We start from the raw sequence: 144,179 nt of genomic DNA, 5'->3' as shown, positions 1-144,179 counted from the left end.
GCCACATTTGTAGAAACCTTTTTGGGATATACTTCAATTTCGTCATTTTCATTTAGTATAAGCAATGCTGACACAATAGATGTTCAACACACTTATTCTACCAGATACAATCGTAAAGGATACCAAGATGGTCTTTTTGGTGACAATAAGAAAAATGTCCAACAGGACCAGATAACGAATAGATACATTTTCTAATATTGTCCTTACTACCCCCAATTGGAAGTTTAGTATGGGGCCAACTTTTTGCCCATCATCTACCTTCGATGTTTTTACATTGATGAACAACTTTCACCTTTTTGCTAAAAAATTGACCATCAAAAATTGAGGACAAAATGAAAAATGGAATCAAGAGAAACTACAGGCCATTGACACTTTGAATGAACGAGCGGGTATTGAAAAGACAGACACTGATACGGGTAAGATAGTGGGCAGATTTAATCCGAAATCTAAACAATTTCCACCGCTCAGTAGGTTTCCAAATATAGAAATTTTTGCCAAATTGGTCTCAGAAGAATTCAATAAGATACCAAGGAAGGTAATGCACTGCAATTTGAATTTTGAACTGAGGAAAACACTTGATGACTTGAAAAAAATTGAAGGGTGTGGTTCTAAAATCGGCAGATAAAGGCGGTAATACTGTAATCTGGCCAGAAAATCTCTATGAAACGGAAGAATTTAATCAACTAAGAAACCCAAAGCATTTCAAAAGGTTGACCTATAATCCCACAACTGCCTTTCACATTTCTTGGCAGAATATGGTGGGGGAGGCTTTCACGGATGGGGTCATCACTAAAGAAAATAAGGAATTCCTCCATTTTGAATATCCATGTCTTTCATATTTTTATCTTTTACCGAAGATGCACAAGGATAGGAATACACCACCGGGGAGACCCATTGTATCTGGAAACGGTAATGTGGGTGAACCTTGGTGCCGGTTTCTAAATGGATATCTGAAACCTTTGGTTGAAACCCTGCCCTCTTTCTTAAAGGATTCAACAGATCTATTACAGCAAATTGAAGATATTCACCTTGAGAACGATATGTGGAGACCTGTACTCTTTAAACATGAGGATGGACTATGAGCAGCAAGATTTTTTTTTCTATCTTCATGAATGTTGGAATCTAATTTTATCAATCTTCTGTTAGAGGTACTGGAGTTTGTCATAACTCATAATTTATTTATTTTTTTCAAGGACACCTTCTACCTGCAACTACAGGGAATGACTATAGAGACGACCTTGCCCCACTCATATGCCAACTTTTTCCTGGGGCTGTGGATGTCTTTTTGACCAAACATGACACATCGGGTCGAGAAGGTCCTGATGTGGACTAGATTCATAGATTAAATTTTTATGATCTTACAGGGCACCGAAAAGGATCTCCAGTCCTTCATAAAGGACCTCAAGAATAACTATCAATGTCAAACTGACAAGTCATTACAGCTGAGTGCCTTTGAACGTTCTTGATTTGTCCATTTATAAGGATGAGAATAATATGTTGCAGACTAAAATATTTCGAAAAGAGACAATGGTTAATGCTTTGCTCATACTTTGCATTCGCGACCTTTGGTTCACAATATACCTACTTGCCAATTCCTGAGATTAAGGAGGAATTGCTCAGAAGAAGTTGTATTGTTTGTACAGGCATGGGATCTACCCAGGCCCGGATTTAGGGGGGTGCCCAAGGGGCCCAGGCCCTGGGCCACCCACCAAGCGGGGAGCTTCCCACCAATATAGGGATAAATAACCCATCATTTCCCCCGGGATCAATAAAGTATATCGTATCGTGTTGTAAAACATGTAAAATACACGTCTCTTTGCTGTGGACCATTTCTAATGATAAGGAACATTTAACAAAAGAGAAACTATTGAAAGTGTAGAGACCTGGCTACGGTCCTACATCTCAGTGGCTGGCGCAGAGCGGCAGAGTCATGGCACCTGACCTGCGTCAGCATCCACTGACCTGGTTAGCCAGACTTCCTCAGTACCCTCCGTGTACCTAATGCTTAGCTTATGGCATGCGGCTGCCATCTCCGATCCCAATAGAAGCTTCTAGGCCCTATCTATTCAGCTACATGATCGCTCCCTCGGATTAGATCAGATGAGAGTTTGTTCAGCTACCTTCGAGGAAGGAGGTGAGCCAAGATGTCGGTGCGAGAAGAGGCTTCTCCACAGCGGAGCGCGGTAGGACTTCACTCTGGATCTTCAGTCACTGGTTCAGTGGTTCAGTCTTCACAGTGTCACGGTGGGTGAGTATGATCTGTGTGTGTGTGTGTGTGTCTATGTGTGTCTGTCTGTGTATCTTTCTTGCAGCTCCTGTCCTACACAGTACCATATTGTATATAGAGGTCCACACTATATCCTGCATTACAGTGTGTCTGTGTATACTGTATGTATATAGTGTGGACCTGTTTACAGTATATTGCTGTGTATAGAATTTATAGTAACGAAAAAGAAAATCCAGCTCACCATAGTAACAGTTCCACTCGGAGCACGGAAACGCTGTGTCAAGGCGTGAGGAATCCAAAAAGCAAAAAAAGAATATCCAGCTCAACGAGACAGTGAAAAGTAAAAACTTGGTACTTTATTCACTTCATGTAGAAGCAGAGGATAAAAACATCAGCACAATGAGGATAAGAACACTATCTATCTGATAGATAGTGTTCTTATCCTCATTGTGCTGATGTTTTTATCCTCTGCTTCTACATGAAGTGAATAAAGTACCAAGTTTTTACTTTTCACTGTCTCGTTGAGCTGGATATTCTTTCTTTTTTTGCTTTTTGTATAGAATTTATACAGCCCCTCAGCCTCTATTCTATATACAGCCAGCACAGCAACAGCCTCTGATATATACAGCCTGGCATCAGCTCCTCATATACAGTTAGGTCCATATATATTTGGACAGAGACAACATTTTTCTAATTTTGGTTATAGACATTACCACAATGAATTTTAAACAAAACAATTCAGATGCAGTTGAAGTTAAGACTTTAAGCTTTCATTTGAGGGTATCCACATTAAAATTAGATGAAGGGTTTAGGAGTTTCAGCTCCTTAACATGTGCCACCCTGTTTTTAAAGGGACCAAAAGTAATTGGACAATTGACTCCAAGGCTATTTCATGGACAGGTGTGGGCAATCCCCTCGCTATGTCATTCTCAATTAAGCAGATAAAAGGCCTGGAGTTGATCTGAGGTGTGGTGCTTGCATTTGGAAGGTTTTGCTGTGAAGTAAACATGTGGCCAAAGGAGCTCTCCATGCAGGTGAAACAAGCCATCCTTAAGCTGCGAAAACAGAAAAAAAACCATCCAAGAAATTGCTGCAAGATTAGGAGTGGCAAAATCTACAGTTTGGTACATCCTGAGAAAGAAAGAAAGCACTGGTGAACTCATCAATGCAAAAAGACCTGGCGCCCACGGAAGACAACAGTGGTGGATGATCGCAGACTAATCTCCATGGTGAAGAGAAACCCCTTCACAACAGCCGACCAAGTGACCAACACTCTCCAGGAGGTTGGCGTATCAATATCCAAATCTACCATAAAGAGAAGACTGCATGAAAGTAAATACAGAGGGTTCACTGCACGGTGCAAGCCACTCATAAGCATCAAGAATAGAAAGGCTAGACTGGACTTTGCTAAAAAACATCTAAAAAAGCCAGCACAGTTCTGGAAGAACATTCTTTGGACAGATGAAACCAAGATCAACCTCTACCAGAATGATGGAAAGAGAAAAGTATGGCGAAGGAGTGGTACAGCTCATGATCCAAAGCATACCACATCATCTGTAAAACATGGCGGAGGCAGTGTGATGGCTTGGGCATGCATGGCTGCCAGTGGCACTGGGTCACTAGTGTTTATTGATGATGACACAGGACAGAAGCAGCGGAATGAATTCTGAGGTATTCAGAGACATACTGTGTGCTCAGATCCAGCCAAATGCAGCCAAACTGATTGGTCGTCGTTTCATACTACAGATGGACAATGACCCAAAACATAAAGTCAAAGCAACCCAGGAGTTTATTAAAGCAAAGAAGTGCAATATTCCTGAATGGCCAAGTCAGTCACCTGATCTCAACCCAATTGAGCAGCATTTCACTTGTTAAAGACTAAACTTCAGACAGAAAGGCCCACAAACAAACAGCAACTGAAAACCACCACAGTGAAGGCCTGGCAGAGCGTCAAAAAGGAGGAAACACAGCGTCTGGTGATGTCCATGAGTTCAAGACTTCAGGCAGTCATTGCCCACAAAGGGTTTTCAACCCAAGTACTAAAAATGAACATTTTATTTAAAATTATTGAATTTGTCCAATTACTTTTGGTCCCTTTAAAAACAGGGTGGCACATGTTAAGGAGCTGAAACTCCTAAACCATTCATCCAATTTTAATGTGGATACCCTCAAATGAAAGCTGAAAGTCTGAACTTCAACTGCATCTGAATTGTTTTGTTTAAAATTCATTGTGGTAATGTCTATAATCAAAATTAGAAAAATGTTGTCTCTGTCCAAATATATATGGACCTAACTGTATATATATATATATACAACCCAACAGCAGCTCCATATATATATATATATATATATATATATATATATTCGCCCGCCAGGGCCGTGGGGCACTCGGTACCGAGTCCGGCACTTAAAGGGGATGTCACAGTGGCTGCGACCCGGTCCGTGGCCCTGGGCGCCCAAATAAAGGGGAAAGGTCTTTTAACCCCTTAATCCCATATGACGTACTATCCCATCAAGGTGACCTGGGACTTAATCCCCAGTGACAGGATAGTACGTCTTCGCGATCAGCCGCACTCACGGGGGGAGCGCGGCCGATCACGGCCGGGTGTCAGCTGGCTATCGCAGCTGACATCAGCACTATGTGCCAGGAGCGGTCACGGGCCGCCCCTGGCATATTAACCCCCGGCACACCGCGATCAAACATGATCGCAGCATTCCGGGGGCATAGGGAAGCATCGCGCAGGGAGGTGGCTACCTGCGGGCTTCCCTGAGACCCTCGGTACAAGGCGATGTGCTCACCTTGTACTGAGCGTTTCCTCCCTGCAGGCCCCGGATCCAAAATGGCCATGGGGCTGCATCCGGGTCCTGCAGGGAGGTGGCTTGCAAGTGCCTGCTCAGAGCAGGCGCCGGGAAGCCTCCCTGCTGTGCATGTAGGATCGCTGATCTGACACAGTGCACAGCAAAGTGTCAGATCAGCGATCTGTCACTTTACTGTGATGTCCCCCCTGGGGCAAAGTAAAAAAGTAAAAAAAAAAATATATATTTACATGTGTAAAAAAAAAACAAAAAAATTCCTAATTAAAAAAAATATATATTGTTCCAATAAATACATTCCTTTATCTAAATAAAAGAAAAAACAATAAAAGTACACATATTTAGTATTGCCACGTCCATAACGACCCGACCTATAAAACTGTCCCACTAGTTAACCCCTTCAGTGAACACCGTAAAAAAAAATTAAAAAATGAGGCAAAAAACCCTTTATTACCATACTGCAGAACAAAAAGTGGAATAGCACGCGATCAAAAAGACATATATAAATAACCATGGTACCACTAAAAATGTCCTCTTGTCCCGCAAAAAACGAGCCACCATAGAGTGTCATCAGTGAAAAAATAAAAAAGTTATAGTCCTCAGAATAAAGCGATGCAAAAATAATTCTTTTTTCTATAAAATAGTTTTTATCGTATAAAAGCGCCAAAACATTAAAAAAAATCTAAATGAGGTATCGCTGTAATCATACTGACCCAAAGAATAAAACTGCTGTATCCATTTTACCAAACGCGGCACGGTATAAACCCCCCCCAAAAAAAAAATAAATTCGTTAATAGCTGTTTTTTGGTCATACTGCCTCACAAAAATCGGAATAAAAAGCGATCAAAAATGTCACGTGCCCAAAAATGTTACCAATAAAAACGTCAACTCGTCCCGCAAAAAACAAGATCTCACATGACTCTGTGGACCATAATATGGAAAAATTATAGCTTTCAAAATGTGGTAACGCAAAAATATATTTTTTGCAATAAAATGCGCCTTTTAGTGTGTGACAGCTGCCAATCATATAAAAATCCGCTAAAAAACCTGATATAATAGTAAATCAAACCCCCCTTCATCACCCCCTTAGTTAGGGAAAAATTAAAAAATTAAAAAAAATGTATTTATTTCCATTTTCCAATTAGGGTTGGGGTTCGGGTTATGGTTAGGATTATATTTACGGTTGAGATTAGGGTTAGGGGTGTGTCAGGGTTAGGGGTGTGTTTGGATTAGGGTTTCAGTTACAATTGGGGGTTTCCACTGTTTTGGCACATCAGGGCTCTCCAAACGCGACATGGCATCCGATCTCAATTCCAGCCAATTCTGCGTTGAAAAAGTAAAACAGTGCTCCTTCCCTTCCGAGCTCTCCCGTGCGTTGGGTTTACCCCAACATATGGGGTATCAGCATACTCAGGGCAAATTGGACAACAACTTCTGGGGTCCAATTTCTCTTGTTACCCTTGGGAAAATAAAAATTTGGGGGGCTAAAAAAACATTTTTGTGGGACAAAAATGTTTTTTTATTTTCACGGCTCTGCGTTATTAACTGTAGTGAAAAACTTGGAGGTTCAAAGTTCTCACAACACATCTAGATAAGTTCCTTGGGGGGTCTAGTTTCCAATATGGGGTCACCTGTGGGGGGTTTCTACTGTTTAGGTACATCAGGGGCTCTGCAAATGCAACATGATGCCTGCAGACCAATCCATCTAAGTCTGCATTCCAAATAGCGCTCCTTCCCTTTCGAGCTCTGCCATGCGCCCAAACGGTGGTTACCCCCCACATATGGGGTATCAACGTATTCAGGACAAATTGCACAACAACTTTGGGGTCCAATTTCTCCTGTTACCCTTGGGAAAATACAAAACTGGGGGCTAAAAAATAATTTTTGTGGAAAAAAAAAGAATTTTTATTTTCACGCTCTGCGTTTTAAACTGTAGTGAAACACTTGGGGTTCAAAGCTCTCACAACACATCTAGATAAGATTCTTAGGGGGTCTACTTTCCAAAATGGTGTCACTTGTGGGGGGTTTCAATGTTTAGGCATGTCAGGGGCTCCCCAACGCAACATGGCGTCCCATCTCAATTCCAGCCAATTTTGCATTGAAAAGTCAAACGACGCTCCTTTCCTTCCAAGCTCTGCCATGCACACAAACAGTGGTTTACCCCCACATATGGGGTATCAGCGTACTCAGGACAAATTGGGAAAATAATAAATTGGGGGCGAAAAGTTCATTTTTGTGAAAAAAATAGAATTATTCTTACCGTTAATTCGGTTTCTAGGAACCTTCCACGACGGCATATGGAGGTTGTCTCTTTGCCCTAATGGGGAACAGGAAACACAAGAGAGGTTAAAAGCACCTCCCACCTCCCATTCACCAGTGACTTATAACTGAAACCATAGCACCGGTTTACCTTCTGAGTCCCAGAATTAATCCAGGAAATATAGAGGGTGGGAAATTAGTGCCGTCGTGGAAGGTTCCTAGAAACCGAATTAACGGTAAGAATAATTCTATTTTCTCTAGTCACCTTCCACGACGGCATATGGAGGAATACCAACTAATTGGCACTAGGGAGGGACAACGGCCTGAAGAACCTTGCGGCCGAAGACTAAATCTCTGTTGGATAATACATCCAACCTATAATGTTTGGAGAAGGTATGGAGTGACGACCACGTAGCTGCCCTGCAGATCTGCTCTGGAGTTGCGCCTGCTCTCTCTTCCCAGGAGACCGACGTAGATCTAGTTGAATGGGCCTTGATTCCTACTGGAGGTAGTTTATTTTGAGCAAGGTAAGCTTCTGTTATGGCTTTTTTAATCCATGTAGCGATGGTACTCTTGGCTACCTTCTTCCCCTTATTTCGTCCTGAAGAGTGGACAAAAAGGTTGTGATCAACTCTAAGAGCACTGGTTTGATCCAAATAATGTAGCAGGATACGTCTAACATCGAGAGTATTAAATTTTCTTTCCTTAGAGTTTGCAGGATTATTGCAAAAAGTTGGTAACACTATCTCTTGAGAACGATGAAATTCAGAGACCACTTTTGGGAGGAAAGAAGGATCAAGACGGAGTACTATTGAGTCCTCTCTAACCAGTAGATAAGGTTCTCTTATTGATAAGGCCTGTAATTCACCCACTCTTCTAGCTGAAGTTATAGCTACCAAGAAAACAGTCTTGTAGGCGAGATTTTGTGGGGAACAGGTAGACAAAGGTTCGAACGGTAGACCTGTAAGGCCTTGAAGCACAATATTGAGATCCCATGGAGGAACTATAACTTGCTTCCTAGGGTTCATTCTGTTTGCTGAGGTCATGAACCTTTTAATCCAGCGATGTCCTGCTAGATCTTGATCAAAGATGGAACTAAGCGCAGAGACCTGGACCTTCAGAGTACTGGGTTTCAGACCAATTTCTAGGCCTCTTTGTAAAAAGTCCAATATCTTAGGTATATCTGGCCTGAGAGGGTCTGGAGGGTTAGGCAGACAAAAAGATGAAATTTTTTTCCAGATTTTATTATAAATAGCATTTGTTACCGGTTTTCTGGATTTCTGTAGAGTAGCTATAACAGGGTTTGATAGCCCTTTCGCTCTCAGCACATTGGCTTCAGAAACCACGCTGCTAAATTCCACCTCTGAGGATCCGAGTGAAGAACTGGGCCCTGGGAAAGGAGATTGGCCTTCATCTGTAACATTATCGGTCCGTCCACCTGAAGTTGAATAATCAGGTTGAACCAACTTCTCTTGGGCCAAAATGGAGCAACCAAAATAGTTGGAGTCTTTTCTATCCGAATCTTCCGTAGCACTTTTGCAAGAATCGGAATGGGCGGAAAAGCGTACGCCAGATGAAATTGCCAATCTTGAACCAAGGCATCTATTGCTCTGGGATTTCCTCTTGGATCCAGGGAAAAAAATATTTCTACTTTCGCGTTCTGGTGAGAAGCAAAGAGGTCGACCTCCGGGAGACCCCATCTGTTTACCAGTAAGTTGAAAGTTTGCCGATCCAGACTCCATTCGCCTGGGTGAATATCCTGTCGGCTCAAATAATCTGCCTGAAAACTGGCAGTACCTTTTAGGTGAGTTGCCGTCAGGGACAGTAGGTGTTTCTCGGCCCAGGCAAAGATTCGGGCAGAGATATTTTTTAGACTGGTGAATCTTGTACTGCCCTGATGCCTGATGTGAGCCACCGTGGTCATGTTGTCCGAGTATATCTGGACATGTTGTCCAGAGAGTTGATGATTTGTTGCAAGGAGAGCTTCTTCCACAGCCTTGAGTTCTCAGAAGTTTGACGATCTCTCTCTGATTGACTGGTCCCAAAGACCCTGATAAGGAACGTGATTTATCATGGCTCCCCAGCCTCTCTTGCTGGCATCTGTTTTGATCGTGGTTAACGGGAATTGAATCCAACTCACACCCCTGCGAAGGTTTTCGGACTTCATCCACCACGTTAAGGATGCTTTCACTCGACATGGAGTGTGAATCCTCTTGTTTAAAGAGCCAGGACGACCATCCCAATTGTCTAGCAAATGAGTCTGGAGAATTCTTGAGTGGGCTTGAGCCCAAGCCACCGACTGAATGCAGGCTGTCATGGAGCCTAATAGCGACATTCCTTCCCGGAGTGTGGGAGATCTCATCTCCTTGTATTTCTTGACCTTTACTACTAATGGTAGTCTGTGATCTTCTGGAAGGAAGGACATCTGTTTTTCCGAGTCCAGAATTACTCCCAAAAACTTTCTGGTTTTTGAGGGTTGAAGCTGGGATTTCTTTATGTTCGGTATCCAACCCGGAGACTTCAATATCTCTAATGTGGTTGATACATGAGATACCAGGGTCATTTTGGTGGGAGCCACTATCAGCAGATCGTCCAGATAAGGCACTATACAAACCCCTTGTCTCCGAATGAATGACACGGCTTCCGCCATTACTTTGGAGAACACTCTCGGAGCTGATGAGATGCCGAAGGGAAGGACTCCAAACTGATAGTGCTCCACCTGATGATTCCCCTGAATCGCAAACCTGAGATATTTTGTGTGTCTCGGGTGAATAGGGATATGAAAATACGCATCTTTCAGGTCGATTGCCGCCATAAAGGCGTGCTGATGTATTAAAGTAATGGCTGATTTTACAGACTCCATCTTGAATATTCGATATTTTACATGTTGATTCAGACCTTTTAGATTTATGATGATACGTACTTCCCCCGATGGTTTGGGTACCAGGAATAAACGGGAATAATGTCCCTGACCCCATTCTGATTGTAGAACTGGGGAGATCACATTTGATCTTAAAAGGTCTCTGAGACCCAGTGTTAGCAGTTTGTGATCCCTCATTGAGGGGGTGGTAATCTTTAGACCCTGAGGGGGGAGAAGTTAAGTCGATCAATAGGCCCTCCTTGATAACATTGAGGACCCAGTGGGAGCTGGTGATGTTTTCCCACTGATCCACATAATTTGAGAGTCTTCCCCCCACCGGGTCGGAGTCATTGTTTATCTTGCTGAAATGACTGTTGCTGCTGCTGCTGTTGTTGAGGGACGAAGATATTTTTCCCTCTGCCTTTAGCATAGCTCCACCTGCCGGTCTTGCCTTTACCCCTCGGCTGAGAGGGCTGAGACAGTGGGGCACGAAAAAACCGTTTTCTTGGTTGTTTTTGCTCTGGGAGCGCCTTTTTCTTGTCGGTCGCTTTATCCAAAATGTCGTCTAAAGCTGGACCAAACATATAGTCTCCCTTAAAGGGGATGGCACATAACTTGGCCTTAGACGTGATGTCACCACTCCATAATTTAAGCCAGAGGGCTCTTCTGGCAGAGTTAGAGAGCACTAAAGATCTGGCAGCAATTCTAACGGATTCCAGAGAAGCATCCGCCAGAAACCCAGTAGCCTTATGTAAGATAGGGAGGGAATCCAACATCTCACTTCTGGAGGTACCCTGAGAAATGTGCGATTCTAATTTCTCCAGCCAGCAGGAAAGGGTCCTCGCTACACAGGTAGAAGCAATATTAGCCTTAAGGACAGAGGAAGAAGACTCCCAGGATTTCTTCAGGAGACTCTCAATCTTCCTGTCCATAGGGTCTTTTAACTGCGACGCATCCTCAAAGGGGAGTGCTGTTCTTTTGGCGACTCTGGCCACCTGCACATCCACCTTGGGAATGTCAAGTTTAACAAGGTCGCCTTCTAGAGGAAATCTATGTTTCATCTCGGAAAACATACTAAGGCGCTTCTCAGGGAGTTCCCACTCTTGCTCAATCATATTAAGCACATTTGCATGAACGGGGAATCCTGCCTTTTTCTCCGATCTGAGCCCACCAAACATATGATCCTGTATGGACTGTGGTACAGGTTCCTCTTCAAACCCCATGGTGTTACGAACAGCAGACACCAGGTCCTCAATATAATCCGAGGAGAAGAGGTATTTCCTGACCTCAGCCTTAGGGGATGCTGGATCTTCCCAGCCAGCAGATGAAGAAAAAGAGTGGTCTGAATCCGAATCCGATTCTACGACCTGAATCTTCCTCTTCTTAGCTGGGGAATGTGGTGGCGGAGGTGGGGGTGGAGGAGTGAAGGCTGCTAAGGAAGATTGTACCTCCTGTTTAACAAGAGAGCGAATCTCATCTAGAAGAGATGGTTGCTCTGCTTTAACTATCCTGTCAGTGCATGGCTGGCAGAGTTTTTTATCCCAGGTAGGAGGGAGCTTTGCAGAACAGACCGGACACTTCTTCCTAATAGTAGCTCTAGGGGCAGACTTTTCTCCCTGAAACAGAGAGGGAGAGAAGAATGAGGAGCTACCCCTAAGAAAAAACTACCTCCCGGATCCAGACCCTGCATACTCACAGTAGCAGGGGCAGTGCTGGGCTCTGCAGATGCAGGGCACAAAGAACCATCCATACTGAAGAGATTATAGTCTTACCTCAGTGGTGGTTCAGCAGGCTTTTATGGAGTAACTCTCCTAGCACCTGCCTCCAGCGGTAGAATTTCCCCTCCTCCTCCTCCAGGATCCACGTGTGGGACGCCATTGCACCGACACCGCTGCCGGCGAAACCCGGAAGAGCCGGCTTCAGGGTGATAAGAAAACCGGAAGTGACGCGCGCGCGACCGCTGACGTCACTTCCGGAACGCCGACCAAGCAGCATGGAGGGAGGAAGCCGGGAAGCTACGGAGAGGATCCCGGCTGGGGATCCCGGCTGGGGATCCCGGCCTGCTTTACCCTCACGGGGGCGCAGGAAGGCCGGGAAGGGTCCCGAGGTACCTGCCAAGCAGGACGACGGGAGCAGCCCACGGAGAGGCACAAGGCGACCCCAGCTGCCCGGCTGAAATACAGGTAAGACCTGGAAAAATGACTGTAGCCACCGGCCACTACAGCATATGGAACCTCTCCCTGTCCCATGGGGAACAGGAAAGACACTGGTGAATGGGAGGTGGGAGGTGCTTTTAACCTCTCTTGTGTTTCCTGTTCCCCATTAGGGCAAAGAGACAACCTCCATATGCCGTCGTGGAAGGTGACTAGAGAAATATTATTTTTTATTTTTACGGCTCTACATTATAAACTTCTGTGAAGCACTTGGTGGGTCAAAGTGCCCACCACGCATCTAGATAAGTTCTACTTTCCAAAAGGCTCTCCAAACGCAACATGGCGTCCCATCTCAATTACAGCCAATTTTGCATTGAAAAGTCAAATGGCGCCCCACATATGGGGTATCCGGGTACTCGGGACAAATTGTACAACAACTTTTGGGGTCCATTTTCTCCTGTTACCCTTGGTAAAATAAAACAAAATGGAGCTAAAGTAAATTTTTTGTGAAAAAAAAAATAATTTTTTTTTTTTTTTTTTTTTTTTTAAACATTCCAAAAATTCCTGTGAAACACCTGAAGGGTTAATAAACTTCTTGAATATGGTTTTGAGCACCTTGAGGGGTGCAGTTTTTAGAATCGTGTCATACTTGGGTATTTTCTATCATATAGACTCCTCAAAATGACTTCAAATGTGACATGGTCCCTAAAAAAAATGGTGTTGTAAAAATGAGAAATTGCTGGTCAACTTTTAACCCTTATAGCACCCTAACAAAAAAAATTGTTTCCAAAATTGTGCTGATGTAAAGTAGACATGTGGGAAATGTTACTTATTAAGTATTTTGTGTGACATATCTCTGTGATTTAAGGGCATAAAAATTCAAAGTTGGAAAATTGCGAAATTTTCTACATTTTCGCCAAATTTCCATTTTTTTCACAAATAAACGCAGGTAATATCAAAGAAATTTTACCACTATCATGAAGTACAATATGTCTCAGGAAAAAAATGTCAGATTCCCTGGGATCCGTTGAAGCGTTCCAGAGTTATAACCTCATAAAGGGACAGTGGTCAGAATTGTGAAAATTGGCCCGATCATTAACGTGCAAACCACCCTCGGGGCATAAGGGTTTAATAAAGTTTGTGTTCGTGACGCCACCTGTGGTATTCGGTCAGTAGGGACCGACGATGCTTAAAGGGGTCCTCTGGGGTGATGTTATGGCAGCCAAGATGGTGTAACTTCCCACAAGTGAAGTAGGTCCCCAGGGCTCCCGGTGTATAGATGAGGATGGTGAGTGGTGCAGTAAAGAACGGAGGACACAGGTTTGCGGTCTCTTCACCTGGTTTACTGAAGGCTTCAGGCAACCGCAGTCCAGGGTACCAGATCACAGGTACAGGCAGGGTCCGGCCGGCTTGGAAGCAAATTCAGAGTCCTTTTTACCAGGTGGAGTTAGAAGCCTTCCTATTAGCGTGGTGATGTTGTAGTCCCTTACTGCCTATGGCTTCTGGCAAGGTCCTCACAGTTCTCTCTGTCCTCCATGAAGGTTAGGACACAAACCCGTATGACAGGTGGCTCGAGCCTTTTTATAGGGCCTCTATCACGACCCGGGCTCTATGTGCCACTGTGCCTCCTGGGTATTAGGGCAGACAGGTTACTGTAGTCCAGCTGTCCTGCGGGTTTCTGCTGTGCCTCCTAGAGTCCGACACAACCTCGGTCTTCCGGCTACCGGAATCTGCGCTCGGCCAGGGAGGTAGCCCAAACGCTGCTATGCTCCCCTGGTGTCTCTCCTGCACGCTCACTAAACACGGTTCTTCTTACGGTATCTTAATATCTAGGAGCTGCAGCACCTCTGGCTACACGGCCCCTTCAGTCCTTCGACACTGACTGTCTGACTGCTCTCTCCTCTGTCCTCCTGACAGACTACCCTCTCACGTCCCCTCCAGCCAGAATATATCGCTAGGAAAGTTCCCCTGAAAACTGGGTTCAGAGCTCCCCCTTCTGGCCTGGAGTGCGAACATGTTGTGTGCTTTGTGTTTACCTGATAAAAGGAATCCTTCATCACTTTCAAGCATGACATCACTCTCCCTGTAAGGAAAGCAATGCCACTGTGACAACCAGGACCATGGGGTGTCACATATACAGCCCAGCAGCAGCAGCTTCTAATATATACAGCCCAGCAGCAGCCCCTCACATATATATACAGCCCAGCAGCAGCCCTATATATATATATATATATATATATATATATATTTATACATACAGCCCAGCGGTGTGAAGTAGGAGGACTGTAAATACCAATTTCAAGCTGATTTATTTGTCTTAACACCACCTTCTGGAATGATATCCTGCAAAGAACAGATGCTACTAGTAAAAATCTACAACACGCAAAACTCTATCTTGGCGTCACTGACCAGCTTAAAAAAAACAAAAAAAAAACTATGTCGCATCAAAGCGTGACTCCTTCAAAATTTATGAGAAGCAAGGCGAAGAGCTGTCTGGTTCTTCTGAGTATGTTCAGAAGATACCTCGACACAGGCGCCGAAACGTGTCTCTCAATCCACTGGGTTATGGCCATACGAAAGAAGTACAACTCAGCCCTTCTGAAAAATACAGAACAGAAACTTTCTTGCCTATCATTGATCAGTTTATCGCTTCTCTTGACCAACGTCTTCAAGCATATAAAGATATATCAAGCAAATTTAGCTTTTTTAGCCATCGGAAAGAACGGTCTTCAGACGATCTTAAGGCCATAGCAGAGCAACTCGTCAGGTCTTATTCACATGGCTTGGACATTACATTTATCGATGAAATGTGTCAGTTTGTAACATTTGCCAATTTATTCACCGATGAGGAGCCAAAAGGTATCAGCACTGAACATTTCGTGTACAAGCTTATCATGGAAAAGGGTGTGCAGGACACTTTCCCAAATATTGAGACAGCTCTAAGGATTAGTGATGAGCGAGTATACTCATTGCTCGGGTTTTCCAGAGCACGCTCGAGTGACCTCCGAGTATTTATGACTGCTCGGATGATTTACAGCTACTAGTGAGCTTGATTACATGTGAGGATTCCCTAGCAACCAGGCAACCCCCACATGTACTTATGCTGGCTAGTAGCTGTAAATCATTCAGCTGCCAGGATGAAAACAATCTCCGAGCACTCATAAATACTCGGAGGTCACCCGAGCGTGCTCTGGAAAACCCGAGCAACGAGTATACTCGCTCATCACTACGAAGGATATATCTAACAAACTGCAGTGGTGAGCGTTCCTTCTCAAAACTCAAATTAGTTGAAAACCGATTAAGGACATCCATGAAGCAGGAACGACTTGTACATTTGGCTATCATGAGCATCGAGTCAGATATACTGCGTGAATTGGACTTTAGTGACATCATTAGTTATTTTGCAGAACGAAAATCAAGGAAAGTGCCCGGATTGTAAAAAGTGAATGATTTTACCTGAATTACTCTGCGTAAATGATTTTTGTAAACAAACTTGCATTCGTTTCATTTTGTGTTTTTGCATTACATATTGCAACACCTTGAAAAATGGGCCTCCCTCCAAAATGGGCCCCGGGCCACCCACCTCTTACATCCGGCCCTGTTCATCAGTGTTCTGTTGTAAAATAGTCAGGACTGGATTATAGGAAGGGCACGAGGGGCTTGTGCCCTGCAGACTTCACCAATATCACTTCTCTGCAGCTCATCCAGACATGAAGGTTTGAGAAGATGTAAAAGCAACCTGTCACAATAGACGTTATGTGGCGTCAATCTGTTCAATGCTTTTATTACTAGCAGACAGAATATTATTTTCCTTGAATGTCGCTCCATTCCCCATCTGTCTGCACGGTGACAGAAAAAAAAAAAAAAAAGATGGGCAGCTGCCAGACGGAAAAACAAACTAGGAGGAACACTACATTCTAACACTGCCCGACTTCATACCTATTGGCAATTTTTTGCTTAACCCAAGTGTAACAAAGTACAAAAGCTATAGATTGACACTTCCCTCGGTGCTGCTGTTCTTCATCTTGGATTTGTTCCCAATCCAAGGTGTCTAATAGGGGGTGAAAAGGCTATAGCAATGTCAGGAGCACTATAGATGTCCTCATCTGATGCTTTTTAGAAGGGGGTTCAGAACCCACCAAGGACGTCTGCAAAGAGTTTGCATGTTCTCCTGGTTTGCGATAGAAAAATTTAGATTGTGAGCCCCAATGGGGATAGTGATGATGATGCCTGTAAAGTGCTGTGGAATATGATGGCGCTTGTCAAAGATTGAAGCCAATGAGGTGGGGAGGGGCCATAGCTTGAACCCACCCGCTATTATCTTTGGAGAGAACAGCTCTCTGCTGTCCCCTCTAGTCCAAGCCATTACGCAATTGACCGACTATCACCGGAGGGGGCCGCAGGCTGTTTCCAGTAATAGGCCGACTATTGGGAAACTAACAATGAGCATGTGGTATATACACCTCCAGCTCCAAAGCATGGAATATCTGTATATACCCCCGATACGGTCGCAACAAACTCCACGGTAACCCAAGACTACTCGCTGCCACTACCAGTTGATTTTTATACAGGTGGACTGGAGACCTGGTTCTGGTAGCGCGTACCTTCAGGGTGCAGGTTACAGAACAGAAGGAACGATAGGCATAGTTTCTAAAAACTATACAAAAGATTTTGCAAAGGGGGAAACCAATGCAGCATATACAATTACATAAAATAAAACAAGATTAATAAAAGAACTTTGTATGCTGATCACAGAGATTATTCAGTTTAGGGAAGGAGAGCGTTTCTATTGGAGGCGTTCAGAGAACGGGATTCATGCATACACAAATATTCATGTCTCTACAGGAACACAGATCAGCATTTGTCTGGACCTTTTATCAGCACCTGAATTACACTCACACTCCCCCTTTAATGACCTCAGGTGGGCTGGGTTGTGGGATGTTTTCAGCCCTTCAGGATTTTAGAACATTTAAAACTTATGCTTTATCTTCACTCCTGATGATCGTAGAAGTTAGAGATCACCACTATATTTTATATCAGGATTATACTGTTGCCCAGAGACCAAACACAACATGTCTGTTGTCAGCGATCCACCCACTGTTGATATGAGAAAATATGCATCTTCTTCCTTGATTCGTCCTGAAGCTGAAAATGTATGTCCCATCACCACCTGATCTATACAAACCCAAATATTCATTATTTTATGTTAGAGACCAAGTCTGTGGGTTCGGGGTGGTGGTGGGGGGGGAATAGCAGCTTCTTCCACTTCTCGATCTATGGGTAAAACACATGTACCTTTGTTATCCAACCTTCTTAACCCCTTCCCGACCTTTGATGCCACGTAGGCGTCATGAAAGTCGGTGCCAATCCGACCCATGACGCCTATGTGGCGTCATGGAAAGATCGCGTCCCTGCAGATCCGGTGAAAGGGTTAACTCCCATTTCACCCGATCTGCAGGGACAGGGGGAGTGGTAGTTTAGCCCAGGGGGGGGTGGCTTCACCCCCTCGTGGCTACGATCGCTCTGATTGGCTGTTGAAAGTGAAACTGCCAATCAGAGCGATTTGTAATATTTCACCTATTATAACGGGTGAAATATTACAATCCAGCCATGGCCGATGCTGCAATATCATCGGCCATGGCTGGAAATACTAATGTGCCCCCACCCCACCCCACCCCACCGATCGCCCCCCCAGCCCCCCGATCTGGCCGGTACACTGCTCCGGCTCCCCTCCATCCAGTGCTCCGCTCCCCCCGTGCTCTTGTCCGCTCCCCCCGTCCTCCAATCACCCCCCCGTGCTCCAATCACCCCCCCTGCATTCCGATCCACCCCCCCGTGCTCCGTTCCAGCCCCCCCGTGCTCCGTTCCAGCCCCCCCGTGCTCCGTTCCAGCCCCACCGTGCTCCGTTCCACGCCTGCCGCGCTCCGATTCCCCCCCCGTGGTCCCCCCCCACCCCATCATACTTACCGATCCTGCCGGGGTCCCGTCCGTCTTCTCCCTGGGCGCCGCCATCTTCCAAAATGGCGGGCGCATGCGCAGTGCGCCCGCCGAATCTGCCGGCCGGCAGATTCGTTCCAAAGTGCATTTTGATCACTGAGATATAATCTATCTCAGTGATCAAAATAAAAAAAATAATAAATGACCCCCCCCCCCCCCCTTGTCACCTCCATAGGTAGGGACAATAAAAAAATAAAGAAAATTTTTTTTTTCCACTAATGTTAGAATAGGGTTAGGGGTAGGGTTAGGGGTAGGGCTAGGGTTAGCGGTAGGGCTAGGGCTAGGGTTAGGGGTAGGGCTAGGGTTAGGGGTAGGGTTAGGGTTTCGGTATGTGCACACGTATTCTGGTCCTCTGCGGATTTGATAAATCCGCAGTGCTAAACCGCTGTGGATTTATGGCGGATTTACCGCGTTTTTTTCTGCGCATTTCACTGCGGTTTTACAATTGCGATTTTCTATTTGAGCAGTTGTAAAACCGCTGTGGAATCCGCACAAAGAAGTGACATGCTGCGGAATGTAAACCGCTGCGTTTCCGTGCAGTATTTCCGCAGCATGTGTACAGCGATTTTTGTTTCCCATAGGTCTACATTGAACTGTAAACTCATGGGAAACTGCTGCGGATCTGCAGCGTTTTCCGCAGTGTGCACATACCTTTAGAATTAGGCTATGTGCACACGGTGCGGATTTGGCTGCGGATTGGCCGCTGCGGATTCGCAGCAGTATTCCATCAGGTTTACAGTACCATGTAAACATATGAAAAACCAAATCCGCTGTGCCCATGGTGCAGAAAATACCGCGCGGAAACGCTGCGTTGTATTTTCCGCAGCATGTCAATTCTTTGTGCGGATTCCGCGGCGTTTTACACCTGTTCCTCAATAGGAATCCGCAGGTGAAATCCGCACAAAAAACACTGGAAATCCGCGGAAAATCCGCAGGTAAAACGCAGTGCCTTTTACCCGCGGATTTTTCAAAAATGGTGCGGAAATATCTCACACGAATCCGCAACGTGGGCACATAGCCTTAGGGTTAGGGTTGGAATTAGGGTTGTGGTTAGGGTTGTGATTAGGGTTATGGCTACAGTTGGGATTAGGGTTAGGGGTGTGTTGGGGTTAGTGTTGGAGGTAGAATTGAGGGGTTACCACTGTTTAGGCACATCAGGGGTCTCCAAACGCAACATGGCGCCACCATTGATTCCAGCCAATCTCGTATTCAAAAAGTCAAATGGTGCTCCCTCACTTCCGAGCCCTGACGTGTGCCCAAACAGTGGTTTACCCCCACATATGGGGTATCAGTGTACTCAGGATAAACTGCGCAACAATTACTGGGGTCCAATTTCTCCTGTTACCCTTGTGAATCTAAAAAAATGCTTGCTAAAACATCATTTTTGAGGAAAGAAAAATGATTTTTTATTTTCACGGCTCTGCGTTGTAAACGTCTGTGAAGCACTTGGGGGATCAAAGTGCTCACCACATATCTAGATAAGTTCCTTGGGGGGTCTAGTTTCTAAAATGGGGTCACTTGTGGGGGGTTTCTACTGTTTAGGCACACCAGGGGCCAGGGCCGCCATCAGGGCATGACGGCCATGACTGGCGTATGGGGCCCGGTGGGCAGAGGGGGCCCGCATCGGGCCCCGTCTCATCTGCTCACCGGGCCCCCCCTGCAGGCGCTGCGGCTCACTATTGACGTGCGGGCCCGTGCCCGCACGTCAATAGTTAACAGTCGCCGCCAGCCAGTCGGAGGCTGGCAGCTGACTTGAACGGCGGCAGTGCGCAGTCGCACCTCGCCGGCGTCTGACGTCATCGTCAGCCGCCGGCGAGTGCGTCCTTCACCTGCGTGGAGGAGCTTCGCCCGCCGCGGGAGCATGGCAAGGTAAGAAGTTTTTTTTTTTTTTTGGTAGCGGCGATCCAGGGGAGGGGGCCCGGGGCAGAGGAAATGCTGGACACAGACAGGGGCAGAGGAGATGCTGGACACAGACAGGGGCAGAGGAGATGCTGGACACACAGGGGCAGAGGAGATGCTGAACACAGACAGGGGCAGAGGAGATGCTGGACACAGGGGCAGAGGAGATGCTGGACACACAGGGGCAGAGGAGATGCTGGACACAGGGGCAGAGGAGATGCTGGACACAGGGGCAGAGGAGATGCTGGACACAGGGGCAGAGGAGATGCTGGACACAGGGGCAGAGGAGATGCTGGACACAGGGGCAGAGGAGATGCTGGACACAGACAGGGGCAGAGGAGATGCTGGACACAGACAGGGGCAGAGGAGATGCTGGACACAGACAGGGGCAGAGGAGATGCTGGACACAGACAGGGGCAGAGGAGATGCTGGACACAGACAGGGGCAGAGGAGATGCTGGACACAGGGGCAGAGGAGATGCTGGACACAGGGGCAGAGGAGATGCTGGACACAGGGGCAGAGGAGATGCTGGACACAGGGGCAGAGGAGATGCTGGACACACAGGGGCAGAGGAGATGCTGGACACAGGGGCAGAGGAGATGCTGGACACAGACAGGGGCAGAGGAGATGCTGGACACACAGGGGCAGAGGAGATGCTGGACACAGGGGCAGAGGAGATGCTGGACACAGACAGGGGCAGAGGAGATGCTGGACACAGACAGGGGCAGAGGAGATGCTGAACACAGGGGCAGAGGAGATGCTGGACACACAGGGGCAGAGGAGATGCTGAACACAGGGGCAGAGGAGATGCTGGACACACAGGGGCAGAGGAGATGCTGAACACAGGGGCAGAGGAGATGCTGGACACAGGGGCAGAGGAGATGCTGAACACAGGGGCAGAGGAGATGCTGGACACAGGGGTAGAGGAGATGCTGAACACAGACAGGGGCAGAGGAGATGCTGGACACAGGGGCAGAGGAGATGCTGGACACAGACAGGGGCAGAGGAGATGCTGGACACAGACAGGGGCAGAGGAGATGCTGGACACAGACAGGGGCAGAGGAGATGCTGGACACAGACAGGGGCAGAGGAGATGCTGGACACAGACAGGGGCAGAGGAGATGCTGAACACAGGGGCAGAGGAGATGCTGGACACAGGGGCAGTGGAGATGCTGGACACAGACAGGGGCAGAGGAGATGCTGGACACAGACAGGGGCAGAGGAGATGCTGAACACAGGGGCAGAGGAGATGCTGAACACAGGGGCAGAGGAGATGCTGGACACAGGGGCAGAGGAGATGCTGGACACAGACAGGGGCAGTGGAGATGCTGGACACAGGGGCAGAGGAGATGCTGGACACAGGGGCAGAGGAGATGCTGGACACAGGGGCAGAGGAGATGCTGGACACAGGGGCAGAATGGAGATACGGGGTATGATGAAAGACATGGGGGCATGACTGGAGACAGATCTTGCAGGATCATGGGGCAGGATTGATATGATGGAGACAAATGGGTCAGGATGGGGAGATCATATGGGGCAGAATGGATACTCATGAGGGCAGGATGGGAGAACATATGGCTGACGCCAGGAATGAGACACACGGTGGCCAGGATGGGGAATATTATTACCATAGGGACTAATTTAGGGATATTATTACTGCAGTGATGTATTTATTTTATTTTTTGAGGATACTGTTTTAAATGAGGGGGCGATCCTGTTACTGTGTAGAGTGATACTATGTCGCCTCTTTTTCTTCATGTGGTGTAATGTAGAAGTTGGGAAAATTAATTAATGTATTCTACAAGCAGAGCTCGAGATAACTGTGTTATTTGCTGCAGAAACGAGTCCTGGCTGGATGAAATGATTGCGGTCTGTGCTGGATGAAAGATGAAGGACTTCAACCTAGAGACGTCACTGGTAAGTCAGTGTGTTACCTATACACTGACACTATACACTGTATACAGAGCTCCTGTGTATAATTTCACTAGTGATCACTGTATTATCTGTACACAAACACTGCATACTAAGTACAGATCTCCTGTGTATAATGGCACTTATGGTGATAGTATGGTGCTTTTTTTTTTATTACTGATCAGAATTGTAGTATTCAGTCACTATGTGGTGGTAATATGTGGTCTGGTCATGGTGTTGTGGTATTTGTTCTTTGTATGTGATATTATTGGTCATTTAAAAAATTGAAAAATAAATATAAATATACCTAAATTGTATTGCATATTTTAACAAATATTTAGTAGGTTACAGTAGAGTAGGGCCCGGCCAAAAGTGTCTACTGTGTTATGGTGGCAGCATAAAAAATCTTTTGGCCAAAACAAAAGCTGCTGGCTCTATGTGTGATCTGGTGATGGGAACTGTTAATGTGTGATAGGTGAGAAGTGGAGTTTTTCCAAGAGAGAGCGGTGGGACTGTGGACAGTTCGAGGGGTGGAGCCCGGAGGCGGGGCTGGGGTGGAGCCTGGGAGGAGTCTCAAGGGGGCCCCGAAAATTTTGCCAGTATGGGGCCCCGAAATTTCTAGTGGCAGCCCTGCCAGGGGCTCTGCAAACGCAACGTGATGCCCGCAGACCATTCCATCAAAGTCTGCATTTCAAAAGTCACTACTTCCTTTCTGAGCCCCGACGTGTGCCCAAACAGTGGTTTACCCCCACACATAGGGTATCAGCGTACTCAGGAGAAACTGGACAACAACTTTTGGGGTCCAATTTCTCCTGTAACCCTTGGGAAAATAAAAAATTCTGGGCTAAATAATTATTTTTAAGGAAAGAAAACGTATTTATTATTTTCACGGCTCTGCATTATAAACTTCTATGAAGCACTTGGGGGTTCAAAGTGCTCACCACACATCTAGATAAGTTCCTTTCGGGGTCTAGTTTCCAAAATGGGGTCACTTGTGGGGGGTTTCTACTGTTTAGGCACATCAGGGGCTCTGCAAACGCAACGTGACGCCCGCAGAGCATTCCATCAAAGTCTGCATTTCAAAACGTCACTACTTCACTTCCGAGCCTCGGCATGTGCCCAAACAGTGGTTTTCCCCCACATATGGGGTATCAGCGTACTCAGGAGAAACAGGACAACAACTTATGGGGTCCAATTTCTCCTGTAACCCTTGGGAAAATAAAAAATTCTGGGCTAAATAATTATTTTTGAGGAAAGAAAACGTATTTATTATTTTCACGGCTCTGCATTATAAACTTCTATGAAGCACTTGGTTCAAAGTGCTCACCACACATCTAGATAAGTTCCTTTGGAGGTCTAGTTTCCAAAATGGGGTCACTTGTGGGGGGTTTCTACTGTTAAGCCACATCAGGGGCTCTGCAAATGCAACGTGACGCCCACAGAGCATTCCATCAAAGTCTGCATTTCAAAACGTCACTACTTCACTTCCGAGCCCCGGCATGTGCCCAAACAGTGATTTACCCCCACATATGGTGTATCAGCGTACTCAGGAGAAACTGGACAACAACTTTTGGGGTCAAATTTCTCCTGTTACCCTTGGGAAAATAAAAAATTGCAGGCTAAAAGATCATTTTTGAGAAAATAATTTTTTTATTTTATTTTCATGGCTCTGCGTTATAAACTTCTGTGAAGCACTTGGGGGTTCAAAGTCCTCACCGCACATCTAGATTAGTTCCTTTGGGGGTCTAGTTTCCAAAATGGGGTCATTTCTGGGGGATCTCCAATGTTTAGGCACACAGGGGCTCTCCAAACATGACATGGTGTCCGCTAATGATTGGAGCTAATTTTCCATTTAAAAAGCCAAATGGCGTGCCATCCCTTCCGAGCCCTGCCGTGCGCCCAAACAGTGGTTTACCCCCACATATGGGGTATCAGCGTACTCAGGACAAACTGGACAACAATATTTGGGGTCCAATTTCTCCTATTATCCTTGGCAAAATAGGAAATTCCAGGCTAAAAAATCATTTTTGAGGAAAGAAAAATTATTTTTTATTTTCATGGCTCTGCGTTATAAACTTCTGTGAAGCACCTGGTGGTTTAAAGTGCTCAATATGCATCTAGATAAGTTCCTTGGGGGGTCTAGTTTCCAAAATGGGGTCACTTGTGGGGGAGCTCCAATGTTTAGGCACACAGGAGCTTTCCAAACGCGACATGGTGTCCGCTAACGATGGAGATAATTTTTCATTCAAAAAGTCAAATGGCGCTCCTTCCCTTCCGAGCCTTACCATGTGCCCAAACAGTGGTTTACCCCCACATGTGAGGTATTGGTGTACTCAGGAGAAATTGCCCAACACATTTTAGGATCCATTTTATCCTGTTGCCCATGTGAAAATGAAAATATTGAGGCTAAAAGAATTTTTTTGTGAAAAAAAAAGTACTTTTTCATTTTTACGGATCAATTTGTGAAGCACCTGGGGGTTCAAAGTGCTCACTATGCATCTAGATAAGTTCCTTGGGGCGTCTAGTTTCCAAAATGGGGTCACTTGTGGGGGAGCTCCAATTTTTAGGCACACGGGTGCTCTCCAAACGTGACATGGTGTCCGCTAAAGAGTGCAGCCAATTTTTGATTCAAAAAGTCAAATGGCGCTCCTTCCCTTCCAAGCCCTGCCGTGCGCCCAAACAGTGGTTTACCCCCACATATGAGGTATCAGCGTACTCAGGACAAATTGCACAACAACTTTCGTGGTTCAGTTTCTCCTTTTACCATTGGGAAAATAAAAAAATTGTTGCTAAAAGATAATTTTTGTGACTAAAAAGTTAAATGTTCATTTTTTCCTTCCATGTTGCTTCTGCTGCTGTGAAGCACCTGAAGGGTTAATAAACTTCTTGAATGTGATTTTGAGTACCTTGAGGGGTGCAGTTTTTAGAATGGTGTCACTTTTGGGTATTTTCAGCCATATAGACCCCTCAAACTGACTTCAAATGTGAGGTGGTCCCTAAAAAAAATGGTTTTGTAAATTTCGTTGTAAAAATGACAAATCGCTGGTCAAATTTTAACCCTTATAACTTCCTAACAAAAAAAAAATTTTGTTTCCAAAATTGTGCTGATGTAAAGTAAACATGTGGGAAATGTTATTTATTAACTATTTTGTGTCACATATCTCTCTGGTTTAACAGAATAAAAATTCAAAATGTGAAAATTGCGAAATTTTCGCCAAATTTCCGTTTTTATCACAAATAAACGCAGAATTTATTGACCTAAATTTACCACTATCATGAAGCCCAATATGTCACGAAAAAACAATCTCAGAACCGCTAGGATCCGTTGAAGCGTTCCTGAGTTATTACCTCATAAAGGGACACTGGTCAGAATTGCAAAAAACGGCAAGGTCTTTAAGGTCAAAATAGGCTGGGTCATGAAGGGGTTAAGAGACCTTTCCTGCCTTAAGCTTTAAGGTACCTTCACACTGAACAACTTAACAACGATATCACTAGCGATCCGTGACGTTGCAGCGTCCTGGATAGCGATATTGTTGTGTTTGACACGCAGCAGCGATCTGGATCCTGCTGTGACATCGTTGGTCGGAGCAGAAAGGCCAGAACTTTATTTCGTTGCTGGATCTCCCGCAGACATCGCTGAATCGGCGTGTGTGACGCCGATTCAACGATGTCTTCACTGGTAACCAGGGTAAACATCGGGTTACTAAGCGCAGGGCCGCGCTTAGTAACCCGATATTTACCCTGGTTACCAGTGTAAATGTAAAAATAAACAAACACTACATACTTACATTCCGGTGTCTGTCGCGGCCCCCGGCGTTCTGCTTCCCTGCACTGTGTCAGCGCCGGCCAGCCGTAAAGCAGAGCACAGCGATGACGTCACCGCTGTGCTTTACGGTCGGTGCTTACACAGTGCAGGGAAGCAGAACGCCAGGGGACGCGACAGACACCGGAATGTAAGTATGTAGTGTTTGTTTATTTTTACATTTACACTGGTAACCAGGGTAAACATCGGGTTACTAAGCGCGGCCCTGCGCTTAGTAACCCGATGTTTACCCTTGTTACCCGGAGACCTCGGCATCGTTGGTCGCTGGAGAGCTGTCTGTGTGACAGCTCTCCAGCGACCACACAGCTACAGTGCAGCGATCGGCATCGTTGTCTAGATGGCTGCAGCGTCGCTAAATGTGACGGTACCTTTAGTCACACTAAACGACTTACCAACGATCACGACCAGCGATATGACCTGGCCGTGATCGTTGGTAAGTCGTTGTGTGGTCGCTGGGGAGCTGTCACACAGACAGCTCTCTCCAGCGACCAACGATCAGGGGAAAGACTTCGGCATCGTTGAAACTCTTCAACGATGCCGAAGTCCCCCTACAGCACCCGGGTAACCAGGGTAAACATCGGGTTACTAAGTGCAGGGCCGCGCTTAGTAACCCGATATTTACCATGGTTACCATTGTGAAAGTAAAAAGAAAACAAAAAAAAACACTACATACTCACATTCTGATGTCTGTCACGTCCCCCGCCGGTGTCCACAGGGTTAAAACTGCTTTCGGCAGGAGCGCTGCTAATGCACGCGCTCCGGCCGAGAGCTTCCCTGCACTGACTGTCAGCGCCGGCAGTAACAGCGGTGATGTCACCGCTGTGCTCAGCTTTACGGCCGGCACTGACAGTGCTGGGAAGCTCTCGGCCGGAGCGCGTGCATTAGCAGCGCTCCTGCCGAAAGCAGTTTTAACCCTGTGGACGCCGGGGGACGTGACAGACATCAGAATGTGAGTATTGCTGTGAATTCTGTTGTCGGGCTACCTCCTGTGGTCATGAATGGTACTTCGACTGGTTCTGTCCATGGACTTCCTCTGGTGGGTGTTTCTGAGTTTCCTTCCACAGGTGACGAGGTTAATTCGTTAGCTGGCTGCTCTATTTAACTCCACTTAGATCTTTGCTCCATGCCACCTGTCAATGTTCCAGTATTGGTCTAGTTCGCTCCTGATCGTTCTTGTGACCTGTTTTCCCAGCAGAAGCTAAGTTCCTGCTTGTATTTCTTTGGTTTGCTATTTTTCTGTCCAGCTTGCTATTTTTATTGTTGTCTTGCTTGCTGGAAGCTCTGGGATGCAGAGGGAGCGCCTCCGCACCGTGAGTCGGTGCGGAGGGTCTTTTTGCGCCCTCTGCGTGGCCTTTTTGTAGGTTTTTGTGCTGACCGCAAAGCAACCTTTCCTATCCTCGGTCTGTTCAGTAAGTCGGGCCTCACTTTGCTAAATCTATTTCATCTCTGTGTTTGTATTTTCATCTTTACTCACAGTCATTATATGTGGGGGGCTGCCTTTTCCTTTGGGGAATTTCTCTGAGGCAAGGTAGGCTTTATTTTTCTATCTTCAGGGCTAGCTAGTTCCTTAGGCTGTGCCGAATTGCATAGGGAGTGTTAGGAGCAATCCACGGCTATTTCTAGTGTGTTTGATAGGATTAGGGATTACGGTCAGCAGAGTTCCCATGTCCCAGAGCTCGTCCTTTATTATCAGTAACTATCAGGTCATTCCGTGTGCTCTTAACCACCAGGTCCATTATTGTCCTGACCACCAGGTCATAACAGTATGTACTGTTTTTTTTTTTTTTTTTAAACTTTTACAATGGTAACCAGGGTAAATATCGGGTTACTAAGCGCAGCCCTGCGCTTAGTAACCCGATATTTACCTTGGTTACAAGTGAACACATCGTTGGATCGGCGTCACACACGCCGATCCAGCGATGACAGCGGGTGATCAGCGACCAAAAAATGGTCCTGATAATTCCCCAATGACCAACAATCTCCCAGCAGGGGCCTGATCGTTGGTCGCTGTCACACATCACGAGATCGTTAGCGGGATCGTTGCTACATCACCAAAAGCGTGACATTGCAACGATATCCTTAACGATATCGTTATGTGTGACTCCAGCTTTAATTACCTGTCCAATCTACATACTTTTGTCTATGAACAATAGACATTCGTTTGCACTGCCGGGGTCTTAAAAAAAACAAAAGCAAACCCTATACTCTCCTAAATGGCAAAGACATTCCAGGGCTCAAGTGCAGTTATTATGGCACATGGGCCCTGCAACCAGTCACTGCTAGAGAGTCACTATCCCCATCTTCAGAGGTATAAGTAATCAAGAGGAAGTGAGCGGTTAGCCGCAGCCCTCACTTCCAACGTCTGACGGCAGGGATAGTGACGATTGAGCGCAGTTCTGACATGCCATAACAACCGCATGTTTATTTTATCGGGGGGGGGGGGGTCGAATATTTTGGTTTAATAAGGGGAGGTCCTAGTAGTGGACAACCCTTTAAGGGTATGTGCATACAGCATCAGTGCACCTGCCGAGCTTTCCCAGGTGAAACTACTCCAGGAAAGTGCAGACTGTGCCAACGTTCATGCGGCAGCTCTGGCGTGTTTTCCTTTAGGCGATGTGCACACGTTCAGGATTCTTTGCAAAATTTTCCTAAACAAAACCGGACTTTTTCTGCAAGAAAGCCGCTCGTGTTTTTATCGTGTATTTTTCGCGCTTTGAGGATTTTTCCCGGAGCTTTCCACTACTATATTATATAGTGGCAAATCTGGAGATTTTCCACAAAATTAATGAACATGCTGCTTTTTTTTTTTGCAGCGGAAAACTGCCGAAAAAAAACGTGAAAAATCCTGAACGTGTGCACAGCCTTAATGTAAAGCTCTCAAGCTTTCCTCTTGACAGTTGCCCGTAGAATGAGCACGTCACTTAACTGCTTCAGGGTTTCCAAACCCTGAAGCGGTTAAAAGATGTGACATCAGACAGAACATGGACACCGCAATGTCTTTTTGACAATGCTATGCATTATGATCACTTTATAGGGTTTTTCTTGGCAGATTCCACCTGTAATCTGTGTGGAAGAGAGGTAGTGTGCACATAGCCTTAGGCCAAGTTCCCATGAGGAGTACTTGGTGTATTTTTGATGCTCCAGGTTTTTTGCATGTTACTCACCAGGTGAGGGGGGATCAGATTCACCAAGCCCTGTGTCTAACCTGAGGGACTGGAAACGATAGGTAAACTGGAGAAGTCCAGGGAACCGAAAAAGGTGGGAGATGTCCAGGAGACCTCCTGAAGGGGAGGCAGGCAGGATGCTGGTAAACACAGGCAGGCAAGAGACGTCCGGGAGACTGACAGCAGCGGAGCAAGTCAAGGTGTAGAGACAGACAAATAGTCTGGGAACACTGAAGTGTTAATGACAAGACAGATGTGCATCTTGGTAGACCTTACACAGGCCTGGGCAGACACCCACATGGGAGCCATCTGTAAGGCCAGTCTCACACGTCCAGATGATTCCGGTACCGGAAAAATCTGTACCGGAATTATCCGTGTCAGTGTGCTCACGTGGCACACTGGATGTAAGCGCCAAGGGAGCTGGGTAAGTATTTTAATGCCAGCGGCGGGCGCACAGGGGGTGGTAGGGGGCAGATTACCGGCAACTTTATTTAAAAAAAAAAAAAAAAAAAATTATTCATTCCTTCTTTCCAGCGAATGCTTACTGTAGCGCTGTCTCCTGCATGGCACACGGACAACATCGACTTTAATGGGTCCGTGTAATACGTGCGCTCCCACGAACACTGACATGTCTCCGTGTTTTCCAAACGGACACACGGTCCGTGAAAACACGCTGACATGTGCAGACACACATTGATTTTAATGTGTCTACGCGAGTCAGTGTCTCCGGTACGTGAGGAAACTGTCACCTCACGTACCGGAGCCACTGACGTGTGAAACCGGCCTAAAGCCAGACAGCACAGCAAAATCTAAAGGACCGATGTGAGGGGAGCAAGGCAGGGATCCAGGACAGGTGTGCAACACTGCACCAACTAAATGCAATGGAATACCAAGTAGCCCAATCCAGCCGTGTGCCTTTTGCTTTTCCACGGCGTTCTTTTGGTATGCCAAGTTTTAAATCTTTTTTTTTTTTTTTTTGCAAGTCTTCCCATTTGCAAAGATTTGCTAAAGGCATATATATATATATATATATATATATATATATATATATATATATATATATATATATATATATATATATATATATACATACATACATACATACATACATACATACATACAGCTTTTCTGCATCCCTTTCAAATCTATGTGGAAATTTCAATAAAAATTAACTCACATATTGCAATCATGATTTACATACTGTGCTAGCAGAGTAGATAACAGCCGATATTGTCATGTGCCCACAAAGTAGCAGAAGTAGGAAAACAAACCACCAACCACTTATTAGCACAAGCGTCTGCCTACAGTAAGGCCCGGTAGGGGCTACATTCCCCATAGACTGCATTCACGTTTGTGATGAGGTCTCCTGTGACAAGGACAACGTTGCACATAAGGTGGACGAGGTTGACCTATAAACTTGTTAATGGAGCGCAGAAGTTTGAGAAAGCGGGAAAATCTGCCGATTTAGTAACACGACTGATAACTTGCTTGTTCGTGGTCACGTGATTTTGTGCAGCCAGTTAGAAAGCATTCTGAAAGCCCCACCCAGTGTAAGCGGGCTCTCATGTGCCGCATACACCCAGAGACGACCCGACCGCCAAGGACAACTCTAGAGGCCACGATGTTATGCAATCATAAATCCTTTTATTTATATACATGTATAAAGCAGTTATGGCTACATGTTACCAGCAGTCAGTGCAGGCCAGAAATAAAGTGCAGTAAATGCCAGGTCTATGTACAAATATAATACAACAAAAGGGCAATGTCACCGTCTGCACAGACGCATCAGGATTAATGCTAGTAACTTTCCCATGTCAGACTGTATCCTGCAGTAATGGGCTGAGAAAAGGTGATAAATGCCAAGTAGCAATACTAAAGTCTGTTACGTGAGACCTACAGGTCCTTCTCAAAAAATTAGCATATAGTGTTAAATTTCAATATTTACCATAATGTAATGATTACAATTAAACTTTCATATATTATAGATTCATTATCCACCAACTGAAATTTGTCAGGTTTTTTATTGTTTTAATACTGATGATTTTGGCATACAACTCCTGATAACCCAAAAAACCTGTCTCAATAAATTAGCATATCAAGAAAAGGTTCTCTAAACGACCTATTACCCTAATCTTCTGAATCAACTAATTAACTCTAAACACATGCAAAAGATACCTGAGGCTTTTATAAACTCCCTGCCTGGTTCATTACTCAAAACCCCCATCATGGGTAAGACTAGCGACCTGACAGATGTCAAGAAGGCCATCATTGACACCCTCAAGCAAGAGGGTAAGACCCAGAAAGAAATTTCTCAACAAATAGGCTGTTCCCAGAGTGCTGTATCAAGGCACCTCAATGGTAAGTCTGTTGGAAGGAAACAATGTGGCAGAAAACGCTGTACAACGAGAAGAGGAGACCGGACCCTGAGGAAGATTGTGGAGAAGGACCGATTCCAGACCTTGGGGAACCTGAGGAAGCAGTGGACTGAGTCTGGTGTGGAAAAATCCAGAGCCACCGTGCACAGGCGTGTGCAGGAAATGGGCTACAGGTGCCGCATTCCCCAGGTAAAGCCACTTTTGAGCTACAGAGAAGCAGCACTGGACTGTTGCTAAGTGGTCCCAAGTACTTTTTTCTGATGAAAGCAAATTTTGCATGTCATTCGGAAATCAAGGTGCCAGAGTCTGGAGGAAGACTGGGGAGAAGGAAATGCCAAAATGCCTGAAGTCCAGTGTCAAGTACCCACAGTCAGTGATGGTGTGGGGTGCCATGTCAGCTGCTGGTGTTGGTCCACTGTGTTTCATCAAGGGCAGGGTCAATGCAGCTAGCTATCAGGAGATTTTGGAGCACTTCATGCTTCCATCGGCTGAAATGCTTTATGGAGATGAAGATTTCATTTTTCAGCACGACCTGGCACCTGCTCACAGTGCCAAAACCACTGGTAAATGGTTTACTGACCATGGTATTACTGTGCTCAATTGGCCTGCCAACTCTCCTGACCTGAACCCCATAGAGAATCTGTGGGATATTGTGAAGAGAAAGTTGAGAGACGCAAGACCCAACACTCTGGATAAGCTTAAGGCCGCTATTGAAGCATCCTGGGCCTCCATAACATCTCAGCAGTGTCACAGGCTGATTGCCTCCATGCCACGCCGCATTGAAGCAGTCATTTCTGCCAAAGGATTCCCGACCAAGTATTGAGTGCATAACTGAACATTATTATTTGTTGGTTTTTTTGTTTGTTATTAAAAAAAACTTTTATTTGATTGGATGGGTGAAATATGCTAATTTATTGAGACAGGTTTTTTGGGTTATCAGGAGTTGTATGCCAAAATCATCAGTATTAAAACAATAAAAGACCTGACAAATTTCAGTTGGTGGATAATGAATCTATAATATATGAAAGTTTAATTGTAATCATTACATTATGGTAAATAATGAAATTTAACACTATATGCTAATTTTTTGAGAAGGACCTGTAAAGATCATCTGAGAAACAAACAAACTCCTAAGAACCAGAAGCATGTTAATAATGTTGTCCAGCAGCGCCACGGGTCTGACGTGCGAGTTTGTAGAAGCTTCAAGGGGTCGTCCTCTTAGAAAAGGTTGTGCCACACAGTGACGGGTCATAAGACACACTGAACATGGCTTTCCCTCCCAATGCAGCACTGCGCATCCACCGCTGCCCAGGTGTTTGGCTGCAGCAGTCACATCATACACGCGACAGCCAATAGGTTCAACGACGCAGCGATTGGCTGCAGCATTGTCAAAAATAACATCCTTGCTACAGACAAAGCAACAGCAAAGGATTCAGCTCAGCATCCATAATGGCATGGAAAACCTGCGCATACCAACTGGCAGAGAGAAAGGCCAGTACATGGAGGCAGTAGTAGGGGATTTCAGCTCTGGCAAATAGAATCCCTTCCTTACCCACCTCCCCCTTTCTGCCCCATGTCCCCCCAAAAAAAAAAAACAAACGCACTGTAAGGACTGAATCACACAAATACTATCCATGTTATTATCTATGGGGGCTGTACAGTTTTTTTTCTGACAGAACTGGGATTTAAAGAAAATAAATAAATACATTTTTAAACATTGACCGTTGCACTAACTTTTTGACAAAAAGCTAGGATCAACTATGACAAACATACCACCCTCATCAACCGGACCAGGCACCACCAAGTCCCCGGATATCCTACATAGGATTTGGCAGCTTCTCATTTTTGATATCTCTGCCAACTTCAGTACTTATTGCACACGTTGCGCATTCAGAATTTGGTCAGCATTTTCCAATCAGTAATTGTAAGGCAAAACCAGGAGAGGAACAATCAGAGGAAAAGTAATGTATTTTTTGGGCTATAAGACGCACCTTTTTCCCAAATTTTTTTTTGCGAAATTAGGGGTGAGTCTTCTAGTCAGAATATACTTACAAATAGTGTGCAGGAGTCGGGCGATTCTGCGGTGGCCTGACGCTGCGAGGCGATGATCACACTCCTTTCCCAGGCTGGTGCCGCAGTGCTCTGTGGTGTGGTGGCTCCGCCGGCATTTTGTGAAAGTCCGAAGGCCCTGCACATCCATTGGTGCGATGCGGTGGCCTCTGGGAAAATGGCCGCCGGGTGCAGTGCATGCTCAGATTGAGATATTGTCGTTGAGATCTTGTCTCCTGAGATTTCAGAACGAGATCTTAATCTGGGCTTTCATAAAATGGTGGCGGAGCCCCTGCACCACAGAGCACTGCCGAACCTGCCAGGGAAGGGATTTACCGGAGGCCACGGCATCACAGCAATGGATGTGCAGGGGCTCCGGGCTTTCATAAAGTGTCAGCAGAGTCCCCACACCTTTAGCACCGCCAAACCAGTCTAGGAGTCCTATTGCTGGACCACCGACCATGCTCCACCAGTGCTGCCGATTTCCCATGGTAAGCAGAATTCGGACTGTAAGACGGACCCCTTTGTACCGGTTCGGACCAAAACATCGCTACATGAGTCAGAATAAAATGTAAGATTTATTTTTCACTATCTTTTGAGGCACGGTCTTTTTTATCTTTTTGGACATGGAACATATTCCGGGACGGACCCCCTGGTTCTGACGTGCGCCTCTTTGTCCTCAGAGACCTGGACATTTTAGGGTGCGGTTTAACTTTTTTGTTTGGACCCCCATTTGACACATTAATGTTTTTCCCTATTTTCCCTCTGAAAATTTGGGGTGTGTCTTATGGTCCGAGGAGTCTTCTAGTTAAAAAAAAAAAACAAATAAATAAAAATAACACAGTATAATAGAAACATATGCACCACTTCTGTATTTATCACCCATTCCTGGTTTTGTCTTACAAATACTGATGGAAAATACTGACCAAATACTGAATGTGTCAACGTGGCCTCACTAAAATCTCCACAACTAATGCCTTAGATAGGACATGCTGTGTACCGGAGCATGAGCAAGACATCCCCTGCTGCCCGGGCCCTGTACTCAGCTACCCTGGTCACTGCAAACTGAACATTAGCCTCTAGTAAAGAGCAAAACTGGATTCGTCTCAAATCTGCTCTTCCCTTTATCCCTAAATGCTGCACACATACTCCCAGTCATCAATCACTTACTCCCCCTTCCTCTCTGGTTATATCCCCTGTACTCCTTCCACAGCAGGGAGAGCCCCTCACCTGCAGTCGCTGCTACAGACTATTCATTTCATTTATTGTTATTTTTTCCCACTCTACTGATCAAAATATATTGAACTGATTTCAATACACTCCATAATCAGTACAGTCCTATAAATAAAATAGTAAAAGGTATTAAACTGGTGAAATAATCAGCTCACCATGACCATAAAGTACACTCTGGAAATACTACAAGGTGTATTCAGCTCAGTATTTTGGTTGAATAGCTTTTCCCACCCTTCCCCTCCAGGTTACACATTCTGCTTCCATCTTATATAGATTCTAGAAAATATTCAAACTGCAACGCAATATTCACCCTGTGACATGAGATCTATAGGCAGCTGTCCAGGAAGTGAGGACTAGGACCAGGCAGCTGCATGTTCGTCTATACCATACATGGTCTGTATGGTATTCATCATTGAAAACTGAATAATTTTTTACAGATTTCTGTGAATGGAGAGGAGAAGCTGATCTAGGACAATTTATGGATGGATGATGGCTCAGGTATATCTAGAACCTACCTTTTTGCATCACTTGCAGTTTTCATTCCTCTACTTAAAAGTAGAAAAACTTTCCTATTCCCTCCTTCCAATAACACTGCTACTCCGTACTACTCAGGAGTATCCCGGTCTGGTGCATCCATTGGTTATACAAGCTCTAGAGATTCGACATTCGCATCCCATTATGAGCTGAGCTGGCCAGACGACAGCAGCATGTATTTATATCATGAGACCATGGCCCCATCATTATCACTCGGACATAAGGTCCTATACCAAACAATAACTGGTTCTAGTCAGCGGCGATCTTCTAGAGTGATGGTTTTCACGAGCTCTCGGACACATCAGCTCTGGGTGCCTCCACCATAAGAAGGCAGCTGGGTTCAGTGGAGATCTGGGGCAGTTGTGGCTGCTGATGGTGGTAGAGCGTAGCCTGCATGTCAACGTTAATACAGAAAAGTCCAGGCATCAAGTGCCTTTGATAGTCCTCCCATTTTTGCATCATGTCCATTAAGGAGGAACTACTCCTAATCCACCTGGGCAAACACTCGCTGTTGCCAAAAACCAATGGAACAGGTAGGCTCTGCGATCTCCGCAGCTCCAAATGGTAGTAAAGCCTGAAACAAAAACAAAGCAGAGTAAGGGCAGCAGTCTCCAACTTGTGGCAACACTACAAAATATTTTAAAAAATTATTTTTTTTTTGCAATTAAATTGATAAATCTTTTCCATCACGAAGAAGTTGCTGTGCAAGATGAAGTGTCCCTTCAAAATACACCCATGATAAGCTGGAGGACCACAAAAAGCATTTGCGTCATTGAGCTCAATGGCTTTATCAGGGCAATGTCTGAATTAGTTCTTTTTGGATCCCCTCCCCCAGGCTTTCAGATTGATGACCTCCACCCCCCACCCAACCGAGACCTGAGAGGACCGCTCAATGTGAAAGGCCAGTGAAGACCTAGGACATAGTGGAGGGGACCCTTCTTCCTTGCGCCATAACAGACAGCTGCTCTGTGTGAGCCATCACCGATAGGGCTCACTGAAAAGGGATGATAAAACATCACTCATTCAAAATATTATACATGTTAGTAAGGCAAGGGTAACAAACGCCAAGAGTTGACTCGATGCCTGCATTCAGATCTATTGGGTAGATGTTGCTTCTTAACCCTAATCCACATATTACACCTCACCCGTATTGCCCAGTTATCCGACCTGCTATATCTATGACTTCTCCTTGCCATTCCACCACAGTATTGGCGATTATCTCCGCTCATCTAGGATGAGGATATCGGAAAGAATTACTGAACGGCACCTCGGTCACTTATCGATGGGGTAGCAATCAGGACCGCCTTAATCATTTTATGCCTGAGAAACGCAAGACCACCTGGTTGAATCGATGCTCCCTTAATGGGACTTTTGAGATGTGGGACATGCAAGGCTGTGCGAATTTATAGGCCGTGGACCAGAGTTTGTAAGCGCATCCGCTAACTGGAGAGATCAATGCAGAAACTTTATTAACTGCAAATCGCAAGGCCTTGTATTGCTTTTAAGGCTTGTTGTCTCCATCTTTTATCATCTGTGTCTCAATGAGTTTTTCTAATCAGAGCGATGAAATGTGTTGACCGACATCTTGATTTCATGATTGTAATACGTCACATTTCAGGAGACTTATTGACTCTCGTCAATTCCATATCACTCTAGGAATTGAAACATGAGGGCACCATGATGTACGTCACTTAGGTAATTTTATATTTTCAATAAAACTTATTGCCTGCTCTATGTGAGCTCCTCGTCACCTGATGGACTCAAGGGGTCTGTGTATATTACATGGTCAGTCCTTTATCTAAAAGGACACCATGTAACACCACCACAGAGAAATGACTAGACCCCTTGGGCAGCCTGGTTGAAAGGTTGCCTATGTCACTCGACATTAAAAAAAAGTTCTCAAAACTAAACAAAAAAAAAAAAAAAAAAATCATACATACAAACTTTTTTTTTTTTTACAGAAAGCAACGTATGTGAACATCTAGTTTAGTTTAGTTTACAAGAAGATGCACAAGTGTGTACCTGGCAGAAATTTGGCTCCCCAGCTTCTTCTTCACCCTCCTCAGGACATAGCGACATACTTTTCTGGACTGTTCCTTAATCCATCGGATATCCTCTGGGACGTCAGGAAGCCATTCCAGAAGCCTGAAACAGAACAGGAACTTTGAAAATCTTACCATGAGCATCCACACAGTGATGGCAGATTCAGCCCCTTACTCCATATCATACCTGACGGTGAAGGATAATGCGGACTCCAGTGGTAAAGTGTATGGCAGCATTAATGCGGATGCCATACGTACAGGCAGCAGGTTGGCGATGGAGAGGTACATACTACGCTTCTCAGTACAAGCCTCCAGAAGAGCTGAGCAGGGAAGGAAGAGATCGTGAAAGGTCGGATCCAAGAAGGATGGTACAATATGGGGTGGGGCAGGAATTTTTTTATGTATGGACACATCCAATGCATTTACCACATGGAACATAGTAGCACATCTTACCTTGGTTCAGTCTCTGGGGAAGATGCTCAAACACATGTTGCTCGGCCTCCTCGGCTGCAGCGCTCTCTGCTACCTGATCCTCCCGTTCACTGCCCTCTTCGTTTTCATTGGCAGGTGCTGGCAGAGCCAGGTACCTCATGACCCTCGGCCGATTCAGCAGCCCTATGGTGGCCAAAATAAAAAAACGAAACATGAGGAATTTCCTTTAGTCTTAGCTCAATTTAAATTTACCATTTCATTGACTTTTTTGGGGGGGGTGGTAGTAATGGCAGATTTATTAAGGGGCTTATCTGTAAACAAAATGGTACCCAAGTTTATACATAATCTAGTAACAAAATCTGTATTAATTGGTGTGTTATAACGCACCAGTGAAAAAGGATATACGCACCATTCTTTTTTAAGAAATGCAAAGCGTCCCTGTACCCCTGCTTGCACATATCTTTCAAAACCTACAGAAGTAGATAAATAATAAAGAGTTAAATAGACAATTTACACAAGTAAAAAAAATAAATAAATGTAAAGTTCTCCTAGAGTGGTGCTCCTCAAGAAAGCCAGTGCACATAACACGCCTGATAAATGGGGTCTTCCCAGAGCTTAGGTGGACTTTTAGAGACGTTTTGTGTATGACAAATTGGGCTAAAACCAAGATGTTCTGCAGCTGATTTATAAGGCCTCCTAGGGAATAGTAATTTATAGTCGCTCTGACTTATCTACGCCGTGTTTACCAAAGCAGAGTACGCTGTACCCACCGCCTGTGGTGTACATAGTATGTGGCGTACTACAAGTGGGACTAATCACAGCATTCTTGCCTTTTCTTGACCATCACAGCCCACATACTGGAATATCTCTTGAGTCTGGGTGTGACAAAGTAAACAATTGGGAATGTAAAAGCCACCATTACACGAGCCCGGACAGTTCACCTGATGCACCGACAAGCTTACAAAAGACAGTTTGCCTTCTATGTCCAGATGTCAATCTTGATGTTCAGCTCTAATGTCGAGCAAGGCCAAGTGTCCAGTAATCATTTTATCAATCTGATTCTTCCTCTTTTAAATAGGGTTCATTTTTTACTTAGTGGGGGGGTGGAAAAAAATAAATCTATATTATAATGATTCACTAAGCAAGAAAAAAAAAATTACAAAAAAAAGTGGTATCTGTGCAACTTGTCAATGGATTGCTGCTGGATCAGTTCTAGAGGAGGATTACTGTGCATATGAACATAGCCCAAGACAGCGTCTGCATTGTTCCGCCATAGAGGCTCGTTCACACAACAATGGTATAGAATACAATTTTTTATGGAATTCTCTAACAAAGAAAATTAAGGGTTTTGTAATTTTTGTTTTCAGCTATAAATAAAAAAGTCTGCAAAGAAGCCTTCTCTTGCCAAGACATAAGAACGTAGAGGGCATTTAGTATAAACCATTGTTTTAATGTGACTTAGAAGTTACAAGAGGAATCCAAGTTACCCATTTTCTACCACTAGGTGGCAGAACAGGTCTGCAATGATGTGTCACAGCCAGGCTTCTGGCCACACTGCCTTATGCCCCTGTACACAAGCTGATCCAGGCTATTAGAAGACCACCGATCAATGGTTCTTTACACAGCCTGATGAACAGTATGTGTACAGAAAAGCCGCCAACATTAGATTGTACGGGCCGAGTGATCGTATTATCAGAAGGACATCACCTGTACAGTTGGGGCAGGGGGCTGCAGATTTAGAGGGTCTAATCTGGCTTAAAAGTACCGTAATCGCACCCGAAGAACTAGCACTTTCTACACCCGTTGGGCGGTTACCAGCGAGTTTAGACATTAAACAATTATGGTCTTGTGTAATGGGGTCATTACATAATTATCGGGCCATTACTGTCAGGCCGGTATGGGCTAAGATATTGCTAAGGTCTCCTGTGTACTCCAGTCTTCATTCTGACACTAGTGGAACAAGGAATTATACGAAGTGAGCGTTTTATACCAGGGTGCACATCAACTAAAGACCCCCCAACATGGTGATAAACCCCTTCCAGCCCAAGCAGCTGCATGCACCAGATATAGGACATGGCACGGATGGTCTGATCAGTGTCCCGATACCTGCGGTTCTGGAGGGAACAAGGCTTTGGACAGTCGGTACAAGTTACTGAGGTTAAACTGGATGCTTGTGTTGGTGACCCTGAGCTCGTGGATGTTGGTGCAGCCATCACGGGGACAGATGTCACTCTCACCGGAGAAGGGAGAGACGGTAATGGTGTTCTTCAGCTCATACTGAGGGAGGTTATCAGAGATCCCACCATCTACGTACCTCTGAAACAAGGCGGAAACAAACTGGTTAGAAATTGGCACATCTGTAAGGTTACAGCCATGAAAACTCTGCAAGTCTACCTTCTGACCCATCGCGGTGATCGGGCACCAGTCATGGCAAGCCAGCAATGGTCGCTGCCAGCACTCGTGTACTTTACATGCCAAGTACAGGGTGTATGTATACCAATACCCAGTACACCCACAGGTGATCTACAGCTTAACGGGGGTTGTCTGGTGTTAAATGGGGAAAATTAGAAGGTGCTTGTACGAACAAGCAACTTTGTAATTTACCTCTTAATAACCCTTCAGTTATTGAGAATGGAGCATTAGAAAATTATATTGTTTGCAAAAGATGGCTGGTAACACGCAGCAAAACATCAGAGCCGGCTGGTCTCCTAGGCAAAGAGCGCAGCGCTTACAGGCCCTTTACTGTGAAGCTTGTAAATGCTGCTCTGTAGCTGGACAGAGCACCGATTAAGTGCTCCTCCCGTGCCGCAGAGACAAAGCTGCCCAAGCTAGCAGAATTGAAGAGCACACAGTCTGGGCTATAATGCGGTTGTGCCAAACGGTCACCATGCTGTGATGTAACCAATTAGCTTTTAACTGGGTCATTGCCCTCATTGACATTTTACCAGGAACATCGAGCAAGACGCACAATGAAATCCAGCCACCAAATGTCCGCTCTAATACCCTGCAATCATTGTTATCAGATGTAATAATGCTTTCCCCAAAGGTGCTGCCAATGTAGCGAGTAGAGACACCAAGGAGAATCCTACATTAGAGGCCTTAAAAGGTGTTTAACAAACAAAGAAAGACTTTAAATATGGGCCAAGGTAGAAACTAAAAATCACATTTTGTTAAACCATAAAAACAGGTATACGACATAATAGAATTTCTTAAAACGAGGAAAAAACCACAGATGAGGCGACATGATGGAAAGCCCGAACCAAAAATAATTTGCACACTGAAGGCAAAAAATTGGTGGGTATGAGCAAAGTTCACTAAAAGATAAGGGAGTGTAGAGAGATACCCATCACAGTATACACGTAAAAAAGGCGTTTACTAATCAGTACATAGGCATGGTTTACATTATACACATAATCCAAGTTAAGCACAAAGACAGTGCAGGATAGCAAGAATAATATATAGGATAAAGCTTCATAGCTATAAAGGAATGTACAAACAGATGGATATGTCCAGGGCTAGGTATAATAAATTGTTGCATAGTATAATAGAAGTCACATGGAAGTCTGTGATTTATATATGATGTCACAGCCGGACGAAGCATCTACAAGCGAAACGTACGTCGGGTGTGGTGGATGCTCAGACCTGTGGCTACTTTCTTGGGTATGAGATCACTACTGAGCATGTGCATAAAGTGCAGCACAGATTCATCTCAGCTAAAAGCCAGATCAGGAACAGAACCAGACATTTATAGGAAATTTCATTACTTTCTCCAAATTATGCATTGTAACCCTGTACCCAATTTATTATACATTTTAGCTGTCTCCACGGCGCCCGGGGGCAGAGTATATTTACTGGAGCGTTCCCATAAAGACAACATGGTGTCTACTCACCACTCCCTGTAGACACGGAGGGATAAGTCCACAGTATACAGGTATAAATGTGCTGCATACACAGGCCTGAAAAACAGGACACATTGGCCAACGTTACACTGGAAGGCTTCTTGTTAGAACAGCTACATGAGGCACAATGTCTGTCTAGGTTTGGCATAAAACATCAGACATAAGCACAGGCCCTCTGGTCACATGAAATTGACAAAATATTGACACTATACAATGCCACGGGCCTTACAGCGTAGCTATACTCCCCAATGTAGGACCCTGTGTACAGAGCCCAATACCCTCTATTGCTACAGTATCAACATGGAAGTGGCCTCATTCAAACAGGCACATATTCCGTCCGTGGGGACTCCGGCCATTACCTGTATGAGCTCCTCCTTGGTGTTGAACTGAGTCAGCAGCACGTTCTCCCCATCAGACACCCGAGTCAGGGATATCCCCAGTCTTCCACAAGAGCGCTCGTGTGCATCGTCCGGCAACGTCTTGTATAGGCAATTCCGAATAATCTTCACCAGATTAAACGATGGATGCAGAGGGCCCAGGAACCGCTTCCTCGCCTCCTTGGAGACCTCAATGATGTTTGCACCTGCCTCTCCTAGGAGGTAAAAGCATTGCATTTCAGTGCACACATTTTAAAAACATACATCAACCAAATACTTCATAACTGGATATTAAAATAACATCTCCTTTAAAAAAAAGTTATGTCATGAGGATTACATCGGAGGGACAACCAAGATGGCCACCACGACAGCTCCCACATGGATGGTCAAATTACCTAGATGCATAAAAAAAAATATATATATATATATATATATATATATATATATGTTTTTACTCTGGCCGAGTGTTTATTTTCACTATAACTATAGGATTAGTAATGTATAGGCGTCGTCTAGATGCCTTTCCGTTACTAATCCATGGGCTTGATGTTACCAAAACAAAAAAGTGACATCGACCACACTTGCCACTGCCACAGGGTAAGTGGGAAGAGCCAGGCAAAGCACCAGAATCTAATAGATGCACCCCGCATATCCATGGCCCCTTACCAGCCCCCCACCATACTGTATGCTTCAGTTTGGCTGGTTTTCAAAAATATGGGGGGTAGGAAACCAGGTTTAAAAAAAAAAAAAAAAAAAAAAAAAAACACCACCATATGTGACACTTGTATTCTTGGATGACCAGCCTTACTAAAGCTGACAGCTGAGTGTTGCAACCAGCAGAAGTAAGTTTAGTCTGGCTAGTTTTTAAAAATAAAAGGTTTTTTTTTTATTTTATATTTATAGCACAGGTGCCAGCTGATGAATACTCCCATCAGCAGCGACAGCAGGTGTAAGATGATGGGAGTAGTAGTAGTCCCATTAGCCAATGCCTGTGATCGGAGGGAAACTTTAAACTTTGGGACAAGTCAGGGATATTGCTGTTTAGAGGGGACAATTTCTTCAGGAGATTGTGTGTTAGGCCGGAGTCACTAGTGAGGAATACGGACGAGTGCTATGTGATAAAACATCGTATAGCACTTGGACCAGTATCCCTCTATGGGGCAGCTCTCATCACCGTATTTTTTCTTGTCCGTTTTCAGTGTGTGAGTGAAATCACAGCATACTGCGATTGTCAATGACACTCGGCCGAGTCTCTGCTCACTCGCACCCATATAAGTCTATGGGTGCAAGTGACCGCGCACAGCACTCTGATGATATCAGAGATATACACCGACAAAGTAGGAGATGGAGAAATTTATTTCTCCGCCTCCTCCGCAGCTGTGCTCCGATCCGCTCTGTGCAAGAGGCTCGGAGCACAGACGCATGACACTCGGCTCCTGCTCGCAGCACAGCAGGAGCCGAGGGTCATTAGCATATCGCATCGATGCCCTCATGTCAGATGCCATACGCTAGTATGACCCCGGCATTAAAAGGGAGTACAATATGATTTTTTAATTCTTAATTTTACACTTTAAAACAACTTATCATTCTCCCCTGCACACGCCAATTGCGGTCAGAGCAAGGGATAGTGATGTGAGCAGTCTTCAGCACCCAGTGCCGGGGAAAAGCACAAACTGTACAGCTGATTCCCAGGCATCGGTAGGGGTTACATGGATGTCATCTGTGTGAGATGTTTTGTGGCCTGTGCTGCTGCAAAAAACAAAAAAACAAATGGACGTCAGTGTGTTGCCCATAGACACATGGGTTGTGGAAACACACTGACATGTGCACACCCATTCACTTGAACGGCGGTGTGTTAGTGTCTCCGGTATGTGTGAAAACTGTCACCACCCGTACCAGTGGCAGGGACGTCTGAAAGAGGCCTGAGCGTTGGCAGGAACGGGAGAATTTGATTTCTAGATTTTCATAAAAAAAATAAAAATCTATAAAGTTTGTAAGTAACTTCCATTTAGTAAAATGCGGAAAGGCAAACTCAAAACACAAAGGCAAAAAGGTTAAAAGAATGACATCACAAATAGTTAATGGTCCACATCAGGAATATCTAGATCAATATGTATAAGTGGCCCTTATAAAATAACTTGTTGGGCGAGTATGTCGTGCATCTCCGAGGCTTTGAGAGCTCACAGTGACACAATATACAGGTGACCTCATTGTATAACAGGCCTAGACTTGTTCATGAGGCTGAAGGCCAGCAATGTCCCCGTCCTCCGAGCAGCTGTAAATGTGACAACTCTGCAATGTGGGCTGCCCTTTCCAACAGTCATATGGCTGATGTCCCCGTCATGTGAATGCTGTATCACTGCCGGAATGACGTGAGTGACCAAAAGATTATGACCAAAAAGGTTTGGGACACTGCTTATTCTTAAAGTCAGGTTCTCATTCGGTCCCATGGTCCTTTTTGGTTTTAGCAAGACTGTACCCAGTGCACATGTATGGCTGGGGATGGTGGCTTCGTGTAGAAGAACTGGATCTCAACCCCATCAAACATCTTAGGGCATGAACTAGAGCGCAGATGGTGAGCCTGGCCCTTGCCTCCAAAAAGGAGTGTCTAACCGCAAACATGTCTCTGGATTAATGGACAAATCTTGAAGAAAGCCATGCCTGAAGTTTGTTATAGCTGAGAAGGGGAAGGAGGATAGGGAGGGATGTACCAACCTCATATCGATCCCTAGGGATGTAAATGGAAGATCAGAAAGCTCATGCAGGAGGAGTCTATGGCTACTGCTGTTCCATAGTGTTAGGGGAGAGAAAAAAAAAAAAAAAAGAGTCATGTAGACCATATAATCCCAGAGAAAGTGGGGTTTATTTCAGTGAGAAATGCACAAGTGAGCAAACATGGTGGCCAACACTGGTGACAAAATTAAGGAGGAAAGAGTGAAAATAAATAAAATGAAAAAGTGGAGATGAAGGGATTGGCGAGTTGCTTACATCTACACATATGGACCACCCGAAACAATCCCACAAAGTGTCAAACAGCAGAGCATAGGTAAACATGCCGATATAACCGGACTATATGCTAAGTTGCTGGCCGTCAATGAGTTAATTTGCCAAAGAAGGTTTTAATCATGTAATCATGTACCCTTTACACCCAGCTAGCAATGTGCTATGCTAGGGAACTGGCTCCGCTCCACGTGTGAGCAGAGGGCAGGCAGCTTTCCAGCGCTGGCCCCTGTGACAGAGCATCATACAGGACATAGTGAGAAGCAATCTGGAGAATAAGCTCCGGGATATTTAGGAATAAACTAAGTGCCAGAGAGTAAATAACAGTGTACTGTAGGACAAGATGACGGCAGTGTGAACGGGACCTAGAAATATCCATAATGTCTGTACAGCAGTTCGATAGATATAGATTATATATATATATATATATATATATATATATATATATATATATATATATATATATATATATACACACACACACATACATACTGGCATTTTGTATATTGTAGGCTGCCATCTCAGATGGAAGCCAGCCAAATCGCTTAGTATCTCCGCCAATCACAAGAACAAGGGCCCGGACGCCCCCATTGCGGTTGAACGTGCTACTCAGTTCGGTTTACTTGTAGTATAAAATCAGTTCTTGAACAGCGCACTTTTGAGTCTATGGTTTACTGCTCATTGCCCAAGTTACCGGCCACCTCTGGACCATCAGCAGTGGTGGTCTCCTAGGGAAGGGGCATTGCACTTACAAGCTCTACTCTGAAGCGGAAAGGTTTCAGCGATCCTTAGAGACAAATCTGTCCTCTTGCAGTGGAGCGCGCCGTTCAGGCCAGTGGTGCCATCATGCAACTTTTACAAACTGTCAATCAGGAGAGCGACATCCTCCAGAAGCAGGAACCCAGCAGGCAGAGGGGCGCAGCTGAAGCATGAGACAACCCCTTTTGTTAGCAGATTTCCATTCTCCAGAACTTGCATGTTGCAGTGTCATGAGGAATAGCATAGATGTGTAGTCTCATCAGCATGGTGTCTAAACGCATACAATATGGATATGTTGACAAAAACCCATAACGAATGGCATTGTATAAAAGGCAGTAGGAAAACAATGCAGAGCCGTATGTAAGGTAAAGGTCCTTATTCCAGGAAAAAAAAAAAAAAATCCTGTCCCATAAACATTTCTAGGAAACACTTCTAAGAAAAGTCCAAGTGCGCTGGCAGAGTGCCAGGAGCAAGCGGCATTCACAAGAGCGGGATTCAGTCGATAGCTCACGTACAGAGTGTCAGCCACAGTCTCTCCACATCACCAGAGCCAGCTCTGCTTATAGAGGATTAGCCCTTGGTACAATGAATCCATTAGGAAAGGCAACTATGTTTTCAGCCGACTTTGTATTAAATCCATAATCCAGATCTGCAGCTCATAATGGGAAAACAACAAGAGCAGTGGTCCGATTTCTGCTCCAACTGTTTAATATATTTTTGCCTATCATTCTACAACGTCCATAAGACAAACATACTGCCTTGGATAACCCTCCTGAACCCCACTAGAATGGGGTGGGGGAGGTTGGGACCAGCTGGGAAAGTTATAAAAGACTTGGGTCTACCATGTGCCCATAACTCCACAGTTAAGCTGCAGAAAAAAGTCAAGTTATCATGCAACTTGCGTTAAAGTCCACGACAAGTGAGTCACATGCAACCTTCAATCAGCAACAAAAATTGAAAAAAAAAAAAAAAAAATCCCTCAAGACAGTCTCTGTTGCAATTTAACACGGCACTCAGTGACACGACATGTGGCTCCAGCCCAATTGCACAAACATCTGAAATGACCATGGAAAAAAGGCCACTGCAGGGAATCTACAGAGGAATGTGCCACCAGATCTTCACTTTGGCTCCGAGTGGGGTCCTGGAAAGTGAGGGGAGAAGAAGGAAAGAAAAAAAAAATAAAAATATTTGAAACATCAAATTTCAAAGTTACCACGTCCATCCCCAGGGATCTTGATGTTCCTTTGTCCATGGTGCACAACATAAGACGTTTACAACCCATGGCACTGTAACTACTCACTGGACGTGGACAGCAGATAGAGATTGAGGAAAGGTTGCAACGCAGGATAGTCTGGATGGCGGCTAAGCAACCCCAAAAGAAATTAAAGCTGTGCTGCAGGCTCGGGGTGCATCAGTGTCAGCATGAACTATCAGTCAAGATTTGAATGAAATGCTATTGCAGGAGACCCAGGAGGACCTCCACTGCTGACAGACAAAAAAAAAAAAAAAAAAAATAAAGTAGATAAATAGCAGTTTTTCCCCAAAATGTACATGAGTAAGGCTTCTTTCACACATGCGTCGGTACAGGTCCGTAACTAATTTTTTTTGCAGGATCCTGCATTCTCAAAAAACGACTGATTGCGACGGAAGCTGAAAAACGCAAGTGTGAAAATACCAAGCCAAAATCTTTCTGGGAAAGTCTTGCAGACAAATGAGCCCAATATAGAGCTTTTTCATAAAACACATCATTCTAATGTTTACAAAAAGAAAAAAACAGAATGGGACCTACGAAGAAAAGAACACTGTACCTACAGTCAAATATGGTGGAGGTTTAAAGATGTTTTGGAGTTCTTTTGCTGTGCAAGGCATCATGAAATCTGAAGATTACCAAAAGTATTTTATGACAATGTAGTGCCCAGTGTAAGAAAGCTGGGTTTGCACCCTAGGTCTTCCAGCGGGATAATGACTCAAAAATACATCAAGCAGCACCCAGAAACGGATGCAAACAAAGTGCTAGAGAATTCTGAAGTGGACAGTTATGAGTCCGGATCTAAATCTCCATTGTACACTTAGAGAAAAATTAAAGTTACTGTTAGGAGATGGCACAGTTGATTACTGTTGAGAGGCCAGGAGCAGTTTGCAGAAGAGTGGTCCAAAATTCCAGTTGAAAGGTGCAAGAAACGACTGATTGCAGATACTTATTCCAAAGGGTGTGCAACCAAAATATTTAAGATGAGGGTGCCAGCTATTTTGTCCTACCCATTTTTGGGTTTGTCTGAAATTATGTCCAATTTGTCTTTCCAATACACCCAAAAATATATATATATCAATTTCAAGGGTGCCAACACTTTTGGCCATGACTGCTATTATAGAGGCTGGAATTTTGGATCCGTCCTGTCCCGCTATAAGTGTCTATTCTCAGCCTCTAATCTAGACACACAGTACAATGTGTTCATAAACTGGATATTTGGCATCACAGTACTGTATGCGTAAAGGCGAGATAACAGAAATATGACCGAAGTGCCTCTGCTCATTTGACAGACGAACGCCTCATTTTAGAGGTATCCTCGTTATTTATTAACCTTCTCCCCACCGCCTACCTCAGGAATTCAGGAGAGCGATGTAAATAGAACCCATGTGATCATGACAAAGATAGAAAAACTGTACAAATCTCAATAAAGCTTCAAGAAATCCTGCATGTTGTATAGAACAAGAAGATTCTATAAGAGTTCAAGATAAGGTGACGGAACAAAGAGGGAATCACCAATGTAAGGACATGGAAAAAGGGGAACTGCTAACCTGATGGGGTCGTACTAGGTGCAGGACAACCTTACAGGCAGTCCCATATGGTATTAGGGTGTTGCAGCCTATGGTCCTTTCAGAATCTAGCTCTGAAAGAGTGAATGCAACAATGACCAAAGGTTGCTTGGTGCAACCTTCCAGAAAAGAAGAGGTCAACCTATATCTAGCCAGTCAGTTCATGGTCGTTACACCCAGCACAGACATCTTCTATAAGGTCTAGTTTCATGCATTCTGTTACCATGTTATGTCAGAACCAAGTCATGTGTGATTGCTGAACAGGTTAATGGAGAATGTCTGCTTAGGAGTGGCTTAGGAGGCAATCACGCCATCTTGTTCTTTAACGGGAGGTTGAATAACAGGAAGTTTCCTGCACTGTGAGGTCAGATCTGCAGTCAGGTGAGAGTACAGCCAAAGAGGCGATGGAGCATAGAAGAGGGATGGCAATGGGTAGTCCACCTTAGCTAGAAGTCTTTAGCTGGCATGTGGTCTCACCTCAGGCACAGGACTTGGAAGATCCATCAGTGAGGAACATTGTAGATCCAACCCTGAAAGTGGGGACAGTCCTGAAAATGCAGCGAGAGAGAAGATGTGCCAGATGAGAGTCCTCGTCCTGCCAGCATTATTCAACTGTTTTCTCAATCTTGGCCCATGTTACACATTCACCAATCATGTGTATGCACGGCTCTCCCAATCTTCTGCATTAGAAACCAGTTTTGAAGTACAACACACTTCAGACAAAGCCATTCAGGTCTTGGGACAGACCTCTTCAGATAATGGAAAGGTTCTGACTACATAAATTCTAGTCATGTTATGGAGCATAATAAAGGAGCACTTCTATAGAATTTTGTACACGTCATGAAAGCTGAACCCCGAGTTAATTCCAACATGACCCAGAAACACTTTCCATACCACAGATAAATTTTCAGAGTATAATTACGCATGTACATAGGAGTCTGATGCTTATGGCTGTAGCTGTCACATGGACTATGCTTCTAAAGCTTTGTAGAATCATCTAACTCATTACTGAACAAACAAGAACACACTTAGATTAATATCTATAGAAATTTTCGTTCCATATCCTGGAGAACATAAGGTTAATAAAATCCATGCTCTTATAATAGCCCCAGTACAGTCGGGTTACATTCCCCGATTTTCAGTCCCGTCAAATGGCGCAAGACTGCTTGTTCCAAAACACGGTGTTCTAGCGTTGACAGAATTCACGTGTCCCAACCACATGTGCTGCCGCCCCCTGCCGATCATACCGCAGGGTCACAACAGTGCCATTCTCAGCTGTTAGTATGGAGCCAAGAAATCACATGCTTCACAAAACACTAAAGTCTTCACTGCGCCTCCCAACTTTCTGTAGACTTTTTTTCTGCACTATAGTGTCTACATGAGGCTTGTATTTCACACCAATAATTCCAAGAGTCAATATGCAAGACCATGCACAGCACAGATCACAGAGGGGTATATTTCCATCTCTGCACATGCATGTGCACAGCCCCATAGAACATTGGATCAAATGTGATCTGACCTTTGGTTGGATCGCATTTGGGCCGAAAACACGGTCATCTGCAACGGCCCTAAGGCTGTTCTAATTAAAACCTAGACTATAGCCTTGGGGCCATATTGTGATGGCTAGATAACTGGGTCAGTGTCTCCAAAATAGCAGGTTAAAAACTAAATAGCGGTGGAAGAAAGGACAACCGGTCAATAGAGGACTGATGCGGATTGGATGCTGGCCCTTCTATAGTGTTTTTCTGGGATCTGACAAATTACTGAAAAGTTAACCCTGGCTATAGTAAGAGGGTGTCAGAAAATACAGCAAATTCCGGCTTGGGTCTGTAGTGCCCGTGGGGACCACCCATTCACCCCTGTACATCTAACCATTGCCTGAACTTTATGTGAGGCCAGCCACGTGCCATCACCTATACCAGTTAGTTCATTCATTGAAGGTCTCTGGCAGGTTTTGCACATTGTGTCCCAAGAACTGTACCCAATGCATTTGCACATTGACTTCTTGGCAGATAAGACCCACGTGTTTGGACAGGATACCATTTCAGTTCCGTGGAATAGATTGAGTCTTACAAAATAGCGACCACTGAAGGTGGTGCTCTCTCAACTCACGTAATACTAGTTGGCAAAGCTGTATTCAGCGGGCAGCAATCTGCATGAGTCAGAGCCAAGGAATGACTGACGAGCACTTGTGGACGAGGGCAAGCTGAAGAGCAGGGTGAATAAACACTCCAGGGTATCGGGAAGTGCGGCCATCAAGTGCGTCAGTCCTGACTTGCAACTTTGCAATGCTGACACACCGTTGTGCCATCTTTCATACCCAGATTAATTGCATGGCCAAGGTCATGGCAACACAAGGACTTGTGTACATGGCAATATTTGGTGGTTTTACCCGTTTTGGGAGGGAGGATAGACGTGCTAAAGGGGTTGTCTGGGACTCGTACATCCTGATCTCAGCATCATCAAAATTCCCTCAAACTGTGTTCAAGGGACAAGTGTACCCAATTTTACACAGAATGGAGCCCTAGGCAAAAGTTTAAAATAGGGCCCCAAATGCTCACATATTGCACCATCACACAAACATTAACGCAAGCGGAGTTATTGAAATCCTTCACCGCTTTTTTTCCCAGGATCTTTACGCTGGCTAAAGAAGAATGATGGCAACAAAACAAATCACCAATAGATCAAACTGTCCCAATACACCATCACATTAATCGGCAGCACATCTGCAGTTGCACCAAGCGAGGCCCTTCTGAGAACAATTTGTGCCGGCATAAATATGCAGCATTTTGATCATTCATTGAGAAATTGCTGAGGTTTGTCTTTGGACTCCAGTTGATGCTACGGGAATTTATAAATGTGAACACTAACCATACAGTACGTGACAGCGCCAGCACGGTGGGGTCTGTAAGCCAAACCTCTGGCTCCACAGCACCGGTCACTACTGAGCATGTACATAAAGTGCAGCACAGATTCATCTCAGCTAAAAGCCCAGATCCCTGGATCAGGAACAGAACAGACATTTATAGGACATTTCAGAACTTTCCCAAATTACTGTGAAAATATTTACAGCACATTCTGCATTGTATCACTGAATCCAATGTATTATATAATATAGGAGTCTATCCATTTTATACCGACTTCAAAGCTCTACATACCACACACATACACCGAGCACATCCAGATATATGCATACACACTAACACATGCATTGATGCAGCACAGAGACATAGTACACTGCTCAAAAAAAAAAAAAAAAAAAAAAAGAAAAAGGAACAAGTCTATCACACTTTTGTTAAATTAACACCGACTGAATCAATTTCTCCTGCTGTTGTGCAAATGGAACAGACAACAAGTAGAAGTGAAAGGCAATTAGCAAAACAACCTCCTTAAAGGAGTGGTTCTGCAGGGGGTGACCACAGACTATTTGGGTATGTGCATACATTGCGGATTCTCTGCAGATATGCAGCGTTTTTTTGAGGTGCAGAAAATCTGCAGATCTGCAATTGATTTACAGCACAATGTAAATCAATGAGAAAAAAAAAATGCTGTGCACACTTTGCGGAAAATCCGCTGCGGTTTAAAAGAAGTAGCATGTCACTTTTTTGTGAATCTGCAGCGTTTTTGTACCCATTCCATTATAGAAAATGGCAGGGGTAAAAACCGCAGCAAATCTGCAAGAAAACCGCAGCAAAAACGCTGCGGAACCGCAGGTGCGTTTTCTGCCAGGAGGCAGAATCCGCACCAGAAATTCCTAGGCCTAATCCGCAACGTGTGCACACAGCCTTTATCTGTTCTCATCCTTTTTGGCTTTTATGGTCACTTTCGCATTTGGTCATTGCCCTCACACCTAGAGGAACTGTATAGTAAAAGGGGCGGTTTCTACAACCCACAGCAGTTGCTAAGGTAGTGCAGCTCATCCAGGATGGCACATCAATGCAAGTTGTGGAAAGAATAGCTGTTTTTCAGCACAGTGTCCATAGAATGAAACTGATACCAGGAGACGTGGAGTGAGCCGTAGGAGGGCAACAACCGAGCAGCAGGACCATTACCTCCTCATTTGTTCAAGGAGGAACAGGGCCAAACCCCTGCAAAATGACCTCCAGTAGACCACTAACATACATGCCACTAGTTGGCGGCCCCTGGACAACTTCCCAGTTTGCCTCATCATAATGCTGACACTCCATGTACCTAGAAGAATGGATGGTTTTAAAGCAAAAAGGCAGTCACAACAAATATTGATCTGATGAAAAAAAAAATTATAAATATATATATATATTTATTATATTATAGTTTTTTCTTTTTTTCCCCTCTCCTGCAGAAAGTCTGCCTTATGTGAATGATTGAGTTGTTACCAAAAAAAGAAAAAAATTTACTGTACAGTGCATAAGATTTAGGCAGGTGTATATATATTTTTTCTTTTTGCCCAATGCAGATGACTAGGATGAGAACAAGTAAACCTATATACGGAGCAGACTGATGTGCACCGTGCATGCTGCAGTCACACTGAGGACTCTGCCTGGTTATATAGCTCCCAGCCTAAGCACTTAGGAGAGGTAATGCAGGGAGGTTAACAAAGTTCAATAACTTGTAGTGACCTTCACACAGATAAGCAGGGCCCCAGTCTATGCACAAACACCACATTGGCCTCAGACACAGCCTGAAAAATAAGCCAGCATTGCTGGCTCAGAGCAGCCAGGTAGAAGCACATACATTAAGTGTCAGGCGCTATATAGGGTGAATTTGTAGGGAAGATCCCTCTAGGGCGTTAGGTGTAGGTTTGCACAAGCAACATTTACAGCAATCCAGGTGAGACTCCAGCTTTGTCATTAGTATCAATTCCTTATATGAGCAACAAAGTGGTTTCCCATGGCCATGTATAGGAAGAGTTTTCCCAGGGTTTTTTGGAGCAGCTCTACTCCAAATATCTTGGTGGACATAACCTAATTCAGGGCCATCCTGTCCGAAGTAGATCACAGACTGATGGAGACCAGTAATGAGCGTAGGCATAACATTTTTATGCTGAATTTATGAAAATTAAAAAAAATAAACCAAACAAAAAAACACACACATAGGTTCAGAAACGGCCAAGTAAGCAGCGACAGTTTGTGCTCAATAATATAAATATATAAGGTTTAGGTCTGTGGTTCCGTAGAGATGACACATCCGGGATGTTAGAAGTCCTGATAGTTACCCCCTTTCTGCCCAGGAATTAGTGGACAGTTGGCAGCCATGTAGCTCTATGGTATACTTTAAATGCATGTGATACTGATGGTCAATCAATATTGATCACGTATCATATCAGACTGAGGGTCCAGCACCTAGCTGCACCGACACCACTCAGCTTAACAGCTGCACTACACAACTCCAGACATTGTAGCGGCCGCTGCAGTGTCCTGCAGATCAGCCATTTAAATGAAGGGATTTGCAGAACGCAATAGTGGCAGCTACACTGCACCTTCATTCAATGTTAGATCCAGCCTCCGGAGCCAATAACAGCTTCTCCACGCAAATTCTCAGACCCCACTGATCAGCCATCATATGACCATAAAACCCCTCTAAGCAACTAATCTCTTTTTTCTTGTATTGGAAAGGGTAACAAAATCCCCAGATTTGCATCTTGCAGATTAGGTGGATTTAATCATTCAAATCAAATCCGTTACATGTGGACATGGCCTAGTGGATCCGCAGCTTGCTCTGCTTCAATGCCAAGATTTAACGGAGTCGGATCATTGTGGCAGGGAAGTGGTAAAGAACATGATGTACAGTAATTTTCCTTCCGCTTTTTGAAACTGACAAAACAAAACCCCAGCAGTGGGAAATGCTTGCATCTTGTTCAAACAAAAAAATCATGCAAGGAGCTGTAAATCTGTGCACAGATGGGAATAAAAAAATAAAAAAAAAAAATGCAAAAATCAGAGCAAATTTCACATGATTGTTAATGGCTGCACGATTTTCCACAAGTCACATCAACTGTTTCTCATCTGTCACATGTGGCCTTACACTTCACCCCCATACATTTCTGGATGCAGGGTGGTAATGAGCTAGGCAAACACCTCTGGTTAAGGTACCATTACACTAAACGACTTACCAACGATCACGACCAGCGATACGACCTGGCCGTGATTGTTGGTAAGTCGTTGTGTGGTCGCTGGGGATCTGTCACACAGACAGCTCTCTCCAGCGACCAACGATCAGGGGAAAGACTTCGGCATCGTTGAAACTGTCTTCAACGATGCCGAAGTCCCCCTGCAGCACCTGGGTAACCATCGGGTTACGAAGCGTAGGGCCGCGCTTAGTAACCCGATAAATACCATGGTTACCATTGTAAAAGTTAAAAAAAAAAAAAACAGTACATACTCACATTTTGATGTCTGTCACGTCCCCCGCCGTCAGCTTCCCGCACTGACTGTCAGTGCCGGCCGTAAAGCAGAGCACAGCGGTGAAGTCACCGCTGTGCTCTGCTTTACGGCCGGCACTGACAGTCAGTGCAGGGAAGCTGACGCCGGGGGACGTGACACATCAGAATGTGAGTATGTACTGTTTTTTTTTTTTTTAACTTTTACAATGGTAACCAGGGTAAATATCGGGTTACTAAGCGCGGCCCTGCGCTTAGTAACCCGATATTTACCCTGGTTACAAGTGAACACATCGCTGGATCGGCGTCACACACGCCGATCCAGCGATGACAGCGACCAAAAAAAGGTCCTGATCATTCCCCAACGACCAATGATCTCCCAGCAGGGGCCTGATCGTTGGTCGCTGTCACACATAATGAGATCGTTAGCGGGATCGTTGCTACGTCACAAAAAGTGTGACGTTGCAACGATATCGTTAACAATATTGTTATGTGTGAAGGTACCTTTAGAGGAAGGCTTTGTGTGTTTTGCAGTAATTAATCCCCCAGTCAAGGCCCCTGTAATGCAAATCATCCATGGTCACCTTGTTGTGGGAGGAAGGTTTTAGCCACACTTGTCACCTGGCTCCTAGGAGCAGGCAGGTGTAGGGTTACAGGTGAGATTAGAGACTGTCCAGTCACCACCTGTCCCTGGACCATCAAAGCCTGCAGGTTACCCCTGTGCACAACACAGATCCCTGACGGTAATGGATGCTGCATTAACCCATTTGGTGCCAGGTGGTTGTGTGCTGCGGTTCATAAATATTAAAGTGAGAAATGCTGGCACACCAAATATAACTGGATAGAGGAGATTTAATCCTGTACTTTGTACCAGGTTCCGGTCCACTGTAGAGCTGTAAAGTCTGCAGGTGCCCGTCCTCGCTTACCATGGTGCGTTAGCAGGTAATATACAGTGGGTAGGGAGATATAAAGAGATAAGGGCAGAACACTACAGATAGTCACATGGCATCCGGGTCACACTCCAGACCCTTCATTACTGGAGTCAGGAGTGTTCTGCAGGCAACATTAACTTGCAGCAGATTTTATGCAACTGGAAAACTGTCCCATAGTCGATAGGCACATCGGCATCTAGAAGACATCATGTGCACACTGGCTTAAGGGACAAGGCATCAAGACTGACGCTTTCTGCACCAATGTTGATGCACTGCAGCGAGCAAGTACTGCCCCCTAAGTTGCTTTTCTTTCCCTTCTATATGTTCCACACTGAACTCTTCTTCGTGGCAGCCTTAGTGTTCTGGCTTCTTCTGAACTCAGATCGTACACGTCACTCCGCCAGTGTCCCATTAGTCATAATGAAGCGTAATTACCTTGCAGCATGACTCTGCTTCCCAGGAGGTATTTTATGATCATTGTACCATATTTAACCCCTTTACCCCCAAGGGTGGTTTGCACGTCAATGACCAGGCCAATTTTTACAATTCTGACCACTGTCCCTTTATGAGGTTATAACTCCGAAACGCTTCAACGGATCCTGGTGATTCTGACATTGTTTTCTCGTGACATATTGTACTTCATGATAGTGGTAACATTTCTTTGATAGTACCTGCGTTTATTTGTGAAAAAAACGGAAATTTGGCGAAAATTTTGAAAATTTCGCAATTTTCAAACTTTGAATTTTTATGCAATTAAATCACAGAGATAGGTCACACAAAATACTTAATAAGTAACATTTCCCACATGTCTCCTTTACATCAGCATAATTTTGGAACCAATTTTTTTTTTTGTTAGGGAGTTATAAGGGTTAAAAGTTGACCAGCAATTTCTCATTTTTACAACACCATTTTTTTTTTTAGGGACCACGTCTCATTTGAAGTCATTTTGAGGGGTCTATATGATAGAAAATGCCCAAGTGTGACACCATTCTAAAAACTGCACCCCTCAAGGTGCTCAAAACCACATTCAAGAAGTTTATTAACCCTTCAGGTGTTTAATAGGAATTTTTGGAATGTTTAAATAAAAATGAACATTTAACTTTTTTTACACAAAAAATTTACTTCAGCTCCAATTTGTTTTATTTTACCAAGGGTAACAGGAGAAATTGGACCCAAAAAGTGGTTGTCCAATTTGTCCTGAGTACGCTGATACCCCATATGTGGCAGTAAACCACTGTTTGGGCGCATGGGAGAGCTCGGAAGGGAAGGAGCGCAGTTTGACTTTTCAATGCAAAATTGACAGGAATTGAGATGGGACGCCATGTTGCGTTTGGAGAGCCACTAATGTACCTAAACATTGAAACCCCCCACAAGTGACACCATTTTGGAAAGTAGACCCCCTAAGGAACTTATCTGGATGTGTGGTGAGCACTTTGACCCACCAAGGGCTTCACAGAAGTTTATAATGCAGAGCCATAAAAATAAAACAAAATTTTTTTCCCACAAAAATTATTTTTTAGCCCCCAGTTTTGTATTTTCCCAAGGGTAACAGGAGAAATTGGTCCACAAAAGTTGTTGTCCAATTTGTCCTGAGTACGCTGATACCCCATATGTTGGGGTAAACCCCTGTTTGGGCACACAGGAGAGCTCGGAAGGGAAGGAGCACTGTTTTACTTTTTCAACGCAGAATTGGCTGGAATTGAGATCGGACGCCATGTCGTGTTTGGAGAGCCCCTGATGTGCCGAAACAGTGGAAACCCCCCAATTATAACTGAAACCCTAATCTAAACACACCCCTAACCCTAATTCCAACGGTAACCCTAACCACACCTCTAACCCTGACACACCCCTAACCCTAATCCCAACCCTATTCCCAACTGTAAATGTAATCTAAACCCTAACCCTAACTTTAGCCCCAACCCTAACTGTAGCCCTAACCCTAGCCCTAGCCCTAACCCTAACGGGAAAATGGAAATAAATACATTTTTTTTTTATTTTTCCCCTAACTAAGGGGGTGATGAAGGGGGGTTTGATTTACTTTTATAGCGAGTTTTTTAGCGGATTTTTATGATTGGCAGCCGTCACACACTGAAAGACCCTTTTTATTGCAAAAAATATTTTTTGCAATACCACATTTTGAGAGCTATAATTTTTCCATATTTTGGTCCACAGAGTCATGTGAGGTCTTGTTTTTTGCGGGACGAGTTGACGTTTTTATTGAAAACATTTTTGGGCACGTGACATTTTTTGATCGCTTTTTATTCCGATTTTTGTGAGGAAGAATGACCAAAAGCCAGCTATTCATGAATTTCTATTGGGGGAGGCGTTTATACCATTCAGAGTTTGGTAAAATTGATAAATCAGTTTTATTCTTCGGGTCAGTACGATTACAGCGATACCTCATTTATATCATTTTTTTATAGTTTGGCGCTTTTATACGATAAAAACCATTTTACAGAAAAAATAATTATTTTTGCATCGCTTTATTCTCAGGACTATAACTTTTTTATTTTTTTGCTGATGATGCTGTATGGCGGCTCTTTTTTTGCGGGACAATATGACGCTTTCAGCGGTACCATGGTTATTTATATCTGTCCTTTTGATCGCGTGTTATTCCACTTTTTGTTCGGCGGTATGATAATAAAGCGTTGTTTTTTGCCTCGTTTTTTTTTTTTTTTTCTTACGGTGTTTACTGAAGGGGTTAACTAGTGGGACAGTTTTATAGGTCGGGTCGGTACGGACGCGGCGATACTAAATATGTGTACTTTTATTGTTTTTTTTTTATTATTTAGATGAAGAAATGTATTTATGGGAATAATATTTTTTTTTTTTTTCATTATTTTGGAATATTTTTTTTAATTTTTTTTTACACATTTGGAAATTTTTTTTTTTACTTTTTTACTTTGTCCCAGGGGGGGACATCACAGATCAGTGATCTGACAGTTTGCACAGCACTCTGTCAGATCACTGATCTGACATGCAGCGCTGCAGCCTTCACAGTGCCTGCTCTGAGCAGGCTCTGTGAAGCCACCTCCCTCCCTGCAGGACCCGGATCCGCGGCCATCTTGGATCCGGGGCTGGAGGGAGCAGGGAGGGAGGTGAGACCCTCGCAGCAACGCGATCACATCGCGTTGCTCCGGGGGTCTCAGGGAAGCCCGCAGGGAGCCCCCTCCCTGCGCGGTGCTTCCCTGCACCGCCGGCACATCGCGATCATCTTTGATCGCGGTGTGCCAGGGGTTAATGTGCCGGGGGCGGTCCGTGACCGCTCCTGGCACAGAGTGCCGGATGTCAGCTGCGATAAGCAGCTGACACCCGGTCGCGATCGGCCGCGCTCCCCCCGTGAGCGCGGCCGATCGGCTATGACGTACTATCCCGTCCAGGGTCAGATAAGCCCAGGGCACCTCGACGGGATAGTACGTCTAAGGTCACAGAGGGGTTAAGGACTCAAGATCACATTTTATTACCCATCACATTGTCAACGCAAGGACAACCTGCTCCATGCAGAAAAAGGGGACTTTCTTGCCCTTTAGAGGTAAAAAAAAAAAAAAAAGTCACAGAACCCTGTAGTCGGTGGTCATCAGACCAGAGCCGTGCAAACCTCCTCCTGCCTGCTGGGCATCCTTGGTGCCTCTGGCTTAACAAGTCCAGCGGAAGGAGGTATGGCAGCCATGGATAAACCACCACCTAGCAGGGTCTCGCAGATCTTTTTACTCAATGCTATTGACCGTTGCAGATATTTTCCAAGCATCAATTACAATGCGATGCAGATTTAGTTATTTATTTAATCACAAACTAAATTCTGTGGACAGTCAATAAAAACAAAAAAGTGTCCATTAATTCACTGCAAAAATCAGCAAGGCAAATTTGCTGAAAAAAAACCAAAAAAAAAAAACCTGCTATGTGGAGCAGTTGACAAATGACAAAAGCAATTTCTGACAAATTCATAAGTCACAATTTCAATAAAGTCTATGATTGAAGTCTCATTCTGACACCCCACCTAGGACTGTAATAAGGACCTGACTCAGGCCTTGCTTGTAGCACAATAATGGTGTGATGCACATGGTGACACTGGTGGAGGGAAGCAGAGTATGAGATGTAAAGGGTCACCCGACATGTGCAGCCTGTATATACACAGATCTGCTTAACCAGCAGGCTGGACGTCACATGCTCCATAGGGATCAATGCAGACAAAGCAACAGACGGCTCCTGTATATACACAGTGCATAGGAAAACAGTCATAGATAATCTCACAGTCAGACTGCACAGTACACAGGCATCAAGTGCTTCCTACATTGCACCTCTGCCCCATACAATGTATCACCTTCACCTGCAATGTATCATTGTCTCTGGATATTTACAAACCATTCACAAACACTGCCTGCTGGTAATTACTGAATGAGGTTTATCCACTCCGGACAATCACACTTCCCTTAGGTCAGGTTCAGTATTTTACATCAGTGTGTGTAAGCCAAAACCAGGAGAGGAACAATCACGGGAAAAGCAATAGAAACATATGCACCACTTCTGTACTCATCACCCACTCCTGGTTTGGGCTTACAGATACTGATCGTGTGAACGCGGCCTTAGGAGAAGGCCTCTAGAATAACAAGGCGTCCTCCAAAATCTACAGAGAAACCTGCAGAACATTTATCCGTCAAACTATCATCACTACACAAGAAATGAAGCACTGCACAATAACCATTGATATCAATAGTCTGGCCATGGAGGTGCCCGGCCTGCTCCCCAGGTGACCCTGATGTGGTCCCTCTCTGGGCCGGGACACCCTGTACAGTGGGAGAGAGCTTTCTGACCAAGTCAATATCGAGGTTCTCTTTAGAATATATATTTATTTTATTTATTTATTTTAACCCCTTAGTGACGGAGCCAAATTTTTGAAATCTGACCAGTGTCACTTTATGTGGTAATAACTGTGGAACACTTCAGCAAATCCCAGTGATTGAGACTTTGTGCCACATTATACTTTACTAGATGGTGGTCCGATTCTAACACATCGGGTATTCTGGAGTATGTATGTATGTATGTATGTATGTATGTATGTATGTATGTATGTATGTATGTATGTATGTATGTATGTATGTATGTATGTATGTATGTATGTATGTATGTACAGTGGGGCAAAAAAGTATTTATTCAGTCAGCAATAGTGCAAGTTCCACCACTTAAAAAGATGAGAGGCGTCTGTAATTTACATCATAGGTAGACCTCAACTATTGGAGACAAACTGAGAAAAAAAAATCCAGAAAATCACATTGTCTGTTTTTTTAAGATTTTATTTGCATATTATGGTGGAAAATAAGTATTTGGTCAGAAACAAACAATCAAGATTTCTGGCTCTCACAGACCTGTAACTTCTTCTTTAAGAGTCTCCTCTTTCCTCCACTCATTACCTGTAGTAATGGCACCTGTTTAAACTTGTTATCAGTATAAAAAGACACCTGTGCACACCCTCAAACAGTCTGACTCCAAACTCCACTATGGTGAAGACCAAAGAGCTGTCAAAGGACACCAGAAACAAAATTGTAGCCCTGCACCAGGCTGGGAAGACTGAATCTGCAATAGCCAACCAGCTTGGAGTGAAAAAATCAACAGTGGGAGCAATAATTAGAAAATGGAAGACATACAAGACCACTGATAATCTCCCTCGATCTGGGGCTCCACGCAAAATCCCACCCCGTGGGGTCAGAATGATCACAAGAACGGTGAGCAAAAATCCCAGAACCACGCAGGGGGACCTAGTGAATGAACTGCAGAGAGCTGGGACCAATGTAACAAGGCCTACCATAAGTAACACACTACGCCACCATGGACTCAGATCCTGCAGTGCCAGACGTGTCCCACTGCTTAAGCCAGTACATGTCCGGGCCCGTCTGAAGTTTGCTAGAGAGCATTTGGATGATCCAGAGGAGTTTTGGGAGAATGTCCTATGGTCTGATGAAACCAAACTGGAACTGTTTGGTAGAAACACAACTTGTCGTGTTTGGAGGAAAAAGAATACTGAGTTGCATCCATCAAACACCATACCTACTGTAAAGCATGGTGGTGGAAACATCATGCTTTGGAGCTGTTTCTCTGCAAAGGGGCCAGGACGACTGATCCGGGTACATGAAAGAATGAATGGGGCCATGTATCGTGAGATTTTGAGTGCAAACCTCTTCCATCAGCAAGGGCATTGAAGATGAAACGTGACTGGGTCTTTCAACATGACAATGATCCAAAGCACACCGCCAGGGCAACGAAGGAGTGGCTTTGTAAGAAGCATTTCAAGGTCCTGGAGTGGCCTAGCCAGTCTCCAGATCTCAACCCTATAGAAAACCTTTGGAGGGAGTTGAAAGTCCGTGTTGCCAAGCGAAAAGCCAAAAACATCACTGCTCTAGAGGAGATCTGCAGGGAGGAATGGGCCAACATACCAACAACAGTGTGTGGCAACCTTGTGAAGACTTACAGAAAACGTTTGACCTCTGTCATTGCCAACAAAGGATATATTACAAAGTATTGAGATGAAATTTTGTTTCTGACCAAATACTTATTTTCCACCATAATATGCAAATAAAATGTTAAAAAAACAGACAGTGATTTTCTGGATTTTTTTTTCTCAGTTTGTCTACCATAGTTGAGGTCTACCTATGATGTAAATTACAGACGCCTCTCATCTTTTTAAGTGGTGGAACTTGCACTATTGCTGACTGACTAAATACTTTTTTGCCCCACTGTATGTATGTATGCATGTATGCATGTATGTATGTATGCATGAATACTCCTGGCGCAGTCCCTGCAGGTGCCCGTCTGCCCGGCACCCCTGCTTCTTCCTGTACAGAGCTGTCACATGGTACCGCTCATTACAGTAATGAATATGTGGCTCCACCTCCCATAGAGGTGGAGCCGCATATTCATTACTGTAATGAGCGGTAACGGTGACCGCTCAGTACAGGAAGAAGCAGGGGTGCCGGGCAGCCAGGGACTTGCAGGGACCGCACCAGGAGCAGGTGAGTATAACGGCGAGGGGGAGCGCTGCGCGATATTCACCTGCTCCTCGTTCCAGTGCCACTCGGTCATCAGCATCTTCTGCAGTGACGCTCAGGTCAGAGGGCGCGGTGACGTGGTTAGTGCGCACCCTCTGCCTGAGCATCAGTGCAGAAGACGGAGTGGCACCGGAACGAGGAGCAGGTGAATACTGCAAGTGCCAGGGGCCTGAGAGGTGAGTATGTGATTTTTTTTATTTTTTTTTATCGCAGCATCAGCAAATGGGGCAAGTGTCTGTATGGAGCATCTATGGGGCCATAACATTTGTGCAGCACTATATGGGGCAAGTGTCTGTATGGGGCCATAATCAACGTTTGTGCAGCATTATATTGGGCAAATGTGTCTATGGAGCATCTTATGGGGCCATCAAACTGTATGGAGCATTATATGGGGCTCCTGATTCAATATCAATATTCAAAAACACAACCTACTGATGTCTCAATTAATTTTACTTTTATTGGTATCTATTTTTAGCAGATAAATAGAAGAAACAGCGGGCACTCACCATCCAAATAAAATTCCAATACTTTATTCTGACAACATGTCTGAAACAGGGCAGGCAGGGATAAACGGGTATCCACAGACGACGGCCGTTTTGCGCTGTTGCGCCTCCACGGGTCTGAATCTATTTTTACTTTTGACATTTACCGGTAGCTGCTGCATTTCCCACCCTAGGCTTATACTTGAGTCATTAAGTTTTCTCAGTTTTTTTGTGGCAAAATTAGGGATGGGGTCGGCTTATACTCGAGTATATACGGTATATAGTAGATGATAATGGTAAATTTAGGTTGATATGTTGTGTGTTTATTTATAAAAAAAAATATCAGAAATTTGAGAAAAAAAAAAAGTTAAAAAATTAGCAATTTTCAAACTTGAATGATTTTCCCTTTAATCCAGATGGTCACACCACAGCAAAACATTAACAACATTTCCTGCATGTCGGCTTTACATCAGCACCATGTGTTTTTAACAAAAATTTTTAGGGACCTATTCATGTTTGAAATGCCTTTAGTGGTCCCATATATTGGGAAACCCCCAAAAGTGATACCATTTTAAAAAGAGCACCCCCTGGCATATTGAAAACTGCTGTCAGGTAGTTTATTAACCCTTCAGGTGATTTTCAGGAATTAATGCAAAGTGGCATGACAGAAATGAAAATGTGTATTTTTACCACCTAAATGCCTCTAACTTCTGAACAGGTTACTCTAGCCGACAGACTCTGGCTGCTATTTGGTCATGAACTGCCATGGCAAACATCAGGACCATACAATGATGATCTCAGGGTACTGATGGGGATAAAGAGGAAGCCCCCACACTCTGTTATCCATTTATATGATGTAGTCACTATTGACAGCAGCATCTAAGGGGTTAAACAGATTTGGACGGTGAAAGCACTGATTGTGGCTGATGCAGCAAGTTGTCAGCTATAGTGGACAGCCGACAGCTGCTGGATTGTCACCTGTATGGGGAGGCTATTCTCTTATATCTCAGGTCAGTTGAAAGCCGTATTGGCGGTCATTAAGGGGTTAAAAGTCTTCAGCGCGATCTGAAGCCATGATGGCAACTTGATGGGTGAACGATCTGTAGGAAGATCGATATTTACATTAGGTGTAAGGTGGCGCTTGTTCAGCAGTGGGCACCAAGTTATACAGGTGCTGTGTAACCATCCACCCTGAAAATTCTGACTGGTGCACCATATACCCATTGACTTCAATGAGATTTTCCACTGACGAGAACTGCTTACAAACAAAATTAAAAAATAAAAAGGGAATCCTTTCTTGTATATACCAGGTCTGAACATGGGGAAAAAAAAAAAAAAAAAAAAAAACACAAAAAACAAAAACAGCGCATGTACCGTAGTCGTGCAGCTGAGGACAATGTCTGAACTCGGCTCACTGCCAAGACGACCTTTGATTTTGCTGTAGTTGCAAAAACTTACAGACCTCAACAATAAGGTAAAAAAAAAAATAATGCATAAGATCACAAAATGTGACATCTTCATCATGCCCAAAAGGCTGCCGAGGATCTCCATCCAGAAGGGGACAATAAACCAGTTTCCATCATTATTACAGGACAGGTCTGTGGTTTTTTTTTACCTTATAATGGTGTCAGGTATAATTTGATACTTTAGGAACATTCCCCACCACCATGGCATTTTCTAAAGAGTGGGTAGAGTTCAGCAGAATGGAGAGGGCCAATAACTGACTATGGCTATGTGCCCACGTTGCGGATTTGTGTGCGGATTTTTCTGCACCGTTCTTGAAAAATCCGCAGGTAAAACGCACTGCATTTTACCTGCAGATTTACCGCCGATTTTCTGCGTTTTTTTGTGCAGATTTCACCTGTGGATTCCTATTGAGGAGCAGGTGTAAAAAGCTGCGGAATCCACACAAAAAAAATTGACATGCTGCGGAAAATAAACTGCAATGTTTCCGACTGCGGATTTGGTTTTCCATAGGTTTACATGGTACTGTACACTCAGGGAAAACTGCTGCCAATCCGCAGCGTGTGCACATAGCCTATAACTTACACCCAGTACCAGCCCTCTGTCAGGCTATGTTCACACATGGCGGTTCTTTCTGCAGTAAAACCTGCTCTCTTGGGGGGGGGGGGTGAATTCTCCACATCATTTAGTGACAAAAAAAAATAAAATAAACTAAGATTTTGGCACAAAAAAAAAAGGGAAAAAAAAAAAAAAATCATGACAATCCAGTACCTGCATTTTTTTTCCAGCACTCATTACTTTCAATGGTTAAAAAACACTGAAAAACAACATGATGCTCTATTCTGGAGGGGAAAAAAAAAAATCAAAAGCACAAAATACCGAGGACAAAGAAAAAAGGTTGTACAAGAGATTTCTGCTGGTACTGTAAAATGCAGCTGAAAATCCGCATAAAAAGAACGCAGCAAAAACGTCACGTGTGAACATCCCCTCACAGGCTGGGTTTCAGAGCTACAGATTACATAACAGAACACCTGCCTGTAAGGTCCACAGCAGCCAATCAGAGAGCAACTTTTATTTCTTAAACAGGTCTGACAGAATAAGAGCTGCTGTGTGATTGGCTTGCAGACAGTGTGGCGGCCAGTGAGCGGACGGTGCCGGTGGCCGGACTTTGCCTCTCTCCCGGGGGTGCAGACTGCCCGCAGCCGCCGCCGCCGCGCACTCACCCAGGCAGGCTCCGCTCACCAGCGCGGTGGCAGTCAGGGCGCCGGCGGACGCTCCATAGATGTTCCTGGCATTCTCCACCAGGAAGGGTGCGTGCTCCTTCAGACAACTGGCGACTCCGATGTGGTAGATCCCCAGGAACCCGCAGCCCGCGAAGGAAATGTTCCAGGGGGAGTCCAGGGGGAACATGTCCGACCGTCCGGTGTCCGCCGCCTCTATGCTGCACGGGGAGAGAAGCCGCAGATCAGCACCGTCCGCACGCACCGCCGCTGCGCCCTTCCGCCAGCTCTGCGCCATTTACCTCAGTCTCCGTCCGGTCCGCCCGCGACACTTTCTCCTCCGTCCAATTCCTGCTATTATATTATTATAGGCGGCAGCTCTGACGTCACAGCTCAGCGACCAATCAGCGCGCATTCCTGGTGGAAATGTCAGTGGCGATACAGCGCGGCCTGACCAATGAGCGCCGGAGATGGAGCTACACCCTCTTGTGTAGGCGGGGCGCTGCCTGTCACCTCCTGATCTGCCGCTGGGGGCCGCACTCTCCTCCCTCTGCTGTCATTATGCGGACAGTTCTGCACGGCGGGCAGCAGGGGGCGCCGCTCACTATTCTCCAGTGCAGCTGACTGTAGACGGAATGATGAGCTGTGAGACTGGCAATGAGCACGATCGTACGACGGATCCAGACGATCTCCAACCCATCACATTGGTTCCTGGACGTATCCGTTTGAATCAGGAATAAACTTATGACACAGGGGGGTGCGTTTCTTTGGGATTCGGCTGACCCCACTTTCACAGGTATATTGGAGATTCAGTACTTCCCCCTGTATTGTACCATATTGGCTGGATTAGTATCCGATCCTCTGGTCTCTTGGATCTAGAGTGTATTTGGACCGGAGAGTGGCTATACCGATCTATAGCTGGCTCCATTAGTGGCAGATTAGAACCACAGTATTGGAGCCATATGGTGGCAATTTAGCTGCTTTATATCCGGCTCTTAGGGTGATAGATTGGAATAATTATTATTGGCACATAAATGTGTATTGTGTAACTTTACACTGCCCAAATTAATAGTAACTTCCTTATAGGCCTTTCTGCTCACTGTGGTTCAGTTTATACTTCACCTATAGCAGTTAAACCTGCATGTTTTTTGCACTCTGCGGTTTTTATAGTTCCCACGTTTTTACAACTATTTTTTGCACATAGCACTTTCTGGCACAATCCAGTATACTTCATGGTTATACTCAACCTTTTCCTTTTTTTGCACTTTATATTGCACATATAAGTTATTACTTGCTATAATTTTGCACATATTGCATTAAGGAGTGTGTATTTGAATATATGCCGATTTTTTTTTTGGCTACATATAAATCCTGTTAACAATATATGTCATCTTGGGGTGATGTTTGAACCGGTTATTTAAATACAATATATTTTTAAAGGGTCAGCCTGTACCATTGTTGATATCGATTTTATTATACAAAAAATATTTTCCCATTGTGCGCACATGTGTCTATATTTTAGCTGTATTTTCTATTTTAATATTTGCCAAATATATATATAATAAAGGCATTTTAATCTTATTCCTGTTTGGGAGATCTTTTTTGACTTTTCTATATTGGCTGTGGTTGCTTTCTCTCAGAAAGGGGGACAGTATACCAGGAAGGGCCCAGGATGGGAGCCATGTATACCAGACAGGGGGACATCTATACCAGGAAGGAGCCAGGATGGGGGACATCTATACCAGGAAGGAGCCAGGATGGGGGACATCTATACCAGGAAGGAGCCAGGATGGGGGACATCTATACCAGGAAGGAGCCAGGATGGGGGACATCTATACCAGGAAGGAGCCAGGATGGGGGACATCTATACCAGGAAGGAGCCAGGATGGGGGACATCTATACCAGGAAGGAGCCAGGATGGGGGACATCTATACCAGGAAGGAGCCAGGATGGGGGACATCTATACCAGGAAGGAGCCAGGATGGGGGACATTATAGCAGGAAGGTAGAACACCTCATGAAAGAAAACATCACAGTAATAATATTAGACTCAATAATAGCATTGAGTCTAATATGGAACCACTGCGATGTTAATGGACATAACTGGAAATGTCGCAAAACCAATATATAACAAAGAACAAACAACGACAGAAAACTTCCAAAATAGTATACATAATAAACATTCAATTTTATTAGAAAGACCAGGTACAGAAGGAAGGAGAGGGGGATACACCCACTCGCACATGTCAAGAACAGGATGCCCACAGCAAAACAATTATGATAGCAATATAGGTCAAAAAGAGATAATTATGGCGTCTATCAGAATCTATTACACATTTGCCCATATGGCCTATTGCATTAATATCCCAGCAAACATTAGAACAAATAACGAGGAGCAGCAACAGTGGACCATTCCGTATTACTACAGACCCTCTCATCCCTTGGCATCACAGACTTGGCCCTATCCTGGATCTCATCATACCTAACAGACCGGACATTCAGCGTCTCCCACTCACACACCACCTCCTCACCTCGCCCCCTATCTGTCGGAGTCCCACAAGGTTCAGTCCTTGGGCCCCTGCTCTTCTCCATTTACACCTTTGGCCTGGGACCGCTCATAGAATCTCATGGCTTTCAGTATCACCTCTATGCTGATGATACACAGATCTACATCTCTGGACCAGATATCACCACCCTACTAACCAGAATTCCTCAATGTCTGTCCGCTATTTCATCCTTCTTCTCCGCTAGATTTCTGAAACTTAACATGGACAAAACAGAATTCATCATCTTTCCCCCATCTCACGCGACCCCCCCAACGAACCTATCCATTACAGTGCATGGCTGCCCACTCTCCCCAGTCCCACAAGCTCGCTGCCTCGGGGAAATCCTTGACGCTGATCTCTCCTTCAAACCACATATCCAAGCCCTTTCCACTTCCTGCCGACTTCAACTCAAAAATACTTCACGAATCCGTTCATTCCTCAACCATGAATCTGCAAAAACCCTAGTCCATGCCCTCATCATCTCCCGCCTCGACTACTGTAACCTCCTGCTCTGTGGCCTCCCCTCTAACACTCTCGCACCCCTCCAATCTATTCTAAACTCTGCTGCCCGACTAATCCACCTGTCCCCCCGCTATTCCCCGGCCTCTCCCCTCTGTCAATCCCTTTACTGGCTCCCCATTGCCCAGAGACTCCAGTACAAAAGCCTAACCATGACATACAAAGCCATCCACAACCTGTCTCCTCCATACTTCTGTGACCTCGTCTCCCGGTACTTTCCTGCACGCAACCTCCGATCCTCACAAGATCTCCTTCTCTACTGCCCTATTATCTCCTCTTCGCACAATCGCATACAAGATTTCTCTCGCGTATCACCCCTACTCTGGAACTCTCTACCACAACATATCAGACTCTCGCCTACCATCGAAACCTTCAAAAAGAACCTGAAGACCCACCTCTTCCGACAAGCCTACAACCTGCAGTAACCACCGATCGACCAAACCGCTGCATGACCAGCTCTATCCTACTGTATCCTCACCCATCCCTTGTAGATTGTGAGCCTTCGCGGGCAGGGTCCTCTCTCCTCCTGTACCAGTTGTGACTTGTATTGTTTTAAGGTTCTTGTACTTGTTTTTATTATGTACACCCCTCCTCACATGTAAAGCGCCATGGAATAAATGGCACTATAACAATAAATAATAATAATAATGACAGGAAGGGGAACATTATACAAGGAAAAGGCCAGGATGGGAGACATTATAGCAGGAAAGGATGAGGATGTGAGACATACCAGAAAGGTGGACATTATACCAGAAAGGTACCAGGATGGGAGCCATGTATACCAGAAAAGGGCCCAGGATGGGAGACATTATACTAGGAAGGGCCAGGATGGGAGACATTATACCAGAAAGGGCACAGGATGGGAGCCACGTATACCAGAAAAGGGCCCAGGATGGGAGACATACCAGGAAGGGGGACATTGTATTAGGAAGGGTCCAGAAAGGGAGCCATGTGTACCAGAAAGGGACCCAGGATGGGAGACATTATACCAGGAAGGTGGACATTGTAGCTGGAAGGGGCCAGGATGGAAGATATTATACCAGAAAGGGGCCACGATGGGAGACATGTATACCAGAAAGGGGCCAGGATGGGTGAAATTATACCAGGCATGGGCCAGGATGAGGGACATTATAGCTAGAAGAGGCCAAGATGGGAGACATTATACCAGGAAGGTGTGCATTATACAGTATATAGCAGGAAGCGGCCAGGATGGGGGACATTATAGCAGGAAAGAGCCAGGAAGTGGACATTGTTACAGGATGGGGGACATTATTACATGGGGGAGATACATATGTCTTATTAGGGATGAGAGTCAGCAGACTACTGTACCAGCTTTGTGGACGAAATAAATAAGTCTCATGCTCGCGCTGCTGACTTTTACCATTTGGGAGTCCACTTCCCTTTCCACTATGTCTCCCACTGCCTCAACGCTTGACTGAGCATCTCTTCTCATCTGACACATAGGCCATTGGTATTCTTAGCTCCACTGACATCACCAGTAGGGGCAGAGGGGGCTGATCGCTACCATTTCAACTTAGTGCGAATTGGGGCTGATTGAAAGCAACAATTAGAGGGGTTGTCCAGAGTTGTGAAGTCCCTATCATCAGGGGCATAGCACTCCCTAGCCCTCTGGCTAGCTGCGGGCTGGAGAAGATTGATAACTGCCCTCTCTTTGATGCAGCACAGGAGCATAAAGGAAGAGCAGGAAGGATCCAGCTTCAGAGCACACGCTCCTTTCCAGCTCTGAGGTGGACGGAAACCTGGGTAATGAGCTGTAAACTATAGAGCTAGTTCTTGATAAAAGGAGAGGATCTAATATATACTTACCTTGTAATGTCTTCACATTCTGTTCCGTTCAGATGTGTCCGGATCCCAGAATTCCAAGCAGCGGAAGTTCACCGACTGCCATATTGGGACACCCAAGTGATGGGTGTGTCAATATAGAAACTGCTGGTGGTACCAGCCTCTTGTGTGGTACCACCAGCGGAACACCGTCGCACCACACACACACGAGGAGCGCATGTGCAGGTTTTATGTGACCGCCGCTATCTGTCTGCACAAAGATGGCGGCGGTCTGATTTACTGCGCCTGCACGAATTCCGCGCAGTGAATCATTCGGCTGGTCCCAGCAGCAGATGCTCGACGTGTCTACAGGCAGAGGAAGCCGGTCACATTAAAGGGGTTTTCCCAGGAACGAAAGTTCATTTTAAAAATTGTCTGTGTCTGACCGTGTACGGAGCATACCACATCTCTTGGGCAGGGGAGGAAGCAAAAGACAATACTGACATTACAGCAGGGGATCACAGAGGACTCATTTTGTCAGATAAAATATTTCACCAAATATTTTTAAACAATATTTTACCTCACAAAATGTATCCTCTGCGATCTTCTGCTGTTAAGTCAATATTGTCAATTGCTTCCTCCCCTGCCCAGGAGCTGTGGTATGTTCTGTACACGGTCAGTACATGGGGTAGACAGGTCAAAGAAGAGAGCACAGACGGGAGAAGTCAGCACATGGGGAAAGAGAGAGTGGATAGGTGGGTGAGCACATGGGGGAGAGATTCTCAACGCTGCAAAGCCTGCCCCATCGTGACATTACCGCCCTCCCGTTGCGATAGCATCAGGCCTTTATCTAGTTTTTAATAAGTCGTAAACTGCAATGTTGCTTTGTTTTTGACATTTTACCCATTTAACGAGATGGGGCAGCCTTTAGTAGCTTGCTACAAGTCCACCATTTTTCTACTGTTATTAAATGGAATGCCCAGTGAAAGTTTTCCTCAATCACTGCAGCTTCCCCTTTTAGTCTCCTGTCTACTTGGGGCCTCTAGTACCTCTGCTACCTGGCCACCTGTCTGGCTGCAGCCTCCTGTACCTCTGTTACCTGCGTCCTGGCCACCTGTCTGGCTGCGGCCTCCTGTACCTCTGCTACCTTCTTCCTGGCTTCCTGTACCTCTGCTACCTGGCCATCTGTCTGGCTGCAGCCTCCTGTACCTCTGCTACCTGGCCACCTGTCTGGATGCAGCCTCCTGTACCTCTGCTACCTGGCCACCTGTCTGGCTGCAGCCTCCTGTACCTCTGCTACCTGGCCACCTGTCTGGCTGCAGCCTCCTGTACCTCTGTTACCTGCGTCCTGGCCACCTGTCTGGCTGCGGCCTCCTGTACCTCTACCTGGTCACCTGTCTGCCTGCGGCCTCCTGTACCTCTGCTACCTGGCCTCCTGTACCTCTGCTACCTTCTTCCTGTACCTCTGCTACCTGGCCACCTGTCTGGCTGCGGCCTCCTGTACCTCTGCTACCTGGCCACCTGTCTGGCTGCGGCCTCCTGTACCTCTGCTTCCTGGCCACCTGTCTGGCTGCGGCCTCCTGTACCTCTTCTTCCTGGCCACCTGTTTGGCTGCGGCCTCCTGTACCTCTGCTTCCTGGCCACCTGTCTGGCTGCGGCCTCCTGTACCTCTGCTTCCTGGCCACCTTTCTGGCTGCGGCCTCCTGTACCTCTGTGTGGCACCCCTAGGGGTATTTGCCACAAAAATAGTTACTGACACTAAACACAAATATTAAGATAGCAAGACTGCACTACCACCTCCGGCCAGAAGGGGGAGCTCCAGAGACTCCCCTTGATCCATTCTGGTCTGAGAGAAGAACTGGCAGTTGGGCTAAGGAGCTGATAGTGAGAGGTCATACAGCTGAATTTCTAACAGCCCTATGACGGTTTCCAGGCCTAAATCACCGGCCTGAGGAGAAGAGGGACAGAGAAAAGGGACATTGTGAGAACCGGGTAGCATTAATCACTACCCAGAACAGGCGCAAAGACGGATACCGGATCCGTGGCTGTATTCATTATATATAATACAGCAACCGGAAAAACGTGAGGTGATATCAGCTTCACTAGGGTTGAACGCAGCAACAGACACAGAGTTCAGCGGTACTCCTGGAGGGGGTAAGCCGATAAAAGGACTCGGGTTGCCCGTCGAACCAGGACCCGGAGGGGACAGATTGGGCCGGCAGCCAGTTCACATACAGCAGCAGGGCCACACAGATATTGCGCACAATAAGAGGCGAAGACCCCGGCAGGGTCAAAGTAACTCAGAGTTCCCATACAGACTCCGGTGACAGGACTGGTTGTAAATCCTTTTATGTTTAAGTAAACTGGTTAAACGTTTCAGTGCCTCAGTCTTTCATTTGGACAATAGCCATCTATCCAGGATCGGGATCGTCACCGCTGGGAGAACCTGCTGCTGATCAAGTAAGCGCCTGTCCCCTCACGATACCCCTTACACTGTGCATTGCCTGAGGCCACAGCACCGGGTCAAGCCACCCGTGACATCCCCCTCAAGAGACAGACCCCATTGGTCCGGTGTTGGGTACCCCGGTCTCCTGGGCGTCACAATTGGCGTCACGAACAGGATCTAGCCAGCCCGTATACCGGGTATTGTGTGCCGTGATTGGAGCCCAAAACTGTGAAAACTTGGATGAAAAATCTTGAAAATTGACTTTATTAAAGAAAAATCCATTCCCCATTGAAAACTATTGAAATTGACTTTTCCCCATTCGTTATAATGGAGTAAAGATGGCCGCCATCCCCTGAGGTAATCACCTCATAACCGTTAGGCACGAGACTGTTAATTGAGCTACGCCATTACCTGAGCCCCAGTCTAACTGAAAAACTTCAGAATCCGCCATTACAGAGCGCGCGGCGGGCGGGAGCAGCAGGGGGCGGGTCATTGTGGGCGGCACCAAGCTGAGCTCTCTGACGTCAGAGCAAGGCGAAAACCAATCCTGCTGCACAGCGGAACGAATCTACACTATCCCGACGGAAGCGGAGGACCGGAAGGGTCCGGATTAACTAAGGGGGCACAGTATGTCGCAGCACGGAGACGCCGCAGCATCCGGCGACGCTAATGCAGCTGAAAGACAGAGTGTCGATAGAGAGTCCGGTAGCGCAGCGGTGCAAGGAGTGGCGCCCATCATGCCGGTGCTGATGCCATATACCCCGGGTGGCCCGTGGCTTCCAATGTATGAGGGTGAGCCTAATATCCTTGACGATTTCAGAGAAAAGATGCTGGCCCATTTTGACATGTTCCCCGTGGGTGAAGTTCAGCGTGTTAGTCTCCTGATGATGCAGTTAAGTGGCCATGCTAAGCGAGAAGTCACAGCATGGGCAGCTGATCTAAAAGGCACTGTTGAACGCATATTTGCTGGATTAAAAGCTACATTTGAAACCACTGCCAGCAGCAAAGCTAAAGTACGATTCTTTAATTGCAAACAAAAAGTTAATGAGGGCGTGAGAGACTTTGCCTTAAACCTGCAGGAAGCCCTTAAATCACTTACACTGGCTGAACCCATTTTTAACACCGGAGCGGATAAACTGCCAAGAGATCAATTTATTGAGGGACTCTACACCCCTTCTCACCGGGGGCATGTGAGCATGCTTGTTTTTAAGAACCCTGAATTGATATTTGCCCAATTAAAGGAGAGCGCTATACGTCTCCAGCTGGCAGAGGCACCTCGGGATCAGGATCCTGCGCAACCCATGGCAGAGGTTCCTCAACAACAGGGAGTGCCAGTGACATCAGCTATGTCCGGGGCCATTGCTAAACCCCTGGGGCCCAGTACTAATGAGGCTTTTCAACAAAAGCTTGACTCTTTAACTGATGTTGTTGCTTCAATGGCTAAAACCATGCAGGAGATGAGAGGACCCAAGATGGAGTTGTCAAACCGTAGAGAAGGTGTTCAATGGATGAGACCCCGGAGATACCCGACATGGAGAGGACGACCCCGCGACCGCTACCAACCGGATGGACAGCCCATTTGCCGCCTTTGCCAGCAGCCAGGCCACTTTGCACGAGATTGTGATTTAAATGGGAATCCCCTGGGAATGCGGGCCGCTTCGCAGGAATGAACTTTCAAGGCCCAACACCCTGGCACGACAGGTACATCGGAGGACGACCCATTATCCCTATCGTGCTGGACGGAATTCCCCTCAACGCTTTGCTGGACACAGGTTCCCAGATTTCATCTATACCGTATATCCTTTATAAGAGGTACTGGGCTGATGCAGATATTGATAAAGGGCCCTCTGATGTTGAACTAGATATATGGGCCAGTAATGGTAAGTTGGTACCGAAACTAGGATTCAGGGAGATGACCATAAAGATTGGTAAAGTAGAACTGAAGAAACAGGGTATAATTGTTGTTGATGTTGACCGGCGGAACTGTGAACCAACTGTATTGATAGGAATGAATGTGTTAGAGAACTGCTTTTCCGAAGTCATTTCTGTCTTACAGCAAATTGCTGAAACTGCCCAATCCTGCCAGCAGAGAGTTCTCCGGAGGGAAATAAAAGTATTGATGTTAAGGCAACAGGTAGAAGTTGCAGGTGGAGAAATCGGCAGTGTGAGGGTAAGTGATCCAACGTCTATTGTAATCCCACCAAAAACAGAAATGCTGGTATGGTGTAGAGCAGCCATTGGTACTAAGGGACGAGATTATCAAGCCTTAATAGAACCAGTGTACACCGACAGCAGGCCCACTATACTCACAGCACGAGGGGTAGTCGAGGTACACCGGGGACGAGTGCCGGTACGACTTTTGAACTGTGGAGAGGAAGAGGTCACTTTGCCAAGGTATGCTACAATGGCAAAGCTATATACTGTTGACAACAATGCCATCACAACCATTGAGCCCTTAGAACCATGTGGCACCCCTAGGGGTATTTGCCACAAAAATAGTTACTGACACTAAACACAAATATTAAGATAGCAAAACTGCACTACCACCTCCGGCCAGAAGGGGGAGCTCCAGAGACTCCCCTTAATCCATTCTGGTCTGAGAGAAGAAATGGCAGTTGGGCTAAGGAGCTGAAAGTGAGAGGTCATACAGCTGAATTTCTAACAGCCCTATGACGGTTTCCAGGCCCAAATCACCGGCCTGAGGAGAAGAGGGACAGAGAAAAGGGACATTGTGAGAACCGGGTAGCATTAATCACTACCCAGAACAGGCGCAAAGACGGATACCGGATCCGTAGCTATATTCATTATATATAATACAGCAACCGGAAAAACGTGAGGTGATATCAGCTTCACTAGGGCCGGACGCAGCAACAGACACAGAGTTCAGCGGTACTCCCGGAGGGGGTAAGCCGATAAAAGGACTCGGGTTGCCCGTCGAACCAGGACCCGGAGGGGACAGATTGGGCCGGCAGCCAGTTCACATACAGCAGCAGGGCCACACAGATATTGCGCACAATAAGAGGCGAAGACCCCGGCAGGGTCAAAGTAACTCAGAGTTCCCATACAGACTCCGGTGACAGGACTGGTTGTAAATCCTTTTATGTTAAAGTAAACTGGTTAAACGTTTCAGTCCCTCAGTCTTTCATTTGGACAATAGCCATCTATCCAGGATCGGGATCGTCACCGCTGGGAGAACCTGCTGCTGATCAAGTAAGTGCCTGTTCCCTCACGATACCCTTTACACTGTGCATTGCCTGAGGCCACAGCACCGGGTCAAGCCACCCGTGACATCCCCCTCAACAGACAGACCCCATTGGTCCGGTGCTGGGTATCCCGGTCTCCTGGGCGTCACATCTGCTTCCCAGTTACCTGTCTGGCTGCGGCCTCCTGTACCTCTGCTTCCCAGTCACCTGTCTGGCTCCGGCCTCCTGTACCTCTGCTGCTTCCCAGTCACCTGTCTGCCTGCGGCCTCCTGTACCTCTGCTTCCCAGTCACCTGTCTGGCTGCGGCCTCCTGTACCTCTGCTACCTGCTTCCCAGTCACCTGTCTGCCTGCGGCCTCCTGTACCTCCGCTACCGGCTTCCCAGTCACCTGTGCTTCTACTTCCTGGTATCCCACGTGTCTCACCTGCTTTCTGCACCGATGCTCGTGACCCCTGTGCCCTCATGGACATTGGAAGATCCACTTCACCAGGTGATCCAAAGCAGAAATATTACACACTGTGGCAAAGTGCAGTACTTGCTGAAAAATTTGCATTAGGGAAAACTACCAGTTTAAATGCCCTAATATAACCCATTAATATTTTTGTTTCCCTCCAGCTAGGAGAACTTGCTGACCATGCAGAATGCCTGTTTGCAAAGTGAAGGAAATGCCCCAGTGACAATGTGGCTGTGCAGTACGCAGAACATGTAGGTCAGTGCCGTGCTGCTCGCCTGGTCTTGGGTATGTGCGCGGACTGCTCTCTGATACAAAGATGGTGCCAACGACGAGGCCTCCGGTGTGTCCTGGGTAACAATTATTCTGCATTATATTAGATCACTCTTGTACAGCCGTCGTTAATGGAACCAGGATCACCAGGTCGTACCTGGCCAGGTGTGCGCTGATCATTACCCCTGCTAGGAGCCATCTGCCTATATTTGCTCACACACATTTGACCATAGTTTATACCTAGTTTTATGCTTGTTCAGCCGATGCCGAGGTACAGGACTCTGTCTCATATCCAAGGACTTGGGAGAAGCCAATCTTGATGTTAAATTTCACTTTGGACTAATGACAGCACAGCAGATTACTAGAATCAGGTGAGAAAATACAGACAATGCCAGCGTTAGGCCAATAATTCTAGGGTTTTAGTTATTGGGAGGCTATTTTCCCTACGCACAATCACAACCATGACCTCAATGTTTCCCTGTGAAAGCAGTCATATGCCGCATGCAACAATTCTTTGTGCAGCACCATTTTCATCGCATAGGGAATCTGTAATCCTGAGCAATAGAGAAGTGACTTGAGGGGAAAATATTGATCAGGTCCTTTACACCAAAAAGCTAGAATTAAGAAAAAAAATTGCAATTTATGTGCACAAAATTAATGAAGAAGCCCTTATTAGTTCAACACCTCCTACTCCAGTGGACTATTGGCTCAAGTCTGAGCACCCCTAGGGTCTGGTGACAATATATGCCGTTTGTGACAATTTTTTTTTTTTAGGGATTTATCAATAATTATCATTCTAAAAGGAACACCTGGAGCTGGACAATCCTACATTATTGACTGGCTCAAGACTGGTACATAAAATATCAGTCTTTAAAAATGCTTTCCATAAGGGAATTTGTCAGCAGGATTTTGCTATGTAATCTGAGCAGCATGGCAAAGGGGCCAAGAGACCGATTCCTGCCATGTGGCACTTACTGGACTGCTTGGTGCAGTTTTGATAAAAATCACTTTTCTCTGCTGAAGATCTAGCAATTCTCTGAACGCTGAGCCCTATATAATCTCACCCACACCACTGATTGACTACTTTCTGCCTGTGTATAGTGTACACAGAAAGCTGCCAATTGGGTGGAGGCAGGGTCACACAGAGCAAGACTAGATGGCACAAGACAACTAGTCCTCTACTGATAATCTTATAAAAACACGGCATAGTCACACAGTAACAGCTGCTATTGGAAATGGAGTCCATTTATAAGCTGGGCAGCACGGTGGCTCAGTGGTTAGCACTATAGTCATGCAGCACTCAGTCCTGGGTTCAAACCCCACCAACAACATCTGCAAGGAGTTTGTATGTTCTCCCCGTGTTTGCGTGGGTTTCCTCCCACACTCCAAAGACATAGATTTAATTTGGATTGTGAGCCCCAATGGGGGCGATGATAATGTATGTACAGCGCCGTGAAACATGATGGCACTATAAAAGCAAAGCGTAATAAACAGTGAAGGCGAATCTTTCTATGGAGTGTATGGATTTCTAGAAGCTCCTTTGACATGAATGTCACAAATGTCATCACTTCTGAGAATTGTACAATCCATTAATACCCAGCATTCACCTTTGATATTAGGTCAGTCCTAAGGCATCGCTCAGCGTCTTCAATTACACAAACATCTGAACCGATAGTAGATCAAATTCTATTTGTTTATGTAGACTTTTGATTAGCTGGGCTGATGCAAAGTCACATGTGCATTACGCTACACCAAATGATGTCAGGTCGGCTAATCAAAAGATGAGCCACGGGCGGGTATGACGGCTCCAGGCCAGCAGCCACAGATTACTGACTGATGTACTAGGTCCTGCAAATCCATTCAGATCACCTCTATTCTCTATAGTATAAAAGGAAAGCTATATGACCCACCAACCACTGGCCAGGGCTAAGTACAACTGTCCATGTCCACACCAATTCCAGAAATCCAGCACCGCTTAAATAAAGCTATTTTATTTAGTCTGCTGCAAATTCTAATCAAAGAGGCCGAATCCCATGTCCTCGTCAGACTCCTCAGACTCTTCTTTCTTTTCTTCCTTCTTCTCTTCAGCTGAAAAACAGTGGTGACATTAAGACATTGGGTAATCACATGTGTAACTATGTAACTATGATCTCTGCAGTCTCCTCCCTAATGACATATGTATAACAACTGTTATTACTATCTAGGCCATTGAAAACAAGGTCATGAGAGCGAGTTACTGCCATGGAAGCCCTCAGTATAATACTGATGAACGAGAGCAAACAATACACAAGTTTATATATGGAATGGCAGGTAAAACCGGGCTATGTTACACCTGAACGCCCCTTTATCACCTCTCCACTGGATAGATGTGCCCTTCTAGACTGCAGGGCCAGGAGAACGGCAAGTAAAAGCCACGTAAGTCACATTAGATTTCTGTCTGATTTACAATTATGGGTAAATGAAATTCCCCATGGGGGTGGCTTCCATTTCCCCAGTATAATACCCACGATAAGATGGCTCTGGACCACACTGTATACTTCTCAAACTAGTCAACAAATTAATTTACTTTTCCCCATCACCTAGAACTTTGATAAGCAATTGCTTCCAGGATCCCATTGTTTGTTGACCGGTCACGTTCAATCTATATCCAGCGCGCACTTTTTATGGCGAGTCAAGACATTGCGAGTCCTAGTCTACCACTTCTCAATTACACACTGAAGTCCAATGGGGACTTTCGTTAAAAACGAAAATAAATTGACAAATCTATTGGTTTTGTGAAAAAACACTAGTACGGTTCCTCTACTGAGGTGTAGACAAATAGATACCTGCATTAGTAAACAGTATTTCTGGATCAGAACCTCTGTAGGTCCACAAGCAGATTTTGCTTTGGATCCATCATGGATTTCGCCAAAATGGGTAATGTTTCTCCTTGTTGAGATTGTTGGCAGATATGCAACAGATACAGACTTATTTGTGTGCAGGAGGAGTTTACACTTTTCTGACAGTAGATGATGTTACTGTTATATGCTTAGTTGAATGTAATGCATATACTTGTTGTACTTTGGTTTCACTTTCTCTCTGATAAAAAGGTCTTTCAGACTTCCTGTTATGCTGCATTAAGGAGCTGATGCATGTACCTCATGTTCTATGTAGATAAAAGTTGAATTACCCCATATAATCTACTCTCACAAGTTTCTTCTGCGACCAAACTATGCAACAGAGAGTGATAAGCCAAGACTGGCATGTCAAGAGCGGGGAGATTTTCACATTTTCCCCCTTTTCTGGTATTTTATATGGCTAAGACTTTCCAGCTTGGTAAAAGTTACCTGGTGCAGCAGATCCTCCAGCAGCGGGGGCGGCTGATCCAGAGGCGGCAACAGCAACGGCTCCTCCGGCGGGCATACTTGCCAATTTGGTGTTACCTACAGGGATAAAAAGACAAAACAAAAACATGAACATTGAATATCATAATAACATGTCCTATCGATGAGAACAAATCTTCCTTTTACTGAACAGCATTACATAAAGCCTGGCATCTAAAGCTCCGAGAACAGAGATCCCCAGAGAGCCTTCTCAGAAAACTCTGCGTTAGGAACATTATCGAGGCGTGAGCTGAAAAGCTTTGTATCCTTGACCTAGAAATTATGTGAAAGGTTAAATCAGTAACTGTAATAGCAGCTATATTCAGTGAGGCTTACAGCAGGCATTATGTAAAGGAGGTAAACTACTCAGAACACGGAAAAATGAGGAGCCGAAAAAAAGCTGAAGATTTTTCTTATCAAATCTGTTCCTGGAAAGTCACTGAAATGCCGATACTACAACATGAACCCAGATAAGTCCTGAGATCGATGCGCTATCTAACACGGCACCCACAGGAAACAGATGGGAACATTCAGTAAAACTCAAACTTGTGGAGTGTTTTGCTCACTTTTAAATAGTATTATCTGTAGACTTGCATAACACTAGCAGTTTAGAAGTGACTGATTTAGAGAAATTAAACCATGACTGTCGAATAATTCAGCACTTATGAGGGTCTTGCGATGCCGGATTAAAGGAATTTTTATTATACTGTGTGTAATGTATCCATTAGCCCTTAAAACAGAACTGTTACCAGATGTCATAATGCAGAACGCAAACATTATGAGGTCTAAAAACTGATGACGCGTGGTGTATTACTTTGAAATTACACATCACAGAGGTTGTATGATCCTTTATGAAAGTGTAGCTCAATCTGAGTTTACCTAGCTCGATGGACAGCTGATCAGGGTCCCTCATCTCCGCTGAGATCTCACACTGCTCAGTACAAGCTGCAGCTGTCAGGCGGCATACACCTGGTCTCATGAGTAGTGTTGAGCATTCCGATACCGCACGTATCGGGTATCGGCCGATACTTGCGGTATCGGAATTCCGATACCGAGATCCGATATTTTTGTGATATCGGGTATCGGTATCGGAAGTGTAAAATAAAGAATTAAAATAAAAAATATTGTTATATTCACCTCTCCGGCGGCCCCTGGACATCAGCGGGAGGCTCCGGCGTCCGGCACGGCTTCTTTCTTCAAAATGCGCGCCTTTAGGACCTGTGGTATGACGTCCCGGCTTCTGATTGGTCGCGTGCCGCCCATGTGACCGCCACGCGACCAATCAGAAGCCGCGACGTCATTCCTCAGCTAAAGTCCTAGAATGAGCGTCTTCTAGGACCTGAGGAATGACGTCGCGGCTTCTGATTGGTCGCGTGGCGGTCACATGGGCGGCACGCGACCAATCAGAAGCCGGGACGTCATTCCACAGGTCCTAAAGGCGCGCATTTTGAAGAAAGAAGCCGTGCCGGACGCCGGATCCTCCCGCTGATGTCCAGGGGCCGCCGGAGAGGTGAATATAACAATATTTTTTATTTTAATTCTTTATTTTACACTTTAATATGGATCCCAGGGCCTGAAGGAGAGTTTCCTCTCCTTCAGACCCTGGGATCCATGAGGATACATTCCGATACTTGATGTCCCATTGACTTGTATTGGTATCGGATATCGGTATCGGCGATATCCGATATTTTTCGGGTATCGGCCGATACTATCCGATACCGATACTTTCAAGTATCGGACGGTATCGCTCAACACTACTCATGAGCCATTTTGTTTAATACATTGACTCTTCTAAAGAATGCATAATTTTTATTAGCACAAGCTTTTTGACATGACTTTTAAAGTAAATATATCAGCCTCATCACCAAGAGATCTATGTAATAACTAAACAGCTCATATTGTGAGATCTGGTGACAAGAACCCTTTTAGCCTGGCCAACTTTTCATTTTTCTTTTGCACCTTGGTACTTTACTCTCCCTCTCCCAGGAGGCATAACAGTAATTTTCTGTTGACATCACTGTACGAGGGCTTGTTATCTTGTTGGACGAGTTGTAGTTTTGAAGCACACCTTTAAAATTTACCATAAAATGTACCTTAACAATGTTGCAAAAAGCGATTGGTGTAATGTTACATTTTGACAGATTGCATTTGTGGACATCGTGAGAACGTTACTTTTGTACATTTTTAATGGTAGAATGAGGTTTTTTTTAATGTTATGCTTTGGATTTGTTTTAGTCCCCTCAGAGGCCTTGAACCTGCAATAGTCTGACTGCAGTATATAATGTAAGTCACGGTCTCATCATGAAAAACCCCTAGTTGGCATCGATGGGGCCTTCAGTAGGTTCCCCACAATCATACTGTGGGGAGCAGATGGAGGCCCGTGTGCAAGAGCACCGGCAAATATAAATGCCGCTGTCAGAGATTGACATCAGCATCTGAACGGTGGTCAGCAGAGAGCAGAGCTCGGCTCCGTCCTTGCAGACATCTGTGTCATTTACTTTACCTATCGAAAATAGAAAGGTGGCTGACAGCACTCACTCATTGGTAACTCGGCGTCACCTATGAGGATCTGTGACGCAGCGGTGACGCCGAGATATGGACGCATGGCGATGATGCAGGTATACTAAGTATAGAAGGATATGCCGGATTGGCTATGTGAGAGGCGCTATGATATATTGAATGGATGGATAGGTTGTTTATCCTCTTGGCGCTGCTATTCTCTATTGGACCTGGCTGACCAGGAAGCCCACAATGCGAATGGACCTATTGGGTGAAGATCTCTATGGAAACCATGATGCATCAAGGGGATTTGCTGGATAGAAGATAAATAAAGCACAGATCTACATTTATATATGGATTATTTGATTTATATGATGGATATATTATGATTGAAGATTAGTTAACACACGTATGTCTGATGTTTGTTATGTGATGTATTTGCGTATAGTATTTTAATATGGGCTGTGACTTGATGGTGATTGCTGCCCTGTGTGGTATCCACACTATTTAAGCCAGCCATTTGTACTATTTTGTATGCTTGAAAAAAGACCAAATTGTGGTCGAAACGTTGCTTTACCATGGCTGAATAAATACTTTTTCCGATACTACTACACCCGGCTGGAGCGCTGCTCATTCACTTTGGATTGATTTACCTATCATCTACCATGCATTGAGTGAGTTCAGCTCCTGAGCCCGCTCCATGACAGGTCAGTTATGGGGTGTTGAGGGGTTAAACACGCAATGCACGCACCAAGTGTCCCCTTTCCCCAAGTGTCAGTGATATGGACATGATTCGCTTGCCACGGTGTCCTGAAATAAACCCTCGTGCAAAGCTAAACACCGCACGTACTGTTCATTTCCAAAGAAAAATGACAACATTTCTGCCCATTTTTTCTACATGCTCAATGCCCAAGGGGGTGCTGTGGTAACAGGACATTTCTCGGGACAGCAAAACAAGACATTTCCCTTGTGTATCTTTATCCTTGTAACAGCACAACTGAGCCAACGTGGGACGACCACAGATCCCAGCAGAACCACAGCTCCATCAGTTCCTATTAACAGGGATTTTTTTTTTAGGGAATCAACAGAAAAATACAACAAAGCTTATATTCCTGAGCTCTACCCTGTGCATCTGTGCCCGCTACATGCATAAAAAAAAAAAAATACATACATATACTGTATATACTCGAGTATAAGCAGAGACCCCTAGTTTTGCCACAACAAATTGGGAAAACTTAATGACTCGAGTATAAGCCTAGGGTGGGAAATGCAGCAGCTACTGGTAAATGTCAAAAATACAAACAGATACCAATAAAAGTAAAATTAATTGAGACATCAGTAGGTTAAGGGTTTTTGAATATCCATATTGAATCAGGAGCCCCATATAATCCTCCATACAGTTCATGATGGGCCCCATAAGATGCTCCATAATAAAATATGCCTCATATAATCCTGCAGAAATGTTGATTATGGCCCCATACGATGCTCCATACAGATGTGTGTCCCATATAATGCTGCACATGGCCCCATACAGATATTTGCCCCATATAATGCTGCACATGGCCCCATACAGATGTGTCCCATATAATGCTGCACATGGCCCCATACAGAGGTGTGTCCCATATAATGCTGCACATGGCCCCATACAGATGTGTCCCATATAATGCTGCACATGGCCCCATACAGATATTTGCCCCATATAATGCTGCACATGGCCCCATACAGATATTTGCCCCATATAATGCTGCACATGGCCCCATACAGATATTTGCCCCATATAATGCTGCACATGGCCCCATACAGATATTTGCCCCATATAATGCTGCACATGGCCCCATACAGATATTTGCCCCATATAATGCTGCACATGGCCCCATACAGATATTTGCCCCATATAATGCTGCACATGGCCCCATACAGATGTGTCCCATATAATGCTGCACATGGCCCCATACAGATATTTGCCACATATAATGCTGCACATGGCCCCATACAGATATTTGCCCCATATAATGCTGCACATGGCCCCATACAGATGTGTCCCATATAATGCTGCACATGGCCCCATACAGATATTTGCCCCATATAATGCTGCACATGGCCCCATACAGATGTGTCCCATATAATGCTGCACATGGCCCCATACAGATATTTGCCCCGTATAATGCTGCACATGGCCCCATACAGATGTGTCCCGTATAATGCTGCACATGGCCCCATACAGATATTTGCCCCATATAATGCTGCACATGGCCCCATACAGATATTTGCCCCATATAATGCTGCACATGGCCCCATACAGATATTTGCCCCATATAATGCTGCACATGGCCCCATACAGATATTTGCCCCATATAATGCTGCACATGGCCCCATACAGATATTTGCCCCATATAATGCTGCACATGGCCCCATACAGATGTGTCCCATATAATGCTGCACATGGCCCCATACAGATATTTGCCCCATATAATGCTGCACATGGCCCCATACAGATATTTGCCCCATATAATGCTGCACATGGCCCCATACAGATATTTGCCCCATATAATGCTGCACATGGCCCCATACAGATATGTGTCCCATATAATGCTGCACATGGCCCCATACAGATGTGTGTCCCATATAATGCTGCACATGGCCCCATACAGATGTGTGTCCCATATAATGCTGCACATGGCCCCATACAGATATGTGTCCCATATAATGCTGCACATGGCCCCATACAGATGTGTGTCCCATATAATGCTGCACATGGCCCCATACAGATGTGTGTCCCATATAATGCTGCACATGGCCCCATACAGATGTGTGTCCCATATAATGCTGCACATGGCCCCATACAGAGGTGTGTCCCATATAATGCTGCACATGGCCCCATACAGAGGTGTGTCCCATATAATGCTGCACATGGCCCCATACAGAGGTGTGTCCCATATAATGCTGCACATGGCCCCATACAGAGGTGTGTCCCATATAATGCTGCACATGGCCCCATACAGAGGTGTGTCCCATATAATGCTGCACATGGCCCCATACAGATATTTGCCCCATATAATGCTGCACATGGCCCCATACAGATATTTGCCGCATATAATGCTGCACATGGCCCCATACAGATATTTGCCCCATATAATGCTGCACATGGCCCCATACAGATATTTGCCCCATATAATGCTGCACATGGCCCCATACAGATGTGTCCCATATAATGCTGCACATGGCCCCATACAGATATTTGCCCCATATAATGCTGCACATGGCCCCATACAGATATTTGCCCCATATAATGCTGCACATGGCCCCATACAGATATTTGCCCCATATAATGCTGCACATGGCCCCATACAGATATTTGCCCCATATAATGCTGCACATGGCCCCATACAGATGTGTCCCATATAATGCTGCACATGGCCCCATACAGATATTTGCCACATATAATGCTGCACATGGCCCCATACAGATATTTGCCCCATATAATGCTGCACATGGCCCCATACAGATGTGTCCCATATAATGCTGCACATGGCCCCATACAGATATTTGCCCCATATAATGCTGCACATGGCCCCATACAGATATTTGCCCCATATAATGCTGCACATGGCCCCATACAGATGTGTCCCATATAATGCTGCACATGGCCCCATACAGATATTTGCCCCATATAATGCTGCACATGGCCCCATACAGATGTGTCCCATATAATGCTGCACATGGCCCCATACAGATATTTGCCCCATATAATGCTGCACATGGCCCCATACAGATGTGTCCCATATAATGCTGCACATGGCCCCATACAGATATTTGCCACATATAATGCTGCACATGGCCCCATACAGATATTTGCCCCATATAATGCTGCACATGGCCCCATACAGATGTGTCCCATATAATGCTGCACATGGCCCCATACAGATGTGTCCCATATAATGCTGCACATGGCCCCATACAGATATTTGCCCCATATAATGCTGCACATGGCCCCATACAGATATTTGCCCCATATAATGCTGCACATGGCCCCATACAGATATTTGCCCCATATAATGCTGCACATGGCCCCATACAGATATTTGCCCCATATAATGCTGCACATGGCCCCATACAGATATTTGCCCCATATAATGCTGCACATGGCCCCATACAGATATTTGCCCCATATAATGCTGCACATGGCCCCATACAGATGTGTCCCATATAATGCTGCACATGGCCCCATACAGATATTTGCCCCATATAATGCTGCACATGGCCCCATACAGATATTTGCCGCATATAATGCTGCACATGGCCCCATACAGATAACTGCCCCATATAATGCTGCACATGGCCCCATACAGATATTTGCCCCATATAATGCTGCACATGGCCCCATACAGATATGTGTCCCATATAATGCTGCACATGGCTCCATACAGATATTTGCCACATATAATGCTGCACATGGCCCCATACAGATATTTGCCCCATATAATGCTGCACACGGCCCCATACAGATATTTGCCCCATATAATGCTGCACATGGCCCCATACAGATATTTGCCCCATATAATGCTGCACATGGCCCCATACAGATATTTGCCCCATATAATGCTGAACATGGCCCCATACAGATGTGTGTCCCATATAATGCTGCACATGGCCCCATACAGATAACTGCCCCATATGATGCTGCACGTGGCCCCATAAGATGCTCCATACAGATATTTGCCCCATATGGTATTGCTGCGATTAAGGCCCCTGGCACTTTCTATATTCACCTGCTCCCCGTTCCACCGCCGGCTGCCGCTGTGTCTTCCCATCCTCTGCACTGACGCTCAGGCAGAGGGCGGCGCGCACTAATCACGTCATCGCGCTCTCTGACCTGAGCTTCAGTGCTGAGGACGCGGAAGACGCAGCGGTGCCGACGGTGGAACGGGGAGCAGGTGAATATCGCGCACTGAGTTATACTCATGGGAGTGGGGTCCATATTCATTACTGTAATGAGCGGTACCATGTGACCGCTCACTACAGGAAGCTGCCGGCGCCGGGGAAAAGACCTGCAGGGACCGCGCCAGCAGCAGGTGAGTATTATTACACAGCTCCATTCCCCCTCCCCTGCCGTCCCCTGGGTATGACTCGAGTATAAGCCGAGAGGGTTACTTTCAGCCCTAAAAAGTGGGCTCAAAATCTCAGTTAATAATGGAGTATATACGATAGAGTGTTAAATTATTACGGTGTTCTAAAGTCAGCTCATAATTTCTGACACGGAAATAAAAAGAAATATGTACAATATAAAAACCTCAATGAAAAAAAAAAAAAATTTCCAACAAATATCTGGCCCCTGTTGCAGAGGACGTGTCACATAGCAAAATAACCAGCACACAATGGGTGGAGGGGGAATTGTTTTTGGTTTTAATTTCACTTCATTACAAATATTAGTTTGGGGGGAAAAAAATTGTATGGTGCAGTCACCATCGGAGGTAATAACAGCTGATCAGTGACAGTGAGGGACCTCACCCCCAAGATCTAATAGTCATGACTCATCCCACAGGGGAACAATTTGAAAAAAAAACGTCTGTTGAGTTAGGTTTTTGAGCTGATTTATACTAAAATTATACTAAAAATTATACTAAAATTATACTAAAATTAGCAATTGTTACCATCCACCTCTCGTGTCTCCCCTTTTCCTCATAGTTTGTAAGCTTACGAGCAGGGCCCTCACTCCTCTTGGTATCTGTTTTGAACTGTATTTCTGTTATGCTGTAATGTCTATTGTATGTACAAGTCCCCTCTATAATTTGTAAAGCGCTGCGGAATATGTTGGCGCTATATAAATAAAAATTATTATTATTATTATTATTATTATTATTATGCTGATTCCAAAAATGTAGTCAGTTTTTTTCTAGCACGTCAACTTTTTCCTACACAACTTACCTGCCAGAGAAGCACAATTGCACTGATATCTGTAATAAGACTTGTTATCTGATTACAATTCGACTCATATAGAGCTACGTGGCAACTTGTAAGAGTAGTCACAACTTTGTCATGCCTATTTCTTATATATTTCATTTTTTGTTCATATTTGTACTATTTAAAAAAAAAAAAAAACACTTTTTAGGTATAGTAGTTTACAGTTTTGAGAAGACAAAAATCCTATAGTTCAAAAACTTGACGTGATAGAGAAAAACTGAGATCATTTCTGGATTCAGCATCCAAAAATTACCGTATATACTCGAGTATAAGCCGAGATTTTCAGCCTATTTTTTTGGGCTGAAAGTCCCCCTCTCGGCTTATACTCGAGTCATATACCCGGGTGTCGGCAGGTAAGGGGGAGCGGGGGCTGTGTAGTTATACTTACCTGCTGCGGCGCGGTCCCTGCAGTCCCTGGCTTCTCCAGCGCTGCAGATTCTTCCTGTACTGAGCGGTCACATGGCACCGCTCATTACAGAAATTAATAGGCGGCTCCACCCCCATAGGGGAGGAGCCGCATATTCATTGCTGTAAATGATCGGTGCCATGTGACCGCTCAATTACAGGAAGAAGCTGCAGCGCCGGAGAAGCCAGGGACTGCAGGGACCGCGCCGCAGCAGGTAAGGGGAGCGCAGCGCTATAATTACCTGCTCCTCGCTCCGGCTCCGTCTGCAGCGTCCTCTAGCAGTAACGCTCAGGTTAGAGGGCGCTGTGACGTAGTCAGTGCGCGCCCTCTGCTGAGCGTCAGTGCTGGAGACGGAGCCGCAGAGGAGCAGGTAATTATTGAAAGCGCTGGCGTCCTGAGAAGAGAGGTGAGTATGTGATTTTTTTTTTTTATTGCAGCCGCATTCTATATGGCACAGCATTATAAGGAGCACCTATGGGGCCATAATCAACGGTGCAGAGCATTATATATGGCACAGCATTATAAGGAGCATCTATGGGGCCATAATCAAAGGTGCAGAGCATATATGGCACAGCATTATAAGGGGCATCTATGGGGCCATAATCAAAGGTGCAGAGCATATATGGCACAGCTTTATAAGGGGCATCTATGGGGCCATAATCAAAGGTGCAGAGCATATATGGCACAGCATTATAAGGGGCATCTATGGGGCCATAATCAAAGGTGCAGAGCATATATGGCACAGCATTATAAGGAGCATCTATGGGGCCATAATCAAAGGTGCAGAGCATATATGGCACAGCATTATAAGGAGCATCTATGGGGCCATAATCAAAGGTGCAGAGCATATATGGCACAGCTTTATAAGGGGCATCTATGGGGCCATAATCAAAGGTGCAGAGCATATATGGCACAGCATTATAAGGAGCACCTATGGGGCCATAATCAAAGGTGCAGAGCATATATGGGGCACAGCATTATAAGGAGCACCTATGGGGCCATAATCAAAGGTGCAGAGCCTATATGGCACAGCATTATAAGGGGCATCTATGGGGCCATAATCAAAGGTGCAGAGCCTATATGGCACAGCATTATAAGGGGCATCTATGGGGCCATAATCAAAGCTGCAGAGCATTATATATGGCACAGCATTATAAGGAGCACCTATGGGGCCATAATCAAAGGTGCAGAGCATATATGGCACAGCATTATAAGGAGCACCTATGGGGCCATAATCAAAGGTGCAGAGCCTATATGGCACAGCATTATAAGGGGCATCTATGGGGCCATAATCAAAGGTGCAGAGCATTATATATGGCACAGCATTATAAGGAGCACCTATGGGGCCATAATCAAAGGTGCAGAGCATATATGGCACAGCATTATAAGGAGCACCTATGGGGCCATAATCAAAGGTGCAGAGCATATATGGCACAGCATTATAAGGGGCATCTATGGGGCCATAATCAAAGGTGCAGAGCATTATATATGGCACAGCATTATAAGGAGCACCTATGGGGCCATAATCAAAGGTGCAGAGCATATATGGCACAGCATTATAAGGGGCATCTATGGGGCCATAATCAAAGGTGCAGAGCATATATGGCACAGCATTATAAGGGGCATCTATGGGGCCATAATCAAAGGTGCAGAGCATTATATATGGCACAGCATTATAAGGAGCACCTATGGGGCCATAATCAACGGTGCAGAGCATTCTATATAGCACAGTTGTATATGGAGCATCTATGGGGCAATTAAGAACGGTATGGAGCATCTATTTTTATTTTTGAAATTCACCGGTAGCTGCTGCATTTCCTACCCTAGGCTTATACTCGAGTCAATAAGTTTTCCCAGTTTTTTGTGGCAAAATTAGCGGGGTCGGCTTATACTCGGGTCGGCTTATACTCGAGTATATACGGTAATTAAGAACAGTTGTCTGACCTAACTCTTAAAAAATTGTGTTCCCCATTATTGATAGAATAGTAGTGGAAAACCCCTTTAATAGTGACTGCCTCTATCGCTGTCCTCTGACTCCTTCCACTTATGTGCAAGCAATAAAGTCTCTGATATCAGAGCTTGCTGATAAGTGGATGGGGCAGAAACCTGCCAGAGAGACCATCTTAATTCCTATAGATGTGAAAAGTGCAGAGTCCAGTGTTTATATGGGAAGCAAGAACTTTAAAGTGTTCATAGAATCATAGAATGGTAGAGTTAGAAGGGACCTCCAGGGTCATCCTGTCCAACCCCCTGCTCAATGCAGGAGTCACTAAACCATCTCAGACTGATGTCTGTCCAGCCTCAGTTTGAAGACTTCCATTGAAGGAGAACTCACCACCTCTTGTGGCAGCTTGTTCCACTCACTGATCATCCTGTCAAAAAGTTTTTTCTAATGTCTAATCGGTGTCTCCTCAAATTCAGTTTCATCCCATTGCTTCTAGTCTTTCCTTGTGCAAATGAGAACAACGATGATCGCTCTACACTGACAGCCCTATGCACTCAACAGATTAAATCACGCACCAGGAAAATACAAGACAGACAGACAATTCAGCGCTCAGGTCTCCTCATACTACAGTATCGGACAAGAACGTGTCCAGAGAAGCTCGTATAATGAGAGTGGAAACAAAACTCATTTCTTGAAAAAGCTTCTCTAAGTTTATCTGGTCCACAAGCGAAACCCAGCAGGTACAGAGGCAACCTCCAGGTATTAGGATGGACCGCTCATCAACAGCATACCGGTGCCAGATGTCAGGAGAAGGCTCCCAAAAGCACACAGACATTATACCTATATAAATCACACGGTGGATCAATAATGGGCCGGAGAGCATCATGCCGATACAAAACCCCATTTATAAGAAGCATTCTTACCCTGGGCGATCACATCATCGATTTTCTTGCCCTTAAGTTCACTGACGACCTATCAAGAGAAAGAAAACATTACAGCTAATTCTGATAGTGTCTAATAAAATGGAGAAAGCAGCTATAATTGGTGCAGCCCCACAGGCCGATATTGGCCACACTGATTGGATATGGTCAGCACGTACAGGCCTTATAGAATGATCCGGCAGGAATAAGATGAATGCTGCCATGCAGAGATGGAAGGTGCGATACTGCACTCGCCTCTGGTGTCGGCACTGTGACTGCAGCACCAGCTCTCCGGGAGTCTGCAATCCCTGCAGCCGGTCAGTGTCCGCGTCACTCACCTTCGGATAAATCTGACACCGGAGGAAGTGGCCGCAGTTGTAGCTGTGACTTCCTCCCGGGAAGGAGGGGAGAATAGTTTGGCTGCAAGGACAGTGTGACATAATATCTGATACCGCAATCTCCAGGAGTGCCAGTGCTGACACCGCATGAATGGCACCGCCACAAGAGGCAAGAATAGTGGTCATTTTACTTGGGCGTAAACCATGATTGAGAAGGGGTTCTTAGAGGAAACCACTAACTTCTGCCATAAGAGCCCAAGATACAGCAAATACGATGGCATATACTGTAACACTCCCGTGGGCCCCTATTCTTGAGACGGAGGATAAAAGGGCGTTCTTTACAGCTGTGTGGCAGATATACGGTTTGTTTTAATTGATAGGAAAGAGGAGCAGACTGCACTTTTCTACATAGAGGAGCTCTGAAATAAATGCATGTTATGTGGTATAAGTATGTTTCTCCCTCCACAACACTTCCATCCTGACTCTCTGGTGGATACCTTTTTTGTGTATGCACTCAACAGTGGACTCAAAAGCAGTGTGTACCCGATGCCTACGGGCCAGAAAGAAACCAACACATTCCCAACGTGTCCATTGAGCACATTTATGCGAGAGGCTGCTTTCAGGCATAATGCCCACTAACAAGACTGGAGAGGAGCTGACTGAGCTTTGCAATGCAAGAATAATCAGCAAATAACATTTGTCAATGTGACCAATGAGCGATACATCCCTAGTATATACCTGCTGAACCGTTGTAGAAAAGATGGGGGGTTACAGGTTTCCCCTTTATTAAGCTTTGTGCAGCAAGGTACATGAAGGGTTCATACCTTTTCTGCGCGCTCCTTGTCCAATTCAATGCCCACACTTTCCAGGATCTTCTTTAGGTCATTGATGGAAGGGTTGTCATTACCGCCGAGTAAGGCCAAAAGATATGAAGCTACGTAACGCATTCTGTTAAAAAGAAGATGGAAAATGTAAGACAGAAGTTACAGCATAGCCCTAATCTACTTCATCTACTTCTGATAGGAATATGGGTATAATTATTGTTCTGTATGGGGATTATGGGTGAAATATCACAAATACACATGCTCAGGAACATACTTCATCTACTTCTGATAGGAATATGGGTATATCTATTGTTCTGTATGGGGATTATGGGTGAAATATCACAAATACACATGCCCAGGAACATATCTCATCAACATCTCATAGGAATATGGGTATAATTATTGATCTGTATGGGGATTATGGGTGAAATATCACAAATACACATGCTCAGGAACATACTTCATCTACTTCTGATAGGAATATGGGTATAATTATTGTTCTGTATGGGGATTATGGGTGAAATATCACAAATACACATGCTCAGGAACATATTTCATCTACTTCTGTTAGGAATATGGGTATAATTATTGATCTGTATGGGGATTATGGGTGAAATATCACAAATACACATGCCCAGGAACATACTTCATCTACCTCTGATAGGAATATGGGTATAATTATTGATCTGTATGGGGATTATGGGTGAAATATCACAAATACACATGCTCAGGAACATATTTCATCTACTTCTGTTAGGAATATGGGTATAATTATTGATCTGTATGGGGATTATGGGTGAAATATCACAAATACACATGCCCAGGAACATACTTCATCTACTTCTGATAGGAATATGGGTATAATTATTGATCTGTATGGGGATTATGGGTGAAATATCACAAATACACATGCTCAGGAACATACTTCATCTACTTCTGATAGGAATATGGGTATATCTATTGTTCTGTATGGGGATTATGGGTGAAATATCACAAATACACATGCCCAGGAACATACTTCATCTACTTCTGATAGGAATATGGGTATAATTATTGTTCTGTATGGGGATTATGGGTGAAATATCACAAATACACATGCCCAGGAACATACTTCATCTACTTCTGATAGGAATATGGGTATATCTATTGTTCTGTATGGGGATTATGGGTGAAATATCACAAATACACATGCCCAGGAACATATTTCATCTACTTCTGATAGGAATATGGGTATAATTATTGATCTGTATGGGGATTATGGGTGAAATATCACAAATACACATGCTCAGGAACATACTTCATCTACTTCTGATAGGAATATGGGTATATCTATTGTTCTGTATGGGGATTATGGGTGAAATATCACAAATACACATGCCCAGGAACATACTTCATCTACTTCTGATAGGAATATGGGTATAATTATTGTTCTGTATGGGGATTATGGGTGAAATATCACAAATACACATGCCCAGGAACATACTTCATCTACTTCTGATAGGAATATGGGTATAATTATTGATCTGTATGGGGATTATGGGTGAAATATCACAAATACACATGCCCAGGAACATACTTCATCTACTTCTGATAGGAATATGGGTATAATTATTGTTCTGTATGGGGATTATGGGTGAAATATCACAAATACACATGCCCAGGAACATACTTCATCTACTTCTGATAGGAATATGGGTATAATTATTGTTCTGTATGGGGATTATGGGTGAAATATCACAAATACACATGCCCAGGAACATACTTCATCTACTTCTGATAGGAATATGGGTATAATTATTGATCTGTATGGGGATTATGGGTGAAATATCACAAATACACATGCCCAGGAACATACTTCATCTACTTCTGATAGGAATATGGGCATAATTATTGTTCTGTATGGGGATTATGGGTGAAATATCACAAATACACATGCCCAGGAACATACTTCATCTACTTCTGATAGGAATATGGGCATAATTATTGTTCTGTATGGGGATTATGGGTGAAATATCACAAATACACATGCCCAGGAACATACTTCATCTACTTCTGATAGGAATATGGGTATAATTATTGTTCTGTATGGGGATTATGGGTGAAATATCACAAATACACATGCCCAGGAACATACTTCATCTACTTCTGATAGGAATATGGGTATATCTATTGTTCTGTATGGGGATTATGGGTGAAATATCACAAATACACATGCTCAGGAACATACTTCATCTACTTCTGATAGGAATATGGGTATATCTATTGTTCTGTATGGGGATTATGGGTGAAATATCACAAATACACATGCCCAGGAACATACTTCATCTACTTCTGATAGGAATATGGGTATAATTATTGTTCTGTATGGGGATTATGGGTGAAATATCACAAATACACATGCCCAGGAACATACTTCATCTACTTCTGATAGGAATATGGGTATAATTATTGATCTGTATGGGGATTATGGGTGAAATATCACAAATACACATGCCCAGGAACATACTTCATCTACTTCTGATAGGAATATGGGTATAATTATTGTTCTGTATGGGGATTATGGGTGAAATATCACAAATACACATGCCCAGGAACATACTTCATCTACTTCTGATAGGAATATGGGTATAATTATTGTTCTGTATGGGGATTATGGGTGAAATATCACAAATACACATGCCCAGGAACATACTTCATCTACTTCTGATAGGAATATGGGTATAATTATTGATCTGTATGGGGATTATGGGTGAAATATCACAAATACACATGCCCAGGAACATACTTCATCTACTTCTGATAGGAATATGGGTATAATTATTGTTCTGTATGGGGATTATGGGTGAAATATCACAAATACACATGCTCAGGAACATATCTCATCTACTTCTGATAGGAATATGGGTATAATGGTTCTTTGTGGGTATTATAGGTGATAGAGGATGATAGTGGCAGCACAGAAACAGCCACACAAAAAAAATAAAAAAAATCTGCCCTGTATAGCGGGGATCAATATGAAAGTTTCCATTCCCATCCAAGTGAGCCTGGATGGAAAACAGGCACATAAGACTCAATTATGCCTTGCCTACTGACGAAGAAGCAATACCGAGTCCTATATCAGACATGTGAACGTAAGCAGGATCATTTATTGTTCCATGAAAGCTATTTTGTTTGATTTGTTATGATGGCCTTCGTATTAACCTAGAGACCAGTATACACTAAAATATATGTTCCATTTCCAAATATTTTTGTTAAGATAAAACCTATTATTTTATTAAAAGTTATTTTTTTAAAATTCTATATATCTCCATTAAAAGTTATTGATGTCAACAATTTTAAGTAACCAATAAAATCCTGCAAAAGATCCAACATCCTATAAAGAACAATGTATTGAGAATAATATAGGTATATAAGCAATAAGTATGGTGCAAGACTGCTCATCTCTATGACATGGCCGGCCTAATAAGGAGGTGGGAACACTGGGTCAAAGACCTATGATGCCAGGGGTGGGAGAAGTCAATGGACATGTAGTCCTGTCAGATGCAAATAGGTTACAGGATCTGTATATCCATAGCATTCTGACCATAACCCCATATAGAATAATAAATATACCCATATTCTTACCGGAAGTTAAAGAAATGTTTCATCATATTTTATCAATAATCAACATATAAAACAATAATTGTACACATACGTGTTCTTACCAGGAATTGATCGAATATGACACTGGGCATGTGTATTCATGATATATCACCTATAATACCCACAAAGAACCATTATACCCATATTCCTAGCAGAAGTAGATGAAATATGTTCCTGGGCATGTGTATTTGTGATATTTCACCCATAATCCCCATACAGATCAATAATTATACCCATATTCCTATCAGACGTAGATGAAGTATGTTCCTGGGCATGTGTATTTGTGATATTTCACCCATAATCCCCATACAGAACAATAATTATACCCATATTCCTATGAGATGTTGATGAGATATATCACCAGGCGTGTGTAACCCGATATTCTACACATAATCCCATATAGTTACAATCTTTTTTCCCTGATTCTATTATTAAACTTTAATCCAGCCCTGTGGATGTTCTGATTCATTTAAGTATTTCCATTGAATTCCCTTCTTGCTATATTACAAGAAGTCATTTCCTGGGCTGCATTTGTAAAATGTGCTGCCATCTAGTGGTGGAGTCTAGTATTGCAGCCCATCATCCCATCATCCCAATATGCAGTTTAGTCCGTCCCTTGCAGCATTTGTAACATAGTTAGTAAGGCCGAAAAAAGACATTTGTCCATCCAGTTTAGCCTATATTCCATCATAATAAATCCCCAGATCTACGTCCTTCTACAGAACCTAATTGTATGATACAATATTGTTCTGCTCCAGGAAGACATCCAGGCCTCTCTTGAACCCCTCGACTGAGTTCGCCATCACCACCTCCTCAGGCAAGCAATTCCAGATTCTCACTGCCCTAACAGTAAAGAATCCTCTTCTATGTTGGTGGAAAAACCTTCTCTCCTCCAGACGCAAAGAATGCCCCCTTGTGCCCGTCACCTTCCTTGGTATAAACAGATCCTCAGCGAGATATTTGTATTGTCCCCTTATATACTTATACGTGGTTATTAGATCGCCCCTCAGTCGTCTTTTTTCTAGACTAAATAATCCTAATTTCGCTAATCTATCTGGGTATTGTAGTTCTCCCATCCCCTTTATTAATTTTGTTGCCCTCCTTTGTACTCTCTCTAGTTCCATTATATCCTTCCTGAGCACCGGTGCCCAAAACTGGACACAGTACTCCATGTGCGGTCTAACTAGGGATTTGTACAGAGGCAGTATAATGCTCTCATCATGTGTTTCCAGACCTCTTTTAATGCACCCCATGATCCTGTTTGCCTTGGCAGCTGCTGCCTGGCACTGGCTGCTCCAGGTAAGTTTATCATTAACTAGGATCCCCAAGTCCTTCTCCCTGTCAGATTTACCCAGTGGTTTCCCGTTCAGTGTGTAATGGTGATATTGATTCCCTCTTCCCATGTGTATAACCTTACATTTATCATTGTTAAACCTCATCTGCCACCTTTCAGCCCAAGTTTCCAACTTATCCAGATCCATCTGTAGCAGAATACTATCTTCTCTTGTATTAACTGCTTTACATAGTTTTGTATCATCTGCAAATATCGATATTTTACTGTGTAAACCTTCTACCAGATCATTAATGAATATGTTGAAGAGAACAGGTCCCAATACTGACCCCTGCGGTACCCCACTGGTCACAGCGACCCAGTTAGAGACTATACCATTTATAACCACCCTCTGATTTCTATCACTAAGCCAGTTACTAACCCATTTACACACATTTTCCCCCAGACCAAGCATTCTCATTTTGTGTACCAACCTCTTGTGCGGCACGGTATCAAACGCTTTGGAAAAATCGAGCTATACCACGTCCAATGACTCACCGTGGTCCAGTCTATAGCTTACCTCTTCATAAAAACTGATTAGATTGGTTTGACAGGAGCGATTTCTCATAAACCCATGCTGATATGGAGTTAAACAGTTATTCTCATTGAGATAATCCAGAATAACATCCCTCAGAAACCCTTCAAATATTTTACCAACAATAGAGGTTAGACTTAGTGGCCTATAATTTCCAGGTTCACTTTTGGAGCCCTTTTTGAATATTGGCACCACATTTGCTATGCGCCAGTCCTGCGGAACAGACCCTGTCGCTATAGAGTCACTAAAAATAAGAAATAATGGTTTATCTATTACATTACTTAGTTCTCTTAGTACTCGTGGGTGTATGCCATCCGGACCCGGAGATTTATCTATTTTAATCTTATTTAGCCGGTTTCGCACCTCTTCTTGGGTTAGATTGGTGACTCTTAATATAGGGTTTTCATTGTTTCTTGGGATTTCACCTAGCATTTCATTTTCCACCGTGAATACCGTGGAGAAGAAGGTGTTTAATATGTTAGCTTTTTCCTCGTCATCTACAACCATTCTTTCCTCACTATTTTTTAAGGGGCCTACATTTTCAGTTTTTATTCTTTTACTATTGATATAGTTGAAGAACAGTTTGGGATTAGTTTTACTCTCCTTAGCAATGTGCTTCTCTGTTTCCTTTTTGGCAGCTTTAATTAGTTTTTTAGATAAAGTATTTTTCTCCCTATAGTTTTTTAGAGCTTCAATGGTGCCATCCTGCTTTAGTAGTGCAAATGCTTTCTTTTTACTGTTAATTGCCTGTCTTACTTCTTTGTTTAGCCACATTGGGTTTTTCCTATTTCTAGTCCTTTTATTCCCACAAGGTATAAACCGCTTACACTGCCTATTTAGGATGTTCTTAAACATTTCCCATTTATTATCTGTATTCTTATTTCTGAGGATATTGTCCCAGTCTACCAGATTAAGGGCATCTCTAAGCTGGTCAAACTTTGCCTTCCTAAAGTTCAGGAATTTTATTTATTTAAAATTTGGATTTATATTTTACGGCATTTACCGTAAGGCTATGTGCACACGCTCAGGTTACGTCAGGATTTATTGCAGAAATTTCCTGACAAAAAACAGACATTTCTGCCAGAAGTCCGCATGCGTTTTTTTACACGTTTTTTCGCAATGCATAGAATAGCGGGAAAAACGCAAAAAAAAAAACCCACAAAATTAATTAACATGCTGCTTTTTTTTAACCGCGATGCGCTTTTTCGCAGAAAAAAAAACAGATCATGTGCACAAACATTGCAGGATGCATTCTAAATGATAGGATGCATATGTCTGCATTTTGAATGAGTTTTTACAGCGTTTTTATCGCGAAAAAACCTGAACGTGTGCACATACCCTAAGAGTTTAATTATTTTCCTATTTGTATAGATCGGACTTATCCATGGGGCAGTGTCGGATACTTACATTTTTTTTTTTTTTGCTAGGGTAATGTGACTGGGATGAGGAGCGATACAAGATTTTTGCTTTTCAAAACTTTTTTTTCCCCCTTTATTTTTCAGCCACAGTAGAGGACTTGCACCTGCGTTCCTATGATTGCTTGTACTAAAGGCGGACGCTCATGAAGCCAAACTTGTGGTCGGGCTTACCGGGAAGCTTTCAGCAGACCACCGGCTGCCATGGCAACTCATCAGCCTCCTGCAATCGCATCAGAGGACGGATGGGCGTCCTAATAAATGGCATGATCAGATTGCCAGTGGCACTTAAAGGGGCTGTTCAGCCTTATGCTACCTGACTGCACACTTGAGCACTCCCCCCATTGCCAGGTCATGTGACCACACATGTGCTATACATACTGACCAGATGTGTCCAGCCTCCCTCAGCACAGGATCTGAGGCCACGCACGTCTAGTCTGGATGTGGCCAGGAGTACGCAAACCACATAGTAGCGGTCACATGACCGCCTGCGGTGCCAGAGAATCCTGGCAGTGTGTGTGATGGACGGATTCTTAGAGACAAACTTTCTGCTAATGATCTGTAGGTGCAGCCCGGTGGTCCCTGACCTTCCCGCTCCTCAGCCCGCCGGTCACGGTCCCCCACCCAGACGCCATCATTCCCTGCCAGTACAGAATATGCAGGCACTGCCCGGACCGCCATGGTACCAGATGGGCCAGCACAGGCTGAAAGTCACAATTACCCATACTGCAAAGCGGTTAATAAGTAAGTGCCCCCCTACTGTACTGATCTGTGCAGCAGAGAGGAGTGTGCAGCCCGGGCCTCTGCTACATCCACGTGTCAGTCACGGCCTCATGGACGAGCCCATGGAGGGAGCAGGGGGGTTCAGTACCGAGCACCTCCCCCTCTCTAACACCTGTTCCCGCCATTCCCGGCAGCTCTGGCTCCGCCACTTACTTCACAATTCACCGTTCAGCGCTCGGGCAGGAGACGGACAGGGCTCCGCGCGTGCTTCCTCTGTGGAGGCCGGGAGGGGAAAGGCCGCACACGGGGCGGGGCTATACACAGGAAGATCCGGCCGCGGCTCAGGAGAAATGCATCATGGGACTCTGCGCCATCTTGCTACACTCATACTGCTGCGCAGGCGCAGTACAGTAGTAGTAGTAGGAGCAGCGCTTCTCAGGCCTAGTCCCCGTAGGGCTAATGTCCCTTTGCTTCCTGTTTGCCTATGCTGTGGTATACTTTGCCTTCCCAAGACTATTCCACAAGTAGCCGGGCTGAGCACAGTATCTGGCTGCTAGTCCTTTCTATAGCTTTATGGAGTCACCTCAGGTGGGGGATTATAGGTGGGGGGCTCTTTTCAAAAGTTATAAAACCAGAACTTTTTTGGTGTTCAGTCAAAACTTAAAATGGCCACCCAGAGTCATTTTTGGTCAATGCCATTTCTCCCATTGACTTCACTGGGACACGCTCTCCGCTTTTCTTCCGTTTGCAGTGAAAATCTGCAGATAAATATGTGAAAGAGCAGAAAGTGCCTAAAGAGCTCAGAAATCCTAACAAATTTGCATTCGGGCCCACAAGCTTCAATTTACAGCATTGCATACAAGTCTATAGGTCCGGGACCCGGCCGACATCAGTGCAATCCATGTGCTGCCCACGATTAATATGATGGAGGGAAAAAGATTTGATTTTTCTTTATTCTTATGAGAAAAACACTGATGGTAAAAACTGACACACGGACCAAAATCTCATCTAAAGCCCGGATGAAACTCTGATTTTTTTTTTACATGAGTGAAAAATCACTGACGTCTGGGCCGGGGACACACACAACGTATAAAAAAAACGGTCTGTTTTTCGCGGACGAGAATCGCACAAATGTTAACAAAACAGTGATCCGTGTGCAGTGCGAGGATGCGATTTTGTCGCATCAAATGATCCGTTTGACATCCGTGTGACATCTGTATGGCATTCGTTTGGTGAGATTTTCTCGCAGGCTTGCAAAACGGACATATAATGGAACCATGGGCTCAAATAATCGTAAAAACATATACTGTATTTATATATATGTATATGTCAGTGAGACACATATATGTATATATATATTAATATATCATACAGCGCTAGATAGCAGAAAAGCCGGTAATTCAATTACCGGCTTTTGCTATCTCCTTCTCCACCCGACATGATATGAGACATGGTTTACATACAGTAAACCATGTCATATCCCTTTTTTTTGCATATTCCACACTACTAATGTTAGTAGTGTGTATGTGCAAAATTTGGGCTCTCTAGCTATTAAATTTAAGGGTTAAATCACAGAAAAAATTGGCGTGGGCTCCCATGCAATTTTCTCCGCCAGAGTAGTAAAGCCAGTGACTGAGGGCAGATATTAATAGCCTGGAGAGGGTCCATGGTTATTGGCCCCCCCCCTGGCTAAAAACACCTGCCCCCAGCCACCCCAGAAAAGGCACATCTGGAAGATGCGCCTATTCTGGCACTTGGCCACTCTCTTCCCATTCCTGTGTAGCGGTGGGATATGGGGTAATGAAGGGTTAATGCCACCTTGCTATTGTAAGGTGACATTAAGCCAGATTAATAATGGAGAGGCGTCAATTATGACACCTATCCATTATTAATCCAATTGTATGAAATGGTTAAAAAAAACACACATTATTACAAAGTATTTTAATGAAATAAATACACAGGTTTTTGTAATATTTTATTATACTGGTAATCCACAAGATTACCTTGTGCAGGCGTGTACTATGGAAGACAGAGAATGAACTTCAATCCAATATTGCAGCCAGCATGCAGCCAGCGGGTAAGGAAAAGGTGAATCAAACACCCGAAAACCCCGCCCCTATGGCTGAAGATTGTTCCCTCCAAATTCAGGTGACAGTGTCCCTTTAAGAACACAATGGATTTCTCTGGAATAAGACATCTGATCATAAATATTATATTTTATTCAACTTTCTCTGACCTGAATGCCCAGACTCAAAATGCTCAGATTCCCTTTAATCAGCCAATCTTCTTTTCCTGCAGTCAGATAATTTGGCAACAGCTTACTCCACTCTCCCCATAGAGAACACATAATCATGTCTATAGGGGAAGTCGCGAGAGGCATATGGACACCTTTCAAATTCGCCAAATATATGGTTTCATACACGGTGATAAATCTGGAACATTTTAGACACTTTTGTCTTACCTTACACCTCTTCTTAATTGGTTTACATTTAGACTATTTTTCTGTCACTAATTGGGCAGGTGCAGACAGACGTAAATTCCCTCATTCGAGAGAATCGGGTTTATTATGCCAATCACACTCTGATCAGAATCTCTCAGATGAAGTAAAGATGGAGAAAAAAATCTTTATCTTCTCCATTGTGTCAGTTTGCAGAAATCGGACTGCAATCAGATGTTATCTGAGTGCAGTCCGATGTTTCCTACGCACTTTCACGACCAAGTCTGAGCCGAATACCGGATGCAAATCGCGCATGCTGTGTTTTTTTCCTCCGACAGAGTATGTCCGATAAAAAAAAACAGACGTGCATGGCCCTTTTTTTAATTTCTTTGAGTCACCAGTCGACAGAAAAAAATGGATTTCCAATTGTTTCCAGTATGAGAAACATTGCCTTCCCTATCAAAATGAAGACACTATTTGTAAATGTCTATAAGGTTTACATAATAAACAATGTACTCGGGTTTTGCGTTGTTTTGCATATTTTTGCTACAACTATACTTATGTTTATGATGTTATTTGTACGAGAAAAAGGAAAATCTTTCAAAAATAAACAGTTTAAAAAAAAAAAAAAAAAAAAACCAATGTACTCGGGTTGATGTTTAGTGCTAAAGAATGGGAAAGGGAGACAATGCTTAGCCTTTCACACACGTGTAATTAATGTGCGCTTCTGTAGTGTCCTGGGATCTGTGTCATTTACTTGTTACCATGATTGCAATCTATAGGGATTTTATCTAATTTAATAATACCAAAGCTAATTAATAATAATGATGGGAGCTCGGTCTACGCTAGAGAATCGCCCTCCTAAATCCCTCTGTCAGGCTAGTCCCCAATCAATCAGGCTAGTCCCCCATTTTAGTGAACAGCTATACAGTATATATCCTGACCCCTATCTTACGACCTCAGCAGTTTGTCCCTGCTGGGAACCAAAGGATTGGGCATGCTGAAAGTCATCTGGTCTGTCCTTCTTTTTCCTGACATTATCCATCGGAGGGGAGTCAGGACACGATGACCAACATTTCTATACCCACATAGGAAGAGACCTGTCAATCAAGCAGAGACGGGCACCGGACAGGTTCCCATTAACAGAATTGACCTGCTATGAGCAACCGTAAGGGCTTGTAAAAATCTGCTTAATCTTTTTTTAAGCCATGTGCATGCCCAGAAAACTAGAACGAAAAAAAGATACAAAAACGGATCCAAACAAATAACAATTGCATACCAAAGTTTTGTGTATTTTAATGTTTTTTTTTTTCCAATAGAGCCATTTCAAAACTGAAACTCTATTTTTTTCCCTTTTCTTAATTCATTTGGATTCATTTCACGCAGATTCCAAAACAGAGGTGTGAACAAGGCCTAAGGCTATGTGCACACGTATTCTTGGCCACTGCGGATTTTTCCGCAGCAGATTTGATAAATCTGCAGGGCAAAAACGCTGCGTTTTGGCTGCAGATTTATCGTGGATTTACCGCGGTTTTTCTGCGGTTTTACAACTGCAGTTTTCCATAGGGGTGGCTGTAAAACCGCTGCGGAATCAGCAGAAAGAAGTGACATGCTGCGGAATGTAAACCGCTGCGTTTCCGCGCGTTTTTTTCTGCAGCATGTGCACAGCGTTTTTGGTCCCATAGGTTTACATTGTACTGTAAACTCATGGGAAACTGCTGCGGATCCGCAGCAAAATCCGCATCGTGTGTACATACCCTAAGGCTATGTGCACACGTTGCGGATTAGGCTTAGGAATTTCTGGTGCGGATTCTGCCTCTCCTGGCAGAAAACGCACCTGTGGATTTGTCGCGTTTTTTGTGCGTTTTTGCTGCGGTTTCCTTGCGGATTTGCTGCGTTTTTTACCCCTGCGGTTTTCTATAATGGAATGGGTACAAAAACGCTGCAGATTCACAAAAAAGAAGTGAGATGCTACTTCTATTAAACCGCAGCGTTTCCGCAGCGGATTTTCCGCAAAGTGTGCACAGCATTTTTTTTCTCATTGATTCACATTGTACTGTAAATCAATTGCGGATCTGCAGCGTTTCTGCACTGCAAAAAACGCTGCGGATCCGCAGAGAATCCGCAACGTGTGGTGTCAGTGTGATCACCAATGCTGTGGGTATGCTGTCTGCACCCCCCCTCCTGGGATCTGAATAGGGAAGGGTGGAGGCAGCGGTTGTGCTCCTGCCCACATTTCGTCACCCAAGCCTCATGTAACCAGGAAGTTTAAAAAAAAAAGTGACTCTACTGAAACATACAGATCACCAACAGAGATCTTGAAATGTGTGCAAAATGGTTCATTTAACCCTTAATTGCTGCAGAAAAATATGTGAACCCCTGCTAATCTGCATGCCAGACTGCATCAATGAAGAACAAAGGACGCCTTCAGTGACGTCGGACATCAACAGCTTCACTTTGTGAGTACTGGAACTATTGTGCAGTTCACCCCATTTACACCTGTAGCCGTACCGCCAGTAATGTATATGCATATATTGCAATAATATGTGAAAGGGGATTTGTTGTAGCAGTGCAAATTGCAAGTACGTGGACGCTCATACTCACTCCTTACTATGTATTGTGGTAAAGTCTGCACCCCAAGGGCCGAGCTTGTGGACTATGGCGGAAGAAGGTGTGTTTATTAAGATGGCTCCATAGACAATATAAGAGGAGTATCCAGGCTTGGACTGGCCCACAGGAGAACAGGAGAATCCTCCGGTGGGCCACCACGCTCTTATATGAGTAGTACTTGGCACTATATACTTGAATCACTATGTGCAGACAAAGGCGGCATCTTAATAATTTACCAATATACCCCGTTCATTGACGCCATGACCCATTTAATAAAAATTGCAGCAATCAGTCAACTATCGAGCAATAGGGTCTTTTACGCACCCTAAACTATAATTGTCATTGGCAGTATTTCCTCATGTAAACTGGGAATGTGCTGCCGACAATTTCCGACCTCTATGGGACCGAATGCTCATATTAATCATCTTTTCTATTAGACGGTTTGCTTTACTGTACGTAAACAGGCCTTAAAACGAGCTAAGATCCGATAATTATATCGCCAGGCACCACTCCTTAGGTACGTATGCCTTTATGGGCCACGTTACATACAAAACACCTAGCAAGATCGGTTTGGATAATTGGATTATGAAAAGTTTTTGCATTTTATGATTTATAAGAATCAGAACTGTCTGAAAAATAAAGGCTTTGTTCACACTGTCGTTAATGACTCTGTGTGCAGCCCTGTAAGTTCACATCTTCGTTTGCCAGGTTTAGGGTTCGCTCATACCAGCATATAAATCAGAATAGTCCTACTGTCCTAGATGAGAATGGGACCGATGTTTTTATAGACTAGTGTGAACAAACCCTTAGGAAACAGTCATAGTGAATGCAGGTGCAGAATGGATCTGTTGCTTAACTGCTGGAAACGGAAGCAGAAGGGCTCTCTTCATGTGTCTGTCTGGGTTCTGTTATATGATAGGCTTTTATTTCCGTTCCAAAAACTGACAGATAAAGAGACCAAGATGACATAATAATCAATGTGGCCCTTAGGCTATGTGCACACTTTGCAGATTCCACTGCGGATTTTTCCGCAGCAGAATTCCTAAATCCGCAGTCAAAAACCCGTCACGGTTTTTACTGCGGATTTATCGCGGTTTTTACCGCGGTTTCTTCTGCGGATTTTCATCTGCAGTTTTCTATTGGAGCAGGTGAAAATCCGCAGAAAAGAAGTGACATGCTGCGGAATGTAATCCGCAGCGTTTCCGCGCGTTTTTTTCCGCAGCATGTGCACTGCGTTTTTTGTTTCCCATAGGTTTACATTGTTCTGTAAACTCATGGGAAACTGCTGCGGATCCGCAGCGGTCAAATCCGCTGCGGATCCGCAGCAAAATCCGCAAAGTGTGAATATAGCCTTAGGCTTCCATTTCCATTAGTAATGCAATCGATCTGCTTTACACATGAATTCTATTTGTCTGTTCCTCCAAATGGAACATAATAATGGTATGTGCATGGTATGGCTTCTTCATACATCCGTGATTTTTCTTGCATGCAAAAAATGGTGCTCGTTTCATTAGTGTTTTTGATCAGACTGTTAATGGATCTTGATCAGTATGTCAGTTTTTACCGTCAGAGTTTGGTCAACTTTTCTCGGTTGCAAAAAACTGATTGACGCTTCTTAAACTTGTATGTATATGTATGTATATAAGTAAATAAATAAATACAGGTGCTTCTCATAAAAATTGGACTATCATCAAAAAGTTAATTTATTTCAGTTCTTCCATACAAAAAGTGAAACTCATATGTTAGATAGAGGCATTACAAACAGAGTGATCTATTTCAAGTGTTTATTTCTGTTAATGTTGATGATTATGGCTTCTCAGCAATTAAATTCCAAAGTAAAGTCATGGAATCATAGGAATCACAGCATGGATAGACTTGTTACTGCTGCTTAATTGATGAAAAAGATGGAAAATAGATTTTCAAAACATCTCAGTGTATTCAGTATCGAGTATGAGCACTACACGCAGAAATCCCCGCACTTACAGCATTGGCTGCTATCAGTTAGGATAGTGATGGTTGTCTGAGGAATCTTCTGCCGCACTGAATGCACTTGGTTAAATCATCAAGATCCACTGCTGGCAGCTCCCTGTGCAATTACAATTGCAATAACATCCCAGATGTGCTTGATGGAAGACATGTCCGGTGGTGATGAAGGCCATGGTAGTATGTTTAGGCCGTGCAGAAGAATGGTCAACAAACTGCCCCCTACCTCAACCTTCCAGGGTCCAGTGCTGAGTATCCGCCGCTGCTCCCAGTGTCTGCTATTGTCTGCAGCGCTACATTCACGACGATAGCTCTGCAGCCAATCAGTGGATAGAATCGCTAAGCTCAGTGGTTGACTGCAGCGCTGTTGATGTGACGTCAGCAGACAATAAAAGACATGGGGAGCAGTAGTTCATATTCGGGATTGGACCCGGGGAGGGTGAATAAAGAATAGGATGTTTTTATAAATAAAACTGCACATCGGAACAAGGATGTTCTTAAACCAGATAACCCCTTTATCCTTGGATAGTAAGAATACTCTGTGTAATGGGAAGTAGAAATAAAAAACACCCTCCTTATAACTCTATTTTTGGACACTCAAAATTAAAAATACACTTTTTGAAAATAATAATTTGTTACCTGAAAACTTCTTTTTATGTGGTTGTGATGTTTTGTGTTTATTTTATTCCTATAATGAATGTTATATTTTTTTTTATATATTTATACAATTATTTTTTCACATTTTCAGTTCAGTTGATCATCATCCTTCATTCTCCTTCTTCATAACAGCTTGGCATAGCCGACGTCTCCTCCGCGCTGGGCGAGCTGTGACATGCCGGTGTTGCCACACTTAGACAATGAGAGATGGCGCATCTTCTGGACCCCCAGTGGGAGGGAGCCAGCACCGAGGGACCAGCCTCTCCAATGCCACATATCGCTGGCAACAGACTCATCCTCGATGTTTACCTGGACGGATGTGAGAGGTTCCTGCAGGTGACGGAGAATCCGACAAGTGACCTGGCGGAGGTGGAATTTCTCCGACTTAGCAGCAATGATGCAATGATAACATCAGCGGTGGCTGATCTTCCAAGGTTCAGCCATCTCAGATCTCTGGTCCTGAAAGGTAAAATATTCTCATAAAATTATTACTTTTACCCATCACATTGCATGTACATCATAAATGTTTGCTTCTAGAAGACCCCAGGTGGCCAACGATGCAGCCATCTTGCAAGCGCAAGTCGCACTGTCCTCAAATTGTGCTCCAAATTTGCAGCACAGCGTAAGATCTGAGCCGTGGGTTCGTCGATACAATCTAGATGTAAATTCACATCGGATACTTGGCTTACAAACATTTAGAAGTTGCAGTAGAGCCTTGCTTGAATATCTCCATATCTCATGGTACTTAGCACGCTATATGTGTCCGATCCACATAAGCCGTACATATAGGAAGACTCGCTTTTGTACAGAAATACTGATGCCTCCAAGATTAGATTTGGTTTTCTATATTTGCTAAAAAATGTACTAATTATTTTCCGCAATTCTGTTTTTTGCTAATAAGTTAAAACATTAGGGAGAAAGTAGCGCAAATAGGGTCTTATCTGGCAAACAATTAAATAATTATTTTATCAGATTGCGCTAACCTGATCTGATTTAATGCATTTTTGAATTGTCGTTCATCTGCTGCGGATCCACGGGTTGTAAAACCGATGAGAACGAAAGATTGGAGAATTTGTGGATACCTCCATGCTGCTGAAGACGTCGATTCTCAGGAATTTATTAAACATGAGGTTTTTATTTCAATGCGTTTCGAAGTGACAGGCGCTTCTTCAATATGCGGTTGTTTCCTGAAGAAGAAGTGACTGTCACTTCGAAAAGCGTTGAATAAAAACCCGCATGTTTAATAAATTCCTGAGAATCGACATCTTCAATAATCAGCAGAGCGGGCGGTATCCACATGTTCACCATTTAATAATAAAAATAATAATTTTATTTATATAGCGCCAACATATTCATCCCATAACATGCCATTTCTTCATTCTCATTGGTTTGCTAATAAGTTGTCATAGGTTCAATGGAAACAAGACAGACTTTAAAATAAAAAGAAATTAGGGCTTATTGTTTCCTATCCAGTTATCCGTTCTTTATTTCCCTCCAGTGTGGTAGTGATGCGTCCAAAAAAAAAATGTCGCAGTCCCTATAACATCCATATGGATAAATCAGGTAGAAGTCGGATGTTCCTACCAGTATATCAGGTAGAAGTTGGATGTTCCTACCAGTATATCAGGTAGAAGTCGGATGTTCCTACCAGTATATGAGGTAGAAGTCGGATGTTCCTACCAGTATATCAGGTAGAAGTCGGATGTTCCTACCAGTATATCGGGTAGAAGTCGGATGTTCCTACCGGTATATCGGGTAGAAGTCGGATGTTCCTACCAGTATATCGGGTAGAAGTCGGATGTTCCTACCAGTATATCAGGTAGAAGTCGGATGTTCCTACCAGTATATCGGGTAGAAGTCGGATGTTCCTACCGGTATATCGGGTAGAAGTCGGATGTTCCTACCAGTATATCGGGTAGAAGTTGGATGTTCCTACCAGTATATCGGGTAGAAGTCGGATGTTCCTACCAGTGTATCGGGTAGAAGTCGGATGTTCCTACCAGTATATCGGGTAGAAGTCGGATGTTCCTACCGGTATATCGGGTAGAAGTCGGATGTTCCTACCAGTATATCGGGTAGAAGTTGGATGTTCCTACCAGTATATCGGGTAGAAGTCGGATGTTCCTACCTGTATATCGGGTAGAAGTTGGATGTTCCTACCAGTATATCGGGTAGAAGTCGGATGTTCCTACCAGTATATCGGGTAGAAGTCGGATGTTCCTTGTTATGACCTGGTGGTCAGGACAATAATGGACCTGGTGGTTAAGAGCACACAGAATGACCTGATAGTAACTGATAATAACGGACGAGCTCTGGGACGTTGGAACTCTGCTGACCGCAATCTCTAATCCTATCAAACACACTAGAAATAGCCGTGGATTGCGCCTAACGCTCCCTATGCAACTCGGCACAGCCTAAGAAACTAGCTAGCCCTAAAGAAGGAAATTAAAGCCTACCTTGCCTCAGAGAAATTCCCCAAAGGAAAAGGCAGCCCCCCACATATAATGACTGTGAGTAAAGATGAAAATACAAACACAGAGATGAAATAGATTTAGCAAAGTGAGGCCCGACTTACTGAACAGACCGAGGATAGGAAAGGTTACTTTGCGGTCAGCACAAAAACCTACAAAAAGACCACGCAGAGGGCGCAAAAAGACCCTCCGCACCGACTCACGGTGCGGAGGCGCTCCCTCTGCGTCCCAGAGCTTCCAGCAAGCAAGACAACAATAATAATAGCAAGCTGGACAGAAAAATAGCAAACCCAAGAAATACAAGCTGAAACTTAGCTTCTGCTGGGAAGACAGGTCACAAGAACAATCCAGGAGTGAACTAGACCAATACTGGAACATTGACAGGTGGCATGGAGCAAAGATCTAAGTGGAGTTAAATAGCGCAGCCTGCTAACGAATTAACCTCGTCACCTGTGGAAGGAAACTCAGAAACACCCACCAGAGGAAGTCCATGGACAGAACCAGCCGAAGTACCATTCATGACCACAGGAGGGAGCCCGACAACAGAATTCACAACAGTTCCTACCAGTATATCGGGTATGAGAAAATAGGAGAAACCGGAGCATATGGAAAAAAACAGCTCTTTATTAATACAAACATTAAAAACTATCAGTAATATACAAGGTATATAGATTCCACTAAATAACAGAAGTAAGGGGGCGAGAGAACCCACTCCTCAAGGCACCCCACACTAAGCAATAATTACATATACAACTGCAGAGCACAAAGTGTGCTGTGCCAAAGTAGAATAGCAAGCTAGTCAGCAATAAATGTCACAGTGATTCGACCAAGTCGCACTAAGCGCAATATAGTAAACATGGGTAGAAAATAGCAGATCAGCTTACCAGCTCAGGGGGGGCCGAGGAGGGGGATCCCGCCGGAAAAAAGACCCCAGTATATCGGGTAGAAGTCGGATGTTCCTACCAGTATATCAGGTAGAAGTCGGATGTTACTACCAGTATATCGGGTAGAAGTCGGATGTTCCTACCAGTATATCGGGTAGAAGTCGGATGTTCCTACCAGTATATCGGGTAGAAGTCGGATGTTCCTACCAGTATATCAGGTACACGTCGGATGTTCCTACCAGTATATCAGGTAGAAGTCGGGTGCTCCTACCAGTATATCGGGTAGAAGTCAGATGTTCCTACCAGTATATCGGGTAGAAGTCGGATGTTCCTACCAGTATATCGGGTAGAAGTCGGATGTTCCTACCAGTATATCGGGTAGAAGTCGGATGTTCCTACCAGTATATCGGGTAGAAGTCGGATGTTCCTTCCAGTATATCAGGTAGAAGTCGGATGTTCCTTCCAGTATATCGGGTAGAAGTCGGATGTTCCTACCGGTATATCGGGTAGAAGTCGGATGTTCCTACCAGTATATCGGGGAGAAGTCGGATGTTCCTTCCAGTATATCGGGTAGAAGTCGGATGTTCCTTCCAGTATATCAGGTAGAAGTCAGATGTTCCTACCAGTATATCGGGTAGAAGTCGGATGTTCCTACCAGTATATCAGGTAGAAGTCGGGTGCTCCTACCAGTATATCGGGTAGAAGTCAGATGTTCCTACCAGTATATCGGGTAGAAGTCGGATGTTCCTACCAGTATATCGGGTAGAAGTCGGATGTTCCTACCAGTATATCGGGTAGAAGTCGGATGTTCCTACCAGTATATCGGGTAGAAGTCGGATGTTCCTTCCAGTATATCAGGTAGAAGTCGGATGTTCCTTCCAGTATATCGGGTAGAAGTCGGATGTTCCTACCGGTATATCGGGTAGAAGTCGGATGTTCCTACCAGTATATCGGGGAGAAGTCGGATGTTCCTTCCAGTATATCGGGTAGAAGTCGGATGTTCCTTCCAGTATATCAGGTAGAAGTCGGATGTTCCTACCAGTATCAGGGTGTTATATCTGAATGTCCTGAGCAGATCAGAGACAACGATGACCTTGTATAGAACGTCTCTTGGATGTCCAGAATGTGAGGAGCAGTACCGGCCAGTTCTGGGAGGGATATAGACTGCCAGGAATAAAGATCAATAGGAATCCGCAGGTGTCAAACCACAGGTGAAATCCACACAAAATCCACAAAAAAAATTGCGGTAATTCTGCAGGTAATCCGCAGTGCGGTTTACCTGCGGATTTACCAAAATGAGTCCAAAAAAATCCGCAGGACTTTCCGCAACATGTGCGCGTAGCCTAAATGGACAACCCCTTGAAGGAAAATGCTGGCAGTGTTTTTCCTGAAGCATCATCTCTGATGTCTTTTCCAGCTTTTTATATTTGATATAAAAAAGAAATAAGATCTAAGCCTGAAGCGGTTAAAAGAAGTGAAAAGGATAACACACAAACACAGATAATTTTTTTTCACATTTTTTAGTGCTTTCTCGGGCGGGTACCGGGCATAATCCACTTGAAAAAGACTTTGTGCAGATATTCTCCTATGCCCACATTGTCTCTGTCACATTTCAGCAGGCTAAACTCCATTTTTACTGCTGTTATTATACAATAATATCAAGTGTGTAAAGAAAAGGAAGGTTTTTTTTTTAAGTTCTGTTTTTTAGCTTCTAGTGATATCGAGATATTAAAGTGCCAATTATACAGCTGGAAATATTTATTTATTGTAACCCAAAATGATCGTGTGCACCTATTTATGATTTCTAGTGATGAGTGAACGTGCTCTGATAAGGTGTTATCTGATGATGCTCGGGTGCATGTCTCGCAGAGGTTCGATAGCCGCAGCACATGCAGGGATTGTCTCACAGACAGGCCATGTATGTGGTCAGGGACTCGAACATATTATTCGAGCACACTGAAGACACTCAGTTAGCACCCGAGCATGCTCAGATAACACCTTCACTCATCACGAATAAGCACCCTTGTATCAGTACCTATTATATCACACTTCTCAGGTGGACATTTCCGGGATGACTACGGACGCTGTCAGAATGGATTGCTGACAACCCTACCACCAGATATCGGTCAGCTTTCCCTGCTGCGACACCTGGATCTCAGCTTCAACAGCTTCTCAGAGCTGCCACCTTGTATCAGTGCCCTTTCCCTACTTACCACTCTCCATCTTGGCTACAACCAGCTCAGGACTCTTCCAGATGATATTGGTGACCTGAAATTCTTGACAGATCTCTCACTCATGTCGAACCAGTTGGTGGCGCTCCCTGCAGGCATTGGGCAGCTGAAAAATCTGGAGAAAATGGACCTGTCTGAGAACCGGCTGGCGTGCCTGCCTGGGGAGGTTGGAACCTTGCAGCAATGTATTCATCTAGATCTGTCTGGGAATAACCTTGCCAACCTTCCTGAAACACTGTGTAGGTGTCAGCCTCATTTTTCCATATTTTATTTATAATTTTAATGCATTAATTAGTATATTAAAGAGGTTGTCCACCTTGTTGGCCTTTATTTTTGCTTAAATATATTTATTTGGGGCTACATATTTTTGCAATTGGGTTTTATTAAACATTTTGCACCGTTTTCGTTTTATAGGCTTTTTATCTCACTGCACATTCAACTTTGAGATGTTCATAAATCAGAAAAAGACCTATAAAAGAGTTACCGTCTCCGTGTCAAACATTCATAGCAGGCTGACTGACAGATTCTCAGTTAACTCGTTTTTGACCCAGCAGTTGTGCAACACAAAGGCTGTAGAGGGCGTATGGTGCAAAATTGTCTACAAAACTCAATTGCAAAAATTATTTTTTATCCCTAAGCAAGAATGATACCCCAAAGGTGGACATCCCTTTTAATTAATGTTATCTTCAGATTCAACTTTTTTTTTTCTTTTTTGGCTTAAAGGGTTTTCTGCTTAGGATACTGCAGAAATGTTAGATTGCTAGGGGTCGACACATTGTTTATAGCCCCCTAAATACCACCATACCCCACATTTGCTGGTAACAGGGCTGGGTGTTGCAGAAGGTTTGTGTCTGCTTCTATCTCTCCCCTTCTCCTTCCTATCCTTTCCATAGACTTTTATGGGCAGCAACTGTAATCTGATCTCTCAGTGAGCCGATACACTGTCTTCACTGAAGACAGATGTTACCAGTGAATTGAGTGTGAATGACCCATCCAGGAGGTTGGAAGAGGAGAAATATGCTTTTTTCTCTTAACTCGTGTTTTTCCACTTTCAGGCTTGTTGATTCCAAGTGTTCTAAAATAACAAACAGGGTAGGTACTCCCCCTCCCCAGGTCCAGCGTCGGGTCCCTGCTCTTGCTCGAATCTTAGGCCGGCGTCACACACAGCGTAAAACAATACGGTCCGTATATTACGGCCGTAATACGCTGAAAAGTCCCCCAAAAAATGGTCCGTTGCTCCTCCGTAGGCAGGCTGTGTCAGCGTTTTTTGCGCATGGCATCCTCCGTATGTAATCCGTATGGCATCCGTACTGCGTGGTTTTCTCGCAGGCTTGCAAAACCAACATACCGCTATAGAAGTGATCCATGTGTCCCAAAAAGAAAAGAATATATATATATATATATATATATATGTCAGTAGACACATATATGTATATATATTAATACTTATTCCAGCGCTATACAGCTTGAAAGCCGGTAATTCAATTACCGGCTTTTTCTTTCTCCTTCATAAAACCCGACATGATTTGAGACATGGTTTACATACAGTAAACCATGTCTTCTCTCCATTTTTTTTGCAGATTCCACACTACTAATGTCAGTAGTGTGTATCTGCAAAATTTGGCCGTTCTAGCTCTTAAAATAAAGGGTTAACTGGCGGAAAAAATTGGCGTGGGCTCCCGCGCAATTTTCTCCGCCAGAGTAGTAAAGCCAGTGACTGAGGGCAGATATTAATAGCCTGGAGAGGGTCCACGGTTATTGGCCCCCCCCTGGCTAAAAATATCTGCCCCCAGCCACCCCAGAACAGGCACATCTGGAAGATGCGCCTATTCTGGCACTTGGCCACTCTCTTCCCATTCCCGTGTAGCGGTGGGATATGGGGTAATGAAGGGTTAATGCCACCTTGCTATTGTAAGGTGACATTAAGCCTAATTAATAATGGAGAGGCGTCAATTATGACACCTATCCATAATTAATCCAATTGTAGTGAAGGGTTAAATAAAACACAAACACATTCTTTAAAATTATTTTAATGAAATAAAAACAATGGTTGTTGTAGTATTTTATTCAACGCCCAATCCAGTCACTGAAGACCCTCGTTCTGTGAGTAAAGAAACATAATAAACCAACAATATACTTACCCTCCGCAGATCTGTAACGTCCAACGATGTAAATCCTTCTGAAGGGGTTAAAACATTTTGCAGCAAGGAGCTGTGCTAATGCAGGCTGCTCCTCGCTGCAAAACCCCAGGGAATGAGGCTAAAAATAGATCAATGATCTATATTTAGCATCATTTGCGGTGAGGCGCCCTCTGCTGGCTGTTCATAGATCGTGGGAAATTACCTAGAAAGCCAGGGAGCCAGGGAGCTTTCTAGGTAATTTCCCACGATCTATGAACAGCCAGCAGAGGGCGCCTCACCGCAAATGATGCTAAATATAGATCATTGATCTATTTTTAGCCTCATTCCCTGGGGTTTTGCAGCGAGGAGCAGCCTGCATTAGCACAGCTCCTTGCTGCAAAATGTTTTAACCCCTTCAGAAGGATTTACATCGTTGGACGTTACAGATCTGCGGAGGGTAAGTATATTGTTGGTTTATTATGTTTCTTTACTCACAGAACGAGGGTCTTCAGTGACTGGATTGGGCGTTGAATAAAATACTACAACAACCATTGTTTTTATTTCATTAAAATAATTTTAAAGAATGTGTTTGTGTTTTATTTAACCCTTCACTACAATTGGATTAATTATGGATAGGTGTCATAATTGACGCCTCTCCATTATTAATTAGGCTTAATGTCACCTTACAATAGCAAGGTGGCATTAACCCTTCATTACCCCATATCCCACCGCTACACGGGAATGGGAAGAGAGTGGCCAAGTGCCAGAATAGACGCATCTTCCAGATGTGCCTTTTCTGGGGTGGCTGGGGGCAGATATTTTTAGCCAGGGGGGGGCCAATAACCGTGGACCCTCTCCAGGCTATTAATATCTGCCCTCAGTCACTGGCTTTACTACTCTGGCGGAGAAAATTGCGCGGGAGCCCACGCCAATTTTTTCCGCCAGTTAACCCTTTATTTTAAGAGCTAGAACGGCCAAATTTTGCAGATACACACTACTGACATTAGTAGTGTGGAATCTGCAAAAAAAATGGAGAGAAGACATGGTTTACTGTATGTAAACCATGTCTCAAATCATGTCGGGTTTTAGGAAGGAGAAAGAAAAAGCCGGTAATTGAATTACCGGCTTTCAAGCTGTATAGCGCTGGAATAAGTATTAATATATATACATATATGTGTCTACTGACATATATATATATATATATATATATATATATTCTTTTCTTTTTGGGACACATGGATCACTTCTATAGCGGTATGTTGGTTTTGCAAGCCTGCGAGAAAACCACGCAGTACGGATGCCATACGGATTACATACGGAGGATGCCATGCGCAAAAAACGCTGACACAGCCTGCCTACGGAGGAGCAACGGACCATTTTTTGGGGGACTTTTCAGCGTATTACGGCCGTAATATACGGACCGTATTGTTTTACGCTGTGTGTGACGCCGGCCTAATTGTGCCGTATTTTTTGCGAGTTTTACGGACGTAGATTCTGCGCTCTTACGTCCGTAAAACTCGCATGTGTGACGGCGGCCTTAGTGTTTTGGCTGCAGCTGTGACATCATATTCACAGTGCGCATCACCGCTGTAGCCAATCACTAAGCCCAGTTGCTGTGTTGTCTACGTCTACCTTCGCTCAAATGCTGGGCTCAGTGATTGGCCACAGCGGTGACATCATATTCACAGTGCGCATCACCGCTGTAGCCAATCACGAAGCCTAGTTGCTGTGCTGTCTACCTTCGCACAAAGGCTGGGCTCTGTGATTGGCTACAGTGGTGACATCATATTCACAGTGCGCATCACCGCTGTAGCCAATCACTAAGTCCAGTTGCTGTGCTGTCTACCTTCGCACAAAGGCTGGGCTCAGTGATTGGCCACAGCGGTGACATCATATTCACAGTGCGCATCACTGCTGTAGCCAATCACAAAGCCCAGTTGCTGTGTTGTCTACCTTCGCTCAAATGCTGGGCTCAGTGATAGGCCACAGCGGTGACATCATATTCACAGTGCGCATCACCGCTGTAGCCAATCACTAAGTCCAGTTGCTGTGCTGTCTACCTTCACACAAAGGCTGGGCTCAGTGATTGGCCACAGCGGTGACATCATATTCACAGTGCGCATCACTGCTGTAGCCAATCACGAAGCCCAGTTGCTGTGTTGTCTACCTTCGCTCAAATGCTGGGCTCAGTGATAGGCCACAGCGGTGACATCATATTCACAGTGCGCATCACCGCTGTAGCCAATCACGAAGCCTAGTTGCTGTGCTGTCTACCTTCGCACAAAGGCTGGGCTCTGTGATTGGCTACAGTGGTGACATCATATTCACAGTGCGCATCACCGCTGTAGCCAATCACTAAGCCCAGTTGCTGTGCTGTCTACCTTCGCACAAAGGCTGGGCTCAGTGATTGGCCACAGCGGTGACCTCATATTCACAGTGCGCATCACCGCTGTAGCCAATCACTAAGCCCAGTTGCTGTGCTGTCTACCTTCGCACAAAGGCTGGGCTCAGTGATTGGCCACAGCGGTGACATCATATTCACAGTGCACATCACCGCTGTAGCCAATCACTAAGCTCTGTTGCTGTGCTGTCTACCTTCCCACAAAGGCTGGGCTCTGTGATTGGCCACAGCGGTGACATCATATTCACAGTGCACATCACCGCTGTAGCCAATCACTAAGCTCTGTTGCTGTGCTGTCTACCTTCCCACAAAGGCAGGGCTCAGTGATTGGCTACAGCGGTGATGCGCACTGTGAATGTGATGTCACCGCTGCAGTCAAAACACAGACACCATATGAGCAGTAGGGAGCCAGCGCTGGACCTGGGGAGGGGGAGCACGTTCCCTACTTGTTATTTTAGGTATAGTACAGCGTCAGGTGTCCACTTTAATAACATAAATAGTGCTATGGATATATAGAGTAATCACCAGATGAGCGAAGCCTCATATTTCATGATCCCAAATAAAATAGAAATATAAGAAACATATATTGTCTTCTATAGGTAACATGATATCTCTCCAGGAGCTATACCTTCACAGTAATGTCCTTGTGGCAGTGCCAGCGGGCCTGGCCTGTCTGCCTCACCTCTCTCGCCTAGACTTACAGAACAACAGGCTACGCACGGTTCCTATAGAAATCATACAGTGCTCTTGTGCGTTTCTGCAAGGGAACCCCATAGGTGAACCAGAGTCCTCACCGCCATCTGAAGGTAAAATACTATCTCTACAGTCTCCTTCTGCTTTGAGAAAACTTTTGAGACCCAGGGTTTATTTCAATGTGTATTTAGTTAAATGTAAAATCTTGAAATTTCCCCACTTACCTCTGGGGCTATTTTAGACTCATGCATCCTGTTTTTTCAGATGTTTCACATAAACATTAGCAGCAGTATTTCGTATCGAAGCATCTAATGAGCATGTGCATAGGTCATTGTGAATGGAGTGGGAAATGTGACATCGTCTTACTGCGATTGGTGGATCCTGTGTTATCAGTTGTATAATGAGGTTTTATCTGTATTGTAATCCTGCCTGTGATGATAGTGAGACTCCTGAAAAGTCATCTGCAGAAATTATTAGTCCTAGTGTGAAAATTCCCCAAAAAATGTTTGGGTTATATGAAGATACAAAAAAAGTTGACAAAAAAAATATATGATGGGCCACGTTAATAAAAGACAATTTGATGCTGCTTTTTATACATTTTTTTTTTTTAGCTATTTTGGATTTCAGGCCTCATTCAAACATACATGATTTATCATATTTCAACTATAGGACTCGCACCCATTATAATCTATGATGCTGTTCACATATCTGTATGTTTTTTTGCAAATTGTTTGTCAAAATTACCCCTACACGTCTATGGGTCATCACAAGGATACAATTCGTAGGGAATCCGTGTTCTGTCCATTTTTTAACATTGTAATGAATAGGAGAAACTTTATATTTTTTTTAGCATATGAGAAAATCACTGATAAAACACTGATGGTAAAAACTGACACACGGACCAAACACCGAAGAAAATCTGATCCAAAACTATCAGACCATTTTTCACATATGCAATAAAACTAACCTTTCAGTAAGGCCAATGGCCTCATTCCCACCTCCATTTTTCACGTACATGTTCTATCCATATTGGAACCCAGCCATTATAATCTATGGGTCTGTTCACATGTGCAGGTTTTTTCGCTGACTTTATGTCTTACTCATACAAGTCTATGGGTTTGTAAAAAATCACAGACAGCGCGAGGATGTGAGCCCTGCGTTATCCGTCTTTAACACTCTGGCGGATAATTGAAAAATCACTGATGAAAAAAAACGAACACACAGACCAAACACTGATGGAAATCAGTCCGTTTTTTGTGTATGAGAAAAAACAAGGACTTCTGTGAAATTAAATTTTGGTTTAGGGTGAGGAGAAAAATGCAAAATCTGCACCATGTGGACGAGGCTTTATACTGGTGAGAGGGCCCATACGAGTACTGTGGGATTATGCACTGATGGAACTCTGTTTATTGTACAGATGAACGTCAACGCTTAGAAATAAAGGAGCTGTATGTGAAACCAGAAGAAAAGAGGTGAGTAATGTCAGTCTTTGCAGTTCTCCAGATGTTCGCACAAGCTGATCATCGGGCCGAATGCACATTCATTGCAAAAAATCGCTCCGTACCGGTGCCCTGTGTAAGAATACCCAGCTGTCATTGCCTTTTATGTGAGAAAAACTCTATGGGGACAAAGTCAGAGGCTACCATTAAGGCCGGTTTCACACGTCAGTGGCTCCGGTACGTGTGGTGACAGTTTCCTCACGTACCGGAGACACTGACACACGTAGACACATTAAAATCAATGTGTCTCTGCACATGTCAGTGTGTTTTCACAGACCGTGTGTCCGTGTGCAAAAAACAGAGACATGTCAGTGTTCGTGGGATCACATGGAGCCATTAAAGTCAATGGGTGCGTGTAAACACGTACCGCACACGGATGCTGTCCGTATGCTTTTTTTTAAGTCATAGGGTTAAAATTGAAACAAATTGTTTCAATACACGGACAGCACATGAACGATAAACGCGGACACACGGATAGCACACGGATGACACACGGATGACACACGGATGACACACGGATAGCACACGGATAACACACGGATGGCCTACATCCACACACGGATAGCTCCGGGACCGTTTCTTCCGGTACCGGAAATATCTGGACGTGCGAGACTGGCCTTAGAGGTATAGGTGGAGGATTACTCCTGACTTATAGCGCCAAAGGATCTCGTTAGATCAAAACAGAACCCTACTGAAGTATGATCTGTGCTAGCCGGGATCAGAGAACTTTATTTATCACCCTTTCCTGGTTTTGGCTTATAAAATACTGACCAAATACTGAATGTGTGAATGTGATCTTAGGGTAAAGAAATCAACCATAACCCTAACATGTAAAGTTTTAAATAACGCAAACTGTGCTCCACTCCCCCTCTCGGGTCCAGCACATTGTCTCACTGTTCCTCCCGGCGTCTCTTACGGTCTGCAGCGCTGACGTCACGTGGACAGCACGGCGGCCATTCAGTGAGCTCAGCGCTCATGCCATCAACTTAGGCAGAGCGGTTGATCTAACTGATTGGCTGCAGTGCTGTCCATGTGACGTCAGCGCTGCAGACAGTAACAGACACTGGGATCAGCGGTGAAGACTCAGCTGTGAACCCGGGACACTCCTGCCTCGGGACACTGGTGTTCTGAAAGTGGAATCCCCCTTTAAATCAACCTGTTTCCTATTCTTCATTACCTATATCAGTTATGAAGTGGTTCTTTACGTTCTAGCACAGCCCGGGATAACTAAGTAATGACGTTACAATACTGGTTGGATACATGTAGTTTATAGAAGCCAGAAAAGATGCTGCCGGTAATGACCCTTTATTTTTACAAATGTTCCCAGTTTTTGTGTCACACCAGATGGATGCCGGATATTTCTCCCACACGGGTTTCATCTCTGTTTTCCTCCTGGAGCTGTGTCGTACCCCACAAGAATACATTACCAAATATTGCTACCAGACCTGCAGCATGTGAGGCTCGGGCACCATGATGTGCTGCTCAGTAGCACCTTGGAGCTTCAGCCTCATGGCCTACAGTTCCACCAGGTGAGGTTCTCCACAAGGACACGCGTGCCATAGAGCGGGCAGATGTTTGCACCGTCCCTTGTGATATTCTGTGTAAGAAAACTTGTACAAGCTTCCCCACTTCAAAGGAAAAGCAATGTTTGCAAACAAGGGGAGTGGAAATCTGTGGAATGGTCCCTGAAAAGAAGAAGAGGAGCACACCCCGGGTCTTACCGTTATGGGAATCTCATTTAGGGTCCTCTAACTTATATGTATCAATGGTAATATCTGCATACAGCTCCTGCACTATTAACTAAAAAAAAGGAAAAATCTGCATCAGACACTTCATCATGTATGTTCTCTCACGAGAGACCTCCTGACTTCCACTTTATTCCAGTACTTACTGGCCTTGGCCACATTTCTAATTCATGGACCCCAATGAACGAGCCTCCAGGTGATACTCAGCAATGTTGGCACCACAATTACTGAATGGATCCTCCATCATAGGATCTGCCTGGTTCTCACTAGGGCCTATCACGGTTACCCAGTGTCATCACCCCTCTGCTTTCTTGTGCGCCCAGATTATGGCACTGCCTTACACTTTAATAATAATTATCTTTATTTTTATATAGCGCTAACATATTCCGCAGCGCTTTACAGTTTTGCACACATTATCATTATCACTTGTAATACTCTTCTTCTAGGGCCGGGGTCACACTTGCAAGAAACTCGCACGAGTCTCGCACCTCAATACCCGGCACTGACCCCGGCACTCGGGACCGGAGCGTACGGCTGTATGTATTTCTATGTAGCTGAGCGCTCCGGACCAAGTGCCGGCAGCAGCGCCGGGTATTGAGGTGCGAGACTCGTGCGAGTTTCTCCCAAGTGTGACCTCGGCCTTAAGTTTCAACTTTCTGGTCTCAAATTTCCTAACTTATCACCCAGGACTCATTTCTGATGTCCCCTACTGTTCTCTGAGGCCGGTTTCACACGTCAGTGGCTCTGGTACGTGTGGTGACAGTTTCCTCACGTACCGGAGACACTGACACACGTAGACACATTGAAATCAATGCTTCTGTGCAGATGTCAGTGATTTTTCGCGGACCGTGTGTCTGTGTGCAAAACACGGAGACATGTCAGTGTTCGTGGGAGCGCATGGATTACACGGACCCATTAAAGTCAATGGGTCTGTGTAAACACGTACCGCACACGGATGCTGTCCGTGTGCCATCCGTGTGCTTTCCGTGTGCGTTTTTCCTGTCATAGGGTTAAAACTGTAAAAATTGTTGCAATACACGGACATGGACACACGTACAGCACACGGACCCTAAAAACGTTCTCACGGACATCACACGGATCCCACACGGATGGCCTACGTGAGCATACAGACACTAATAACTCCGGTACTGTTTTCTCCGGTACCGGAATTATCTGGACGTGTGAGACTGGCCTTACTTGGTGACAAACCTACGGGCTTTTGGAATCATTATATATATATATATATATATATATATATGCCATCTGCACTGACACGATGGACCAATGCCTGCTGAAAACCCGGCAGTCTTGGGTTAACTATATTGGCCTTTTTGTTTTTTGCACTCCTTTGACTCCTTAGCTCCTGGTTCACTTTTTCATCAAGCCTTAGCGTTCGGCTAGTGTGCGTCGCTCTAGCGTCGGGCGACGCAGCGGCGACGCACGCGTCATGCGCCCCTATGTTTAACATGGGGGACGCATGCGTTTTTGCTTGTTGCGTTTTCCGACACGTGCGTCTTTTACGCTAGCGTCGGACCAAGAAAACGCAACAAGTTGCATTTTTCTTGCGTCCGATTTTCGTCAAAAAACGACGCACGCGTCGAAAAACGCAGCGGCGCATAACGCTAGTGTGAACGTAGCCTTACTACTGTTCCCTACTTTCCAAACTTTCTCCCACTGGGTCACTTCCCTCTTTTTTTTGTTTCTGATTCGTATCTCACTTATATAACTGCACTTTTCTGTATAAATCTTATTTCTCATTATTGATGCAGATTTTTTTGTCCCATGCGGAAAAAATGACCCCCTGCATGGCTGTTCTTTGTACAGCCGGCCTCCCAAAAACAAACAAAAAGTCAGAGGTACCAAAAAATGGATCCAATAAAAACTATAACTTGTCCTCCAAAAATACATCTTCATAACGCTCCGTTAAATGTAAAATTAAAAAACGTTGTCTTTCATAGTGTAGCGGCACTTGTCATCGGTACTGTGCCGTCAACGCTATTAAAAAAAATCCTGCAAAATAAAGCCTGGACTGCTGTCTTTTTCCTCCTAGAAATTATAAAAGCTATTTTGGATTACGTACATGAAAATGATACAATCAAAATACAACTTATCTTGCAAAAAAACAATTACTTCTATAGCTAGTTTGATAAAACATTAAAAAAAGCTATATTTTTGGAATGTGGCGATAAAAAAATCAAAACAACAAAAAAAAGACCAACACAAGAGTAAAGAGTAACTAAACTTTTATCTCTTTTTTTTTTTATATTTTTGTGTCATCATTTTAACTTGCAAGCAGATCAGTAGGGGTCCGGGTCCTGGGACGCCCACCGCTTTATCACAAAGCCCCCTGACAGGTGCACAGCTCTGGCCTGAGCACGCACACAGAGGAAAGATACATAAGCTTGCCATTGTATCGGTGGTCTGCTATGTGTGCACGCTCAGACAGGAGCTGTGGGGTTTTTTTAGAGGGACTGGGGGGGGGTCTCTGCAACCGGACCTCCACTCATCTGCTTGTAATTAAAATGATACAAAAATATAAAAAAGAGTGACAAAAGTTTAGTTACTTTTTATGCCAGTAAATGAAACTTCCTAGCGGACAAATAAAGTTTGTAAGTAATTTATTGACACCTAGTTTTATGCAGTTATTCGGAGGATGCGCCGAGCTGAGAAAGTTTACTTATTGTATATTTATAGATGATTTCTTCATTATTCCACAGGATGTAGAAATCAGCATCCCATTTGCCTTCCTGAAGCCTATGCCAAAGCGCGAGGTGGTCATCAGGACTTTTAGTGACTGTTCTGGATCATGGATGGACCTGAGCACCACAACAAAGGAGAAGTCAATGCATGAGGTTGGACTTATAATGTCAGCACCAGTAATATTAGAACAGAAATGTAAAAAAACATATGGGTTTAATCTGTAGGTTAATAGCGTTCTAAAGCCGCAAGGGTAGTGCCTCTATGACTGAAAGTCAGAGCTTCCGGCTTTCAGTCATAGAGGCACTGACAGTGAGGCTTCAGTCCCTGCTCACTACATAGTCAGCGGCGACTATGACCGTGCCCCGCCACATGGATTTAACCTTTATTACTTATCCAATTGTTCATGCAAGAAAATATCACACGGATTGCATATGGATGACAATCAGGATGAAAAATCATCAATTTTTTTCTGGATGAAAAATGGACGGTTTCTGAACCCAATTTTAATGGGACAACTCTGACTTGTTCCTTTCTTTACTAACACAGACGCTGGCCTCTTGTAAGACCACTCACTTCTCCTGGTTCCTTGTGGTGTCGCGTCTAGTTGAAGATCGCCGTAAGGTTCCGAAAGAGGGGGAGCTCCTGTTCTCTAGTGTGGACCAAAACATCCGGGTTGAGTTTCCTCCTGGTGCAACTGCAGAGACTCGAACAGTGCGCATGCAGGTCACTAACTACAATTTGTTTTTCCACATAAATCATTAGTACAAAGTGAAAATAAGAAAATTTTTAGTACATCTTATAAGAGAAAAAAGCATCTTAACTCTCTTATTACTGAGAATTTGTCAGCAGGTTTTTGCTCTGTAATATGAAAGCAGCAAAAGATAGGGCAAGAGAGCCTGATTCCATGGATGTGTCACTTACTGGACTGTGTGCTGTAGTTTCAATACAATCAGCATTTTATCAGCAGGAGATTATCACTACAGAAGTAGTTCTCACGTGCCGGCCAGTCCAGCTAATCTTTGTAACCCAACCCTCACCACTGTATGGCAGCTTGCTGACCAAGTACACAGGAAGGTGCCAATCAGTGGTGTAGGTGGGGGTTATATAAAGCTCAGCATTCAAAGAACTGCTAGATCTGCAGCAGAAAAAAAATTTGTGTTATGGACTGACCTGGGCTGGAGTAGTGATATTGCCACCACTAGTGGCAGCATCGGCAGGTAGCATAGTTAGGAATAGCCAGGGGTCTGTACACAGAGCAGCAATATAGGTAAAGGATCAGCAGGTTGTGTAGTCAGGAATAGCCAGTGGTTGGTACACGGTAGCAGCGGTATAATCTTGGAATGAAGGAGCAGTTGAAAGGCAGCTTGACTAAAGGCTGCGAGCTCAATAATCTCACAAGGAAGGAAGTGCAATGCCAAGTTTAAGTATGGTGTTCAATCAGGGTGGAGACAATCAGGAACTCAGGGTGGAGACAATCAGAAACACTACAGGTACTAGTATCTGGGTTAGCAAAGAACTGTCCAGCGAGCTGAAAAGCTCAGAGGGAATAGCTGCTGGGTTCAAGTCCTGATGCAGTAATTGTATCAAAACTGCAGAAAGCAGCCCAGTAAGTGATGCATCGCTGGAATCAGGTTTTCCGCCTCTATGATGCTCTCAGATTTCATAACAAAAAGTTGCTGACAGATTCCCTGAATCTTTTTTCTCCCTGCACTGAAAAACTGCTCTAATCTGTCAGCAGATCTGTCTTCCTTAGAGATCAGATTACATTTGCTGCTATAAAAGCTGTTGGAGGTGAGGGGGAAGCTGAAGGAAAACAAAACATACACAAATAGAAAATGCTGAGGCTTCTTGTGCAGTGGGAAAAACTGATATAAATGGATCTAAGTGCGATAATGTCTAGAAATAGTGTTATTCTTCATACAAACACATGACGGCTTATTCTGTAAAGTAGTTACCTGAAACTGCAGTTACAATGTAATGTGAAGTGGCTACAGCCGGACCTGGTGATTTAATTCAACCCTGCTCTCTAATTTCCATTCCTTATTTTCTAACTTACTCACTTTTTTAGGTTTTACCAATCTCCAAACAAGTGCTGGATAAGATAACTGGAGACTCGGAGTCCTCCACTAGTCCCCTCTTATGTCTGTCGCAGAGTTCAGCAGCCAACTTTCTGAGTCCGGTCAAGATCCAGTTGCCGCTCCCTCCTGGTGTGACAGGTCGGACACTATACTAGATCCGCTGTGGCCGCCATCTTTGGGTCCGTGTTTGGTCCAGTATCAGCACTTTTTTCTCTTTCTTCTTCGCAGGCAACACCTTGGATCGTTCCCATCTGTTTCTTTTGCACGGCGATCCCCGGGCACAGACCTGGACTGACATCACCAATCAGGTTGTGTTGCAAATCACTCATATTTATGCCCACTTCCAGGTGGATCATTTTTCGTGGTGAGTTCTTATTATTAGAATTGTATTTAGTAGGTCTTTTTCTTGATTACTTCCTATAAGTGACAGATGCCTTTTACCTTTATTAGTGTATTCTACATGTTTTTATGTTCTGCTACATTGGGGAAAGTTATTATGGCTCTCTAGCATACACATAGCATAAACTAAGAGGTGTTTTCTGAGCATGCTCGAGTGCTAACAGAGTGTCTTCAGCGTGCTCAAATAACATTGTTCGAGTCCCCGCGGCTGTTCGACAGCCTCGACACATCCTGGGATTGCCTGTTTGCCCAGTGTAATTTGCACGCTGTTTTTGACCTCATGCATAAGATATTGATTCTTACCGTACCTCTGACTTTAAGAAAATAAATGGGGTCATGCTTCAATACATAAAATTTTACAGAGGCATTATAACGTAGAGGCAATGCTGTCAGGAACAATGATGCTTCAGAGAGACGTCATATGGCGGCACACTTCATGTGCCTACCTTGTGCTGTACATATATGAGATGCTTGTAATGAAATCGCTCCTTATAGATAAGGTCTGGTTTATATTACTTAAAGTATCTTTTTTTTTTTTAAGGTACTGGCTATGGTATACCACAAAGTCCTACGTGGGTGAGCTGGCCAAGAATGTATACAAGCGGCTGCGCATGTACCAGGTCAATTTTGTTGCTTTGCAGAGGAAACGGGATCCGGAGCAGGTGCTGCTGCAATGTGTCCCTAAGCACAAGGTGCGCTCCATCGTTATCATTTCATGTCCCCTTTACTCTATTAGGCCAGTCTCACACGTCCAGATAATTCCGGTAGCGGAGAAATCGGTACCGGAGTTATCCGTGTCCGTGTGCTCACATGGCACATCAGTGTGGCACACTGAGGACCACACGGACCATGCAGGAGACAGCGCTACAGTTAAGCGCTGTCCCCTGCTTTTGGTGCTGAAGCCGGCATTCATTCCTTCTCCCCAGCAGCGTTCGCTGGAGAGAAGGAATGAAAAATCAAGTTGTTTATTTTTTGTTAAAAATAAAGTTTGGGGTCACCTCCTGCCTCCCATCCCCCGTGCGCCCGCCCGCTTGTAGAGAAATACTCACCCAGCTCCTGCGATGCCTCCTCTCAGCGCCGGCAGCCTGTACTGTGTGAGTGGTCACGTGGTACCGCTCATTACAGTGATGAATATGCGGCTCCACCCCTATGGGTGGTGACCCCAAACTTTATTTTTAATTAAAAAAAATCTTGATTTTTCATTCCTTCTCTCCAGCAAACGCTGCTGGGGAGAAGGAATGAATGCCGGCTTCAGCACCAAAAGCAGGGGACAGCGCTTAACTGTAACGCTGTTTCTCCTGCGGCGGTACGTGCACACGGAGGAGAGTGCACACTGTTTTCCGTGTGGATGTGTGCGGGACGCTTTGCGGACCGTGCTGCCAGAGAAACGCAGACATGTCTCCGTATTTTGCACACGGACACACGGTCAGAAAAAAACTCAAAAGAATGAACATTTGCATTTCTATGTGAAAATGACTTGCTGTTTATATGTTCAGGCTTTTGAGCTTCTTTCAATCTCTTTGGGTTTCCAAAGGATCCAAACAGTTAAAGAGTTTGTCCACTACTTTTACATTGATGCCATATTCTCGGGATAGGTCATCAATATCTGATCGGCCGAGGTCTGACACCCAGCACCCCCGTCGTTCAGCTGTTATCGGTGTCGGCGGCGATGGCTGCCGGCCAAAAGTAATCACTTGTCAGCTGCTCTATCTACCGATAGTGGCTGCAGCAGGGTACTACATGTCCGCCTCTTATTCAAATCAATAGGGGCAGATGAGTAGTACCCTGCCGCAGCCAATATCAGAAGACGGCCAGCAACGCAAGTGAGTGCTGCCGGCCGGCGGCCACCAACTCCAACAATAGCTGATTGGCATGGATACCGGGTGTTGGACCCTGACCAATTAGACATTGATGATCTATCCAAAGGATGCGTCATCATTGTAAAAGTAGTGGTCAACCTCTTTAAATAACGTGGCCATGACCGTTGTTGAGGTCATTCTGCTCTGAAGACGCTTTATACTTTACAATACAAGAGAGCCCAGACATTGTTCTGAGTGTTTTCCCAGCATGGTCGCTTTATGACAACACTGGAAGTTTCTTCATTGTTGAATGGAGAAAAAAAGCGACCAGAAAAAGCCAGGAAAAATCTGGTGGTCAAAAGTGATGAAGCAAGCGCTCAGTATGAAAAAGACACAAAAAAAGCCAATGTGTCCTGAAGCATTTATCTCCTGAAAAACCTTGTGGGTTTGTCTGCAGGTAAAAATGGTTGTGTGCTCATACCCTAGATATCCTAATTTTGCTTTTGCTATCCTTCATTTTCTAGTAAAACAGAATCGGGCGCAGATCACTTACCTATCCAGGTTACGTAGGTTTACACTCATTTATTAAGGAAATACATAAAAGCAATTCCTTACTATAATCCTATTTTCAGAATTGCTTCCTTTACAACTAGGAACAATCTGATGAAATAGAAAGGAAGCTGCTCATCATTTCTACCAGTCTGTTCTTGTTGATAATTATTACATAGAAGACAGGCTGCCATACTCTGCAGTCTGCTGATGGCTTTATAGGACTTTGCAGCATACCAGGTCCAGCACCAATAAAGATGAAGCTTCCATCACAGAAAGTAGTGGCACACTACTAGGTTATGCCATCACTCCCGGTAAAGGGGGCTCCGCCACAGATCCCTGCACAGCCGGTAGCACCGTTGTGCAGGGAAAGGATTGAAGGGAAGGGATGCTAAAGCCGCGTCGTGGACCCTTTGGTCTCAGGATCCTGGCAATTTGATTAGTAAGTGAAGGAATCACTCATCAAAACTGTCAGTGATGGAAATAAGCCTTCGAAAACGGTGAATTTAGCTTGCAGAATTATAAAATCTAGGCAACGTAATGTAAATGTCGGCTGACTTGTGCACATTGTACTTCAGACAGACGTTGAGAACGTCACCACAGCTCGGGGGAACAATCCAGCTTTTCCCAGCTAAGTAATAGCATGTGAGATTATCTGCATGGGATTTCTGTGTGACTTTGTATTAATACCTTTGTGTGGATAAATAAGAATATAGCGCTCGGACAGGCTAAAATTCTACACTTCTGAGAATATATCTTGATGGTTAATCTACCAGCCATCATTGTATGATTATTGGTCATGACCCCTAGAGATCATAACAATAAAGCCATGGCGTACCTGCGGGCATTGCGGCCCCTTCTGTGAGTATCCGGGCACAACGGTGCGTCTGGCTTTTGCTGATGTACTTGATACTGCTTCTATGTCCCATAAATGTGAGATTGGACAGGCACACACAAACAACACACCATTGCATCCCCTTAAATTTCCTGATCAAGGTCTGACCCTCACTGTCTACGTACCAATAGACCATGATTGTGAATCCCCTCAAATTCTTTTCGGACCCTAAGGAGTACTGTGTTTCAACATTTTTAATTTGAGTGATAAGTTTACTATATAGTGTTTATTTTAGTTTTATTATAAAAAGTCAGTGTCATCATGGCACACCTTAGGAAGCTGTCAGCCGGATGATGGTGTAGACAATTGCTTGGCCAGCAGCGATCTGTCCCATTTCCTCTATACACAGGAGCGCTCGCACCTGTCTTCTCTATGAAAGAGCCACTGCCAGAAATCTCTGACAGCGGCTTAGCTTTGGAGAAGAAAAGAATTGGCAGTTTGAAACATGCCGTCTCCTTCTCTCCCCCGACGATTATCTATCGGGGTCCCCATACACATTAGACTGTCGGATGTGTTATGTGGATGATCGTCCAGTAAGGGGCTGAAGTATATGTGCATGTAATATGTGATCATTGAAGGATCGTGCATGTGTTGCCATAATGTGTCAGTCTACAGATGCCAAAACTTCATCAATAGTAATTGTTTATGGCAATGAATTAACAGAAATTCACTAATATAGTGAATAACTTCTGGCAATGAGAAGTCTATAGTGAAGGCTACAGTGTCACCGTTGGGTAAAATATCCAGATGATACTCAATGTCGAACTAGATTTAATACAAAACTTACAATATTTCTTCTTGCAATTTCCTCCTTGTCTTGTTTGTTGCATGAAAGTCTAACACAATAGATAAGCTGTCCAAACCTACTGACATCTAGGAGATCGGCCGACCATCTAATGTGTAGGGCAGCCTCCAGAATCTCTCAGACAGATGGTGGCGGAGTACAGAATGATCACGAAGTTGGACTTTCACCACCCCATTCTTTTGGCGCCGACATAAGTGTCTGATAGCAGCTTTCTCCTCTCTACTTGTCGTAAACGCATGAACGGCCATGCTCATATCTGTGCAGGAGTCAGGAGACATAGCTCTCTGCTGAGAATTGCTTAAGCAGACAGCTATCTGATGTGTAGGGCTAGCTTAAAGGAGACTACTCTCCAAATCAAAAATGGCTAGGCTTTGCTCTTACTTTATTCCCACTGTTCCCCTGAGTATTCCAATTTTTGTTTGTTTAAAATCCGCCATACGGTTCCAGAGATATGGACCTTTTTATTTACCGTAGTATGACCTTTTATGGTCTTTACCAAGGAGGCGTGGCTAACAGGATGTTGTGTAAGCCACGCCCCCTTCATAAAGACTAAACAGAAAGGTCCATCTCTCTGGAACCGTATGGCGGATTAAAAAAAAAAAAAAAAAATTGGAATACTCATGAGTACAGTGGGAATAAAATAAAAGTAAAAGCTGGGCACTTTTTGACCTGGTGACAGGTCCCCTTTAATACTGTGCGACACACATCTTTTTATTAACACTTGAGTCCATGTAGCTACGTAGTATACTAGTCATCCGGAACAGAAGAGTGAGTGGCTGCTGCACAATCATACACAAATAGCTGGTGTTACAGGAAGATAAAAGCTTCATAAATGTTATTAATTCTACAGTGCATGCCGATTCTGAAATGGAGATTGGGTGCAACTTTAATTTTTTGGGAAAAGTTAGAAAATGGGAATGGTAGATATTTCAGAGAAACTTAACTATCTCCTATTGATGATAGAAGTTTTTCTTCCTCACTTATAGGTGGACTCAACAGTTAAAAGATTGCAGGATAGATATAAGGGCCCGGAGCCGTCTGACCTGGTTGAACTTGTGGAAGGGGAACAGTTTTTTGCAACATTCGAGCAAGGCCTCAAGCTGTACTCTGGTATAGTGCATTTATATTTATGTATATATTGTTTTTCCAAAAATGATATATCCTCAATCAGGGCTATGGTGCTCATTCAGTGCATATGTTGGAAGCTTTCACTGCACGTATGCCAATAAAGAGACGTAATGCATGGTGTGAACATAGCCTGAACTTGCTAATCATGCAGTCACCTAGTTTGGTCATTTGTACATGATGGAACACGTCAGGATTTCTTGCAGAAATTTCCTGACCAAAACCGGACATTTCTGCCAGAAATCCGCAAGCGTTTTTTTCACAATGCAGTAAATAGCGGGAAAAACGTGAAAAATCCACAAAATTAATGAACATGCTGCTTTTTGTACCGCAATGCGTTTTTTTCGCAGAAAAAAACGCATCATGTGCACAAAAATTGCAGAATGCATTCTAAATGATAAGATGCATATGTATGCGTTTTTATGCGTTTTTATAGTGTTTTTATCGCGAAAAAACTTGAACGTGTGCACATACCCTTAGTCTTTTTTTGTTTTGTTGCTTCTTTCAGAGCGTCCCGATTGCGTAGATGGCCGCATATGCTTTGTGTTCTACTCACGTATGAAGAACATGAAGGAGGTCTATGTTACATCGTCTGCTGACAGGATAGAGAAGGATGTTAAGGGACAGGTGAGAACATCCATATAATCTGGAAACACGTTTGTATTGGATGTGGGTGATATTCAGAAAATGTTCTACATGTTCAGCAGGTCGTTTTCTGTTCCTCGGGTTTGCATACATATTTCATGGTGGCCAGACTTATCCCCCACAAACTCCCCATAAACATGTATAATAGCTGCCTGATTATTTCAGTAGAAAGAGGGAAATAATAGACATATCTCCCAGTCGAAACAAAGGTCAGGCACATTTAAGTCCATTTAAACAGGTCTGGTTACATTTATATATATAACTAGATGGAGGCTCGATGCTATCGCATCCGGGAGGTGGTGACGGGAAGAGGGGTCCTTGCGGCGTGGGGTTCCAGCAGCGGAGGGTCCAGCGATGACACGCTGATGGTACTGCGCGAGGGCCAGGTACCACCAGCGGGTGCCATATTGGAATACCCATCACTTGGGTATTCCAATATGGCGGTCGGCGTACTTCCGGTGCGGCACGGTGGATTGTGGGATTCGAGGACGTCCAGACGGAAGTGGATGACAGACAATTTAAGGTAATTATATAAATAGATATAGAACCTGTATACTCCAGAACGGTGTTTTGAGCAATCAGTGGGGTGGCCAAGACCCAGACCCCCACCGATCAGCAGCATTTTGTATCCCCTATGTGTATAAAAACATTTTTGAAATTATAATCACCCTTTAATTTGTACTTCATTTTGTGCTTCTCTTTTTCTGTGATAGGTTTCCTTCTACCGTGAATCGATCCCAGAGGGTCTTCCTGAGGAAGTCACTAAACACAGGAAGGGCTCCCGATCTGATTGGATGGCAACATTACCTATCAAACTGCCTGTAAGATATTTAAAATAAATCATAAAAAATGTCTATACTGAGGGTCTTTTTTTAACATAAACCTGTTAGGTCATTCATGCAGCCCCAACCATTCATGCAGCATAAATCTGGGACAGGTTCTCTGTAACTGCAGAATTCTTCTGTATGTTTTATAGAGAAAACTCTCCTTATATAGAAGCCAGGATCTCTGGGGCCGGATCCCAACAGCTTCTCCCCACCCACCTCTGCTTGCTTGATTGACAGGCCTCTCCCTATGTGTGTATAAAGAAACACCTGGTGATCTAGCCGAGCGGGGAGTGGGAATCCAGCTAGGACCCACTCTGATAACTAGTCTTTTCCTTCTCATTTCCTGTTTACCATGTTTTCTTTGCGTTTTTGAGCAAAACATAATTTTTTGCAATGAGAGAGCCTGGCCCTGATTTCTGCTATCCATGATTGTGACAGCATGAATCATCTGAAAGGTTCCCTTTATTCAACCTTGTTGGCTCCTTTGTTGACTGAGTAATACCTAGTGCTGAGGCCACATCTTTCCCAGCAGATGATGACTGATGATGATGACATGATCAGCCATCATGTGCCTTTAACAGCCATGGGTGGAGCAGTGGTTTGCCCTCGACTGTTAACATTTTAAATGCCGCTGTCAATCTCTGACAACAGCATTTAACACTCGCCGGCAGAGTGGTGTGTCATTCCACAGGCTCATCGGCCCACCTGTGACATGATCGTGGAGCGCTGATGAGTTGTCATGACAGCCGGGGGTCTGCTGAAGACCCTCGTGTTTGTCATGATGATTCTCCTGTGAAAGCCAACATTTATCTATTAAATTTAAGGGAAAAGAAAGCGGTCACTAGGCCAACATTTATCTGGCATTCATAGGAGATTGTGATTTTTGCTATATATAGCTGTGCTGATGCCCTGCTATGTGAATTACAAGCGACTAGACGATCGCAGCTTCAAGTCCCCTAGGAGGACTATTACATACAGTAAAAAGTTTTAAAAAATGTGAAAAAAAATAAAAAAAACACAAATGTTCAAGTCACCCAACTTTTTCCCCATTAAAAAGAAAACAGTTTAAAAAAAAAACATACTTAAAAGTCTGATCTATCAAAATCTAAAGTAAATTAATCAGTAAGATAAACGGCGTAATAAGGAAAAAAACTATACCCTAGAATTATGTTTTTTTAGCCACTGCAACATTGCAATGAAATGCAATAACAGACGATTAAAAAATCATATCTACCCCAATAGGGTATCAGTAAAAATGTCAGCTAATGGCACAAAATATAAGCCCTCACATGTCACATAAAAAAAAACAATTGTGGAATTACACTTATTTTTTTGCAATTTCAACACACTTGGATTATTTTTTCCCTACTTTCCAGCGCATTACTTGATAAAATGAATGGTGTCATTCAAAAGTACAACTCATCTCGAAAAAAACAAGCCCTCTTATGGCTATGTGGACAGAAAAATAGAATAAGTTATGGTTCTTGGAAGAAGGGGAGGAAAAAAGGAGAAAAAAAACGAAACCGAAAATAGCCTAATCAGGAAGGGGTTAAACAATAGGTCATTTTCTGATAATACCTTCCCTTTAATCTCAAACTGATTAAATATAAGTTGACAATTCCCACTGATTTTAGAAAATGAATGAGGATTGTGTGTAGGTGTTTCTCAACCCTTCTTGATGGCAGATTTTAAAGTGATTATATATAGAATCCGGTATATTGGGTCAAATCCTTGTTTCAGAGTGAGCTGTTCCACTAATAGGGGATCCAAGCGGTGGCTTATTTTTCTAGTCCATTTGAAAAATGGAAAATCTCTGACCATAGTTGACAGCTATCCAAAGCTATGGCCAGCTTTACTTTACAAGAAGAATGAGTAAGAATTAGTAATGCAGACTAATCTGATTTCCTTCTATGATGGAATCACTGACTGGGTGGATCAAGGAAATGCGGTAGATATAGTAGATCTCTACTTCAGGAAAGCATTTTATGAAGTATCTGATACTATCCTTATTGAAAAAAATGGCCAAGTATGAGATTGACAAGGCTACGGTTAGGTGGATTCATAACTGGCTCAGTGATCGTACTCAATGGATGGTGATAAATGGTTGCACATCCAATTGGAAGAGTGTTTCAAGCGGGGCACCACAAGGCTCTGTCCTGTCCACAGTGCTGTTCAACATTTTTATAAATGATCTAGATAAGGAAACTGAAGGTAAACTGATCAAATTTGCAGATAATGCAAAGCTAGGAGGGATAGCTAACTCTAGAGAAGACAGAGAAAGGATTCAGAAGGCTCTAGATAAGCTTGAGCAATGGACAGCGACTAATAGAATAGTATTTAACGGAGAAATGCAAGATTCTACATCTGGACAAGAAATATGAAAATTACATCTGCCAAATGGGAGGAATAGAACTTAGCAACATCACATGTGAAAAAGACGTGGGTATACTAATAGAGAAAATACAGATTAGATATTAGAAAAAACTTTTTGACAGTGAAGGTGATCAATGAGTGGAACAGGCGGCCACGAGAGGTGGCGAGTTCTCCTTCAATAGAAGTCTTCAAACAGAGGCTGGACAGACATCTGTCTGAGATGGTTTAGTGAATCCTGTATTGAGCAGGGGGTTGGACATGCTGTGAATCTATAATTCTAATGTGGACATTATATTTCTAACATTTTTCCTCTTATTTTCTGTACCAGAAAATGAAATACCCAAATGGAGAAAACGACAGGCAAAGAAGCAATCATTCACTGCCCCCCTTGAATATAGGCAATCCTGAGATGGGTTATCTGACCGAAACCAACCTACTCAGCATCGCCCGTCAGATAGGATCAGATTGGATGAACATTGGTATTAAACTGGGCCTCCCGTATCACGAGCTAGAACGTTTTCGCTTTAACAACAGGTGAGAAATGTAGCACATACCACAACCAGATCTGTTGCTGCCATTACTGTACATCGGTGTTCACAATGATCGCATCATCATTTGCATCAATAACATTGTATTATTGATGTTATGAATCATATGGAGGCAGAAAGAGATGTTAGCATCTAGAAGAACAGATTTCCAAGTGTGTCTGCTTGCCCCATAAATATGAAATGTTTTAGTAATCAGACTTCAGGACTGCTTTCTGCCAACCACATTCTGTTGTTTTGGACAGTTTTTCGGTGAAAAGTCTGACCAATCACAGTTTGTAATCATCAATAAACAGTTATTATAATTCAGGACTCTCTCAAACTTTTTCTTCAATGACCTCACCTGCCAAACATTAGGGATGTTCGGGCTTAACATTCCAAAAGAGGGACATGTAGATGTCGCCTGTTGCTGCAAATGTGCTACACCGCTCAGCGGTGACCCCACAACAGTTGGCAATGCCTTCTGATGCAGTAATATGGGATAGATGTGTCTACTGGGACAGTTGTACTTTTCTGCTGAATCTGGAGCATTTAGCCTCTATCTACACGATGTCTTTGACTGTGACACCTGTTACGTGACCAAAGTTTGTTAATTGTCACCGATACATTACATCGCGGTGCAACACAAGTTCATGGTCTTGTTTTGTGACCCTGAAGGTAGTGCAACTGCAACAAGCAAGTCGCTGAAAATGCGACACGGCTGGACTTTTTGCGACTAGCATTGCCAATGGCCCTGTTATGGAGGGTGCTACTGAACGGTGTTGCAAATTTGCAGCAACAAACAGCATCTACTTGTCCCTTTTTTGGCATGGTAAGCGCGAGCATGCGTAATGTTTGGCTGGTGAGATCATTAAAGAAAAAGTAGCCGTGTAGCCCAGCCTTAGTAGGCATGGCAGTATTGATTGACTGTGTCCATGACGATCCATCTGTTTGAGACACCAGCATATTTACTTGGTATTGCCAATGGAGGTTTAGGGTGCAATTACACTGAAAAAAATCGTGAATGAGTTTTTATTTTAGTAATGCTTGTTTCACGACTATTTTTCAGGCTGCCGTTTTCCGTGGTGTGCCTGTGTAAAGATTTACCGATTGACAGTCTGTAAACTGATCTTTAGGCTATGTTCCCATGATGAGATTTTGGTGAATTTTTGATGTTGCAGATTTTCCGTAACCATTAAGTAAAACAGTTTTTTTGCATTTTTTTTAAAATACGTACATGTGTCACATTACTAAGTCAGGATGTGTATACCGCGGTCATCCACTCTCTCATCATCTGTAATAGTAAATGCACTGATTTGTGTAGGGACAGACACCATTGACATGGGGAAAGGGAACTGTTAATATATTCATACACTTCTAGAAGGAACAATATAGCAATGAAACAACTCATTGTTCTATGCAATAATGTTCTAGCGCAGGGTTACTAACTTATGCACGTGTGGACATGGGTCATGTTTGCCCGGCACACTTTCTCCGCATCCCTTTATTCAGCAGAGGACGGATGGAGGCACAGATGGCCGCTGCAGAGAGGCAGCCCTGGGAGCTGCGGATGGCAGAGGGGCTGCTGCACTCAGCACATAAGCCTCTTTTACAGTATTGTAGTCGGCATTTTGCATCAGTATTTGTCAGCCAAAACCAGGAGTAGGTCCAAAATATGGAGCAGTTGCAAATCTTTCCATCAAGGGTTTTCTGTGTTCACGTTTCTGCTCTGGTTTTGGCTTACTATCACGTCTATGTTTCTTTTACATATGTGAAAAACTACCGTAATTTTCATCAGTGGTTTTTACCATCCGTGTGTCTCATGCCCCCCAAAAAGAAAACTGATAAGAGCTCTCTCAAGCTTCTCCTAGCAAACAGTCAGTGAAAAAACATCACACGGATTATATCGGTGATATATCAAAGTTTTTCACTGACTCAAACATGTGAGTGAACAACTAGGATCAAAAATGGACATTCCTAATTTTATATGGACACTCAGCCTGCCAAAAAACATGGACGTGTGAACATCCTCATAGACTATGATGGGTGGAAGAACGGGGCTTGCTGTAGAAGGTCGGGGACATGGTGACACAGCTCGTCTAATTTATGACAAGCGGTGGGATGCCTGATGCCAGAATACTTAGTGATTGGAGTAAGACTTGTGGCAAGGGGCAATTGTATTTTAACAGGGCACAGAATTCTCAGTATGTGATGCCGATAATGCCTCTGACGTTCTTACGTTGTGTCTCCCCAGCAAGGACCTGCACCAGCTAATCTTGGATATGATATTTCTCTGGGCCCGGAATAACTCTGCGCAGCCGGACTGCGTGCAGAACTTGGTGCAGGCCATGAGGGACAGTAAAAGGAACGACATCGCTGATGAAATAGAAGATGTGATCAAACTGGGGAAGGAAAAGTACACACAGTCCATCCGAAGAGTCGGCTTAGACCAAGGCAACAGCAGCGAAGACTCTGCCATCGCCATGAGCCAGTCGTGAGGTCAGAATGGACCCAAGCTGGAGACTCGCTGACACCTACATGGACCATACCGGGCCACGGCCATCGCATAGTGGGGTCTGTCTGCCATGTTCATTGGAACACTTAATAACTGGAGAATCCTTTATCCAATTTATAAAGTAAACTTTATAATTTATTGTCAGTCCAGTATCTCAAAGAAAAGGTTTATTTTTTACCTTTATTGTTGTACTTTTGTCTTTTTTTCAATATGTATCGCAAGAGATTGATAATTTTCCTCCCTGCTTTAACGGATGTGTTTAAGCGATTGGATTTGTAGATGCTAAAGGAGGTAGACCAACATGTACACTTGCCATATTACTTATGCTAGTTAATTTATTAGTATTTACTGTATATGCAGATATAGAACAATACTTATATAAATTGAATTACCATTTACATTAATGGGATCGTCCATGATTAATCCCAGTCTTGCAGATGTAAAATATAATAAAGTCAGCTCTACTCATCCTCCCCAGGTCCTTCACTGGCGGACCGTTGACGTCCCTCCAACAGCCAATTATTGGGCTTCAGTTGTCACATTCTCTGTAGTCATTATGTCACTCTTGCAGCCCGTCAATAAAGAGCGGGGCTACAGTGGATTTTGGGGGGATGCGCATAGCTGTGTTTGTTATTTTCTATGTCTCAATTAAAAATTAATCCCAAACAACCTTTCATAGAGGATCTGTCATCAGATTTCACAATAAAAGCAGCACGGACCAGGTGAGGCTGGCCTACTTCCTTTGGGAATTCATGACAGAATGGCTGCATATTCCTCAAACTAAACTAGCGCTTGAGTCAAAAAACGCTTGTTTTAATGTTAGGTATGGGAAACTTTCAATGATGATTTGGATTTTTCAAAGTAAGTACAGCAGCCTCTTCAGGTCTAAGATATTTATTTAATAATATATCTAGAAATCTGGTAATAGATCCACTTTAGTATTTCCAGACTTTGCAGAGTCCAGAAGGAGTACATTGATATGAGATGTGATTTTACTGCATATGCTGGAACGGAAGTGTTGTCATAGGAGCGCTGGAACCTAATTGCTGCAAAATGTATCGTTGCAACTATAAAAGATATCTTTATACATAATGTTATGAAAATTAAATCATACTCATCATTAAAGCCATAATTTTGTAGAATTCTGTTGGCAGTTTCCATCTCAAGGTGAAACATTTTCTTTGGAGTAGTTTTACAAAACGCTTTAGAGACTGGATTCAAACCTTATTGTAGTGGGACATTTGGGATAATTAATTTTAGCCACGTAAGAAACCACATATTAGTCCATGTAGGACTGATTTCTCACTACTTTCTTGTATTTTTACCTGTATAGTTTTGTATAGTTTTCTGTATATTTGTGTAAATATATTTATGGAAAAGATTTATAGACGTGTCTGAGCTGTAAACAATTATTGCCCTGTCCTTGGCTGTTTTTGGAGGAGAGAAAGAAGCGGGGTCTCTGAAGACAATATGTTCTCTTTCATTTACTGTATGGGCATTAAACAATGTGTCAGGTTTTCCTAAAATGTTTCTTTAAATATAGAAATAAAATCTGTGTGTACATACAGTAGATACTGTACATTTGTAGCTAAATAAAACTTTAATAAACAAAATTTACTACAGTTTCTTCTGTCTGATTTTTGCTTGCTTCATACTATGTATTGTCTGATATATCATGTGGTTACCACTACAGTTGGCATACAGCTAGAAGTCAAGTAGTGCCCAGATCGTGGAAATCAGGGATAAATACATTTTTATTATGTACAGCCATAACGTCAGATTTGTGACGTTGAGTCACTACTCACAGACAAGCCATGAGAGAGGGTAGTCAGGAGGTCCGAGGTCAGATACCAGGAGGGCTCGTAGTACAGAGAGGTAAGACAAAGGTACGGCCAGGCAACAGTCCAGGGTCAAATGCCAGGAGGATACGTCAAAACCAGGGAGTACAACAAAGGGATAGTCAGAGGCCAAGTCCGGGGTCAGATACCTGAAGTCAGAGAGCGTCCAAAGCAGAAGGGATAATCCACATAAATAGTCACAACAAATCCCAGGTCAACAACAAGATCGGAAGTCGTACAAGGAGCAAGCACGCACAACTAACTAAAGCAAAACTATAACTGACAATCTGCTGCTCACAGAAAGCCAGCTAAATACCTTGCAAATCATTTGAGGGAGTCACCTGGGGAAATGCCCGCAGGCTAGACCAGATTGAGCAGCCGGGCTGTCAATCAAAATCCTGACAGTCCAGCATGCCCCAGGATAAGATTGGACGACTGGGCTGTCATTCACAAAACCGACAGTCCAGCGCACAACAGATCCCACTCTCAGCGTCCCTAGGCCACGGTCAGTGATGAAACCACGACCAGATTGTTCTACATGCATAAGACGTTAATACAATGTGGGTTAAAGGGAACCTGTCATGTTTCCAAATGCTATTAATCTACAGATATGGGGCTAATCTGCGGATAAATAGTGATTCAGTGCTGTCCGGCCGCCTTACTGACAGTGCGGCTACCGTGAAGAAATGAACTGTATTCCTCCGGTGAGCCGCCAGCTTTCAGTCATACAGCCGTGCAGAAGCTGTACACAACAATGGAGTGCTCACCTTTTGTAATGTTTTTTTTTAAAGTGTACATTGCCCTGTTACAGGGTAGGAGGAGCGGTTGTGACTGCTGATGCCTGCCGTATCCTGGTGTATCTTTCTTTGTGGAGTTACGGATGCTTCACAGAGCAAGAGTAGATAAATATATTGTACAAGAAAAATGTTAAAATGGAACATGCCTCGTTTTTGTCTTATGATGGTAGAAGATGCCCAAAATGTGTAAGTTTTTTAGACACTGTACAAATAAAATAGCATCTTTTGTTGATCCTCTGGACTGCTGCTCTCTTCTGTTGGCGTGTCAGTGCCAATTTCGAGTCTTTCTTCTACAATACACTTACCTACTGCCATTAGGGAATACCATTGCCCAGGTCTGCAACAATGTTAAAATTTGCGGTGCGTGTTCATGTAACAGCCACAGGAATGCCAGTCCCAGGATTTCCATGCGGAACATTGCCCAGAGTATTAAACTGCTCACACCGGCTTACCTTCCTTTTACTCTGCATCCTGGAGTCATTTCTTTCCCAGGTAAGCAATGCTCAATAATCTAGCATTCCCAACATGTACAGCGAAATGTGAGTTATAAGATCAGAGCCCATTGTTCTATCGCTCCATGGTTCAGTTCTGCCGCTCACATGCCGCTCGGCGTCTCAATTTCACCTTATCTCCATTCTCAGGACGCAGATACCGGTGGATATAAAAATGATCAGAGAGCCTCTGGCTCCCTGCTCCATCATTCAGCTTGTGCATGGGAATCTCTGCTCAGTAGGTTCAATGACGTCACATTCAGTACACAGTGTACATAGCAGAGGTTGTTTTTTTTTTAAATTACCACTCAGTGTCTGTGGGGGAAATGCGCTGTGCCATAATATTGTGTATGGTGATGTGGGGACCTATAGCTGTGGGGACATCATACTGCATGTGTGAATCTGTGGGGACATCAAATTGCATGCGTGAGGCTGTGCGGACATCTTTCTGCGAGTGTGGGGCTGTGGGAACATCATACTGTGTGTGAAGTTGAAGAGACATCATATTGGGTGTGTGGTTCTGTGGGGACATCATAGTGTGTGTATGGTTTTGTTGGGACATCATAGAGTGTGTGTGTGTGTGTGTGTGTGTGTGTGTGTGTGTGTGTGTGTGTGTGTGTGTGTGTGTGTGTGTAATCTGGTGGAACATCATATTGCCTGTGTGAGGCTGTGGGGACATCATACTGGGTGTGTGAGGATATCATACTGTGTGTGTGGTCTGTGGGGACATTATATTGCATGTGTGGTTCTGTGGGGACATGATATTGCCTGTGTGAGGCTGTGGGGACATCATACTGCGTGTGCAGTGACATCATGCTGCATGTGTAGTTCAGTGGGGACATCATATTG

The 144,179-nt window shown here is 44.2% G+C and overlaps 3 protein-coding genes and 1 non-coding gene across 5 annotated transcripts; 1 reads left to right on the top strand and 3 right to left on the bottom strand.

Annotated features, from left to right (window-relative positions):
* Positions 1-30,731: 30,731 nt before the first annotated feature.
* PNPLA2 (patatin like phospholipase domain containing 2) lies at positions 30,732-66,457 on the bottom strand. Its single transcript, XM_069739919.1, has 11 exons — positions 66,423-66,457; positions 66,124-66,341; positions 42,031-42,263; positions 41,663-41,728; positions 39,879-40,088; positions 38,182-38,242; positions 37,794-37,955; positions 37,528-37,660; positions 37,321-37,443; positions 32,465-35,872; positions 30,732-31,164 (listed from the first exon to the last, which is right to left on the bottom strand). The coding sequence occupies exons 2-10, from the start codon at positions 66,308-66,310 to the stop codon at positions 35,581-35,583; spliced, it is 1,467 nt and encodes a 488-aa protein (XP_069596020.1). The 5' UTR covers positions 66,311-66,341; positions 66,423-66,457; the 3' UTR covers positions 30,732-31,164; positions 32,465-35,580.
* Positions 66,458-79,314: 12,857 nt separating this feature from the next.
* RPLP2 (ribosomal protein lateral stalk subunit P2) lies at positions 79,315-101,578 on the bottom strand. Its single transcript, XM_069740346.1, has 5 exons — positions 101,453-101,578; positions 93,595-93,718; positions 92,436-92,484; positions 80,666-80,761; positions 79,315-79,427 (listed from the first exon to the last, which is right to left on the bottom strand). Exons 2-5 carry the CDS (start codon positions 93,715-93,717, stop codon positions 79,351-79,353), a joined length of 345 nt encoding a protein of 114 aa, XP_069596447.1. The 5' UTR covers position 93,718; positions 101,453-101,578; the 3' UTR covers positions 79,315-79,350.
* On the bottom strand, positions 92,155-92,287 carry LOC138649894 (small nucleolar RNA SNORA52). Its single transcript, XR_011315399.1, has one exon. It is a non-coding gene; the product is annotated as a small nucleolar RNA SNORA52 (small nucleolar RNA).
* A 4,351-nt stretch (positions 101,579-105,929) lies between the features above and the next one.
* PIDD1 (p53-induced death domain protein 1) lies at positions 105,930-141,828 on the top strand. 2 transcript variants are annotated; one of them, XM_069740061.1, is made up of 16 exons: positions 105,930-106,135; positions 109,018-109,392; positions 114,338-114,751; positions 119,633-119,839; positions 121,144-121,198; positions 122,553-122,754; positions 125,688-125,822; positions 126,217-126,393; positions 127,739-127,886; positions 127,977-128,112; positions 128,689-128,839; positions 133,182-133,305; positions 133,829-133,947; positions 134,679-134,786; positions 137,494-137,699; positions 139,944-141,825. In XM_069740061.1, the coding sequence occupies exons 2-16, from the start codon at positions 109,134-109,136 to the stop codon at positions 140,185-140,187; spliced, it is 2,685 nt and encodes an 894-aa protein (XP_069596162.1). In that variant the 5' UTR covers positions 105,930-106,135; positions 109,018-109,133; the 3' UTR covers positions 140,188-141,825. The 2 variants fall into 2 exon arrangements, with proteins under 2 accessions (XP_069596162.1, XP_069596161.1); XM_069740060.1 differs by having other exon boundaries at positions 105,957-106,135; positions 109,059-109,392; positions 139,944-141,828.
* The last annotated feature ends 2,351 nt before the right edge of the window (positions 141,829-144,179 follow it).

Source organism: Ranitomeya imitator, chromosome 9 (assembly GCF_032444005.1).
Source record: "Ranitomeya imitator isolate aRanImi1 chromosome 9, aRanImi1.pri, whole genome shotgun sequence".
NCBI classification, from domain to species: Eukaryota; Metazoa; Chordata; class Amphibia; order Anura; family Dendrobatidae; genus Ranitomeya; species Ranitomeya imitator.
The sequence above is the reverse complement of the archived record's forward strand: the minus strand, read 5'-3'. Positions and strand labels throughout refer to the sequence as shown.

Excerpts from the sequence above, each read along its gene's own strand:
- RPLP2 (XM_069740346.1), bottom strand. The coding sequence starts at position 93,717 with ATGCGTTACGTAGCTTCATATCTTTTGGCCTTACTCGGCGGTAATGAC. Across the intron at positions 92,485-93,594 it reads ACAAGGAGCGCGCAGAAAAG|GTCGTCAGTGAACTTAAGGG; the intron begins GTATGAACCCTT and ends TTCTCTTGATAG. Across the intron at positions 80,762-92,435 it reads CGATGATGTGATCGCCCAGG|GTAACACCAAATTGGCAAGT; the intron begins GTAAGAATGCTT and ends TTATCCCTGTAG.
- PIDD1 (XM_069740060.1), top strand. The coding sequence starts at position 109,134 with ATGGCGCATCTTCTGGACCCCCAGTGGGAGGGAGCCAGCACCGAGGGA. Across the intron at positions 128,113-128,688 it reads CAGGTGGATCATTTTTCGTG|GTACTGGCTATGGTATACCA; the intron begins GTGAGTTCTTAT and ends TTTTTTTTTAAG. Across the intron at positions 134,787-137,493 it reads CATTACCTATCAAACTGCCT|AAAATGAAATACCCAAATGG; the intron begins GTAAGATATTTA and ends TTTCTGTACCAG.
- PNPLA2 (XM_069739919.1), bottom strand. The coding sequence starts at position 66,310 with ATGTTCCCCCTGGACTCCCCCTGGAACATTTCCTTCGCGGGCTGCGGG. Across the intron at positions 41,729-42,030 it reads CCAAGGAGGAGCTCATACAG|GCCTGTGTATGCAGCACATT; the intron begins GTAATGGCCGGA and ends CCTGTTTTTCAG. Across the intron at positions 37,444-37,527 it reads GCATTATCCTTCACCGTCAG|GCTTCTGGAATGGCTTCCTG; the intron begins GTATGATATGGA and ends GTTCTGTTTCAG.